The sequence below is a fragment of the Falco rusticolus genome, chromosome 3, assembly GCF_015220075.1.
Source record: "Falco rusticolus isolate bFalRus1 chromosome 3, bFalRus1.pri, whole genome shotgun sequence".
NCBI classification, from domain to species: domain Eukaryota; kingdom Metazoa; phylum Chordata; class Aves; order Falconiformes; family Falconidae; genus Falco; species Falco rusticolus.
In genome coordinates, this window is record NC_051189.1 from 112,622,858 (window position 1) to 112,726,153 (window position 103,296).

Sequence of the window (103,296 nt, forward strand, 5' to 3'; positions counted from 1 at the left end):
TCAGTTGTAAACAGAGTTAAATTAAGAAATGAAGGCTGCTGTCTCACAGACTATATTCAACCCCATCCAGAGCAGCCATTTTTAGGCACTTGGCAGCTGCACAAGATCTCAGGAAACTGCGATTACAGCCTACCACCTGTACACACCTTTCAGATACCAGCTTTAAATGGTTATTCTTCCAAGCAGAGAAGAGGTCACAACAGCCCTTGTTTTACTTGTTTGGCCTGGCTTCTTGGGAATAAGCTCACCATTCATGTAGAAACTCAATATAAAGAACTCTGATTGTTTCATGCAAAAACAGCCCAACATCAAGTAATATTTAATAGTTTATTAGGTTACTGAGCATTATCTACAGTCATAAAATAGAAAGTCAAAATTTAAAACTGTACAAAGCTATGTACTGGTGAAGTGAGAAGATATTGAAGCAATGGAGCACAAAGAGCATAAGTCAGGAGAACACAGCTGCTTCCCTGGAATTCTGGAAGACACTGGTTCAAGTTGAAGGCAACCAAGTAGGGCTCCATACACACCAAATTTTCTTGTGTCCCACCCTGTAACAGACACTGGTACAAACCCCTACATTAAAAAAACATAATATTAGATTAAAAAGGGGCACATCATACCCCAGTCTTGGCACCAATTCTGTGCTTAAAAAATATACTATGCAAGTAGTTTACTTGAAAAAAGGTACCCTACAGCAGCTGTTTAAATCATGTTCTTATACATACACCACAAATATATATATATTAACATTTTCAACAACTAAACTCATTTGTACCTACACAGAACCAAAGGGATAACTCAAGAGCAAAAACCAACCACACAAATGATTTTCAAGACAAAGAAATGTGCAAAATAACCCCAGAAAGGCAGCATAGTGACCTGTGGTGAGGTCAAGAGAGCAGCTCCTGCTAGTAAAGGAGTGTCATCCTCTTAACTTGGCTACTGAGGTGAGAATCTATTTGGGCTGTGCTGATTTTGCCTGACCTGCTTATCCTGTTTATTGCAGTTCTCTCCTGCCCCCCAGCTCTGGAGAGGTTCACTTTTTTCTTGCTGTACCTGAAGATCATCCCACTGGCCTCTGTTAAAGTCTTGTAAGTTACATTCTGCAGCAATCACCTTGATTTCTTATCTGCTGATGGTACTTCTGCAGCCACACTGCTACCACCTTCTCTGGGACAACTTCCCACCCCCAAGCAAGAAATCGCCAGCTATTCCTGCTGCATAGTTAGAGATTATGGCAAAGTCCTATGACAGAACAAAGAAAGTCCTATGACAGAACAAAGCCTGGTTTGGATGACTTTAAGCAGCTTATCTAAGAGAATTCCCTGGCAGTGCCATTAGAGAAACATTAGTATGTTTCTCTAAAGCCTTAACTTGAAACAGGCTATACAGAAAGCAGACCTAAGATGGCAGGACCTGTAACTGCGTAACAAGTCTCAGCTCATACAGCCCGTCTCAGCCAACTGCTGAAGTCTGTCCCTTCCCTGTCCTCACATCAGCAAGGGGCCTTTGATCCCAGACTAAAACTTACAGTTTTAAGTCAGAAGTAGGCAAGTCATGACACAATATGATTGCTCAATCAACGGAGTCAAACCCACTAAGAAGAGGCAGAACAGAGAACAGAACAGGAGAATGGAGAAAACAGTGCTGATAAACAAGAAAGCAGGATTCACTATCTAGGAAACAGCATTAGACCATGATGAGAAGTCCTGGCAGAGATACAGACAACAGCAACATAACCACCTTCCCCAAATTTAGAAGCATCCTGGTGGAAAGGTTCTTTGTTTTGGTGTTTCAGGGTTGAGGTTTGGTAGTGTTTTTCTGTTTGTTTTTAAAAACTCAGCAATTAATTCTTCTTGGATTCCAGACTCTTCCCAACTCTGCTGGCCACCCCATGCCTTTGCATTCTTAGAACATGGTCTTAAAATTTCCACTCCTAATACCTTTCCCCAAATTATGTTCTTCCCTTTAGCTGGCATAGGAAAATCATTCACTCCGAGGCTGTAAAACCCAAAGAGTGCAGTACGGCCTTTTCTCAGGATAAGCACAGAAGCACAAAGCTTCTGTAAGTGTTCTTTTTGTAGGTGTGCTGGGGAAGTGACTTCCAAAGAACAAACCACTCAGCTGTGAAACAAGGATTACTTAAGAACTTGCCAATAAGGGTACATTGAGACTTAAGCAGTGGCAGGAATACTTTGGCCAAGGAGTTCCAACAGTAGTGATGACACAAGGTGGAGAACCCATTGCTCAGTGGGTCAGCTCTGACATTTTGCCTTGGTTCCAACTCTCTATCCTTGAACATGAAGGTCATTGGTAGAGCAGGTAACTCTTGAGGGAGGCTGGCAAGGGCAGTGTAGGGATCTCATTCAGTCTTTCCTTGCCCAGAGCAAGCCTCACAGCTCGCCGACACAAGTCCATCAAAGGCAGTGGTTCAGCTGGGAAAAAGAGACCCAAGACATTAATACTCATTTTGCTCATTCTAAAAATCCCCCCCCAAAAAAGTGAACACCCGGCACGTTTGCAGGGCCAAGCCATCGAGCATTCACATATCAGCAACTTCAGCTCATCAAATACACAGGCAGAGCATGATGTTTCTGTAGAGGTTATTTGAGCCATATATGTGCATGAACAGAAAAAATACTGGTCCGCTAATGCAAGTTTCCCAAATGCAACAGCATTCAAGTGCCTCTTACTGTAGTATCCAAAAATCTTTACAGGAGATTCATTGACATAAAAGAATGCAGTAAACAACCTGATAGCATCATGTGGCACAGGTACCCAGAAAGTACCATGATTTCTCTCATACAGTAGTGTTAACAGCTGTCAGCTCCTTTATTTGTAGTACATACCTCCCATGAAAAACAAAGCCATCTGTCAAAGCTTCATGTCACCACTTGTATTCTGACACTTTCCATTAGAGGATTCCCTCCTGTGTCATAAACCTGGGGAAGATTTAAGCCTTTGGCTATCTTTTTTTCAACCTGTACTTATAAACACTGAAGATAATACTAGTTTTTCAGGAATGGCATATGGGGTCCTTTGATGCTGAAGAGTCATTCATAACATACAGGGGGACTAAGGTCAAAGCGAGAGTTAACACTGTCACAGCTGCACAGAAGGAAGATACAGATTAGTTTCTCACAGCTTCTGTTGCCAAGTCTGTCAAAGCTCACCTCTACACAGCATGCTGCTCAAGCCTAAGGGGTTTCTCCTCCCCTAGAGAGGGCTAACATGAAGACATACCAAATCAAGCAGATAACTGGACATCCTTCTAACAGCCTGAGGGCTCAGCATGCACCATTAGAAAGCTTCCTTTACAGACATCTTGGGCTGAACACAGGCACCTAAAAACATGCACAGGAATGGAAGTTTGGCTGAGAAGCTGCAGTTTTCAGGAACCTCGACAGATGCCAACAGCTCTAGCTTCCACTACTACAAGCCAAATTAATCTGACTGTTCATACAGCTGTTTTTAACAGCCGAGAGACAGGGAAAGCTTACTTTTTCTGAGCATGGTCATGTTATTGCGTTATTTTATTTTATTTATTTATTTTTTTACAGGAATTCTTGCCATCAGTAAGGTGGATACAAGTCCCTTTGCTTACAGCTAAAATTGAAAAGTTAGAACAGGGGAGTGTTGTCAGTAACCTCTGACCAGGCCAGTCCTGATTCTACTTTGGAAAAAGCAAGCAATCGTATTGCTCCATGTAGGAAACACTTCCATTGAGAAGTGAAGATAGATAATTTTTATCTAACTTTTGGCAAAACGCCTGTGAGAAGAAGAGTTTGTTAGCTGAAGAGAGACTTAGTAACAAAGGCAAGAAACACATGCACTTGAATTGGTCTGTCACCTCCTGAAGTTAGCAGCCAAAGCTGAACTAATGCCCTACTTCCCCCCTCTCCTTCCCTGCTATGGATACAAGCTATTATCTGCTCCAGGGGAAGCTGCAGTAGAATGTTTTTTCTAGAAGTTTTCCCAGTGCTTCAAACGTCAATTATTCCTGAGGAATCATACCTCTCTCTGCACACCTCTGTTGCACTGATAGCTGGGTGGAGAGCAAACAGATCTGTCAGGGCAGTGCTGTTGCTTCCCAAGCGCCATCATTTGTCATACATGTTCTGCACCACAGGTGAAAGCATGGCTGCACTCAGCCCAAGGCTCTGCTGGTCCTACCTGCTCCTGATCTACTTCAAGATCCATGCTGCCTCTTCTGTAGGGACAGGTCTCTACAGCTAGGCTGCATGTCTCAGCTCTGGCTGTGATACTGCCAGACAAGCCTACCACTGGCAGCGCTCTGTTGGCACTTCCCAATGTAGCTTATTCTTAAGCCACCAGGGTAAAAGGCTGTCCCAATTCCTCCTGCAGCATATGGAGATAGCTGGGACAGAGGCATCATCTAGCCAGCATCCCAGAGGATGCAGGACCCTGATCTTCAAAGCCTACAGATGTTACCATAACAAACGCATTCCAGTTTAATGGCCTTAAAAGGAGAGGATCTCCTTCCCACAGAGATTAAGAACGAGTACTTTGTCCTCACCTTGTTTGCACTGATAACCCAGCCTGACAGGAGACCCCCAGACCAAAAGAGAAAGCACACACATATCTGACCTCCTTCCATTCACAAGCACTACAATCCCTGGACAGTGTTGCTACTGAACGCTCAGAAGCGGTTAGAGCCAGACACCTTCTGTCTATCTGTGCCAAAAGAGCATCCTGTCATTCCTGGCCTTGTGCCCACAATTCACTCCTATGCTGAGAACACATTACAACCAAATCCAATACTGGAGGTGGCCTTGCTAAGTGCAGTTCTGTGCCAACAACTCCACAGACTTGCTGGCTTTGAGGGGAGCTGCAGCTTTTGGCTTTGACCCTTCCCTTTAGAAAAACCTAGTTACTGGAGCCGTTATTCCGTAAGCTGCTGGGGCAGAATGAGCTAGGCTTCTTTCTTTTGGTGAGAAAATGCTCTGCCAAGAGCACTCTCATGGTCTTGCCGAGTTGAAGCATATTTCTCAAAGCACTTGTGGATTTTTCTCCCATCCCTTTGCAAGGCTTTCCTGGTTATTCTGACAGCTCAGTTTTTGATGCCCAGTGTCAGCCTTGCTGTGCCTCATGCCACCAGTGCCAGGGGTTTGCCATTGCTGGCCTAGCATTAGAACATGTCCTAAGCACAAATAAGAGAGCCCAGTATGCCATAGCCTTTGGGCAGATACTGTTGTGGAATGCAGGGAGCACACTACTCCTTTTACATCAATACTGCCAAATTTATTGCACTAACAACATAAATCCAGATTTTAATCTGCTTCCTTCACCCTACCCAGAGAACTGAGTCACAGTATGGCCCCATGGGAATTTCTGACTATGAGAGATAACAGACCCTAGCACACTTGGACAGCCAAATTTATTACTCAGCTTAGCTACAGATTGATGTCCCTATTAGTAAAAGGCCTGGCATGCAAGTTGGGCTGGCTATAATATCCAGCCCCACACTGGAAATGAGCACAACCTGTCCTGAAAGCAGCTGAGAAGCGAGGTACTTATTTTTTTGAAAAATGAGACATTCCCACTTCCCTACATAGGGACAGATCTTCCCACTCTTGTCTACAAGGGATTTTAAAAGTCCCTTCATTAGCCATTTAAGGAAGGTGATTGTCCCTCAGACTGTTTCCTGTGAAGAGGCAACAGGATTATGTTGCCAATAACGCAACTGTCAGAAGGACATACCCACTAATACTCTAGTAGCAATACAGAAAGGTTTGTTGCCTCTGGACAGGACTGGTATCAACTTCTACTGTACTACCTCCCCAAACCCTGCTTGCTCCCTGTAGTGCTTTGGTAACAATACACGTTTACAGCCAAACAAACTTTTTGAATGGCCTATTACGGATCTGGCACTGTATCCGGCAATCCTTCCGCTGACACGAAATCCTCACCTCTGGAAAAATGGAAACCCTCCCCAGGATGGTCTAGCAAGCCTGCACACTTAAGTAGCACACAGATCTATGCTGCTAGAACAAATGCAGAGAGTTATACTCACGGTCAAGTCCATTCAAGTAGCACATCCGTATTTCACAGTGTCCCCACACTGCGCTTACCACTGGATATAGCTTTTTCCCTTTGAGTCCCCGAAAGGCAACACCCATGTATTGCCCATCTACAATGAAGCTCAGCGTCCCATCATCCATGTCCAGAACCACCAGGAAGGAGTCCGGCACAATGAAAGTTTCATCTGGTTCTAAGAAGGCAGGATAGGTTTTACTTGGCTGGTTCTTGCCATCATGGTACAGTCTGTTGCGCCCAAGGTCCCACCCCCAAGATTCATGGTTATTTCCTACAAGCGTCGTGTACCCTACTGAATGCAAAGGGGCATCTGCTGTTGCCACCCCAACCACAGCGTGCGTGCCTCGCTGCCTCATTGCCCACGTGATCTGCCACACATGCAGTCCTCGTGTATATCCCACTTTGCCTCTGATGGCATCTGTACTCTGAGCCACCGGATGCCGGTGAAATATGAGTTTGTCATCCTCTTTCACAAATACATTCAGCGAGCGGTCATCATTGTTCCATGAATGCAGTAACTGGACTTCATATGATACCGGAGGCATGTCCAGTAGCAAGTCCAGACGTGTGGGTTTGCTGTAGTCAAGTCCTTGGAGTTCCTGTTTCAGTGGCCTGTATACAGGGTCCCTCATATCCACAGTCTTTATCCCACCTGTGACCTTCTGACCCATTGTGTGTTCTGATTTTGCCTGTTTATAGGCTCCCAAGGCAAACTCATCGATTTACCCAGCCTCTCCTGCTGTCATTCAGCCCTTCAGAAAAGGTTGCTGGAGACCTCGTCAAGATGCACACCAATCAGTATTGCCTAATGGATAGACAATAAAAACAAGAGAAAAGTTAAACACTAGCACATACAGCCTTGCATGCAACATTTACAGAGCGCAGTTTTAATCTGTTTTTTCCTGACAACTTATCCTTACTTGCTGGTGGAAAGTAAGGACAATACAAGCTACTTATGCAGTATACCTGGCATACCAAAAGATTGCATATAGATCAAATAGATAGGTACTATGTTTCTAATGCCCCCTTCAGAAAGGCACTTTAATTTCTGGTTCTTTTTCTACATAAGGTATAGATTCAGGTACCAGAGCTCATCTTCTCTCTACAGTGACTGCACTGCTCCTTATTACTGCATCACTAAACCTTAGGAGAGCACATCTGTATTTAGGCTCCCTCCAGCAAACCTTGCTTTTACATCATGAACACCTATATGTTGTCCAGGCTGGAAGATTTGAGAAAAGTTTATTCAAGGCAGAACCTAGTACTAAGTAATGCTCAAGACTTAAATTTTCTCCCCGACTGTCTTCAGGGGTAGGACTGAAAACAAGTGTCTTGTACAGGCATAATTTTGTCTGGTCTCCCAGCCCTAGTTCATACCACAAGGTCAGACTGAGCAAGACATCCCAGCAAAGGCCCAGGCTGCCCAGTGGTGTTCACTGCTCCAGCTCCTTCCAACCACCACAGAGAGTTTCTTCTCTTGCCAAAGCCACCTCTATAGATATCCACAATGGAGCCAAAACACACAAGACATTAAATACTTAACAGTCCAAGCAGCTTCAGTCAGTTTCTCAATGACAGACCTGAGTTTACAATTGCATTGTCTTTGGACCCTGTAGTAACATGCTACAGCTGACTAGTAGTGAGAGATTGGTTTATATAGATAACTGCTCTGCAAAGCTTTCATCTAAAAGCTGCCCCTATCAGCAAAGAGTGGCATTACTGAATAAATGTCTCCTCCTCCTGCTCTACACAGGTTGGAACTAGCCTTCAGAATGCAAAACATTCATAAGTATAGCTTCCACTATAAGGAAGGGAAAGCAGGCTGCATTTCAGGAGGGATGTATTTGTGTTCCAGCTCAAGAGAAGGATTGCAGACTGGCAAGTACAACAGGCACTACAAACAGGCTTAGTACCTGCAGTATTTTTGCAGGGTCCAAAAAAAGTTTATCCATGTAACACACTGAAGTAGTTACTTTGTGTTCTCCCAGCTGGTATTCCAGTGCTTCCTCTGCAGTGCTCCTAGACCTAACAGACATTAGATGAAGACAACTAAATTGCAGCCTTCCTGTTTTGGCTGGTATTTGTAAGTGAAAGTTCTCGGGGAACCTCTAGGATGTAAGCATCCCCTAGAGTAAAGGCTACATACTGCAGAGACATACCCAAGTATTGCCTGTTGTTGTTACCCAGCCATAAACAGTTTTCTTCCCTCAGCACCAACAGTTCCAAAAGAGAAAAAGAACTGGGCACAAACCATCTCCCAGTAACAGTGATCAAAAGGTAAAAGCAGGCAATAATAATGAAAGCTTCTCCATCTGGCAAGTTACAAGCTTTCCACAGATCAGCTAGCAAAGCAGCTAGCAGCCATTGATACAGGTTTGAGGAGATTAATTCTCTTCAACCCCGCTAGAGCCTTGCTAAGTACCTTGGAGGCCTGACTGCAAGGCCAAAACAGCAGACAAAAACCTGCTCGGTCCTGCCTCGGGGAAACCCACTCCAACATCTGTCTGTACTATCGGCCCCACTGAACTGCTACAGTCAAGAGAGCAGATAAACCTGCTGTATGGTTTCTTTCATATGAGCAGCTTCAGTTGGGGCAGCTTCTCTTCTCCAATAGGAAGAGAATCCTCAGCTTCAGACAATAGTCCAGGGGGAGGAGCAAGATTCTTCTTAAAGTTTAGCAGTTTTCCTTCCAAATTTCAGAGAAACTTCTAAAAAGTTTAAGCCAGCTTGGCTTGAGATACTAACTCATTTCACGTACCTCTCCTCCAGCACTGCATCCACTGAAGTGTCTCTGCTTTCACTCAGCAACACAAACAACACTCTGTAAGACAGCTGCCAAACTGGGGGCAGCGATTAGAATTAGAAGTGGGACGGGAGCGAACTAGCTTTCTAAGAAAAAAAAAATGTTATTTTAACATTTCCTGAAGTGAGGCAATCACACAGGGCTCCTGCCAGCTACAGTCACAACAGTTACTCACAACCGAGGACCTCATCTGGCATAAAAAAAAAATAGAGCATGTATCAGATCTGTTTTAAAAATAAGGTTACTGAACATAAGCTGCAAGGCTTCAGTAGAAGGTGACAGGGAAGCCTCACATATGCTCCGAATTAGGGATCAATTCACCAGCTTCCCTACAGGTTTTTACTACTAGTCCAGGGTATGCCACTGGAACAGCGAGCTCAAAGTCTTGCAGGTCTTGAGAGACAAGACTATTTTTCTTTTCCTTCCCTTTTTTTGAAGCACAGAGAAAAATGTTTGAGGTTCTTCACAAGTCACATTACTAGGCAGCAGTATAACTATTTCAAACTAAACAGTGCCGTACATCTGAGGTCCCTGAAAAAACAACTGCTATTAAATAAGGTCTCATAATTATCAGCTGGCAAGGTAACTGAGGCATCCTGCAAGTTAAGTACCATCCACAACATCAAAACAAATCCTGAGTTACATAAGCCAGCTGGTGGACAGCTGAAAATAAGCAAGTAACAGCCAAACCCTTTGAGGTATAGCGCAGTTGCTGGATGCAGTGCAAACACATTTAGTTGTTCTGCCCCACAGCTCAGGTGTTGAGCATAAGTGTTTCCATGACACAGACACTCCCAGCCTCTGAAGGCACATGCTCCATTGCTCCCTAAGCCTAAGGAACAGCTGATCCCAAGAATAAGCCAATACAGACATGTGCTGAGCTGCTGGTATACAAGTTCAAGCACACTGCTGCAACTGTCTTTCACAGACAGTGTGGAATCCTACAAACCGACCTAGCAAGTTGCTTGATCTGCTTTTTCAACTCAGCACGTGTATTGCACACAGTTATTCAAGCGTTTGACAGCAGCTCCTCCCAATCATCCTCCTGTCCCACCTTTAAGCCCTCATGCCTGTGTGTACTGAAGTTCTCAGTTCTATACTTAAAATTTGACACCAACTCTGTTATGGAGAGATTTGTGAAATCACTTCAGCAGGTGTCTTCCCTGGGAAAGGCACACTAATGCTGACCAGAAGCAATGATGTTTAAAAAGTTTCAGCATTAAGTCATTTGCTCAGGCTGGGATACAGAATCAGGCTGCTGTGACAGGACTGAGCCATGTGGCATTTCTGCAGAAAGCACCACCTTCAGAACCACCTGGCATTCCCTCCCCTACAGTATATGGACAAAGGCTGTCATCAAGGCACTGGCTAAAGCACACTTGGAAGTCTACAAGCAAATTCACCTGTTGCAACTTTGATTAGGATCAAAGAACAAAACACTGGCAGGAGAAGGAGGGGCAGAGACTTCCCGAGAGCTGTACGCTACATGCGACAACACCACATAAGCAGCAAGAACTAAAACTAAGCAGACTGCAGGAGTGTTCGTGCAAACCGCTTCAAAGCACAAGATGCTCAAGTATAAGTACAACTCTGTTCTTCATTAGCAAAACAATGCCTTGTTCTTTGTGACTGTCTTCATCATACTTCTGTCAAGGCTGCTGCACTAGAAGAGGAATCACCACAGTGAAAGACAGCACAGACTTTTGAAGCACGTGGACTAGGATACTGTCTCACTGCTTGCTCCAAGGAGAAAGAAGCCTTTCCTTAGCACAAGCAGCACTCATCACTTGCGTTAGTTATGACTTCCCAGGCAGAAAAGGACAATGACCGGAATAAAGAAGAGGAAGGGGGAAAGACGGGAAAAGATTGGAACAGAGGGGTCTATTAGAGTGAGCACAAGTCAAATACTGAGCACCGTATGCCAAGATTTAATGTAATAACTGTAAAATGGCTCCTTATTAGGGCAAGGCAATGATTCCTGCTCAGAGCTGGCTCCACTGCTCCTGGCACTAGCTTGGTCTAGAACTGCAGAGTGGCACCTTGCCCTACAGTCAGGAAGCACAATTATGCTCTCATTTGTTAAAAGGAAAAACCTCTTCATGCACAAGACAATACAGGCACTATCCCTCAGCAGGAGAGGCACAGAAAAGCATACCCTCTTAAATTAATGGATTAACGCCCTGGGCAGCTTGATATGAGACACAGCTAGCCCTAAATAAACAGATATACTAGCAAATTAGCTACTTCAAAACCTTTGAACTGTTGCAGGTTTAAGCACAAATGTAAGCACTGGAAGTGCTTTTATCTATTGTATCACAGCTCACACTTGCTGCAATCCCGCTCTGCTTTATAAACGTAAGTTCACCCCCATGATGCTCTGTTCTGCTCCCATGCTATTTTCAGTCTTATTGTTAACCTTCTAAGCTTAAAAGCTTTGGAACAAAGTTAGAATGTCTCAGAGAAAAATGTTCACTGCTATTTTCAGTGAGAATTAGATCTCCCCTCCATTTAGCTCTTCAGAGCAAGTAGGCAATTTGCCATTCTAGAAAGACACGCCAAGTTTCAAAACAACTGCTTGCTGCAAATAGATCAAGGCAGGAGACAGCAAAGGCATTTCAATGGAAGGTGTCAAAGTCCCTGCTGCTGAATGGGGAGGACGCAGTTTTGCTGAGAAAAGGAATGTATATGGCAGAGCAGAGTTGACATCCAGCTCCCTCTGTGTAGGTATTGACATAGACTAGGCAAAGTAACTGCCTACCACAGACCTCTCCAGCTGAGGCAGTCATCTTTGTTTAGTTCACCAAAATGCTGTGTACAACAAAATGGAGCCACACTCTGTGCCCATGGCCACATCTACTCCCTTCAACTGACAGGGAACCTCATAAACTGCAGCCAAGAACCCAGCTAGGCAGATGTCATGCAGGTAGCAGTCTCAAGTATCCACAGCAGAGTATTTTGTCCCCCAGTACAAATTCAACAACAGAATCTTGATTTCAGTTACTTCCCCGGTTTCCCCCAAAGCCTAGAGGAGCACCTTGCAAACATGAGGCTAAATAGTGCCCCTTAAACAACTCGCACAGCTAGATTAAAAGTCGTCCACATTCAAAACAAGGCTCCTTATCGCTCCCAGACGATTCACCTCACTCCTACCCATGCTGGCACTGAAACCCATTCACCTGATCTGAACACACACCAGAAACACAATCCAAACTACCAATACAGTGAACTTAAACCAAAGAATACTCACCCAGTATGCCCTCGTTGTTTATTTGAGGCCAAAAGGCTGTCCCCATGAAAGTTTTATTACACAGTGGGAGGTTATTTCAGATAGCTACATCTCAAAGTGACATACAAATTCTAACAGGCTGCTGTGCAGATTTTCAGCTCCATTTGGAAGCAACGTGCACAGCAGCAAGAGCCCTCAAAGTCCCAGTCCAGAACTGGCACACAGGGCAAAGTATTAGTACTAGCCACTCAGGAGCCACTGTCACTGCTAGTTCCATTAACCAACCCGGCTCTTGAGCTACCAAACCACTGCCAGAGGCTTAGTATAGCACTGATGGTTCACAATTGAAGAGTTCTAGAAGCATTCTCCATGAAACAAGGGGATAGAAAATAATCTTACTGGAAGATGCCTGCAGTTATTTAAGCACCTGTGAGACATTCAGCCACTGAGAACACCCATTTTCGTGAGGTTGAACACTGACAAACCACTTCCAGTTACAAGGTTTACCAGAAAGAAGGACCAGAAACACTTCAGCTACAAGAAGTTTGATAACTTTAGTTCAGTAAACCCATGGCTCCTTACAGCTCCTCCCTTGCTCTGTGACTCAACACTTGGAGGGCGCCTGTCCGGAACATCAGTTACAAGAACTGATGAATGCTCTGAAATTCCCCGATTCCTGATCCAGTTTTACTTTAAGTCTGTTTCTTCAAGTCACTTTACTGTGGCTCTTCCTTGGCTCTCCCCTATTTACTGAGTGTACTTTTACAGGTAAGAGGCCAGACCTTTAAACAGCCAGCATACTCTGGGTGCTCTACAGACAATGGATCAGAGCCCTACCATAAAGATTTCCAGCCTAGAACACACCTCAGGAGAAAGAACAAACATATACATTCTGCACATGGTCATTTACTTTTTTACTTTTAGCTGAACTAAAAAATCCCAGACAGTACTAATAAGTGAGGCTAAAGAGCTCATGTAGCTTTGCTCAGGCTTCCATGATTTTACTAGAAAACATTAAGTAAACTTGGTCCATTTTCTTGGGCTCAATGTTCATGCCACAAGCCAACAGACAAAGGAGCTATACTACTCCTAGTTTGCTGACTCACCTGCTGGCAGCAGCTTACCCAGGGTCACCTTTCAAGTCCTTCAAGATACATGCACAATTGCACAACTAGTGTGTCAGGAACTCCCCACACAGAGACCCTTCACAATGCCAGCCATTCTTTAATGTGATCTCTAGAAGCTGCACCTCAACACCAGGTATTTTCCCCATTCTCCTTTGATGGTGCTGAGAACTGATCCCTTGATCACAGGCTTTCTGTAAAACCAAGCTAAAACCCAAAATACATCAGCAATACTGCAAACATCTTAACTGGAGCAGACAGAACTACCACAGCCTCAAATAGCATTCAAACTTTAGCCCCCAAAGAACCAGAACACCGAATTTTCCCTGGTGTTAATTTCCAGCATCAAAAAATATACCACTTTACTTGCACTGTGTATTTCTGCCTACTGCATAGAGTGGTCACAGGAAGGCTGTGGCACCCCATCCAGCATTTCACCAGCATTCTGGCTTTAGCACCGTTCCCATAGCACTAAATATTCATCAGACCTTGGGGGGGGGGGAAGCTCACTCACCTATGTGTTAAAGTTTTCCAGTGCTGTGTTAGTAGAGACCAAGCAGCTACAGAACAGATGACAGGAACAACTGCACTAACAACGTGGTTATAGCTAGTTTCAGAGTGTTGCAATTCTGCTTAGATCAGGGCTGGGCAGGCAACCCGTACTGCACAGCACTGGTTTTGGCAGCGCTGCCAGCCACACTGCTATCCTGCCCTACACAGAAGGTTGCCACAGGGGCAACTTCCTCAGCCCCACCTACTGGAGCTGAAGCACTTTGGCTCAGCAGGTTTAGCTGTTGGCAGGGCTCTGCAGCCTCCACAGAAAGTGAAACTGTAGTCACTCTGAGATCACAAGAGGTTGGGCAAGAAAGATGGCATGCATCCCAGCAAAAAGGAAAACCTTCCACAGTAAGAGGCCCCTGACAAGTAACTGTGCTCAAGATACACCAGGGATGCGGAGAACAAGACCCTTAGTATTTGGCAATGCTTGATTTACCTAGACTACAAAGTTACAAGCCACCTTGCTAAGTGGATAGCCTCATTCATCTACTACACTGACACCAAGAGATCTGCTCTTCTGTACCTGAGGCAGCTAGTACAAGCATGCCCATCCCGAGACATACCAAAAAAGGCTTCTGTCCAAGAAAGCCAAAAGCACATCGCTGTACAATGCTGCTAGGACTTGTAACCACTGAGAATCAGCTTGTCTGTATGAACACAGCACTCCAATGTTCCCCTCCTAAGAATGATTCAGACAGTTTCTGCAAAAGTCTTCTAGCTATTTTTGCTGTGTTGAAAGGTAGTGTGATGAAAGCAGCATGCCCTGTTACACCATGTTATGGAGTGTCTGGTTCTCCAAAGTGAAGCACTGAAGTTACTCAGAACAGCATATCTGAGTAAATTAAAATCTGGAGCAACAATCACCCACTGTCAACTAAGCCACTTACTAGAAACAACCTAAAGTTTCCACTGTCCACCTACCCAGCCAGTGCCTGTTAACTGCAGTGCTGCATAATCTAGCAGAAAATACTACTAAGCAACAGGCGAGAGGTTACTTTGCGAAGTATTTGTTCAAGTTGCTTCAGTCATTACAAAAGGAGTTCCACAAGATGCTGCCAGAAATCTTTCCTATTAAAGGCTAGTTACAAATGGTAATTTTGGTTGCAGAGAGACCAAGACATTTCTTTAAATGAAAAATGTGAACTCAGGCTGGTTTTCCTCACAGAGGAAATTTAATGGATGCTTCAGAAAGGTCATTAGACCCTTTACAGCTCTGTATAAGGTAGCTCCCAGGTACCTTACGAATGCCAACTGTGTGTTAAAGACCAGACACAATGTTTACTGAAGGCTCTTCAAAATAGCTTCTCAGAGGCAGATTTCAGCCCTTTGCCTGCTCTGGCAGTGCCATCTTTGGTGGGCGTCCAGTCTTAAAATGGTCAAATATTTGGAGTTAAGTTCTCCTTTCCACTCAGGCCCTGTACTTAGTGACAGGCTCTTCCCTAATAACCCTTCAGAACCACAGTGGAACATGGATTCTTCCACAGCCTCTCCCACTTATGACTAATATGCACTCACAGGCACAGCACTAAGATCAGCATGCCATACTGACATAATGGCTATGTCTACCAGCACAATCCATGATCTTTCATTCATCCCACATACCTGAGCACATGTCGTAACATATTGCAGAAAGGATTTTTTCTTAACAAGATGCTGGGCCGGAGACTTTCTTTCCTTAAAGGACAAATGGCAGCAAACTATCTCTTCAGGACCTCTGCTTCCTTGCCTCCTTCAAGGAGAGGAAGCCAGCTAGTAATATGCAGCCACAAAGCAGCTGGGATCAGCTTTTTAGAAGCCTCAGTCACTGCAAGCCATTGTTTTTGGCATGAGGCATTGTCTAAGTAGACTGACCATAGGAAGATGGACTAACTAGTACTCTAAAGCAAGTCTTTTGTACCTTTCCCAAAACCACCCTGAGGACCCTTGGTCCTCTGTATTTTGAGGACAGCAGCATTAGGAAGACATGTAGATTAAACAACTACTACTGCTGGCTTCAGACCTCTGTGTTACCAACAGCATAGTTTCTCCTTATCCCCTTGCGCGATGTGTCCATTTCCTTTCCACCCTTACCCATGGTCTGTAGCCTTCACAGAGCAAAAGCTGTGTTCAAGTTGGGACAACGATACTCTGGCTAGAAACAGTTCATTTATTGGTAATTTAACATAGAGATATGAAAAGGAATGAAGCAGTTTGCTCTGGTTTCCCAGCATGCTAACTGTACAATAGAAGTTTACTTTGAACACATACCCCTAACATTGCAGAGCACCGCCACAAGTGCCTGTACTGCAGAATAAACAGCGTATGGCATAAAGAAGGTTACTAAATTGATCATGGGGCCTACGAGAAGCCATTATAAGTGTGCACAGCAAATAGGAGCTGACTGAACAGGCCAGAAAGGCAGCAACTAAAGCTCTTCCCCCATAAGGCAGGATGGAGCCCTGAGCTGACCATCCCGCATTGAATTGACAGCTCTGCATCTTAGCTAAGCACTGAGAAATTCAGCCAGAGTCCCTTCCCCTGTCCCGCAGCTGCAGCACTAGCCTTCCTTAGACCTCTCCCCTCCACTCCTATAACTTCCTGCTGGTCTAGAACATTTGTTTGTAGCCAGCTGCTGAAGTGCTATTTTCCAGAAGCAACTTTTAAACTCTGTATTCTAGCAAGTATTTACAGGTAGCTGCTACAAACCTAGAAGACTGACCTCATGAACTTGGGTTCCAGATAAGAGTTCAGCATCTGAATCATGCTTTTTAACACACACACACACCTGGTCACATGCTTAGATGACAGTCAGCTCAGCTAGCAGCCTAACCATTTGCCTGTGGCTCTCAAGTTAACAACACGTACAAATGAATTGCAGACATCACTGCTTTAATGCAGAAGTTGTGGAAGGCTATAGTGGGGAAATGCTGCTGACAGATCAGTTGTGTCAAGTTCAGCTTTGAGCCGTAAATCTGCACTCTAGAAAGATTCTTTTGGAGGAAATAGCAAAACAGCTGTGGTTTGGCAGTTAGATCTGAGCTGAGACAGCACCTGTACAACTCCACAGAGCTCCCTTCCTCCTGTGGAAAAGGATAGGGAGATGTGACAGCAGGGTCAGAAAGCAATGCAGCCACTGCAGATGGAGAGCCTGGAGAAAAACCAGTAAGTTGTTGCAATTACTATGCCCTTTATGTACAGCCCTATTCTCACTCAAAGTACTTTGCACACCATCATCAGCACAGCCATTCTGGAGCACAAGCTGTTTACAGCCAATGCACTGGTTTGGAGGAGCTTGTGGGAGGCTATAGCACTCCACCTGCAGCACGTTCCACCAGCATAGCAAGTTCTCTGCATGCTTCAGCACGAGGGTACCCATATAGAGAACAGAGCAGCAGATCAAGTGTCTTCCAGACCAGACAGAACATAATTCCCACACACCAGGTTCTCATCTCACCAGTCACATTTGGCAAAGTCCTATTTCTTTTAGCTCCTGGTCTCGTTTCCAGGCTAGATCTATCAGACAAGTGATGCTTTTCCTCATTGTTTGTGTCAAGAATCCATTTTCTAGGGACGGAGTTTGTTCATACTGAAATTGAGACTGTTTGATACAACTATGAAGGGTGCTCCCAGGTTGCTTCACTGCAGTCTTTCCCTTAAGAAAAAGGCACTAGTGTCTCAGGGGAGTTTATTCCAAGGTTGAAAAAACTAGGCTAGCATAGATACACCAACTGTGTAAGTCACCTGCAAAAGGCAGTCTATTCACAGCTCTGATTTCTTTACATGCACTCAAAAGATGGCTCTATGATCTGCTCACAGACTAAGTTCTATGGGAAGTCACATAAGCAGAGGGAAGAGAGGTCACAGGCAGCCTTTCTTCACCTTATGTAAAGGTTCTTCTTACACCTTTATACCTACCCAGCCACCTTCAATTGTTTTCCCTTATGTTACAGAGACTTTGCATTTAAACAAGCACCGCTTCCAGAGGAAGCCTCACATTCCTGTAAGGTTGAAATCTATGCTTGGCACATTGCAAGCAAGAAATCCCCAGTTTTATAAACAAGCTGCACTTGAAAGACTAGTTTGCAGGACTGAAGTACCAAGTACAATGCCTAACAGTACCTTCCTTACAACTTCCCTGTCCTTTAGCAGCCAACTCCATGCTGCTTTTCTAACATCACACACTGTTAAAATTAATGAACAGCTCAGTTTAATAATTCTAACCAAGGATTACACTGAGGCTTCTGTTCAGATGCCATATACTATTACCCTTACATAAAAGCTTTGAGAATGGGGCTGTCCTGTCCATACAAGGAGCTTAGCAACTCCAAGTCAGCCAAGTGCTAATGCAGCCAGCATGGAAGGGTCTCAGATGGGTTTGTCTTCAGGACTCATAGGTTAGATGGCTACCCAGGAAGAAATTTCAGGGTCTTCCACGGCTCTACTTAGTCCACCCTCACAAAAAGTCAAAACAGCAAGCATTTAGGAAATCTACCTTCAAACCAGGCCTTAAAGCCTCAACTCCAAAGTTATCAATGGGTGGTCTCAGTAGTGTCAGGGAAATGAACAGGAATGACAAAGGACTGAAGAGGTACCTGTCGTGACAAAGCTACAGTACTGGTCTGCTTTTAGCTTCCCATTCAAAAGCATTTCCAACACAGTGACAAGGCCTGTCAGTTGCTCAGAAGCTTTTGTTGAAAACTGATCTGGAAATGGGGAGAAGGAAGACTGTCTACCCTTTCAGTGTAGTTACTGGCTTGACCAGAGGATGATCATCAGGTCAGGCCTCATCCCAGCGCAGTGAAAACCACAGTCCAACTGACCATTAGTTACTGTTTCTCTTCCTCTAGCCCTCCCCATCTCACTCCGTCACACTGCTGTATGAGCGCAAGCATTAGTGCAATCACCCTGAAGACTGAACTGGGGAACCAATCCAGGACCATGTTGTTCCAAGCTGTTTCACTGCCCCGTAATACAGACATTTGCCCTAGCCCACAAGACCAGCAGGAACAAGTAGCAATTATTTTGACAGCCACTACCCTCCAGAAGCCATTCAACAGGTGGAGTAATAAGCTGTTCAGCACTGATGTTTGAAAAATAGTCAGCATCTGGCCAAGCTGCCATGCCTGCCTAATGTTTCTCCTTCCTTCCCTCCAGCACTGAAGCCATAAGGTCCCAAGACAGGCTGCATTTAGAAAGGCATTTCCTCCACAATTAAGCCATCATAAATTTTAAATAGCAGATATTTACGTTCAGAGCTATTTGCATTAAAGAAGCCCACATAATCCATAATAAGCCACCCTCTTGCACAAGAACTCCCTGTTTACTTACTTCCCCACTTCCTAATTTGCAGTCCACTGTCCATCCCTCATGTCCGCTTAAGTATCTTGATTCATTTTTTTTGTGTGATAGCCAGTAGATGTGGAGGGGAGCAGTGGGTGGAAAGAGTGGTCCAGAGCTTCCATTCCTGTATCAAAAGCTTTTTTTGCTTAGACTGCAAGATTAGCCAACAAAAGCCATCAGGACAATGTTTTTGGTAACAAAGCACTGCTTTCCCCTTGGAACAGTTAACAATGAATCACTGTGGTTAAATGCTAGCAGCAGCTGTATTAAAACAAATCCATGTTAAAGTTCCCAGCAGTCACCTACCAAAACTCCTCTTCTGTCTCCTTCCTAGGTGACAGCATGGCAGAGCAAAGACACTTGTACAGCTGCATCTTGTGCTATTCTCTCCCAGTTCATGGGAGGTTAGCCTCCTATTTTAGCTATCCTTTGCCTAGAAGCAAATTTTTAGAAGACCTTTCTCACTTCCCCAATCCTTCAAACACATCGCATACAACATGGTTGGGTTTCTCATAGACTTAAAACTACAGTAATTGCTGGAAGTGCTAGTTTAGAAGTCCTCTTTTTTTCCAGGACAGCTGCTGTGCTGCTTTCAGTGGGCAGGAGAAGGCAACTCACAACACTTCCATAAACGCAAAAAGCCCATCAATACTTTACTGAAGTCACCTAGTCCACATCAAGTACCAATGCCTGCACGAGAACCGAACTGAGCCCCTTACTGTGTTAGTCACGTAGATTTGGGCGAGTACTATAGACCTGAAAAAGCAGCATTTTCTTGAGTAGATGGATTCACAATGTAAGGTACACAGCAGATCCTGAGGATTTCAGTCCCTGCTCCTAAAAGCAATACAGAATACTCTGTTAGGAGACATGTAGGATCCATCAGGATTCCTTCTCTCAGGAAAACCATTTACAGTTTGAGATTTTAACATTAAGATTGCCCAACCACTGCCGCCTCCTTCCTCTTTTAATTTCAAGATGTCACAAGCACTGCTAACAGTAAAGCAAAAATCCCCACGACAGAGCTGCTGCCAAGCACCAAATTACTCAACCTGCTGCCCTCAAACGGGTTTATTGTGTCTGAAGCCTCAGTACATGTATCTACATCAAATACATCTACACCAGAGGGGAACTTAAACAACTGTCTAGTACCGCTCATCAGTGCTATGGAAAAGAATAGTTGAAATCTGGGCCATGTACTATAAACGAATAATTCTTGGTCTATTGCAACAGTGTCTCTCTGCTCCCTCTAAGCAGAACATTAGATTCTTACTGCACCACAAACAGAATACAACAGTTCTCTGCAAGAGAGGGCAGAGCAGCACATTCAGTCACAGCAAAATCAGGGCCTTATGGTGCAGAACGGAAGTTATGCTCCATCCCTGCTTCACTGCCACTCAGTTTGGGAAGCTTCCGTACATCGCTTCCTTGGATCTGCATTTCCCCCATTTAGATGGGCAACAATACCACTACCCACCTACCATGCAGGGTAGAAGAAAATATTTTTTGTACAAGTCAATGAAAGCGCTGCACACTTCTCATTGTTGCATCACAGGGAGATAATTGAGGCAAAATGCAAACAGGACTAGAGGATGCCCTATGAAATGAGTAGGACATTCCAAGGTCCTGCTGGGTATCAAGCGTGCTGGGCATCATTCAGTTCCTCCTTACAAAAAGCTGCTTTGTCCCTGACATTTAAAGAAGCAAAAGTTAGCTTTTCCTCCTCCAGTTTTATAAATTTGTTTACATTTGCATCCTCAGCAACTCAGCTGGCATCCTTTTCCTCACATTCAACAGTCATGCTCTGCTTCCTAGTTCATCCCTTTCACCCTCCCTTCTACAATCTGCATTTAGTCACCATGTTGACCTCTGTCACAGCAATCCCACCACAGGCAGGGGGATGGATGTAGAAAGACTCCCATTCAACTATGCATGCTTACTGCTATTTTTCAGGGAGGAAGTAATTCAGGCCCTCAGTCAGAAGCTAATTTCCTGACTGAGTCTTTTCCATCTGATCAGATACTATGACAATCAAATCATGAGACATAACACAATTCATTCTATAACCCTGGAGTTTAATGCAGTTAAGGATCTCTGTATACACAGCTATTGCATCTTTCTACACAGGACTAGTGCTATAGTGCAACCCCATCTGTGCAGAGCTTTAAGTACAAAAAAGGGCAGAGAAAGATATAGTATACCAAGCACAACTTCTCCCAAAGCTCTTTCCTTCCACCAGCTCAGAAACAGGTGCTAGCAGTACCTCACCAACAGCCTGCCTCAGCCTGTACACTGCATTTCCCCCCACCCTTTTATCACTTGGTCAAGGGATTAAGTTACTTGGGCTCCTCTGACCTATCATGATAGTCATGTCCCTCTTTAGAGAGGGGCTGACATCAGACAAACTAAGTGCAAAGCCTAAGAGCACTGCAGTTCAGTAACTGTTGTTTTAAATCTTGTATTGTTGAACATCACGTAACAAGCCTGGAACGCAGACAGTATGGCTGCTAAGGCCTTGGGCAGCATCACTTGGGAAGGAAAACATCTTCCAAAACTACATTTAACTGATCTTAATTATACCTTGCAAGTCAGATCCATCATCCTGTGGATTTAAGGGACACGAACTTTTCCTTACAATACTTATCAGAAAGACAGTTCACCTTGTTAATCATGCCCCCAAATCCTAAACACCCTTTAAGGACACAATTCAGGATGTTGCTCCTTTCTGTAAGTTTTGAAAGCAAAGGGAAGCTGCTTGGTCAGTGTACTGTCAGCTTTCTTAAAATTTAGTCCTTCACTGCTCCCCAAGAAAGAATGCCTCAGTTATATCTCTCCTACCACGGTCTTCCAGCATCGCAGAAGGGACAGACCACTAGCAAGAGCTAGCTCCATTGTCCAGCACACCGCACTGCAACAAGTAGTCAAAGGATTCAGAGGTATAGCAACTGGCAGTCCTTGGTACAATGCCATGACAAAATAAACCCCTGCATGATGACCTCCTGACATACAGATGGCCAGGCTCAGAGAAAGAAAATAAAGCAAGCTTGTGTGGATGCTTTGAGAGCCTAGAAACACTGGTGTCCCTCCAAGGACTGCCTGCTCCAAAGGAAATACTATTGTCAAAGCAAAAGTACTTGCCACTGCTAAGTATTCAGTATTACCACAGGATAGGAGTAGTTGTGAAGTTTAATTAGAGTCAAATTTTCTTTTGTGGCTCCCCTTCAACAATGAGACAAGACTGGAAGAAAGCTTTTTTCTACAAACGTTTAATTAAAGAAGTTTTAGTAGCGATGCTGAGAATTGAAACAAGATTAATCTGTTATTCAGGGCAGAAATTGGTTATGACAGTTTTTGACAAACTGGGAAACAAACAACCAAAGCCCCCAAATTCTAGTCTGGCTATGCAGGAAATAAGTTGTCTATCATCTAACAAAGCAGCCAACCCACTTCGAGAATTTAACTTTTCTGATAATACCACATCAAGATGCCTATGCAAGCTTATTTCATAGAATCATAGACTAATTTAGGCTGGAAGGGACCTCAGGAGGTCTCTAGTCCAATCTCCTCCTCAAAGCAGGGTCAGACTAGGTTACTCAAGAGTTCCATGTAGTTTATTTTTGAAGGTTTACAAGAGCAGAGACTGTACAACCTCTGGCAACCTGTTCCAATGCTTGACAAACATCACTGGGACAAAAACTCTCCTTATACTTTGGGTTATGCATCTTCCTCTGTTCAAGTCATTCCAGTTTCTTAATCAGCCAGTTTCAGGTTGAATTTAGCATTAATCCTCAGGTCAAAAATCCTAAACAAGTAAATGTAGTTCAGCCTCTTGTACTAGCTGTTAGTGCCTTCTTACTGGACAGTGAATTACCCTAAGCAATATAGACATAGCTTTAGTTCACGGGTCTTTCTGTCTTACCTTGCCACATGGAAAAACTCAGCATTCCTCTACAGTGTTTACTCAGATCTCTTCATCCTGGGCTTGTTAAGCATTGAAGATAGCTGAAGTTACATCCTCATGCGTAAAGACCCATGGTATTTCACAGCTTAAACTATAGATTCACGTCTTTCCTGTCCCAAAGCCTGTGGAATCTGAGGGTGTCACCACTGAAGACAAAAACCTCACATGAGGAGACCGTTGAGTCACTGAGGAATTTTTTTTTTTCTCCATACTGTTTAGGAAACCATTCTGTTCACTTAGCCAAAGGATGTTTTCAGAAGCCAACACCCCTGCACATGCACCCAAAGCAGGAGCTCATCAGCTCACAATCATGAGAGGTTCTTGAAATAAAATTTAGGATTCCTAACTTGAAAGCCTGTCAGACTCTGCAATGCCTCCAGCACCAGCCCTATATGCAAAAAAGCCTTCTGTGACCTCCCTCAGTAAGTCTGGTAGTTTCAGCAGGACCAGGTAGACATTAAAAAAAAACCCAAACATTGCCACTTTCCAAAAAAATGCCTTTTGCAATTTCTCTCCAAAAGCATCTGGCTTCTACCATTTTCGAGGAGTTATTTCCCCTAGTCCCTACTCTCAAAGGAGATCTTGACCCCATTACCTGCACATCAGATGTGCCTCTGCTGCATTAGATAGCTCTTGTAACATGATAAATCATGTCAACATCATCTTTTCCATGTCCTGACACAGCAAGCCAGCCATGGCCAAGTTTAGGAATTCTTCATTTCCCAAAGTCACAGGCTACACAAGCTATGCTGTGTCTTAGCCTTATCCACCAGTTTCCCTCTCTCTGAGGGCAAGCCTGCTTCAGCATCGCCCTTGGAAACAATCTTCTCAATGCACACAGCTTAGTCACATCACCTTTAAGGAAGTACTGCACCTTACAGGAACAAGGCTTATTTTTTTAAGTGGAAGAGATGAAAGCCAGAAGCTGGATGTTCACACAAACCTCATGCTCAGTACAAGCCTTTGAAGGCAGGAAGGCCAGGGAAGGAAGGGTGGACTGGGAAAAAAGGATTGTCTGGCTAGAGGATAGAGATTGCTTCACTGCCACAGTGAAGTGTCTGAAGACTCAGCTCCTCCTCAGCTCCCTCCCCATGCTGTGCTCCACCTCGAGCTATACTGTCAGCACTCTTGTGATAGCATTAGCCACACACCGTGGCTTACAAATCAGCTGGAAGGAAAACAGTCTGTAGGAACACTGTGCATCAACATCGATGTCTGCCACCCTCTTCCCCATGCACAGCCTCACCTTGAGAAGGTCAGCGTCTTCTATACCTCCCACCCAAAAAGAACAGTCACTGATGTTCCCAGGCAAGGAGGGATCTGCATGGTAACTGAGAGCAACCCAGGCTGAGGAGCTTCCAACCCTCAGATTTGTTTCAAAGGAACACAGAATTACCTTCAAGATAAAAAACAAGTTTTATTATCAAATTTAACTAGGCAATTTGCTTTGAAACACAATTTCTTCCCCTGCACATCAAAGGACTGTTAATTTTAGTCTTGCAGCTAAAAAGTAGAAGAAATGAAAGCAGCATCTGTTTGGAAGAGATGAATGCAAGATAAAAGGTGTCTGTGACAGAAAGCTGGCAGCAGCCTTATGTTTCCTATTCAAACTTGACCCAGGAACAGCAACTCTTAAAACATAAAAGCTGTGGAAAAACCCTTCCCAAATCCAGCAACATAGCCGGAAGATGCAGCAATTGACAGACAGCGATTGCAACAGCCAGCCGAGGTGAAGCGTCCAGGCAAATCTGAACTTGCTATCCCAGTGTGATCAAGCACCAGTTGCCCAAGTCCATGATACGCACCCCCTTCAGCTACCAATTCCCTGCTCCCCTCCAAGTCTCCACAGGTAAAGCAGTTTCCTAAGGTTCTCCCTTAGCAAAAAGGAAGCAGTCTCACACCATTGCAGAACACCTTCAGAATGTTTGGGCATAAATGGCTTGCAATCCAGCCAGTTGAGAAAGGAAAAAAATCATTGCCATTTCTTCTCTGCCTAGTACGGTCTGTTCTCTGCAGCGAGTCAAGTCAGAATCATCATGAGTTTGTTATGTATCACAAATTTTTAGACATGCTCAAGTCCACCTCTGTAACAGAGGCACAGAAGTTTGTTACAGACATGTATCAAGGATAGGTCACCTGTGCTCCGTTTTTAAGAGGATTTGCTAGCACTTCACACATCAGGGCAAGAGACAGTAGCTTTTACAGCACTGAAAACATTAGAACGGCCATGCTGTCCTGCAAAAAGGGCTTCTACTGGAAGCAAACCAAACAAAAATTTTATGGTCCGCAATGCTACTTGTACCACCTAACCAGGGAGAATATATAAGCACCTTGCTCTTGTCTCAGAGGTACCGGGGCAGGGGGTGGACAAGTCCCTCTAAATATCTTTACTATGCAGGCTCATGAGTGAGGGTCACTTTGATCTGCCATCCTGATGTTCTGGGTAGGGAAGGACTGTTTTCTGAGCTTTCCCCATGCTTTTTAGTAGCACCAGGCTGCATCTGTTGGAGCCCAGGGCAAGCATTCAGAGAGGACCAGGCAGCTAGCATAAGGTACAAACAGCTCACGGGAAAAACTATGAAACATGGATCAAATACAAGATTTGCAGAACCTAAGTGCCATGTTGATTGCCATGCGCACATTTATTGTTTTATTCAGCTCAGGGTTTCTGCTGTGGAAGCATGGATCCCCATCCTTCCACTGATTAGCAGCTGATATGGAAAGCTACTTCTATCTAACCTTGAAACTATTCTAAACTGTCAAGCAAAGAGAAGCCAACATAGTGCAGTTTGCCTAACACATTGCCAATCTCAAGAAAGATATGTTCGCCCCTCATTTCTGAGGCAGCTGCCAGAAACTATGCAACTCAAACATTGGTTACATGAGCAAAAACCCAAGGAAAGAGCCAGATAAACATGCAAAGGACTAGAGCCCAGACATTTGTCAACATTCAGCAAACCACTCCATCAGCATGCTCAGTAAGGTAAGTCCTCCACAACCAGGAACACACACAAGCAACAAGCCATTTCACAGCAGCTCTCAATAAAGTGCTGAGCTAAGAGGATATTCCTGGCAGACAGATTACACAAGAGACAACTCATACTGCCAGCTTTACTGGAACATACACAGCAACTCCCCAAAGCAGAGCATTCTGGGATGATGCCTCACTAGATTTCTGACTTGTCATTAGCCAAAAAAGTTAAATGACACAGTTGAACTCTGTGTTTAAATATAATTGACCTGGGATATACCATAATTAGGAAGAGAGACATTGTACATCTCTATGAAGCCTACAGCTGGGCACCGTCTCAGCATAACGCAATGTTTTGTTTTCACCATTACCTGAAAGGGTCCTTGAAAATTGCTGTGGTGGTTTTGGGATAGGCAGGGTGACCAAAAGCTTGGGTTCTTACATCATCCAGCAAGAGGCTTCACATAACATAGCAATTTTAGAAAGCCACTCTAGCCTGACTGCTTGAAGTTTTATCCCTGTACAAGCGCAACTAGACAAATCAGATTTGAAAATGCAGGACATGCTCAAATGAACTGGATTAAAGCACATAATACAAACTGCTGCTGCAGGAATTCACTTGCTGCCTTCAGAGGACATCTGTACTGTAAGGTGGCCAGATGTTCAAAAGCAACTTTTTCCTGGAAATAACAGTTGCGGTAATACAGAACAAATGTTTTTGCCAAAAAGCACTAGCAAGACATGCACCTACAGCACTGTTCACAGTTACTTCAGTACTGGTTAGTGTCCAGAGCAGCTGGTTCAAGTGGCAAGGAGTGGAATCTGTCCCTTAGTCTTACTGGGACACTCAGAAATGCATTCCTATGCAACACAACAGTTTTAACTAGTTAAAAATCTGTAAATCAAATGGTATTTTAAGGGGCTTCCTCATCACCTCCTGTGTGCCAACATTAAGCTGCATTTCAATCATTTAGTTTGAGCAACAGTTCAAATCCGTATGATTAGGTACAACACTGCTAGTTTACGTAGTAGTAGTGCCTATCCACTGCAAAGAAACCCGCACACGAATTAACAGTTCACATCAGTTGTTTCAGCAGATGGAACTAGAACAATTGGTTAGGAGACAGCCATGCTCCGAATCATGCAGAGGGCTATACTGTTGAAGAAACTATATACTGGCTGAAGAGACAGATTTGTACAGGCTTTTCGACATTAAACAGCTTTAAGTGTCACCTTCTCAGACAGCATCTGAAAGCATTGAAATTTTTACTCTGGGCCACTTTAGCATAATCATCCAGACTCACAAGATTACGTCTTGTGTGTAGCAGTCCATCTTTACACCCAGCCACAAGAATATTTCTCCCAAATCATCCAGTTCCAAAAAGTCTCCCAGCTCAGCTTCATCAACAGTTACACGATCAACAGGCACGGTGCTGGAACATGGAAAAACTGCAATTAGAAGTATCCACAACAACTTCAACAGCAGTTTGAGGAAGGATACTGGAAAGAAAATTTGTGTAAAGGAAACAATCTCCTCCTTCAGGTATCAAGCATCTACCCTGTTTTCAAGACAGGGCACCATACCAGAGATCTTAGTTTGAGTTTGTGTAGAGACACTTTTGCCTTTCTAGGCAGCTTAGTCTGACAGCAGTCCATTATCATAACTTTCGGAAAGAGCAGTGAAAAAGTATCTAATCATTCTTTGCCTGAAAATATTCTGCCCACCATTTATCTTCATTTTAGCTATCAAAGTCATACCTAAAGCCTTGCTCTTCCTGTAATTTAGATTCAAACAATAAATCTTCTAAGGTTACTTGCCCTCTCAACAGCAAAATAACAGCACACAGTGTGCAGCTCCACAGAAGACTTTGCCGTGCTCCCTATAACTATGGAACAGATTGGTCTTGCATACACAGAGTACACAGCCACACGTGATAATGAAATTTAGCACAGAAGTCCAGCAAGTCTTGCAAAGCTGACTGATGCAAATGTTTTGATTAGCTACCTGCTAAGACAGTTGCTACTAGCACATGATGTTCATAAGGAAGGTTCCTTAACACCCCGAGCAGCTTTGGAAAGATCTTTCCTTTAAATTAGGAAGAAGCACAATCTCCCACAGGAGAGAGATGGCCACTGCTCAGTGTCTGAGGTCTATTTGGGGTTGACAGGGGATGCTAAGATGCCTTTTACCTGTTCTATTTCCACCTTCCAAATGCCCTGACACCACCTACAGAAGCCCAAGTAAGCACAGTTTGAAGAACATGCATGTTCACTATCTCTTCCTTCCCTCCCTAGGGCTACTCAGCCGACTAAACTGCAGGTTTCCTAAAGCAGCAGAATTCCAGTACCCGTAATTATGCCGACAGCTTTCTGCTGTGACTATTCCAGACATTGCCATCTGAGACCTTTCCATTAAGGTTACCCATTCAAAGCCCCCTTCAATGGAAGAGACAAGAAACAGTGCAACAGTCAGTGATGGGACAAGTTTATTACATGTAAGCAAGCCTGACTTGTCTTATCTAGACGTTAAACAGCTGCCCACACTTTTGCAGTTCAAAGGCAAGACAAAAGCTGTACAGTCAACCTATCCTCCCAACATACCACAGTCATCATAGGTCCTCATAAGTCAACATGCCTTCTAAATAAGTGTTTAATATAAACATTTGTACAGTCAATTAATTCCTGGTGAACGAAGCTATTTGATGCGGGCCACAGAAAGCTCCCATGACATCAATGGAAAGTTTCCAATTAGGAAACCAAGTTTGAAACACATTAATAGAACTTAAGAAATAGAGAGGAAGAAACCTTGTAGAAATAGCAAAAAAGACCTGTTCTTAAGAAAGATACACTCAATATACTTAGGAACATAGAGAAAAGGTAAGCTGCCTTGCTTTTTCATTGCTTAGCAAGTAAGAATTGTAGAGGTAAGTACAGTTATGTTAGCTGCTCCCTTCAGTATAAGCATCTGTCTTTTCTAAGGCTGGTCAGTCTCAGCCAAAGTACATTCAACTGTTTGTCAGCTGGTACCGAAGCCCTTACTCCTCCTTTTGAGAGGGCTGGATGGCCTTGCCAAGATTTGCTGTGTACAAGCGTCAATTTGAAAGTAATAAGGTAGCCACTGCCACCCACCATTCAGTGCATCACAACCTCCCAAACATAGAACAGATGTAAACCGCCTAGAACACCCAATGCCTGGAATATCAAACACAGCCACCACATCCAGCAGTGTTTTCCTGCCTTAAAAACCTCACATCAGGAAAAAAATAACCTACCTTGCAGTTTTATTTCTACAGTCAATTCATCACACTACTACTTGTGATACTCAATGGAAGTACAAGCTCAAGTCACCCTGCATGCCCATCCCCTAAAGATAATCCCAATGCTTTGGCAACACCATACGAGGACTTTAAAGAGCTGGCTACAGAGATATTCACCGTGGATAAATGCATCTAGGCATGTATTAATGGGACTGCCCAGCTTTTTTATCAGACTTGCAAGCAGAAGAGGGTGACATCCAGCAGGCTGCAGAGCCCTCCCTGCTGCCAGCCTGCCACCTGCTGGGCCAGCTGCTCTGTCCACTCAAGCCTCGGGACAGGACTTCCACCGAGTCCAGCACCACTTCCACCACATAGCACCACCACCCTGGCTCAGACACCGTTTCCATGGCAAGCTTGTTTTGCAGGTGTCAAAACAAGATTCAAGAGTATATCGAGTACTGCAGAAAAACCATCTCAATAGTAAAAATCACTGATAAGCCTTCTGCCGTACTTCTGCACCTTGAAATGGAGATTCCCATGAGGCCAAGTGTTCTTTCAAGAACAGTTTAGACTGGGCATTTGCTGGTATTCCCTGGAAGCTTTGAAGACAGCCTAATCCAAATAACATAAGAGCACATGCCTCCAAAACAGTAGTGGTTACAACACTCTATCCCTCCTCTTCACCTTAATGACTGTAAACTTGAAAACCATTCTTGTATCTCAAATACACAGGAGGACTTGTCACCAGCCTTAATATAAGGTCTACGGCACACTGCTACCCAGAGCCCACTAAGGTCTTATCTGCATCAAGAAATCTCTTCCCACATAAAGCTCCAAAAGCCATTCAATTCTTATTTCTTACCAGAAACAGTGAACCAGTAACAGCCATCCTTCTTCATTTTCACAGAAATGTGTTGCAACACTTATCCCGCAAGACACGGTCCAGCCAAAGATAAGCCATCCTCATATCTTGCTCTTGTATGTTCCTAGATGCACACCAAAAGCCATGCCACCCCTCTGGCCTAAAGCCCAAACCTTCTTCTGCCTACTAAGCTCAGTCAGGGGACACTGCACATGTCCCATCAGCAACGTGCCGTCACTGGAAATTCCATTCACTCCCACTGTTAACGTGCTGCCACATGGTTGTGCCCACAGTAGCAAGCTGAGCTGTTCTACCTAGAGGGATATGGCTGGGAAGGGAATACCAGCATGTACTTACAGCCACGTCTACACCAAGGGACAAAAACTGAAGGCACCTCATGAGTCACAGCCAAATTCCTTTTTGGAGAAAATGTGCACAGCAGGAAGTTCTCATAGAAAAAACACCACTAAGTATGCTGCTAGGTATACTTGCATACCAAGATTCTCCTCTTCCAAAACTAGTAAGCTCAGTGAAGCAGCAGACTCACTGGAGTTCCTCAGAGGCAAACATCTGGACACATCTGCCATCCTGGAGTGACACGGCATACTTGGCAAGTATCCCCTAGTAAAACAGTGGACTGCTCTGGCTATGGAACAAGCAGGAGTGCAGTTGCACAATCACAGCCTGCCTGCAGATGTGGGTTACTGCTCCTTCCAGGCTCTCTCTAGTCAGGTGTCTCCTCCCACTTAAAAGTATTGACACACAAAGCTATGCCTCTTGCAAATCCAGTTCAGTGTCCACACACCAGGTTTTATCTGATTACTCAGATAAAACCTCAGGATTTGATGTTATTCATGCCACAAGCATAGATTTGGGCCTGTGTGGGCACATCTGACCTGCTCCTTCAGCAGTACCACTGAAAGACAACATCTTACAGCACATACCCAGAGGACAATCAGTATCTCAAAACAAGAAAGATTCAGCTGGGGAACATGTAGAGCGAGCCTTCCAGGAAAGTTCAGTTCCTTCAAGAGCTGCTTCTTGCAAACACCAAGTTAAGAAAGTTAAACTATTTAGCAGCTTGCTGGTCCTTGAGAAGATCATCTCGAAGTCCATCAACTAAGGCAGCTATCAAAAATGAACTACTGTATCCAAATCCCATGATCCATCTCAGCCACCGAAATGAAACCTTATAAACAAATATAAGATACACACTTCCCCCTTTCTTCTCCCTATCCCAGCATAGAGGAAGTCAGACCCACAACCTGGAAGACCAGTAGCATATTGCCATGCTGGTCTGCCTTCAAGTCCCTGGATTTTCACCTTTACCCAAGCTCACAGCCACTTCACAGCAGACCAGCTGCCCTTTTTGACTTCTACACAACTGTACACTGGCAAGACTGTGTGCCACATACCTAACCTTACAGCAGTACCCTGCTGGAATCAGTGCCATGTCTCAGCCCTTCTACTCTTTTCCTCCTGGGCCGCAAACTAAGCCATGCTAGCAAGATCTAAGAGACACATGTGCCTGAATCCATACTAGAGTAACATCTGAGGCTGAAACCACTTATAACTGCCTGATCCTTGTTGCAAGAGGGACACACAGCACTCCAAAAAAGCTGTATTAGGGAGGAAAGCAGTGCCCTGGCTCACAAGAAAAAAAACCAAACAACCAAACCACCACAAACAAAACATGTTCAGTAGATTGATTCACTCCCACCCCCGGCTCCACTTTGTTCCAGCTGGAAATGCACAACATGCCACATGGAAAGCCCCAAAACGTCAGTAGTGAAGCTGTATGGGACATCAGGCAAGGAAGCCAAGCGTTCAAGCCAGCAGTGCAGAACCTGACAGCAAACTGGAGGGTAACAACACAGCACAGCCTACAGCAGCTCACACCTACCACAATCTCTGAAGAGAAAGTCCAAGCAACTACGTTTCCTGCCCAAAGGAGTCAACCCAGGCACTTTCTGGATTCACATAAGCTCCAAACCTCTTTTCAGCAAAAGTCAACAGGTTTCTTTGCAGCTGTTCAACAGTTCACAGGAACTAGGCCATAAATGCCAATTCTCCCAGTTCAGCTTATCCCTTACCAGCTGGGCCACAAAATTTTAGGTTATTTCTTTACATGGGCACGACTTGAAACTATGTGCCCAATGTACTAATGCCTTAGGATTATTAAGGAGCAAAGCAATCCCTCTCCCACTGTCCAGGTTCTCTAACATTTAAACATCTAAAGTTTAGCCTTTAAACAGCATGGGGAGGCTGCCTATCAGAGATAGGTCCCACATAAAAGTGCTGACAACACAGCACCAACCCCATTCATTCCACATACCCAGTGTCCCAGCTCCTCCACAGTATGGACCAAAGACTGCGGGGTCTGGAAGCTTGTCAAGGGTCATTATTCCCTTCCTACTGAGAAGGAATGCTTCTGCAGCATGGCTCACTAGGCCACACCACTACAGACCCAGGGATTCTGAAGCAACGTACAACACTGAATTAGGGTATACGGGTAAAAACTGTACTTTGGCAAACAGCAGGACTTCTTTCAAGCCTCCAAACAGTGTAGCTGGAATCCAGGCATTTTTCACATCCCTAGTTAATGTACAGTTTAACTTACAAAAGGCCATTCACACTAGAATTTATCCACAGTGAGGTTCTCAAAAGTTTAAACTAAGAATTTCTAAACATCCGAGACCAACGTAGCCTTCTCATGTAGGGAATGGCTTGGCCTTACCCCTTGCTTGCTTTTCTTGGCTGTTTACCATCTGTGGCTCACGTTCTTTAGAACCAAGTTGTTTCTGCAGTTTTTGTGCAACCAAGTGCCTTTGTACATTTATGGTGTCAAGGCCCCATCTGGGATCTCCTCAGGACAGATTTCTGACTTGATAACATACCAGCAATCCAAAGAAAAGTTCGAAATGAACATCTACACAGCTGCTCTGACTTACAAGCTTTATCAAATTCCCCTCCCAGGCTAAAAGAAAAAGCCCATGTTTGGTAACTCCATTCAGACATTACCAACTTCTGCCCCAACGTTAAAAGTTGTTGCTCTCACTTTGAAATCAAGCAGATAGTGGTGAATTTTTTTGCTTCTTTTTAATGAAAAAGCTTTCCCCTCCCAGGGAAGGTTCTGCAGGTTGAAAGTCTTATTATACAGTAGCAGCGCTGCTTCAGTCTGAAGTCTGTCTTCCCATGTTCTAGAACAGGAAAAACTAGCAAAGCTGTAAGACAAGAAAATGTTAGTGGACAAGACTGCCCAGGGTTAAGGAAAACAGATAAGGCAAGGGCAGGCAGCTGTTTCTCTATTAAGATCAGAAAAATATGTTAATCCAAAAATCTTAGAAAACTGAAGTTCATTGCTGCTTAAGCACAACATAAAACCAGGAAGGAGGGTGGCAAAACAACCACTACATTAATGAAACATACAAAGTCAATGGCACACTAAGACCTCGCTCCTAGCTGTGGCACTTCCACACTGCCACCCTTCCCACCCCACTGCCAGAAATTCCTGCATCCTAAGTCTTATCTATTCCAAATGCTTTGATGAGCCACAGGGTAGAGCCCATAAAATATAGCCTGGTATTAGATTCCTTCCCTGCCAAAGGTGATCAAAGAAGAAAAGAGTTAGCTTTATTTTCTCCCTTTTTTATAAACCCTAAAGTAAAACCTTGAGGGATTGAAGCAAGGCCACACATCAAGTCAGATGTATAAAAAGGAAGGATCAGCCCACAGCTGTCCCTGGCTTGCAGCCCTACACTCATCCCTTTAAACCACACTCCCTGGGGCACACACAATACTGTCAGATTGCTACAAGCACCAGCTGCCCTGGAAAGCTCTGGACCTTAAGCCCAATCCTAAGCATGACAACATGTGACAAAGAACTGTCCCCAGCAGTCATCAGACAGCACCAAGCACCCATCTCACTAGCCAGCACTTGCATCTGCTCATTGCAGTGGCCTAGACCCAGAGCTCAAATGCACAGTTAGCATGCTTGAGCCGTTCCTGCCCGTGCTCTTTCCCATGAAGGGGCCTCTGCAGAGGCAGCCTGCAGTACCCAGGCATCCATGGGGCTGGGACAGTTTCAGTGTTACTCAACCTCAGCTCAACAGTAGGACATTATTCACAGTTCAGCTGACTGTCCTGTCAGTACCCTTACTCACTGTCTTGACATGCAAGGGGTGTACCTCAATGTAGCATCCAGCTCACACCAAATTTTACTAAGGAAAGTCAGCTGTGTTTCCTCCCCTACACAGAGTTGAGACAGCTTGTGCCACCCCACAGCTACAGAAGAAAGGAAATCCTCTACCCAATTAACATCCAGAATGAAGATTTAAATCACATTTGCTGTATAAAAAAAAAGTTTCCAGATGGGTGACTGCAAAGGATCCGTAACTCTGACCCTCTGCAGGACCAAAACCATACTAGCACAGCCCGTTTCTACAGCTCAGATGTATTTGTTTCAAGACCATAGGCAGATGGTGACAGATTGTCTAGTGATTAGCTAAGGAGTCACCATTAGAAAGTTGCTGGCTTTCAAATCCCCCATAACAGGATACATTTGCAACAGACATTTTGGGTGACATGAAACCTTCGTATTTTGAGAAGGAAAAGCAGCATCCAGCTAGACTGACTGCAAGGGAAGGAAGTCAAGCCTTGCCATGAAGACATTCTGAGATTTGTTAGTACTTTGGTACTTGTTCAGTTATTCCAACCACTGAACAGGAGGAAGATTTCACTGTCACCAAGAATGTCAATTCCTGCAAATAAGTCAGCAAAGAGTTGCCAAACAAACATATACCTAACTACATTGGCAACGCATGTTTGAGTGTTTACTACATAACTGCAAGTTTATCAGGGAAGATAACTAGGACAAAAGAACATCAGTGAGAGCTAGACAGACATCCATTCTGCTGCTCTCCAACCTTTCCTCGTGACATTTATGTGAAGCTGTTTGTAGAGACACCACAGAAGCTAAATGTATCAGTCTGTCCGTTGGTGAAAGGATCGGGGTAGATAACAGATTGTTCTTGACCTCTAAGCTGTGAGGCAAGCAGAAGCAGACATGCAAGAACATCATACAAGTTCTCCCAATGGTATGCACCAAACCAGACATCCTGATTTCCAGTAGCATCCTCATATCCTCTGGACAGCTCAGTTTGCACTTCTCCCATGTGTAAGACAAGGCTGCATCTCAGTCACTCATCGGTACATTTATACATTACTTTTAATTTCTACAACTCACTGTAATTCTTCCAGGAAGGCATCCTGCAACAAACAAGAGTGAGTTTCCTCAATCTCCTATCCTACTCAGTTGCCCAACAAGACTGCTGGATCTTTCCAAGGCCAATCCATTACATATTCTTTCTAGATTTGATACTACTTCACCAATTATGATCACCAGGAAGATGATTTCCCGATCAATGCAGCAGACCAATTTACGTCACAGCAGGAGCTTCCAAAGCTACCCACAGTAGGGCAGAGCAGTACAGAGTTTAAAGGGCATCTACAAGCAATCCCCTCCCTACTTCTTTTCAGGCGATTACACTACTTTAGTAGTCCCTGGGGAAACACAGTTAACAGTGGCACTTTTTCCCCCATGACGTGCTTGGAAATTAGTACTTTTTAGCTCAGTTCTCTTGCACTCAAAGTGTGTTCAGCCATTCCCTGTAACACCTTTCCCATCTTTGCTAAGGGCAACTGCACTCATTCCCTACTTCGTCCAGCAATTATTTATTGCTATGGTGGCAGCAGTAGCTGTTACTCACACGGAGTAAGGAAAGATATTTTTGTCACTCAGAGCAGCGTAGTAACTGGAAGTGAGTCAACACCTTGACATCAACCCACTCTGCCATGACCACCAGCAAAGCAGTCCAATGACTGCAGTTTGGTAACTTTGGTTCTCAGACACTTACTCACTTCTATTCTGCAGGCATTACACAGCTTTGTCTGGAAGCAACTAGTGTCTTACCTTTGATCTTGTACCAGCAACCTAACTTGCAAAGGCACATCACATGTCTGCAAATACAAAGGAGCAGGGCAACAGTTTCATGGCAAGCCACATACACCAGGCTTTGGTAGAGTCAAGGTTCGGAAACTCATACCTGAATGGAGCTTTTAAGTATAATCCATGCTGCTGCTTCTCCACGACTATAATGCTACACCACTCTACTAGTTAACACATGTACAAGCCTCCTTCTAGAGAGTATGAAGCACAGCCCAGCTGAGATCATCCCACTGATACTACCTGCCAACACCATTTCATCCTGACTCCCCTTGTCAACACAAACCTTCAGTGACTCCAGACTCAGTCAGTACACGTATACTACAGCCCTAAAACCATAAGCACAACTTGCACTGGCCTATCACACACAGCTAGTCTATCAAGTGCCAATTCCAGTGTATTCAGCGGTACCAGCAGCAAAATTTGCTAGAGACACAAACCTCAGGCAGCCACAGATCATACTACCTTCTACATCTTTTATTCTTCAAAAACTACATTATGACTTGGAAGATTAAACATCAGCAGTCTGCACTCATTCACAGAGCCTAGCGTACAGTGTCCTGACTGGCTCACCAGCTACAGATTTTTAATTCCAGTAACCTCATAAATTCTTAATTAGCCCTCACAAGACAGAATTGACAAGACAAGAAGCCCTTGCACACTGCTTTCACGTTATCAGAGGAAAGGAAATGTAGGGGACCTGGGGGGGGGGGGGGGGGGGCGGGGATGGGAACACAAGACAGCAACGAGCAGAGCACATTTTTCACATCCAGGATCTAGCATTAGTGACCTGACTCCACACAAATGCAGCACATATCAGCTAGCTAGTTCCTAGAACACAAACCCACATCTCCAAAGTATCTAGCATAAGTTTACAAACAAACTCCAACCACATTATAGTGCACTTCAGTAACCTCTAAAGCAGAGGGAGGCTGCACAAGCCTGCTGCTGATGTACTGCAACAATGCGATGCCCCCCAGAGGAATACACTGCTGAAGTTCATCCCTTGTTTTCAAGGGGGGAGAAGAATAAATCACTGCTTTATGCATCCATCATCACAACCACCAAGAGCCACGACAGAGGCAGTGGCCGGGCACACTGACAGAGCAGGGAGGAGACAGGCACAGTAGCCTCCAGTTGGTCAGGGAAGATGCTCCTCAAGCCAGTTAAGTGCTTCTCAGCATTGCCATTCACTTTGTGATGGAGCCGTGCCACTTTACATTCCCAGTAGGTCCCTTATCACCTCACCACAGAAACAGCCTTCCTCACAGGCTAGGATAGCCACTCTGACCCCATCCATCTTACAGCCAGATGTCTTTTACTGCAAGCCACTGGAAACGCTGTGTGGTTTGGTCCCAGTAACTTAGCAGCCAACTCACAGCCAGCAAAACTAAGCTACCTGTGCTGCTGTGCTTTGCAATCCAGAATCTGGTATAGAAATCAGACGTTAGAGGGGTGGGAAAAGTGAAGGCTTCTTCTGGGACAAAAGGTTCAAAAATTCATCCTTCACTGCTATCAGGAAAAAAAAAAAAAAAAAGAGCTGATCTTTCTCCAAGGCAGCAACTCCCATTTCTACAATCATTTTGTAAACTTCCTTATCTTGAGCAATAGCTCAGGCAATCCGTAGGTTTCTAATCAGGAACGGCCACCACCAGCCATCAGCCACACCGACCACCCACTTCTCAGCCAGGGAATACGGAGAGCAAACGGCATGCCGCAGCACATGGCTACAGCCAGATCAACCTCTCAGCTCCGGGTACCTCAGCTATAGCATTGTACAAGCTCCCGCTGTATTAGCACAGGTTTATGAAGCAGAAAAACAGACAAATTAATTAGGCCTTGTCAGGTGTGCTCCAGAGACCACCGCGGCAGCCACCGACACTGAACAAACAACCCGACCGCCCTAACGCGTCCGAGCCCTCCGAGCCGACACGACCGGTGTTTGCCTTCCGGAGCCACACGCAGCCGCGTCAGCCGGCCCCCGCCGCCCCCCCGCGACAGCCCCCGCCGCCCCCGGAGCCCCGCCAACCCGCTCGGAGCGGGGCGGGGGGCGCCCCGCTGGCCCCGGCACTCCGGGCCCAGCCGCCGCGCCCCGCCGACACGGCGCGCCCCCGGGACCCGGCCCCCGGCGGAGGCGAGGCGGCACCGGGCCGGGCAAGCGCCCGCCAGCCGCTCAGAGCCCGGCCGCGCCCCGCCCGGCGGCCGCCGGCTGCGGAGCGGGAGCGCGGCGGGGAGCCGCTCCGCGGGGTCGGGCGGAGGCCGCGGCCGCGCACCGCCCTGGGCGGTAGAGCCCGCCCGCCCCCCGCCGGCTCCTACCGTTCCCGGGCTGCCGGCCGGACCATGGTAGCAGCCGGGCCCCGCCGGAGGCTGCTCGCAGGGCCGCAGCGGAGCGCGGAGAGGGCAGCGCCCGCCTCTCCCCCGCCGCGGCGGGGAGGCTAGAACCGCGGCACCCCAGCTCCTCCCGGCGCCAGGCGCGGCAAGCGGGGCCCGGCCCGTCACATGGCCCAAATAGCGCCCGGCGGCGGCCCCGCTCCGCCCCCGGCCTGGCCCGGGGCGCGGCCCGCTCCGCCCGGGCCCGCCGCCGCCCCGCCCCGCCGCCGCCGCCGCCGCCGCCATCGGGAAGGGGCGGGCCGGGGGCGCGGCCGGCGGCGGGAAGCGCCCGGCGGGAGGGGGGCGGCCTGTTAGCGCCCGGCCCGCTGCGGGAGCGGCGGCCGGTGGGAGCGGGTGCCGCCTGCGGGCTGCCGCTGCGCTGCCGGCGGCCCGGCCCCTCCGTGACGAGCGGCGCCCCCGCTGCCCCGCCGCCGTGCCGCAGCCTTGCTCGGCGAGCGCTCCGGGGAACGCGTGCTTGCTTTTTAAAACTGACTCGCTTACCAAAATAAATCAGGGAAATGCGATTCGGTTCATTGCAGTCGTTTTTCAAAAAGCAGCTTTTTGGACAAATTTGACCCAGTAGCATCTCTTTCAGATGATTCATTTTTCAGTATTTCCCGACAAAAAGAGTCTGTTCGTAGCAATACCGCTTGGAGCTGTAAACCAGCAGACTGTCAAAAATTAAGCAAGCCATATTGCATGGGATACCTCCGAGGACCACCTAAGAGCTGCAGAAAGTGGTATGAATGATTCAGGAGGCGGCAGCCTGCCGTCTGACTCAGTATGGAACAAATGCCCTGCATGCTGCTGAAATTACTGGTTTTGGGGGTTGGACATCATCACTGGGCCTTGACCAGTTCTCCTCACTAATGGTCCTGGGGCACGTGTGAAAGAGCAAGCCGGGTCGGTTTGTTTGTCCTCATTTTCACGTCGCTACTTCCAGAGGACCTCGCTTCCATCTTAGCTGAACTTCATTTCCAGCACAGGGCCTTCAAGGCTTTTTGCACAAACGTAAACGTGCAAGTGCATTCTCGTACCTACCTTTTGGTTAGACAGGATACTCACCCATTTTTCTCCAGGCTGTGCCCCTCTTAGGGAGCAGGGAAGTGAGTAGAGAGGAAGGTGATTCCCGGGTGCATACATGCGCTGGATCTCTGGGGAGGCTGCTGGAAGGAGGGATGCTCTGCTGGGTGCCGAACAGGCTTTTTGTCATGTTTCACAGGCCATGTGTCATGTACAACTTGGTTACACCGGTGCTTACGTGGAAAAAAAATCCTGCAGCCGCACATGGGATGAAATGAAATTGCATGATCCCCGGGGGACCAAAGTAACCCCTGCTAGGTTATTTCTTTTTTCAGTGAGGTGGTCACAGCAGGACATTCAGTGACATACAGTGGGGCAGGCTCCAGTGCTGAACTCACTGAACTGTCAGACAATGTCAGCAGAAATGAATGTAATGTGAAGGCCAAGGTGGGGTAGGTAGTCTGCTGAATACCCCCTGCCTCCTCACCCCTGTCAGCCCGTGCAGTCAAGAAAACCCTGAAAGAGGACTTCAGCCAATACGGGGAAAGAAATTCTGCTGAACTTTGTGGGACAGTACATGCATATGAAGTCATTCACATGTGCATTTGTATCTTTGCAGGACCGAGGCATCATTTGTTAAGCATATTTAGAAGTCCTTGGGGAATAGTTGCTCTATGCCAGCCATTGTGGTTCATTAAAGAAACACATTCACATTAGATTAAATGTATTACTCTAGCTGACCAGAAACACCAGGGAGATTGTAGACACAGCACAAATATGTTCTTTCACACCCTGCAAGATAGAAACAGGAGAAGTTTTATGTTAAATAGATAAATGTTTGGGTAGCTTTTTCAAAACTACTTTACTTTGACCTTGTCCTCCTCCCATTTAAGTCATCTTTCCCCACTAAATTCAGCAGAAGTTCTTCAGCAGCAGTCCCCCAACTGTGTTGTGAAAATCTTTTCCTGTGGATCACCATTCAGTTCTTGGACAGTTAGCCAGACCTTGGGGGCTCATACTCGCCCAGAGACGCTGTAAATGTTGCTCTGAGGGAGCTGAGGAAGGCTTGACACTGCAGACTGGCTCCGCGGTTTTCTGCCAGCACACCTGCAGCTTGTTGTGTAAAATCAGCTTTGCTTGTGGAGAGTTCTCCCAGTCAATCACTGTTCAGAAAGTCCACTCACATCTCTTCGGCCAATGCCAAAGATGTTAAAGGAATGTGCCAGGCATATTCCAACCTGGAGAGTGAGACAAACTGAACTGCTGTCTAGGGAGACTCCAAAACCGCTGAGAATCAGAGCTCTGTGGACCAGATTCTCCTCTACAGTAGATCAATCTACTACGCTCACCAAAGTACACCTACTTTAAATGCTTTGTTTCACTACTGCCAAGGTGGGAGACTCCTGTAATGTGAGAACCTGACTGGTGGGAGTGGGGCAAATGCTAACATGCATTCATAATCTGGAAAGGTGGAAGGCAGGTAGCGGTTAATTAGTTGGCTGACAGTAGCTCCTGATGCCTAGAGATGTGGATGGGGAATTTTCCACTTATCCTGAGACCTTTTCCTGCCCATCTGCTGTGACCCAGGGGAGTAACAGACCAATGGCCAGGGCCAGGGTCCTGAGGAAAGCCTGAAATCTTGCTTGTAGAGACTCAAAAGCAGGTTCTCCTTGGCCTGCCTAGCCACAGCTCACCAGGCTCAGGATAGTATGAGCAACTTCTGCAGCAGCAGAGACATGTCATCACATGAACGCCATGAATGATGTCTGAGAACTGTACAGGAAACTCAGCAGGCTTTAGCCTGTCTGCCTGTGAACTCCACTGCTCTGCTAACTCCACCAGTCGTGTTACCTGCCTCCCAGCACTGGTCAGCACTATGACCCATTACATCTCCAAGCAGCACTCTCCAGATGTGAGCTTCTTTGTCTGAGGGTTACTCACAATCTTGCATTTTCTTGTGCACTATTTCCAGGTGTGCAAGGGTTTCATGCTCTAACAGAGATCCCCGTTCTTTACAGTGAGAGGGAGAGATGGGGTGGAGGAGGTATAAGAGCAGCAGGGAAGTTGGAGGAAACCAGACATGACAAGTGCTGAAGCAGAACTTCTCAGCTCTGTGGTGGCTTCTCGCCAGGTGAGATCACAGCTCCCACAGAATCTTCTCTCCTTTTATTTCCTTAATACTGGACTTTCTTGCTTCCTTAAGAAGCAGGAATTGCTGGTCTTCAATCACTTGCTTTGAATACTGTCTATGTCTCAAACTTAACAGTGTAAACAGTGGCAGAGGGGGGTGGCTGACAAATGCCAGTGTTTATGGCCTGCCGTGGAATCCCTCTAAGCCTGTTTGGAAAACTAACTGGGGATGGAGCCTGGATTAGAAGAGACTTTTCCAGCTCTCATCCTTGTGAATGTATGCTAAGGTTATTAAAAGGGAGGTGGGAGGGGGAATGATTTGGCATGCCTCCTTTTTCGTGGTCAGCATTCAGTATTGTAGATTGGCTCTGGGGTCTGGAAGTGGATGAGCACCCGCCTGCTGAAAAATGAGTCTCTTCTGAATGTCTGAAGCTAAGCATCTAAACCCTCCTTAAGAGCACAGACTCTCAGGCTGGTACAGACTTTGTAGATGTGCTTTATGCCTAACTGATACTAACCTTGCAGCAGGAGGCTCATAGACTGTAGCAAAGAAGGGGATCCTATTGCTTTGCATTTGCGGGTGGGTGAAAAAGGCAGCCAGAAAAACATGCAGCGTTCTGTGCCCTGGGGAGAGGGTGAGATAGAGTAAACACTCTGCCCGGAAACATGTACGTGCTGCATGCAGGCTCTGCCTGTGGGAATTAAGGGAGACAATGCAACAGATAGTGAACAATGAGTGTCTGTAATGTACAGCAACAAAGCCAAAGTAACCCAGTGTGCCGCAGAACAGAGGAAGAAAGAGACTGTTAGAACAGCAGCCTCATGAGGCAGAAATCCTGCCAAGCCTGCTTGGAGGACAACTGACAAGCCCTCCTCAGCTGGAAGATGGATCAATGTGGTGGAAAAGGGGGTAAAAGAGAGTGGGATGGAGGAGGAAAAAACAACCATTCCCCAGGGGCCCTTTGCAGGAAAAAAACATAGTCATCTTCCTCTTAGTTAGTCTTTTCTTGTGAATTCAAATGTCAGCACAGTCAACACTACGCTTTACGCACTGCAACACAAGTAAAGGAAGATGTTGAATGAAACAAAACCCTTTATCCAAAACAAAGTGGAATCCAGGTGTTTTGCTTTACATTCACTTGGAAAGCAGGGGCTTACTGTGATGTCTCCTGTTACTGCTCCTTTCTTTGCCTTTCTGCTTCAGCATAGGGTGCTAGATGTGAAGTGGCTTACCTTAAAGAATGGGATATATGTAACTCTGGAGCACTTGGATGCAGAAGATGCTCTACAAACTTCCTATTCTATCTGGAGCAATGCAAAGGGAGCTGGTTGCCCAGTTACCTCTGAGCTACATGTGCTACAGACCCGACTACCTCTTAATGAGAGCACCTGCCAGGAGCACCCCCCTATAATCACAGTAATTTTGCTGGCTGACATGACTGTCTACAGTAAAAAGGACACATCGTACCAGTACTACTTCTTACCACACCGTATGTTGCAAGCCTGTATGTAGCAGGCTATGCACATTGTTGCAGTCTGTGTGCGAGAAGCCACTGAGAGTGGGAAAGAAGAAAAATTAGTTCCTTGCCTTTTTGATGGAGAGTTATGAAAGGAAAATGATAGCAACCAGGATAATACAGGAATAGCAGCTGTGGAGTAGCTTATGGGAGAGCAGGCTGACCGGAGGAATCACGGTGCCACAAGATGAGTGCTCATCTCCGCGCTGTGTGTGGCTCAAGGAGCAGCAGCAGCAAAAGCGTGGGCGTCAGAGGCCCAGCTGCATTGACCTGTGCCTCTACAAAAAGCTCCCTTGGCGTGTCCAGAGAAGGGCAGCGGGGCTGGGGAGGGGTTTGGGGCATTGGTCTGATAAGGAGCAGCTGAGGGAGCTGGGGGTGTTCAGCCTGGAGAGGAGGGGGCTCAGGGGGGACCTTACCGCTCTCGATTCTGTGATTCTATGACAGGGCTGGTAAAAGTGGTTCCCACCAGCTCCCACAGCACGAGGAAGCAGCACCCTCTGCTGCTGGCATGCCTGCCGCCACAGCACCTTTACAGGCACCGAAGTACTTCCAGAGAGCTCAGGAAAAGCGTCTACAGCAACGTCCCTCTGCAAGTCAAAACACTGCAGCACATGGGTGGTTTGTTTATCAGACAATTTGATCGTGTCAAAGTGCTGCTGTTGGGAAAGGAGATGCCAGGCAGCATCTGCTTGCAGCAGATAATAGCAATAAGAACAGGCCCGGCTTTGTGCTGAAAAGATTTTGACTGCTGCTGTTCCTGACAGGTACTTTGGCTGATATTGTTTGATGAACATGATACACAGAACAGGGACGCTGTAGGATAAAACTCCCCATTCCGCCAGCAGCCTTCCTCTGGCCTCTTCCAAACATTTCATACGCCTATGAGGCAGCTGATTTACTATTGCTGCATAGCAAGAGGAAAGGGGAACTCGGGGGAGCAACATGACTCACCCACAGTGAGTCAGTGGCAGAGTCCTGCCCCTTCAGCTCTCTGGTGCTAACCTCGGACCAGCAATTCCCGTGGTGCTGGGAACACGGGGAAGGAGTCCCGACTCCTCCCCCCCCCCCCAAGCAATCCTACTCAGCGTGCCTACTGTGGGGCATGCAGCACGATGCTGTACCACTTCCAAACCAGCTCCCTAGAAAGCTGCGGGATGATGCAGGATCCAGGTAGTCAGATGAATCCTAGTTTTGTCCCTCCCTTTTGCTGAGGACTTTTTTGCTTTTCCCAAATTAAGCTGTTTAAGATCAGTCAGGTCTATCCTACAAGTGCTTTCCCAAATGGGATATGCACAGTTCAGGCATCAAGTACTTGGTCTCTTCCTCCAGTTTCCTCCCTCTCCTTGAATGCAAGCTGCCCTTTTCCCTAGCAGCTGACCCCAGGTTTCCCTTCTTCATGTGGGGAAATAAGCTCAGCTTGGTACCGGCTGCAGCTCCAGCCCCCCCCAGCTCAGCCAGAGATAAGTATTTGAGCTCCTGTTCTGCACCCTGCTCCCACCTCACCATGTCCCTCTCTTCCTCTCTGCAAGCAGGAGAAGTGAGCGTCCCCAAATCTTCACACAGAGTACTGTACCAGTCCATACAATACGCCCATGTAAGAAAAGAAAACCATGAAAAAAATGGCTACATCCCATTAAAAAGTCTTGGAACTACAGAAAAGAACCTGCTTAACAGTTTGTGTCTGTGTGCAGGTCTCATTTTGGCAACAGCAACACTGCTCCGAGCCAAACATCATTCACACAAGACCCAGATTGTTTTGTGGATAAGGAGATGCCTACAAAAAGGGAGCCCTGTTTAAGGAAAAAATGAGGCGATGTCTGGTCAGAGCGCCACCAGGACATAGTTTCTGCGGGAAATTCCTCTCTGTAGAGCAATCTGTCAAAGGAGAGCCAACATGTCCCGCCGCAGGGAGCAGCCTGAGGGCACAGGCCTGGCACAGTCTGCAGTGGTGCTTGCAGGAGGACCTGGTGCTGCATTGCTACAGGACATCATGCCAGCTCTCTGCAGGGGGAGCAGCTGGAATGAACTGGATCAATTCACATTACCGACAAACATTGCACAAGGCAGCTTGTTTCAGGATTGCACGTACTGTTTTTCACTCTCCCCTCAATATCCTTTCTTGCCCCTTTTTAGGCAACGGCCACATTTTCAGTCATCTGCTTGGGGAAAGAAAGGCAATAAACCAATCCCTGCTAAGGCAGGCAATGAATCTGGAGGCACAAATCCTACTAAGGATTGCCCCGAGCTGTGGCCAAGGAACTCAAGCACAGCACCAAAAAATTTGTTTTGAAAAGCATTAAGACACTGAAAATTTTGCTGCTTTTACCACCACTGCCTCTGCTCCCCATGTTTGGGGAGGACTGACTAATCCTGTAACTGCTTGGAGTATCTCACTTCAGTGATGTGCGATGGTCTCTAAACTAGAATCAAAACACTCCTGACCTGGATGGAAGTACTGTCCCAGCCCCATGTCCTGACTGTTAAATCTCACTTGCGCAGCCATCTTCAAACATATGGGTCACTTTGATAATTCAGCATTACCAACAGCATCACAAAGTATCTGTCATAGCGACATACCTGGGCATCCAAGGGAGCACTGGAGAGGATTTGGACACTGAAGAAAAAAAGATCCACATCACTTGGTACTATAGAAATGCTCTGCTACATCAGCAGCCCAGGAATCCGCTGAAAACCCACAAGAGCCTGCAAATAACAGTGCCTTTTCAGCTGCATTCAGGGGAACTAGCATTTGTGAATCAGCACGATTACAGCAAGAAAACATCTGATTTAAATCTATCTTCCTCCTGCCAGGAAAGTGAAGCCTTCCCCTGGGGCAACAGGATGAAATGGCTGTGCTCCTCCTCCCCTTTCCAGGACACACTGGCCTTCTCTAAGTAGTGGAGGTGCCAGACGAGGCTTCCCTTTCACCCAGGGGTGGCTGGCTCTGGGCTGGGGCTCTGGGCAGGACGCCCGGGTATCAGCTACACCGGCGGGCAGGTCTCCGTGCTGGGACCCCGCGCAGTGCCTCCCTAGCCAGAGTCACAGCACAGCTTGCTCTTGAAGTTCAACTGCATAATCTCAGCTCACAAATCTCAAACAGATTATAGTTAAAATGCAGCTCTATAAAGTCTATGTTATTAAGCAACTCAGTACTATGGTGATAGTAACTATGGAAATGCAACTCAGGGAGTAAATGTGGATCAGTGGAGACTTTCGTAAGGCCTGACGCTTTCAGGACCCTGCATAGTATTGGGTGATTCCATCTTCTCACCTTAAAAGGGCTTTGGCTGTTCATCTGTTTTGAAGTCCTGGCCTTGTTTGGATGATACACACACACTCACAAAAAGACAGTCAGAGTGAACGTTTAAGACTGATGGTTTCACACTACAGAAAATTGACTACAGCTTTAAAACTTCACTCACCAAGAGGGCAGGATCAAAACCAGAATGACCACCAATGTTTGAAAGAAATTAGACACCTTTATTAAAAACCATTTATTTTTTATAAATATAATTCTCTATTCATTACACAACATGAAAGGAATCACAAAACTTTATTCAAGGTAAAGTAAGATTTTACAACTTGATTTATAAAAATTGAAGTAAAAAAATCAGTTACTTCCAGTGTTAGTTTTCTATAAAACATATAAATAATCGTACCTCTGAATTCTAGGAATGCACTTGACATTGCAAAAAAAATAACAAAACCAGCATCAATATCACTTATGGGAGACACAGACTATAAGAAATTACTCCATGGAATTGCTTTTGCAAAGAAAAGTTAATACAAGCTCTCAAGAAGGTGCATAGCTCCTATTAATAGCTTTCACAAAACAAAAATAGCACAGCTCCCTTGGCCTGTAGCCCAGTGGATTTCTACCATTCTTCCTTATCAGATCTGCTCCTCGATTAACCCTTCTTCCCATCCGCAGTATCCCTCTTGCCAGTCACAAATTTTACATATTTAAAAATACTTGTTTTTCATTTGGCAAATGCTAAGTACTAAAGAGTCTAACAGGAATTGTCTGTGTAAAAAGAAAACACAGTTCTAAAAAAACCCTCCAAACGACCCAGACAGCTATATTCACTGAAGAAAACGTATGTAAGCTTTTACTGGATTTTAATAAAATCTAGGATGAATTTTAGGATGATCTATTAAGAGATTTTGCAAATGAACTCTATTTTCAGCTGGAAAGAACAGCAGCTCTTTGGGGAAAAAACCCACATGCTTATTTAAAAGTGCACATAAACCTCTCTAAAATCAGTGTTTATTTCAAAAGGTCCCAGCCAAATATTAACAAGAAAGTGTGCAGAAATAAGAAAACACCAATGCCACAGTCATCTGTAAAGCAGTAATAAATTCTGTCATTCATAACAACACACTTCTTCTCACAGAGGTCAATTTTTCATTAAAACCTGTTCCCTCATACCAAATGCAAAAGAACTGGAATGAAGCTAACATGGCTATTTTTGTTTAAAAATGAAAAATTATGTTTGAATTTATGGACACACCAGACCTAAAACGTCTGCACAGCTTTTTCAGCCACTGTGGTATATTTTGGAAGCCAGTGTTTGCTAGCACCCATCTATGAAGAGAGTTATTCCAGAAGAGTTATTCCATTTAAGTCCTAGGAGTATGCTCTTACTCCAGACTCCGCTGTCAGCATATCCTCTTGACAAGCAAGTCCTGCAGCAAGGAACTGCAGTGCTCACCTTCCTTCCACTTTTTAAGGCTACTCTCTTCCCCTGTGATTTATTTCACCCTTTGGTGTTTGTGCTGGTAGGTAAGCCTGCCTGTAACCACGGAACAGGTGGGAGCAAACTTATTCACGAATGCCCACAAACGATGGATAACCAGCCATCCCAGTTGTGAAACCAGACCAGTTAAGGCACTTGTACTCTTCTGGGTTTGAGCTTTTGAGAAAGCTACACCATAACAACTCCCCTCCTTTCCCATGCAAAAGCAAAGTAACATGCACCAGTGCAACTCAGCTCAGCTTAGTCAAATACAGTATGTAAATGCAGCTTTTCTGGACCATCTGCAAGGTGGAGGAGAATGCCTGCCAGAAATCGCAGCCAGTCCCTGAGAACGTGGCCTTTTCCTGCTGCACATAGCTCTGCCAGGTTGTGCTCGCTGGCTCTGTTTGCCTAGGGACTGCTGATGAGTAACAGGCTCTAGAGCTTGCCCCATGCACTTTTATCTGTGCAATTAGCAGAAGACAATAATTCTGATTGCTGCATTAAGAGAAGCATTATGCTGAAAGGCAACAGCTCGGGAATCTGGGAGCACAGGCTGCGCAGACCTCCTGCCTCCCTTCACATGCTGCTGGACCATAGCACCCACCCGCACCTTCGTCCCTGGGGTTCAGCAGATCCCTGTGCAGGGAAGGACATGAAGCCAATGCCTGTCGCCCAGCCTTCTAAAGCAAAGTCTCCATCCTTCCCTAGGCTGCAGACTCCCAGGTCCGACTCCTGAGGATCCTATTTTTCCCTTGGGAGGCTGTGCAGGGTGGCCTGGCCTGGCACAGCCTCGGCCCAGCCCTGCTGAGAGAACAGCACACAACTTGCTGCTGCTTCTCAGGGTCGGGGATGCCACCTCCTGCCGGCACTGGGTCCCTGCCAAGCCCTCAGCCTTTGCATCACCTCAGACCTCGCCATCTCCACCCAGTCACCCACACACAGCTACCTCTCTGTGGAAACAGGGCCAGCATCCACAGGGACTGGGAGAAATCCCCCCCCCCCTCAAAAGTGGCCTCTGCTCCCATGAGGAATCCTCCTTGCTGGCAGCCAGCGTCACGTCCACCTGCCAGCTTCCTGCAGTGGGTCTGCTCCATCCCAGCGCCACCCCAGGTGAGTGGGTTTGGCTCACGCCTCCACACGGACCACCAGCCCAGGTTCTCCCACCTTGTGCTGTCTTGATTTCCCTACCAAACGCTGCGCTCTGGTGTGCAGTTGTATATTGCCCATTAGAGAAGATCACAGAGCATTTGCGGTACTCATGAAAGGACAGACACTCCCATGCATGGCAGCATTCCGGGAAGGTGAAAAGCAGGAGGGGGAAGAGTGGGGTCTCTAGGTAGGACTGGATGTCTCCAACCCTTCCTGTGAGCAACAGAACTATACATTCCTGTAAGTGCTTAATGGTGTCCTGTCACAAATGCAATTTGCTAGTTCTGCATGCTAAAGGGATATGTACAAGAGAAAACTCCCTCCCCTTCTAAGTCAGTGTCCTTGAGTTCAAACCCCACCACCACCATCCGCAAACATGAAATGACCGATGATAGTTTATAAAGCTGCCTCCTACAGAAATTTTATAAGCCAGTGAATGACACTGCAAGCTTCGATTCTGAGGACAGAAATAAGTTCATTTCAGAGAATCAGACAGAGAATTGTTTCTTTGCTAGCTAAACCCAAACAACTCCTCTGAACATCAAGCTTTTCCCTCAGTAGATTATTGCAATGCAGGCAAATAACAGCTCTGTGAATTGTCATATTCCTCGCCCTGCCCCCATTATTCTAACAGCCTAAAAAGTGAAGCATCTTCCTTCTCCATCCCCCATGGTATCAGCTATCCACTTAATGAAAGCTGCAAATTACTGCTGATAAACTCAGCCTCTGCTGCTGGGCAATTTGCAAAGACGAGGGACTGCAGTGAGCTCACAAATCGGTGTCAGCATTTAGGGGCCACACGGCACAACAGCAAGCGGGTGTCTACGCTTCCAGGACAGCACAGCCACAGCCAGTGGCTGGCTGACACCAAATGGGCTGCACATGTCAGACTGCAGACCCACGTCCAAAGAACCATCATTTTACTGAGATGACGACACTGACCCAGCCAGACTGAGCAGGGCAGAGGATGTACATGTTATTACTGTCTCCTAGCCTGAGAATTAAAAAAAAAAAAAAATAATTAAATTTGGCAGGCACTTAATTTAACAAGTCTCCTGTAGTGCCCACGAGGTAGTTAAATACTAATAACGAGAAAGGCCTGACAGGGAAAACTGAGGCACTTCAAGGTGAGGTAATTTGTCCAAAGTCACAGTCAGAACCCCTAGCAGAGCCAGAAATGCAGCACTGGGCTCTTGGCTCCTACTTAGCTCTGAACACTGAGCCGAGCCCCTTTCCAGGATCAAATGGCAGAGGCACTGCAGGCCATGGATCTCCCAGGAGGTCAGAAAAGTCTGTCAGAGATGAAGCTGCTGCTGGCAACAGAAAAACATGGACATTGTGTAGGAAAATCCAGGCTGTAAGGGCCATGCACACAGGGGAGGAGGGACACTGCGAAGGCATCACCCAAGCAGAGCTTCATAATCCACATACCACACCAGCTGGCCAGAGCTGGGGCTGACACCCGAGATCGGCCATTTCCTCGGCTTATGGCCCACCCTGCTGATCAGGGTGGTGATGTCGTGCTTACCCTTCCCCAAAATCAGGACAAACACCTCTCTGGCCTTGTTGATGAGCGGTAGGCTAAGGCTCATCCTTTGGTGAGGTTTGACAGGGCTTTCAGTCAGCACCACAGCCTGAGCCCCTTCCAAGCCATTTTCAGACTGGGGGAAGAGCGAGGCAGTGTGCCCATCAGTGCCCACCCCCAGCAGCACCAGGTCAAAGCTGGCATTGGCCACCAAGGCCACTATCTCCTTGGCATACAGCTCCGTGCCTCTGTCCTCTTCCACACAGAGCCGCCGGTTCAAGTGCACAGGCATGGGGTGGATGTTGAAGTAGGGCACCCTGACACTCTGGAGGAGGTGGTTGTGCAAGCTGAAGAAGTTGGACTCTGTGTCAGTGAGAGGGACACAGCGCTCATCTACCAGCCAGATGTGGGTGTGCTTCCAGGGGAAGGCATAATGGTGTCTTGCCAGCCGCTGGAACAGGACTACCGGGCTCGAGCCACCCGAGACGGCCAGGTGGAACTGCCCAGACCGTGCCACAGTCCTGCTTGCTGTCTTCTCAATGTCAGAAGCCAGCTGGGAAATCAGGTCCTCAGACCATGCTGAGACCAGGGGACTGTGCCGAAATTTGGACTGGATTGTCCTGTAATCGTTTGGCATCAGCCTGCTGGGTTTCAGCAGTTCCACTGGCTCTGCCAGTGTGAAAGCCACCTCCCCACTCACCATTTCAAAGTCTAAGAGGTGCTGGTTCTCCATGCCACCAGGGTAGAGGCGCAGCGGCTGGTGGGAAATGCTGTTCAGCAGTGGCGTCCAGAACGCCCAAGAGGCCAGCAGGTTCTCGGTAGTAATGAAGAAGTCCTTCCTGCCATGGTAGATGTTGGAGATGAGGACAGAGTATGCGTCTCTCTCTTTCACAGGGCTGTACACATAGTAGTCAGACAACGGTTGTCCAAAAATGTGCAGCTCTGACTGACCCACTGCTTCTCTCCAGCTGCCTTCTGGCATGATGGGCCTGAACAGGTTCCTGCTCACAAGCACTGCGGGGGTGTTGAGTGCGCCGTGCCCGATGTAAAAGATGATCTGCTTGGCTTTACATTGGCTGTGCCCTGCCACCCTCAAAGTCTCCTTCTGGGTGCAGTAGGCCCGGTTCCTGAAGAGGACACGGACATAACCTACCCGCTCATCCAGAGCTTTCCCAGAAGTGAGGAGGAAAGGGACCCCTTCCCAGCGCAGGCTGCCGCTGTGAATCAGCACACCTGAAACGACACTGATCTCAGCTACCAAAACAGCAAGGAGATTTGAGGGGATCTCTGTCACCTAGCTATCGTTTTCCTTCCATAGCTCCCAGAAATCTTGGCATCCAATGTGTCTCTTGCTCCACATTCAGCCCTTTCATGATATCACTGGACCAACTGCTCTCCAGCTACCCTGCTATGCTTCCTCCCAGGTATCTACTTCATTAGACTCCTTTCATCTTGCAGGAAACCAGTTTCTGAGCGTGAATATCATTCTGATAAAATCTTTACTGCTCAGAAGACACAGCACGGCCAGAGATACTAATCACAGAGAACCGCCAGTGCTTTACCCCTTGGATGCAGAGAGCAAATCGACTTTATGAAAAGGCAAAAGAGTTTGCAGGCCACTTCTAAAAATAACGCAGAGATCTTATCAAGAATAATGTGACTTAGCTCTTATGCAATGCTTCCAATTCAATGGGTCATTAGTTAACTAACATGACAACAGCGTTATTTTGTTAGCTCCCAGTTACCATGCTGCTGGATGCCTGGAGACATCCCTGTGTCAGCAGTGAGGTCCAGAGTCATGGAGCTGGTACCAGCATGCAAGGACTCACACCTCCTGCTCTCCTCAGCTCTAGCCTACTCCCCTTTCCAGGGCCCAAACCAAACTCTCACCTGCAAAGGTTGGTGTTGTGCTGATGTAGTCACGTGCCTTCTGCAATTCCTCCTGGACCTGGCTGGCATATGCCTGATACTGGCCCAACACGGCACTGTTTTTCTCCAGACCCCACAATGACTGGAAGGCCTGCAGCTTGCACTGCAAAACCTCTTCAGCCCTGCTCACATTGGCTGGGAGCTCCATGATCAGGAACATCAGGGCCTCCGTGAGATGATTTTGCAGCACATCCCGGATGACTCCATACTGTTCGTAGAAGCTGGTGCGGCCTGAGGACAAAGAGGAGGTAAGGTGCCAGTAAACCCATGTGGTTTTCTTGCAGCCCTGCACTCAGCATGTATAATGTGCGTGCTGGGAGAACAAAGAGCACAAGCCCCAACTGGTTTGCACCAAGCCCCTCTTCTCCTGGCCCAACAATTAGCTTGGAGCTATCAGGCTCAGAGAAGTTGCGGATGTCCCATCACTGGACATGTTCAAGGTCTGCCTGGATGAGGCTTTGCGCAACCTGACCTCATGAAAGATGCCCCGGCTCATGGCAGGGGGTTTGGACTAGATGAACTTCAAAGGTCCCTTCCAATGAAAACCATTCTACGATTTCATGATTCTAAGCCTTCTCCCTCCCTGCAGAGGGGCTTCCAAAAAGTCCGTGCTACTACAGTAAAGATAAAAGGTTCCCCACAGGATTGCTTGTCCTCCACAGAGCCAGACATAACCCTACTTTTGGGTGCTTACAGAGCCGAAACCCAGCAGGAGTAATGCTCTCGCCTGATACTTCCCGAGTGCACACAGCAGGAGGCAGCTTTGCTTTCTGGGATTGCTTGTGCTTTCAGAAGCTGCAGTCGGTGACCAGCAGCAATATCCAGCTCAAACCTCCCACATACAGCATGATGCAGGGTCCCTGTAATAACCCTCACCCTGACACTCCTGTCCCACAGGTCACAGCACCTCAGCCTGGGACTCCACACCCTGTCCAGTTCTACAGAAAAGCTTTGATAGAGTAGCTGGAAAGTGGCATCAGAGCAGGGACCCCAGCAGCTCTATAGCTACACACCAGGCCCGCAGAAGGAGCTGAAGCTGGGCCCTGGCAATGAGCACTGCCCTTCACTGTCTCTTTTCCCCTGGTTTTCATGTCCTCAGGAGGCTCTGGCTGAGCCATGCCCTTGAGAGACAAAATTTCATGCACAAAGCTTTGCTTCTCTTTCCCTGCCTGACTCCTCATGCAGGTGGGAACAGGGGAAAAAAGGACCATGCACTTATAAAGGGACTCAAACAGATGCCCTTCAGTAGTCCAGCAGCAGCAGGCTGCACACTGCAGACTACATCACAGCCATAGGCTTCCCCTATTGATTGATACATTTATCTCCCTTGCTGTAATCCAAAGGCACATTCATTAACGTAATCAATGCTGCAGACTTGCTGGGAGCCAGGCTGCCAGCTGAAGCCGCGCAGGGAAAAGAAGATATCAAATGAAAAATTACGGAGTTTCTCAGAGTGGGGAGCATACAGGGTGCAGCTGGGCTACACACAGACAACACTGTTCTCCTTAAACCTCTCTGCAGTGCATCCCTCTCCCACAAACAGGCACAGGTGAGGTCTGGGCTACCAAACCAAAGATCACTCCAAATTTGATAAAGTTGCATTAGCTGAGTTTGTCGTGCCTGAGGAAGGAAGGGAGGGAGGGAGGAGGAAGATAGGAGAGGAGGTAAAGCAAGTGGAGAAGCAATCCTGATGTTGCAGAACTGAGGGCACCTGACATCCCAAGAAGTGCTGTGGGTGGCAGTCCAGCCCAGGGTGCTTTATGCTGAGCACTGCAGAGTGGATGCTGCAGCATTGCAGGGAGAGATTGCAGCCGTGTCCTTCAGCAGGAGACCCATGCTAGCAACTCTGGGCTTGGATTTTCTCTCTGCAATGCTCTTACTTACAGAGAGGAAGGAAAAGAAACAGGCAAACACAAGAGTGACCTAGGTACCTGGACTGACACCGACTAGCTGATATGAGTAACAGCCAGGCAAGAGATGCAAGAGCATCTTCCAGAGGATAGTACAAATGTATACTCAGTGTGAGCTTGGCAGCTAACAGGACAGGAATACAGAAGGGTTGCTGTTACAACCAGATGACTGCAGCACTGAACTGAAATGGCCTTAGATTGCATTAATTCCAAATCCAGTGCCTTTTATCAAGATTTGTGATAGAAAGTTAGGTGCACAATGCCCCCAAAGCTCTGCAGCAAAAAAAGGTGGGGGATTCTGCCCCTGCTCCCAGCTGAACTGCAATGGGAATCTTTGCTTGGAAGCAGCAACACTACCTGGAAGTGAGTCAGTCCCTGGCATAGGAAGTGTACGGCAGTCCCTCTGTATTGCCAGGGAGCAACGTATTATTCATTGGCTTTTTTTTTGTTCCTGCACCAGCTCTACCTCAAGGGCCACTTTCACAGTTAATGAACCTGCCAGTTCTCCTTCTCACTCACTCACCATAGCTCTGCACACTTGCCTCACCAACCTTTAGCATCCACAGTTTCCTTCAAGACAACCTCCACTCTTTCCACATGATGTCGGTTCCAAATCGGATCCAGAAACTGTCGGTTCTGATCTCGAAAAGGCAGGATATGGGCTACAGCCTGTGAAGGGAAAAATCAAAGACCCAACAAAAACTCACCAGTTTCCACAGTACCTCTGCCTCACTGACACATCCAGCACTGGGATGCAGCCAGCTCTGGAATGCCAGCAGACATGCCACACAGTAGACAGCAGAGCTGGGTCAGAGAAGAGAAAATCAGCAAGAGAGCCTGCAGTGAGGTACAACAGCATCTCCAATGACTCTACAGAGCAGACATTAAAGGTCTTTCTGAGGCATTTTGAGGTTTCATGTGAAAAAAGGCTGAACTACAAAGTACAAGGCACTCAGTTTATACCTGTCAGAGGACAAAGGGCTGAGTCAGACCATCCTAGGACTAACATACAGTTCCAAAGTGCTGAAATACATCAGATGAGATGCTTACACCACTAAAGCCATCTGTTTGGGGTTTTTTTGGGGGGTGGGGGGTGGGGGGGTGGGAGTGGGAGTGGGGAGTGAATAGAGAGAAGAAACCACCCTCTCTTAGTAGAGGTGCTCTCCTTGCAGCTGAACATGCAACCTTCTGAGTAAAATCTGGCTACAGTGCCATAGCTGGAACAGGCTATTTTCAAAATGTGGCATCTCATTCCTCCTCTAAAACAAGGATGGCATGTCCTTTAACACACTCCCTCTGGGACAATGCAGCTCCACATCCTCAGCTTTCCCTGCAGCAGCCAGTGCTCCATGCCCTGAGTGGAGCACAGGGCAGGACGAAACCTTCTCCTAAACATCCCGCAAAACTAACATCCCATCAGCTCCGTATCATATCAAATTAAAAACCACTTCTAGAAGCCACAGCTAAGCAGAGAGGCCTGGGTGTAATGAGATGGGAGAACTGTGAGAAAGAAAGGGCACTGCTTACTCAGCGAAATCAAAGCCCTGACCTTGGTGAGAAGACCAGATGAATTCTGCATCTCTCCTCCACGCGCACACACAGTCCACCACTAAACCCGAGCCTCCCTCTGGAGAGGGGATCCTCACACTCTGTCGGGAGAAAGCCCTGCTTCAGCCTGCACATTTCCTCTGCTCTGCAAGATGATGGACAGCAGCACAGGACAGGACAAGAATAACAGTACAGGACTCCATAAGCAAATGAAGGCTCGGGAACGCGCTCAGCAGCTCTGCCTGAATTTGAGAAGGGAACACTCTCATTTGATGCAGAGCTAACGTCCAACATCTCCCAGCCATTAAGTCCCTCAAGCTGGCAGGGGGCTCTGCACTGCAAGCTGCTCACCTGTTTGCCAAGGTAGTGGTCCACCCGGTACATCTCCTCTTCTTTGAAGAAGCTCGACAGCTCTGCAGCCAGCTGCTGGGCTGACTCCAGGTCATGGCCAAACGGTTTCTCCAGCACCACACGCAACCAGGCTCCTGGCGGCGGTCTGCAGCTGCTGTTGATGTGGCGGGCAATCTCTGTGTAGGCAAACGGTGGTACTGAGAAGTAGAAGATCCTTCCAGCCTCCTTCAGCCCCTCCTGGCGAAGCAGCATCTCAATCTCTCTGTTCAGCGCGGTGTAGTTTTCGGCAGTCTTCAGCTGGTGGTATTGGCTCAGCTTCAGGAACTGGTCCTTGAGCACAGCACACCTGTTGGGAGATTCATCAGGGGGACAGGCCAGCGTCTTCAGCACATCAAACATCAGCCTCTGTCCTGGTTCCAGAGCTCTCAGTGCAGCCCCATGGAAAGTGAAGCTGTGGCCACTGCTCACTTGGTCCATGTAGAGTTGGAACAAACCCTGCCACAAATACTTCCTGGCCAAGTCACCTGTGGCTCCCAGCAAGACCACCGAGATGTGGCCCTGGGACACTTCAGCCAGTGATGGCAAGGCTCCCGTGAACAACACTGTAAACAGGACTCTTCTCAGCATCTTGGGAGAGAAGTAGACCCCAGAACACTAGAGGACAACAATAAAAAAGAAAAACTGTCAATCCATGTTATATCACTACAAGACACTATGCAACGTACCTGCTTTCCCATGGCTGAAAAACCAGGGACTCCAGCCTGGATCCTCCACCCAGCAGTCTCTCCTCCCTCCATGATGTGAAACATGGCAGTAACGGGCTCTGGAAAAGCCCACAGCCTGCTCATGCACACCAGAAGTGGAAGAGGGCATGTGCCTAAGGTCGTTGTAGCATAAGCATTGTTCCCACAGCTGAGTCAATGAGGGGTGTCAACACTTTTAGCCTGTGAAGCTGAAGCCTATTTTAATACAAATTTCAGAGCTGACTACAAATGGACACGTGTGCCTGCAAATTAAGCACTGCTTTCAACAACCTCCCGTTTGGGACTTTGCTCAAATGGTATTATGCTGTCTTGGCATTGCTTCATGTCAATATTGTCATAGCAGCTCAGAGACAAGCACAACCCCTGGCAGTTTCAGTACACAGGCTATTCTTTAATACACTGCCCTTTAGTGACTCTTGTGTACCACAGTTCTCATGGATGGAGCCGAATTAGCTTCTAATGAGCTACTGGGAGACAAATGGTCTGATAAAACAACATGGGGAAGAAGTTTAGTCCTTAAAATTGAGTCTAGACGTGAGCCAGCCTAGATACTGCCTCACGACAGTTGTGCATGCAGCCAGGAGACAACGTGAGGTTTGTGTTCTGCCTACTGCAGCTTTCTATCAATGAGGAGCACATGCCAGCACCCGTCCTGGCCTTCTCCATTCTGACCACTGCAGCCAGTAACAGCTGGCCTCCCTGACCAAAAAGCCCCTTTGCTTATTCTTATTTCCCTAATCCAAACCAAAGTTGTTTTTAAAAAAATGACGGAAATGAGACATTTAGTTCTTATACCTAGAAACACGGCAATGACTTTACATCTCAAGAGAGACAATCTGGAACAAGTGAATAAACCATTGAGCTGTTCTCATTACCTCAAGTATTATTTCAGAAGCTCTTACACCAGCTATCTTATTCTCTTAATTTCATTTTCTGAAGTCGTGTTTAGTTGGAGCACAGACTTAACTCCTTCAAAAACTTTTGGTTCTGGTTAATGAATTTGTAACTTCTCATTTTACCTGTGTAGGAAAACAAGCCATTTTTTGACAGTAAGAGGAAAAGGTACATGGCTTTTCTATAACCGTGCAGTTGCAGTCATATGATTACACTGTTTTAAAATGGCAGTTTCATGACCATGTAACTGAGAAATGGATCTTGGATATGAGAATGAACACGATCATCTTAACCTTCTGCAGGCAGAGATAAGACAGAAAAGTGTCTCATCAGATTCACACACTCACAGTCAGCTGTAAGACATATACCATTGGCTCCGTTGCTCCAGTTATAGCTCTATATATGCCCTAGGACCAAAAGCTGTTGAATGTACCTGCCCAGTCTCACTCAGGATAGTTTTTCCTAGCCTGGAGCACAAGGCCTGGTCCTTGGCTCCCCTTGAATGGCAGAAATGAAATAAAGATGCTGTCCTAGCTCTTGACTGGTTCTCCCCCTGGAAAGCTCCCAGAAAAGCTTCCATCGCTAAACCAACACAGGATCTAAATCAGCTAAAGGATGAGGGTAACTAAATCAAAACAAGGAACGTCTGCATATCTCTCCCTATGTGCAGCTTGAACTGGTCTGTATAAATCTCACTTTTCTCTCCCGAGCAAACTCACCTGAGCAATACAGGAGCTTTACAGAGACTGCAGTGGCAAAAGCAGCTGGAAACTTGTCTTCTTCACAGCCCCTCCTGAGCACAGATCTCTCTTCTCCTGCAACAGACTGTATGGCAGACCATCTGATCAATGGTCAGGTGAGCAAGCAAGATAAGGCAGGTTGTTCCCTTTCTGGTAAATGGGAGGAAAGACCCAATTGCAGCAGAGAAAAAAGGAACGCGCCTGTGCCAGCAATGTCCCAGCACATCCCAGCTCTCAGCCCATACACGTTGGCTGTGCTAAACCTTTTGGCTGCTGCCTGTGGCAGCTCCTGCTTCCAGAGTGCCTTCCTGACTAACTCCTCTGCTTTGCACATGAGCTCAGATCGATGCTAAAGGTCTCCAACTGAGACCCTAGTGAGCATCCCCAGGAGCAGTCCCGCACTCCAACTCTTAGATGAAAGCACTTCCCCAGACTACAATCCGAGGTAGTGAGAAGGGGACAGACTTAGTAAGCCCCCCCCAAACAGCAGGACAGCACTTGTGCAATGCTGCTGTGCCTTCTGGGCACCCTGGCCTCCCTCTCAAAGGTCAGTTTGTGTAGATTCCTTGGCTTTTCCTTCCCTGTTTCCTGCATGGAAATCACACAGCAGCAGAGCATCGGTTAGCTGACCACAGCTGCAGCCCTCTCTGCTCCGCCACTGTGCAAGGAGACAGCCTCAACGTTCCCCACGGGTCACACTGCTCCCTCAAGAGACAGCCCGGTATCCGTTGCTCTTCTCTGGAGAGCTTCAACAGGGTTTATCATAGCCTGTAAATCTACCTCGAATCACCTCTCCCCAGCCTTCCGCTGTGACTGCCTCCCGTCCATCCCTTCTCGCTGTGCTGCTTAAGCTCCACATACCCACTTAAAGAATCCAGCAAATAGTGCTGGCAATTGCAGAGGGCCAGGAGTGCAGCTCCTACAGTTTTGCCTGCAGTATAAATAATCACCATTTTAAGCAGAGGCTTGGTTTTCCTTCCCCCACTGTGGGGTTATAATGCAGATGACAAAGTTTCTCAGTGCAATAAATTAATATTTACATTTGCTTGAGCAACCTTTGTTCCAAGAAAGCTAGAGAAGCTTGACATACTGCCCACTGCACCTTGGCAGGCTGCAGTTACTGCGATGCGGTAGAGACCGCAGCTGAAGAGCGGGTACCTATGGTGGAACGGGAAGGGTTTGGGTGGGTCTTTCTTTTCCACGTACCCAAGGAAAGGAATGAATAAACCAAGTAGTTTCCTGGCAGATTCAGCTACACCGTCACATGTACTTCCAGGCCAGCTGAAAACCAGTTTCACAACACTCCTAATTGCAAAATACTGTGCTACGCTGCCCAGCACAAGCACAGTAAACCCGGACGCGTTTGTTTACTGCTTTCATATCTGGCAATCGCCACCGTTCGCATTAGAGGAGAATAGCCCAGCAGCCCCCGCCGGGCAGCACACGGCGGCCGGGGCAGCCTGCAGAGGGCTCCGGGGCCCGCCCCACGCCGCGCCCTGCCGGGGCTCAACCCAGCGACGCCGCGGGCCGCGCGCCGCCCGCAGCCCCCCCGCCGCACGGAAGCGATCGGCAACGGCCGCGCCGCCGCTGCGCCCCCAGCGCGCGCCCACGGGCGGAGCCGCGGCCACCGGCAGCGCGGCCCGGGGTCCCGCCGGCCGCGCGGGAAGGGCGGAGCCGCCGGGGCTCTCGGCACGTGCGGGCGCGGGCCCGGTCCCCCCGGGCTCCCGGCGGGCGGGGCGGCGGGAGCGGGGCCCGGCCTGGCTGCACGGAACCGGCCCGGCGCCGCGCCTCCGAGCCCCGGCTGGGGAGCGTGACCGGGCCGCCGCGGGAAAGCGAGCCCCGGCTGGGGGCCGCCCCCGCTCCCACGGGCGCCGCCGGGAGGCCCCGCACCGCCCGCTGGCCGGAGCGCCGGGGGCGGGGGCAGCGACCCCTGCCCTTCGCCCCGCGGCGCACACCGCCGCCCGGGAGAAGGGGCGAGAGGGCACCGGGCGGACCGGGGGGCTTCCCTCCGTGCGGCGGGGAGGCCGCTGCTCGCTGCTGAGCGCACCGCCCGGTCGAAGGCCGCCTGCTCCCCGCCGCCCCCCGCCCTGTCCCCGCCGCCGCCCCCCACTCACCTCCCTCCCACCCCGGGCAGCCGCGAGTGGGGCGGCGGCGGGCGGGCCCGGCACAGCGCCCTGCCTGCCGGGGCGCTCCTCCCACCGCCGCGACAGTTTGCGTTTGGCGTCGGCTCTTGCCGCGGAGCGGCGGTCGGGAGGGGCGGAAACGGCGGGGCTCGGGGGGTCGGGGGGCGCAGGCCCTCCTGGTGGGGGACGCGGCCACCCTTGCCCAGCCCAGCCGCGCCCTGGGCACTGAGGCTCGCTGCCTTTCGATACCTGGGGGCTGCGTCAGGCGGTGCCTGCGTGCACGGGTGTGTGGTGCGCTCTCTTGCAGCACACTTGGGCTGGAGAGGTTCATCATGCGGCATTAGACCAAGACTTCTCCGGAGGCCAGGAGTTTCAGCAACCAGAAGTCTCTATTTTCTCCAGTTGCATTGGCTGGTCTAATTTTTTTATATACATATATAAGCATGCGCATGTGTGTGTATATTTGCCTACAGACCTTGCACTGCTTTCTGTCCTGAAGTTCCTGTGACCCTGGCACACTATACATGTGCATCTGCAACTCCTGTGCTGTTCTGTAAACAAAGTACGCACCTTGTGAACTTGCTGGAGTGCATTTCGGTTCAGCTTGACATGCTTTTAGACACACCAAGTCTGGGAAAGGCAGGCAGGGTGATGGGTGGCAAATAGAAGAGAAGCAAAACCCTGCAAAGGCCCCGCAGGCCCCAGGGTGCGTCCCGCAGAGCTCTGACCTGCTGTCCTGGTGCAACGCACAGCTGCCAGGAGCTCGGCCATTGCCTTCAACTTCACTGGGGTGAACGATGTCACAGGTGGCATTTCCGCAGTTGGCTCCACTAAGTATGTTAATATACAGAAATCTTTATAGCTGCTGGCTCCCAAGATCTATGCAGGCTGTAAGTCAGATTCGAGGTCTCTGCTAGCATTGGGCTTACTGCCACACCAGGGCTCCAGCTATGGATTCTGTCAACTCCCCATAAAGCAACAAATAAAACTGATAAGAATATTAAAAACTTGTTTGTTAAGAGCCTTGGCCAGCCAGACTTCACTGATACCATCTTAAGGCATCAGAAAACTCTTGTGTTTTTGCAAACCATGACTTGTATGGCAACAGCAAGGAGTTGTTAAGCAGATTTACATATTAAATAGCTGTAACTGTATCTGTAATAAATGGCATTACATTATATGGCAAGGCTAAACACCATTCCTATTGCCTGTTTCAGTCAAAGGTCTCAAATTACCTGACGCAATTAGATAGACTTTACCACAACTCCTTTACAGATGGGGAAACTGAGTCACATTGGCAGAACTGCAAACAGAATTGGGGTACCTTGCTGCTCAGACCAGTCACCTAGCAATGACATTACATATAGGACAAGCCTCGCGTTATATTTGTGATATAACTTTGAATGACACTTACAGTATAATTTCTTGATGCCATAACCTTCTTCACCAATCTGTTCTGGAGATTATTCCATCAGCATGTGTGCCATGAAGACACTTCATGGTATTGCGAAGATTTCAGAGTGGCACAGTGTTAGCACCGAGGTTTCTCTGCAGGGTAAGGGGCCCAATTTAGGGATGAGGGAGACTGCAGTCTACCCTGCTTCACATTACACGTTGCTTTATGATTCTGACCATGTTACTAATGCAGCTCTGGGCTGGGTAAAGTCTGCATGCCTCTAACCGTGGCCCTGTTTCTGCACAGAGTGTAGATCACAAGCGTTTAACTCAAGTGATGAAATTTAACAAATTAAACTTGGTGAGGGGTAATTAACTCATCTGAAAGAGCCAGCAGGGCAAATAATCCAGCTCCAGAGATCTCCCCTTACCACTTTGTGTGATATTACTACACCGTACATTTAGCAAGAAGCTTAAGGGAATCAGTGCTATGTCCCATAGCTGTGTATTTAAACCATTAATGACCTGAGGACAAAGCTTGCTTAGCTCTCAGAAGCTAATCTAGGTCTGTTTGTGTATAGCAGAGTGCAAGAAGAAGTAAATGGGAGTTCCCTTTTATTGTCTGATTTCGGTTCTGGAAGAAGAAGGGGGCTTGCCATCTACTTTAGCAGAAATCATTAAAATTAAGATCTCCCTGCTGTATATTTCTGGCACATTAGATGAGATGAACAGCTGAGGTCCTGGTCACTTGAGCCTGTTATTATTATAGACAGGACTGGGAGCAGCAGCAGTTGTTTAGCATCTTCTATTGAGAGACCATGTTATTCAGCTAGTCATATGATGCCAAACTTTAAATATTGAGGCTGAAATTGGGGGGGGGGGGGGGAGGGGGGCAAGGGGGGTGGTTCTCTCTATGCAGTCATTGTTTGGAAGTCTCTGAAAAAAATAGCACAGCTATTTCTGAGCTGAAGGTCAGAAGATAAAATAGGTTTTTTGACCATGTTAAAAATATCTCAGCTGTTTCATTAAGGAGCTCTATCATCTCGTAATTTGGGGCAAGTAAGATTTTATCAGGATGATGGTTTAGCATCAGAGTGTGCTTTTGGCAGTGAGTGCCTTTTCAGACTTACTCGTTGCATGGTCCTTTAAGGGAAGTAGGTCCAGTGTGACAGATGAGACATGTGATGCCAATAAAGGAATACAAGGTAGTTAGCAAGGGAAGGGGCATTAAGGACCCAGGTGTTCTACAAGCATATAAAAGCTCTGCAGGAAAGAGAGCTGTTCTGGTTGGTGTTTAAAGATGGTGTTTCAAAGGAGGAAATATTATACTGAAGAGAACAGCTTATCAGTTGAGATACTCTGGCCTATAAACCTTGGGTGAAGGTTGTGTTTTGATATAGCAATTGAAACCTGTTCCATAGCAAATGGTTCTTTAGGCAGGAGTGGAAAAAACAATATAGAAAATGATCTTCATGCAGTGGGAGTTTGTTGCCCTTTGCTGTTGCATTCACAGGCTAGTGTCAAGGTGTAAGGAGGTGAAACTGAGCCAGGATGGGGTTAATGCTGCTTTGAAGAGGTAAGGTGTACTTCAGTATAGCAAGTTTTGATGAAGTAATCTTAGAGGAAACTTGCCTGGTATCTACCCAAATTTATTAGCCTCTGTCAAGGCATCTACTGCCAATGAACTGTAGATGTGACTGTGAATGACAGAATAATTTCTGTGGATGCTTTATCGTTCCTCAGTTCTTGTGTGGTGTTGTTTCATGAGTTGGGAGGCTGCTTGGTCACGCTGCTGCAGAGCCTGGTGGGGCTTAGTCAGTCACCGTGCTGGGGGGACAAGCTCCCAGGAAAGCTCTGAAGTTCTAGGCTGCCGGGCTCACATGACTTTGAGTAAAGTTGTTAACTTCTGCTGTTAAGCAATGAAGAACAGCTGTACAGCAGCTGGGCTTCTTAGAAAATAAAATTGTCTTGTGGCTTCTGGAAAACCAGACTGTAAAAATCAGCTGATGTGGGAACAAGTAAGAAAGAGGGGCTCTGTTACAGCTATTGGGGCAAGTCAGTGGCTTAGCTACTTAAGGAGTTCTGGAGCTGCAGTTGTGCTTGAAGTTTGTGGTTAAGAGAACTCACTTAAAACCTTGAATGGGAAATCTCCAATCCAGTTTAAGAAGTTTAGATTTAAGTACTTACACCTGTTTGGTATTAAACAATGCCATCTCTGTGCATCCAGACAAACTATGTTTAGAGGCTGGAAAACAGATCTGCACAGGAGCTCCATTGTAATGATGGCAGGTGATGTTCCCAAGACCTGACTGCTCTGGTGTTCTGTCTGAACAGCTTGGCTCTTAGAGAGCTTAGCATCAAAGTAAAGCTGAGATACTCAAAGGTGAGAGAGAGTATTAGAGTAATACTGCCTCTTAGAAGCTTCTGTTTCTATTGTTTGTTGACTTTCCTCTTTAAACTGTAGCTTTTAAGCTGTAGAAACCATACCCAGTGAATGCCTGCCTCGCAGGCGTGCAGCTGGAGTGGGGCAGGAAAGTGTCTTAAGCCAGCTAACTCGGTTGCCCCTCTGCTGCTATCCCGAGCCAGTCATGGGACTAAAACATGACTTAATATCCCATTGTGAAGTTCTGTCACCAAGACTAGATGAGTCCCTCAGCAGCATCGCTGCAGTAATGATGCAGTCTGCCATCCCTCAGCAATCAGCGTGCAGCTGCACCACAAATACTCCATAAAAGCAGGGACAAGGGGAAAGGAGGTAGGGGGTGGAGAGGAGGAGAGCTGATCTTCACCAAGTAGTGTCCCTGAATTAGAACTGGTCGATCAAGTAAGCTGTGCCTGCTTTTGCTTCTAACAAAGTGATGCTCTCATCAGCTTGATCAGCACGTTAAAGACAGGGCTGGCATGTTCCCCAGGGAAGGTCTTGCACTGGGACAGGTTGCCTTCAGTCCCCTGCTCAGTCCGGACTAAATGAAGATGGAAATGGGACAAAGCTAAACATGCTGTTTCTTCATTGTAATGGAGGGAAATACTATCTTCCTTTTGTGCATGAGGATGAAGGAAGCCAGGCAGCTTTGCTAAGTTTTCAGTAGCTGAAGACATTACTGAGCTCCTGAAGACCTCCTGGTGCATTAAGTAAAAGACTAAGTTGTACCTATCCTATCGGGTGGGGTGGGAGTGGGGTTGGAAAATCATGAAGCAACGACTCCCATTGTTGAACAGAGGGATTTTAGTCCATCTCCTCAAGATAGGCAGAGGTAGTTCACAGATGAAGTGATTGCCACCTCTCTGCCCTTGGTGTTAAGAGTAATCATCCTTCCTTGTTGGTTCTCCAACATGACCTGTTCTCAATGTGATCCAAACTGGTTCAGCAGTTTTGAGTCTGTATCATAACTAGTTAATTTACTCCAGAAAGAGGCACAAGGCAGGTAACTTGAGTTGCTGGTTGCCTGGCTCTGACAGCTTCTGGAGTGCTCAGGAACTGAAACTGCAAGCCTTTGAAGGCTTAGCTGCACTGTGGCAGTACTCTGTCCACTGAACAATGCGGGCTTTCTCCAAACTCTGTAGGGCCTGGCAAGTAAGAAAATTACTTTTCTTGGCTTGTGATGTAAAAGGTGGACAGGAGATAGGCATGCAGGTAGCACTATAATCATTGAGTTACTTGAAGTTCCCCAAAATGTACTTGGAGTTTAACGGTTGCTGTATCTTAAGTAAATGTTGATTAAAGATTGACACACTGAGCTTCTGAAATGAATAATAGATCTTGTTCTGGTAATCAGTTTCCCGATTAATTAGTATTGGACATATTGTCCTAGATAAAAAAAACCACAAAAATTAATAGTATATAAATAGCACACCTGTGAGAAGGAACCTTCAAATACATGGAGGGTTCCTAGTCTAGGAATATCTTGGCTCTTGCTTTGACTTTCACAGCTGCAGTCCTTGGGTTTTGTTGTTTGGAGTGGATGGTGCAACACTGCGTACCAGTGTCCACCTTTATATTGAGTGATATGGATTGAACCATTGCAGTAGGGTTATTTCTTCTGTCCAAGAAGTCTTGGAAACTAATAAAAGCAAAACCACTGTCTACCAACCACTTTTATGTTCTAATATAAATAGCAGCCTGGGCAGTATCTGATGGCATAACACTGCAACAGAGCTGTGTTGCACTTCATGTCAGAAAGCCGATCAGCCCAGAACTGCTGCACTCCAAAACAGCTGAACTGCACGAATACAGCAAAAGGCTTTCTCTGAGCATTTGACAGGTGAATGGAAAAGCAGAGTTGAAAAGATATCCCTCTGTCCTTATCTCAGTGCCACATTAAGATTAGACTGATTGATAAAGTTTAAAAAGAAAATCCTTCATCATAACGTATTTGTTCTCCTATAACAAAGTGAAATGCACCAAAATGCATAACCATGTTACTATTAATGGACTGTATTGCAGCAGTAAATTGGTGCAGAGTTTGGGATGGTATGTGCTGTTCAGTGCATTCCTTGGCATATTGCATGCAGGCTCTGCGTTGGAGCGTCGTTTCACTAGAGGGGTGTTTTTTCTCATCTACTACAGATTAACTATGTGTTTCTGGTTTGTAGAGCAAGTGGCCCTGAAGTATTGTGAAACACTCCAGTAAATCAGTGTTTTCAAAGCCTTTGCAGAGATGTATAAAATTTCAGTAAAATATTTTGACGTTCAGGGGCATCTCTTCTTGCTGCTGGTTGTAGCCTACTCCCGGGTTAGTCCCAGGTGTCACTGAAGGCCTGCAGAGGTAGTGAGTGGGCTTTCATACGCTGGGAGCACCCTGCCTGTCAGTGCTAACTGCCATGCAGTAGTTGCAGCAGTACGACACTGGTAGCAAGGCACAAGTAACTATAAATACAAAGCTGAATACCCAGCTCTGTGTCTCTGTGGTTTTCTGTGGTGGTGTAAAACCAGAAGAATTGAGTATGCGATCTTATGCAACAAGTATAAAGAAGTAAAAACTGACCCAGTCCCCTGAATCCTAGGCTAGACCTCTGCTGAGTGGGTGGTAATGACCGGTATGCTGGTTGCAGATCTTAGTCTGCATATAGTACATCTCACCTCCTGGTCCAGTCAAAAAACTAATCTCCAAATGGAAAAGCAATGGGGGTGAAAAAGAAGAAAAAGGCTTTCCACTCAGTGCCAGGACTCTTCTGGATGCAGATAATCAGCATATCTGAAAACCTGATCTAAAAGCTTTCAAGGGTGGTACCAAAAGGCAATAATAAATTTAGATTGACCCTGATGTACACTTGGCATTTTGCTATGGTGCATTGAAGGATGTGGATGAAAAATTAACATGTTTCAAAACTATTACTGTGCAACTGTTGGTTCCAGAGCCAGCTTGCTGTAGAGCCCTTGCCCACATATTTTAAATGCTGCCTGCTTCAGTTGTCCCCTAGCAATATCCTTCAGTAACCTTGAGCTTAAACTGCCCTTCCTCAAGTGTCACTCAGCGCTGGAGACTAGAATAACAGAACCAGAAATCATTAGCAATTGGTAACTCTAGGATGTAAGGAGAAGTCTCTTGTCTGGACACAAATTCTTTTGTTCCATAGTGCTGACTCTCACTTCCATGAAATGGAGGGAAAATGGACTGGTGTGTGTTGTCTCGGTGCTCATTGAATCTCTGCCATGAAAAGGGGCTGAATCCACCGTGAAATACAGGGGTCTATGCAGCTTCATTAGTGGCAGCCTTCCAATGGCTTAATCAATGGGATAGTTGAGGGACAAATTGTGCGTTCTGTCAAACCAGGTAAGATGAAAGAATTACATGTACACAGGGCAAAAAGCTTTTCTAGGCCTGAGCTGGTTTAAAACAACATAGCTTTGCTCAAGCTAATGATAGGGTCTTTGGATCAGACTTTCCGCTGTTCTGCATATTAGGAAAAAAAGTAGATCTCTTAAATCTTTGTGGAAGGTGTGAGCTTTTTGGTATTTTTTTAAAAAAATTAATATTTATACTTGCAGCTACTGTCTGAATTCTTGATGTGGTTAAGACTGGTGTTAGCAGTACCATGGAGAACAAGCTTTTTTCCCCCTGTTCTTTTTGCCACCCCCTGCCCTTACAGATCAAAGTTAGAGAGCGCTCTCCCTGCATCTTCCAGGCTTCTCTTTGCCTGAGAAGCTGCTGCCGACTTCTGAGTAAGTTCCAGCCTGCACCCCAAATTTAGACTAGCTCAGGTGGGAGCAGAGTACGTTTGAGAGGCTTCTGCAGATGTCCGATTGGCCTTTATTTTTTGCTTTTGCAAGAGCAACACCACCAGGTGAGAAAACCCAGCAGGCAATCGAATGGCTCAGTCTGCACCTTGTCAGGAAATACGGCTGTACAGAGCGTGAGCGTTTGCTTTTTAGAAACAATCCTATAGGATCAGGGTTCTTGCAGTGTCAGGGATTTAAGACTTTTTAACTCCCCCCCCCCCTTTTTTTTTTTTTTTTTTTTTTTTTTTTTTTTTTTTCCTTTGCTTGTCTGAACAGCTCTGGGCTCTCCCAGCATCACTTCAGTGCAAGGACCCGTCTGACACTACTTATGCCAGGTCCTGCCTCCCTCACCGGAGAAGCAGCCTGCAACTTTTGCTGCTCCAGACGACGCTTCATCCCTGGGAAAGCAGAGCTCTAGAGTGGATCTGGGGTAAGGAGAGAGAACTTCTGAGGGAGGGAGGGCAGGTTTCCTAACCTGATGTAATGGAAGGTCTTTGCATGCTTTTTTAGGAAGGGAGGCATTTTTAGAGAGGCTGTGGTCCTTCCTGCTGCAGGGTTGTCTTTTATAATTGATAAAAGATGAAAAAGTCCAACTTCTGATGTGCTTGCTAATTAAACTTCATTTGGCTTGTTTCCTTTTTGCCTTTTTAATTCTCCTTGGGATCAATATGAGGGAGGCTGAATTAGTGAAGTCTTTTTTTAATCTGCTTTTTTTAAAACAACCAAACAAGCCAACAACCACCACCACCCCACCCACCAAAAAAAGCCCCCAAAAACCACCAAACCCCCCAAAACCTAAACCCCCAAACAAAACATCAATCAGAACTAAACCCACTAAAATTACTTGTCAGGAGCTCTGGTTTTGCGTGATTTCTGCTGATGCTTCCTCAGGCAGGTGGTGGGTTTCAGTGCCTTGAGGCTGGTGCAGTTGTGCTGCAGTCCGAGCCCTGTGCTGAGCTGCAGAGCCTTGCAGAAGTGCATCAGGACGCGCCGACTTGCTGCTGATGCAGCACTCGGGGGAAGGAAACTTTCTGCATCTCCCCTCCTTTCCCCCTTCCTTGGCACTACTCAGCTTGCCTCCCGGCTCTCGCTCCCTGTCACCCCCCCAAAGAATCTGGGGGCTGTGTGGCAGGACACAGGAGGACGAAGGAGAAATTGGGTGCTGCAGCTTTAAGAGTGCAGTAGTGCCAGAGCTTTTCTCCTTCAAGTGATCTGCAAAGCAGCAGCCTCAGCCAGGGATTCCCTTTTCCTGCTCTCCTGAGCTCTCCCGAGCTGCCAGCAGGAATCAGGGGGTTTGCATCCCCAAATGATTTGCCTTTACCTCCGATTTTTTAAGCAATCGGTTAAACCCCAGTTCTTTCTTGAAACGTCCAGATTCAGACCGCCGTTCCAGCACCCTTCTCCCAGAAGTCCGTGTCCTTGTATCTGGTGAACTCAGCTTACAAAGTGTGTTCTGTGAATCTAGGAAAAGTGTTCTCATGACCTCCAAGCATGAATACATTTCTACAGCCTTCATAAGTTCAATTTGCATTGGAAATGTGTTAGCACAGCCTTTTACTGCAGAAGTTTAACTTGCATTTTCTGGAGAAACATGCGGTTTGAACACTATTTCCTAATGACATGAGGGCTGAAATTTTAATTATAAAGTAAAAAAAAAAAAAAAAGATCTCTTGTACATAACTGTCTGCTACCGCTTGCATTTTCCCGGTATAAAAATATCTATATTAATTGAAATGTGTCGTCTTACCAATTCCTGAGTCTTGGTACCTGTATGAATGAATGGGGCAAGGGGAAAAATGCAGTTTGAGCAATTATCAGTTCTGTGGAAACAGCAGTGAAGTCAGCTGTGCTGAAATCCCTGCAGATAGGGATGTGATGTTGTGTCGGGGCGGGGGGGGCGGTGTGCTACTCCAGCAGTCAGTCCTTACAGCACATATCAAGTTAGAACCTTGCTGCTGTGGAGTTAATGCTGAACAACATTAGCAGCATCTGAAATGACTAAATATTTGACTTCCCTTTTTCAGTGATGTCTCTTGACTACAGGAAGGGTGTCCTTGTCCCTGCTGAGGCAATTACTTGTGTCTGCAACTTTATTTGAGAGTAGTAGTGTATGTTTACATTGATTAGATCTGTAATTGTGGTGGCTTTTTTATCGTGCGCTTGCACAAGGACTAAGAAAAGTCAGTCAGATCTGTAGGAAAGGTAAATGTTATCCTCCTCAGAGAGGAGGGGAGATGGGACCAAAGAGTGATCTCTCAAGGTCACACAATGCAAGGTCATAGTAAAGGCAAGCCCCTAGACACCCTCAGTTGCAAAGTTGTTCTTTTAAATTTGGTAAAACTTTCAGATCTCTCATCAGCGATATCTCTGGCACCAAGTCTTGAAGACACAAGAGGAGTCATAGATGTTAAGGCCGAAACCTTGAATTTTGCATGGTGCAAATCACAAAGTAACTGAAACTCAGGTGGCTGTGATGCAACCTTTATGCAGCCCGCTAATACTATGTTAGCTTTGTTAGCTTTGTTTCCCTTGTGTTAATGAACAAAGAGACTTAAGTTCATTTGTAAAGTACTTACACATAAGTCTGTGCATTTATGAAGAACCACTCTAACTGGTGGAATAGGAACAAAATAAAAGCAGCAGGGTTAACAGGCTTGATGTAAGTCACCAAGGGATAATGAATGTGACAGGGTGTTCCAATGTATGGGCATTGTGGAAGGGTAATCAGCATAAAAGAATATTGATCTCTGCCTTAAGAAAAAGGCCAAACAACTTCTGTAAAATTGAACAGAACAGACTTCACCAAAGGTGGCACAAGTGGTGAAACCATGGGAACTGCAGGGAAGCAGGTGTGGGCTCTGGAGTTCTGCTTTCTAGAAGCGGGCACAAGAGCTTCTTGAAAGGGTTTTCTTCATGTCTCCTTGAAAACCTGCCATGATGACTCTCTACCAAATATAGAAAATAAGAATGATTATAGAAGACAAAAATGAGCCAAATCCAAGACTTGTGCATTTCAAACAGTAGTCCCTGTATTGAAGTGTCATCAAGCTGGTGATCTCTTCAGGTGAGGTATAACTCATCACTTGCTACTATAAGGAAAGTAATGGCAAAGAACCCGTCAGTGCTGAGCAATGGGGTGCAAAGTTGCAAAAGGCTAAATAACACCAGAGTGCAAGGGTTGGGGGAGGCAGGGACGTACTTTATGTTGTCTGTCCTCTTACATCCTGTGCTGCCCTAGCAGTTCTTGCTTTGCCCACCTGGACAGGCATCCTCAGTACACATTAAATTTTAACTGCGGTTCATAGGACCTCCATTACCACCTTAAACTTCTGTGCTTTGCCTACAGCAATCCAACATGATAGATGTCCAGAAAGTGTGACTGAAAAGCCTGAGCGCATAGATTCAGTGCCTCTGAAATCTAGACTTCGCTGTGTCTGGTAAAAGACCATACTCCAGCTGGTTTCTTCCTTTAATGTCGGTCTCTGTCTGGAAAGCAGTGATCTTTTCCTGGTTGCCATATTGATTTCAGAGAGAGTTTTAGCATTTTGGGCTGCCTGGGATATTTGCTTCTGCTAGACTGTGTTTTTTTATGAGTAAGATGTCTTAAGAAAGTACTAGCTTTATAAAACGTAAGGAGGTTTATTCCTAGTGCCTGCTCTTGGGGCTCATGAGCTTGCACAGAGATATGCCATACCAAATCCTTTGTGGTTCTAGCCAGCACTGCTGCCAAGAGCCTCAGATGACACTGCTTCACCACATGTTTAGCAAGTGGGACCTAAATGGTGGTTTGCTTGTTGTTTCTGACATTTCATTATCTATTTCCAGTGGCTGGTATAGAAATGGTTAAGAAAGATTAGGTCAACTGACAGCATGTATTTTTGGAGAAGGCCATGGATTCTGTGCCTCGTGCCCAACTGTAAAAAGCAGATGTCCTTTAAATATCTGAATACGCCTACAATTTGTTTTAACTCTTGCTTTTGGTGCTGCGAAGGCCAATGTAGTGTAGCGCAACAGCGGGCCGCATGCTAGGCTCTGGGGATGTAACTTATTTCTAAACTGGTATGTGCTGCTTCTTCCCTCCCTTAGGGAATGACACACTCCATGGGTATTACCTAGTACTGCAGCAAACTCACATGTAAGTTTCTTTCTTCCAAGAGGTCTGGTTTTATGAGTAAAGAAATACAGACGTGGTGTGAGGAAGGGTCTCCTATACCAAAGGGAGTTTAAAAATTGCTACTGGACCCCAGTTGGAGGGTCATTGGTAATGCCTGTTCCTGTGAGGAGTCGGGGTATCCTTTCCCTTTCTGAATAAGGTGAAGCATTTAAGTTTTGCCCATTTTCCCACAGACCGGAAACATTTGGATCAGGGCATGGGAGAGAGGCTGCTTCCTGCAAAACCTCTGCAGATTCTTCCAGTTGGCTCTTTCACTGCAGAATCCAGAGCGATCAGGAGTGCAAGGGGTGGGGGAATTTGTTGGCTCAGTTGTGTGATGTGATGCACCAATGTATTAAAAAGCCTTACCAGCTGCTGTAAATTGCTTTCTGCCCATCCCTGTCTGACACATGAACACGAGAATTCCCATGTGCCAGGAATCTTAATGGTTTTTTTCCTCTTACCTCTATGCCTGGGCATAAATGTCCTTAAGACTTAATTTTTCTAGCTCAGCCTTTAGAATTTCTAATTATGCTGGGAGAGCTAAGCTGTAGTGGAGTTGCCATTCGGCTGTCCTTCTTGTGCTTTTCCCCTGCTTTTCAGACAGCTGACCTTTTGAGAAGGGAGAGTCCCTACCGCTGAGCGAGGAAGAACTAAAATTTGGCAGATCTGAATGGGTTTTAATTTGCGTCAATATGCTGCAGCAAATAACTGTGTATATTTATAAACGGAGGGCGAAGCTTACCTCATTTTTAAAAGCTTACTTGTGATGAATAGAAAGTACTCTGCTCTTGTCTTAAAGAGCAAGATGTAGTAAGGATGTGCTTATTGAAGATGCCCTTTGCTTGGTTTAGCAGCAGAAGTTGTGTTGAATCCTGTGGAAACAAAATAAGATCCCTGCCCCAGAAAGCTCACAGACAAGAGCCTATTATATTCAGGAAAAGCATGGAAATGGCCTTGAACTAGCTGTTGACCTTGAATTGTTGGTGAAGTTTTTAGTCTAATATATTGGTGGATGGTAGTTTATCATCAGTCATAAGTCCTTTACCAGCCCTGTCATTCAAAAAAGGTGGAGAGTTGGCCAATTGCGTACCATTTGACTAAACAAAGGGAAATTACGTGGGGAGCCATTTTCAACTTTGAAGGTCACTGTCAGACTGGGGATAGTGGGGAGTGAGGTCATACCTCCGGTGCCGTGTTTTGGCCTCTGTGGAGCTCCTAGGCTCTGAAATGCTTCCCCACGGATACCTTCTCCCAAGGGATACCTGAGGGTACCTTTGCATATAGTAAAGAACATACTTTCTGGGTTTTTTGTCGGCAGAAGTCATTGTGCTAATGCAGCAGCGCTGTCAGTGGCAGAGCATGCAACCTTAACCCGTCTGCCTCGCAGGGTTGGTAGAAGCGCTGGAGTGCCTGCTGTGCGTCAGGGGGCAACGCTGGCCTGCGCCAGGCAGAGGGGCTGGAGCAAGTGTCTTTGAACTGCCGGGCAAGAAGCAGCTGGTCGCTGAAGCCTGTCTCGGAATTAACCTGGCCTGCGGAAAAGCATGCAAGCTAGAACACTGGGCTGCAGTCCTGAGGAGACAGACCTTGGGCTGGACACCAGGAAATGTTCTCCCTGCTCGCAGGCTGCCTGCAGAGTGGTGAAGTCAGCATGCCTCAGGGCAGGGGCGAAAGTGCTCTGCAGGGAAACTGTATGGGTGTGGGTGAGGCACACAGAGGGTAAAACTGAGCAGGATCCTTGTGGACTCCTGGAGGAGTTTGAAGGAGGGGTGGTGCAAATAAGACCTCCTCCTCCTTGAAGGCCCAGTCCCATAGACAGGGGAGGCAGTCATTCCGGGTCTGGCTGCGAAGTGTCAGCCGGGTGGCTGGGGGAGAAGTGAAGAGGAGGGAACACTTTGTGGTTTGCTGGCAAGTCACCCACTCTTTGATGCACTGCAGCAAAACCCCTGTCTGAAAACTCTTCAGCAAAGAAGGACATTGCAGGGAAAGGGGGGGCAGGGGGGACAGACAACAATGGACGGCACACACTGAAAGATGCTGCTGCAAGCGCTGTGACAGCCAATCCCTGTACTCTGCTTCTCCCCCCCCCCCCCCCCCATCATTTAGCAAGTGAGTTGGCCAAGTCCATTCCCTTATGCCTGTGAGTAGAATGCAGTGTCCTTTTCCTGGATGTCCTTCAGTTGCAATGAGGGATGCTGCTGCATGTAGGCATGTCCCCAGGGGCTTACTGTAGCAATTCAGGTAACAGCCATGATGAGGAAGCGGCAAGGCTCCAGTAGGTGAATTGGACTTGGGTGACAAGCCACCACTGCAGCATCCACTCTGCAGTTGCCTTAGCCAGGGTGTTATAATGTTCTGGGGACTAAAATGACCGATGTAGCGCATTATGTAGCAGTGGTGCTGATGGAAAGGAAGTGCAGACCAAAGAAATGGCTAACTGCTGATACAGTGCAGGTGATCCTTGGATTATCCTTGCAGCATTCACAAGGTACATGGACTGCACCCCGAGGGAAACAGTGAGGTAAAGGGTAGTTCATGCATCTTACCTACTGGGGATTAAAGCTCTTGAACTGGTAACGGCCTTTTTTGGCCCCCCCAACAACTGTACTGCTGCTGCAGAGGAAGACTGCAACCTGCAGGCCACCCTGTCCAATGATCTGTTCTGTCCTCAGGAGAATCACACTCGAAGTGGCAACCCAGGAGCAGAAGATGACCCCGCGGCTCTGCGGGCCAGGTGCGGAGCTGCTGGCCAAGGGCTCGGAAGGGTGCTCATGAAGGGGGCATCCTGCTGTGCTGCTTCCAGGCTGGACCTCTTGGCAGCACAACCTGCTAGCCGAGTAGAACTTGGCCACCTTGTTCTGGAAGGAGTTGCAAGAGAATGTGGTAAGGCTTTTTAAGTTTGTGTCTCAAAGTTAACCTGTTAGCTTAACTCCTTATTACTACAGTTGTAATATTGAGGTAGGAGGGAGGGGACACGTGCTTAGATTTCCTTACATGCTGTTTCTGGTGGTGCTAGTGAACTGATAGTTTAGCGTCAGAGAAGCAAAGTTTGCAGGAGACCTCGGATGCAGAAAAACTTGCAGCAGTCATTTGTTTCTATTCTGACTGTTCCTGTCTAACACATAATTTGAATACATCATGCAATGTATGTATTTCTGTTGGTAGGTAGCATTCATTGATGTTGAACTGGTGTTTATTTTCAGAGTCTCTATTTTAAGAAACTGACTCAGCTTTACATGTGATGAGTGTTCCTGGTAATACAGCTCTTAACTTGGAGCCACTTTACTGGCAGTGTTGGTGTGTTCAGTTGTATAAACAACTTGCATGGCACACTAGCTAAAAAGAGCCACTTGAGCTGTGAACATGGAACTGACGTTTGTGTGCAGCTTGATTTAATGCTGGTGTTTCTTGCTGTGTTCTCCTCATGTGTCCTGATGAGCTGCAGCAGCAGCCAGGAGGGATGTGGAGACCTGTGCATGCATGTTGTCCAAAGCTTTGAGTTGCTGCTGTTCTGGTCCTGATGACTGCTCTGTGCAGTGCCATCTCAATGGGTTCAGAGATGCTTTTCACTAGGCAAGGACGGGTGGGGAGTTTGGAGAAGGATGGGTTAGGTAAAGTATTTCCATGGCAGGCATTTCAAGAGGAATCAAGGGGTTGCAATGGTGGTAGAGAAAGTGTGGCCAGGTTAACAGAGCTGTCGCTTTCCTGCTGGCCTTGCACTGTTCCTTGGGTCTGAAGGCAGGTGCTTGCTGCTGCATAGGCTTCCCTCCTTAAGCAGCTCTGCATGTGAGGCAACTGAACTTGACGCCTTTTCTTGCTGAAAACTGTATTCCACAGATGTGAAGCGTGCAACAAAATAAAAATACCCACAATCTGTTGGGCATTGGTGGGGGGCAGGGGGGAGAAAAAAGCTGAGAGCAAAAAGCCAAGTTTTCTTAAACTGATCGACCAAAGTGACCCTTTGACTCGTAGGGAAAACGCCATGAGCTGCCCCCAGGTGCCTCTGAAGGAGCCTTTTCCATCTGTATCCCTCCCTGCGGCTGCAGCCCAGTGACCCGGGGTGGGTGCAGTGGCCCTGGGGGGGAGGGGATGGCTCTGCAGCTGGCTGTGGGCTGGTGCAGGGCAGGGGACCGGGCTCCCAGGACGAGGTGTCAGCTCTGCTGGCTGCCGGGCTCCCAGCAGAGGGAGGCAGAAGCACACCAAGTTGCAGGCACCCAGCCCTCAGCTGCTCCCCGCTTTCAGCCTTGGTGTCATTAAAACCAAACAAAAACCCCCACAGCACCTCACCAAGAAAAGAGGCATTTCTCTTGCTGCTTAACCATAAAGCTTTTGAGTAGCAGGGAATTGCTACCTGTAATTGCACCGGATAATCCTACTAACAAGCTCTGTCCTTCACCTTAGGTACTATTCTTAGTTCAGTCCCTGCTGGATTCTTGACAGAGCAAATGCTAAAGCTAAGGCTTGGTCTGTGCCTTTGGAGAGATTAGTTGAACGAGTGAATCGGGAAATTTTTCCCCCTTTTTAAGAGGCAAAGCCATGCAAGAGGCTGATGGAGACCCTGCTTTTCTGAGGGAGGTAAGTCCGATGCTGAAGGAAATGCTGAGAAAGCAGCAGAAATGCTGATGGATGAACTTGGTAGACTGTAGCTAGCCCTAACTCAGTCCAAGGGAGTGGACTAAATGACTTAAGTTTGTTGTGACTCTGCTCCTATGACCTTAGTACAAAAGTCTGTCTTTTGTCATCTTGCCTTTTTTTGTTTGAAGCTGGGTCTGCAGCTTGCTGCTCTTTATTTATCTGCAGAACCCCTGTGCTGCCCAGGCCCTGCTCCTGTGAGTGGGTGTGACACTGGGGAGGGCTGACTCAGTCCCGCGGATTAACTCCTGCTCGAAGAGGCGTCTGCTGCTTACAGGAGTAATGTGACTATTACGTCCTCTGTAGCTTTCTTTCCCCTGTGACTACAGGGACTACAGGTTTCTGCATTGCAGAAAAGAAGTAGAATATGTCAAAGTGCCTCAGCTTCAGGCTTTTGCAGCCTGGTGAACTTCACTGTGCCTTGGTCCGTCAGTGGTACAAGTCCTTCCTAACATGACAGTTGCAAGCCATGTCAATGTGTTGAGACATACCTGCACCTGGCAGTTACTGCTGGATGCCATCTCCTGTGCAGCATGGAGAGCTGGGGGTGGTGGGGTGGTGGTGGTGCTGTCCTTCAGTTTCTGTCTGATCAGGAGGGAGAGAGAATCTTACTGAGAAAGAAAAATCCTGATCTTGCAACTGGTACATGTCTGAGCAAGGCCAGACTATCAGAATGAATAAGGCACTTCAGTTTGAGCAGTCAGGTGTTTCAGTTGCCACTGGAAATACACTCAGTTGCCTGGAATGTCATCCCTTGCTCCATGCTTGCATTAGGACCATTCCTTCTGCTTATCACTTCGCTTCTGTTTCCTGTTTCCGCAAAAAGGGAAAATGTTTGTAGGCTGTTGTAACCATAAAATGGTTCGGGAAGGAATTTGCCAGTGTTCTTGGAGACCAGGAGCTTCTGGGAAATGATGCTTTTGGTAACATTTAACTGGGTTTTAGGCTGTGTAGACAAAGGCAGTGCAGGAAATGGAACCAGACCTAAGTTGCTGTGTACTGATGGAGGAGGCTAATTAGCACATGATGTGCAAGGGTAGCTTGTATGTTAGACCATTTCCTGTGAAGTGGTCTTTCTTTATATCTTAAAATATTTCTCCTCTCTTGGGCAAAATACACCTTAACAAATCCTCAGAAGGGCTTATTGATACATTTATTTATTTTATTCCTTCCACCATCTTTACTGATGATGTTTTCTTTTCAAATGCAGCACCTTTGTTTGGCAGTTGTGACGTGGTATCACCATAGCCAGACTGCTGGCAGCAGGCTGGGCTGTATAGGAGCCCTGACAGCCTGCCAGCCATGCAGGGATTTGAGAAGGCTCACTGAACTCTGCAGAGACTCATGTCTTCGGGCTGTTCTATTCTTATTGCCAGATCTCCAGCAGTTTTTCCAGTCATTCTTTCCTTAAACGTGAAGCAAAAGGAAAGCCCAGCATTGGCAGGTGTACTTGCAGAATGTGACAGCTAAGGAACAATCTTAACAGTACAGAAACTAGGTTCGGGATTAGAAAGACCTGGGTCCTCCCTGTGGCTGTGAAAATGGTAACTCAGATTTGCAAGATGGATGGAAGCACGAATAATCTAGCAACCTAAGCATTTTCTGAGTAGCAGTACGCTCAGTGATGCTAGCTAGTCACTTTGCTCTGTGTTTACACCTAGGCAGCTGAAGAGACTTTGTCCCTGTCTCATTAGTGTAATTAATTCTACAAAGTATGCATGTCTGCAGCAGTCTTGCCAGAAGACGGTCTGGGGAGAAAGTATCTGCAGAGGAGGTGAGGAGAGCTGGACCTCTCTCTGGGTTTTCAAGTCAGCAGGTTCATGACAGCTTGTGTTCCTCTAGCAGCCTGAGAGCTTCTCTTACACCTATGTTCAAGTTCCAGCTCGTTAATGTGTCTTAGTCTCCAGCGCTTGTCCATCTAGTTGCTGCAAGTGAAAACTTCAGCAGAGCGCTAGCTGCAAGAGTGAAGTAATGCTATGCGCAGACCCCAATCGTGTTATCTCAAGTTAAGCCAGTAGGCGAGATATGCCTTCCTATTCTTAGACTATGGCATATCAGAGGTAGCGGATTCAGGCTAAGGCTCCCTCAGTGTGAGCTGATATTTCTTGCGTTAACTCCTGTTAACACAGGCGATGAGTTCGTACACACAGACTCTCCTGAAGCATGGCATTTCCTTAGCTAAGCTAAGGGAACTTGTTCAAACATATGACACTGCAGTTGGTTGCCTTCCACATTTACTTGCTGCTGAAGTTTCCCAACTTAGATGCTAACCAAGGTATTTCTGCAACAGAAGATGTAAAACAGGTTATTGAGGTTTGTCAGGTTTGTGTGAAGACCTTGGGCTATGTTTTGGTCATGTTTTACTTAGCCTCTGAGAAATGCTCATGATACAAGGTCAAAAGGGCCTGTTGAGTAGACCCAAGCTATTTATATAATAAATACAACCATGGACACAGTAACTGGTGTTGTACATACAGTATTTCTATTAATTGTGAACAAGGACACTTTACAACTAATGTAACTGGATCCTCTGCTTACTACGGGTGTATAGCTACGAAGTCCTCTGCTTATATGTCCTTGCAAAAGAGATCTGGAAACATGCTTTAGGGAAAGCCTGACTTTTTTTCCTGTTTACCAAGAATTTTGCCATTTATATGTTAGTGATGTTTTTGGGGGGGAGAGAAGTCACAGTGACTTGTGACTGACAGTTGGCATAAGTGTTGATGGATCTGCCTCCATAGTGGTACCATTGAGGGGGAAGGGTTGGAATGGATGGGGAGTAGTTGGGAACTTAAAGGAGACACAGAGACTTGTGTTTTTCCCCACATTATTTGAGAATACTCTTTTACTCTTGATAGGTGAGGTAGTAACTTGGTGTCATGATGTTCTTGGCTGCAGGGTGGAGATCAACAAGCCGACATTCAGTAAAGTTGGTAGGTAATTTTTTGGTGCATATATGTTTCTCTTTCTCATCTGGCATTAAAATCTACTGCTAATATCTGTGCACAATACAAGTTTTTAACTAGCGTGTGATACTGTGATTAAGGATAACTGTGAAGGTAAAATGTGAAATAAAGTAAATTCACATTCAGATCATAGTTCCCTAGAGCTTAAGGACAGAAGGGATCTAGCAAAGGAATCTGACTACTAGGCAGCGATCATTCAGTTAGTCAGTCTACTAGATTGCTGGGCTGAACCAGAACGTCAGAAAGGTGATTCACCTTGATTTGAAGATAAAATAACGCACCATTTGCCTAGGTGCTCAGTTTCAGTCCCTAATGCAGTTTCGCTGCTTAGTTTAAGCTGAACCTCCGGTGCTGGCTTTTAGCCACTGGCTCTTCTGCCTCCCTCCGCTGCTGTAAAGAACAAGCAGCAGCATCCAGCATTTCTCTTTGGGAGGAGATTCCTACCCTTGTAATTTGGTTACATCTGAAGGCATCTTGGCTTAGCAGTAAGGGCACTATCAGTAGGACCAGTTCAAGCACTCCCCAAGTGTCAGTTGAGCCCTAAAAGCCCGGTAGGAGAGTAAGCTGAGCTGAAATTACAGCAAGAGTAGCTCAGCTGCCACTCGCTGTTCCCATGCTCTGGAGAGCTTTCATCAGTGAGACCCATGCTTAATGAACTTGGGTGGATGGGGTCGTGGTTTTGAAGTGGTGACAGCTCGTGCAGGTTAAAGGCAGAATTGCCTCTTGTGTGGTAGGGTGCCAGTCCTTCCAAAAACCTGTTCAGCCATGGTGCAACCACGCCTGTAGGAAGCCTTGGACTGCTGGCTTCCAAGTGTGTGCACTTAACAAGGTCATTCAGCTTAATATTTCTGTTCAACTCTAAAGTGCCCCAATTGTCTGGGAAATGACAAAATTTCCTTTTGCTGCTTGTTCCTGGGGTGGTTGTGCCCAGCATTAGTGGCTGGAAACACACTCCTAGTCAAATCCGCTTGAGGTCTGTCAGACCCACCTGTGCTGGGCAAATCTCAAGTGTTTGGCTTCATACCCTGCTTTTAAAGGCAGCTCCCAGGCATGCTGGAACCTGCGGTGATACCATGAGGCCAAGCCAACGGAATCCACATGCAGTGTCGATGTAAGTGTGGTGGCTGGCATGGCCACAGGTACGCACCTGGGGAGCCGCCTCTTGCGCTGCAGCCTGTGTGCGGGAGAGCGTCCCTGACCAGGCAAGCATCAGCGCTGCGTGTAGCAAGGATGCATGGCTGCTCTGGGCTGGAGTGGGTGGGGGGATCACGAAGCCCAGAACGTATAGGGAAAAGGAGACACAAGAGGAGAAATTAATGCAAGCTGTCCCTATGCAACCTGGTTCCTTCAGGCTACCTCTCATCCCTCTAGTTCCTGTTCCCTTTTATGCCATGTTGGGGTACGTTCATTTACGCTGGCTTTTTCTACTCCTCAGGGCTGGAGCATGACGAAGAGGAGCCCTGCAATACATAGGGGGGGAAAGGCGGCAGCTATGAGAAGTGATGGGCACAGGAACAAATCTGGCATCAGTAGAAACACGGGGTTTAAAGGGCCTGCTGTCACCTGAGTCTGTGTGGGTGGGTGTAGCTGGCTCGCTGGCCCCGGGGCTGTGCTCTGCGCAGCACCAAAGGACTGAGCGCTCCAGCACGTTCCCCAGCCCCAGCGCTGCCTGTCAGAACGGCTGTAGTCACTCATGCTGGTGTGCGGTTGTCCGTCACTGGCATGCCCTGTGGAACTGTGCAAGTCCCATGTGAGAATGCCAGCGATCTCTCCCTGGAAAGGGGCCGCAAACCCGCCTGAGCCCCTGAGCAACCTCAGGGCCGTGCTGTGCTATACTGGCCCAGTGGGACCAATGTACAAACCATTTCATACAGCCACTTGTCAGAAGGTGATCAGATACCTCTGTTTGGATAGCTTATCAAAACCAGCCTTTACTGAACAGTGACTTACTAGGTGGGGGGCACTTGATGTTTTGTGGAAACTTAGGTGTTTGTAGCACTTCCCAGCTTAGGGATAACAATCAGTTGTCATTTGTGGCTGCCTCAGCAAGTAATCTCTTGTTATTTCTTACAGAAATCATGGAAACTATTAGCTTAAAGGCAGAGATGATAGAAAATTTGCCATCTGGGTTGAACATGGTTTCCACACTTCCCTTTATATTTTAATGTAGCAGCTTTTACATTTGCTTCCTGTGTAAACTGAAGCGTAGAGAGTCAAAGACTGGAGACTTGAGATATTTGTTATTTGTACCAAATCAGCCAATGTCTGCATCAAAGCCTGAATTCGTATTAGGAGGTGGAAGTTGTGAAGGATGCTGGGTGGGAAAATGATGGGATTTCCTGGTCTGCAGAGAGCTCTCCGCTGTCTCGTGGCTGATCAGAAGTTGGGGTTTGTGGTTTTTTTTTTTTTTGTTATTATTATTGTTTTATCTGGAAGCTGTCAGCTTAGGAGTTTGAGGAAGGTGGAAACCTCAGTCTGGTGAAGTAGGAGAGCCCTGATGAACTGTATGAGCAAATCCAGAATTGGCCCTTTTTGCTGCCTGTTGCTGTTAACAGTGTTCAACACCTCATGCTCCTTTCCAGGGGGACCCTGCTCCGCATCCTTCCCAAGTGGAAGATATGGGAAAGGAGCAAAGGGCTTATCCCCTTGCAGTACAAGCTTAAGGAAGTCTGTGGATAAGGTTAGTTTATTTAAAAAATGTTTTTATGGAAATGCATTAAAAAAAGGAAAAAGAAAAATAATGCTTTGCAGCCTTTGGAGATACCCCACTCATCTCTCTCATGCTGTATATTCTGACCCCCTTTTTTTGCCCCAGCTGTATCCTCACAGGAGGGGGGAAGTGCCAATTGCTGCTGCAGCAAGCGGGGCAGCCTCAGTGCAAGGTAGCCTGATCTCGGTGGGCACTGGAAGCTTCAGAGGGGCTCTATTAATTGTTGGTTGAGAAATGCTGTGGGATTGGGTGGTCTGTCTAGAAGTATGTTTAAAAAGAAAAAGAACAAACCCAGACCTGCAAGGGTGATTTCATTTTGTGCTGATTTTTTCTTACGTTGTCACAGATGGATTTAATGGGCCAGATTCTTTACTTTCTCAGGTAGGAGCCATCCAGTAAGGCACCAGGGTTGCTCTGAGCTTGTGTTGCACTGAAATCTGAATCTGGCCCTGCAGCTTCATTAAAAAAAGTAAATGTGAACAGTCACTGGTACAAAGGAGAGGAAAAAAATATCTGCATTGTGTGAGTGGGGAGGAGGCTGCTGCAGTTCTGTCTCTGAAGGGCTTGTTATTAATTAGCTGTGTGCACAGTAAGTGCCTCTCTGGAGAATGAATGAGGTGCCTTAGCCTCCCTGCGCAACCCTACCATTTGTAACAAAATTATTGCTGGGGAGAGATGGAGGGGGAGCATGTTTGGGGTGGGTAGTCTTAAGTTGCATGGGCTTGCAAGAAGCAAGCCTCCAGACCTTGATGGGTGGGTTTGGGCTGGGCATTCAAACCTGGGGTCCTGCACCGGTTGGTTTCCAGTGACATCACTGCAGCATGTCTCTCAGTTGCCAGTTCGCTTTTTCTAATTACAGGAGTCTCTGGTGTGTTTGCAAAGTTGTGGGTTACATCTCTTTGCCAGGAGGAATCCTGGAGAAATCTTGCATTCCTCCTAATGTGGGCTTCTTTCAGTGAAACCGAGGAAATTCAGCCCTGGTGCGAGTGTGCTCAAGTCGAAGTGCTCCTGTTGGGTGCATTTCAGCCTCGCTGAGATCCGCGATGTCGCAGCAGAAGAAATCAGGTGGTGTGTTCCGTGCAGGGATGGGTGCAGCCCCTCCCGGTGCAAGCAACCCCCCCCGGTGCAGCCCCCCCGCCCCCGGTGCAGCCCCCCCCCCCCCCCGCCGGTGGGTGCAGCCCGCGCCCGCCCGCCGAGCTGCCGGCGAACCCAGCCCTGACGCGGAGGGCTGGCTGCTGCAACCGGGCAGGCTCAGCGAGAGGCTTTATTTGGGCTTGTCCGGGCTTGTTCAGGCCTGAGCCTGCCTTTGTCTGTGCGATCCCAGGGATCGGAGTAGATCAAGAGGATCTGCCTCTGCGGTGCGCAGCTGCTTTGCTGAGGAGACCTGCTCGAGAGACCCCAGCAGCAGCCCGTCGAGGTGAGCCCTCCGAGCCCCCTGCCCGCTCAGGCCAGCGCTGTGCCCGTAGGCACCGTGCCTCTGCCCCTCGGCTCTGCCAGCTGCTCTGCAGAGCCTGCTTGTCTCTGAGGAGGGGCAGTACCAGGTGGTGGTGGTCTGGGCAAAAGTGGACGGACAGGTAAGCTTTCAGAGGTCTTGAAAGTCATGTAGGAGAACATTACAGTAACTGCCCTTGCTGGTCTGACATGTTGGGGTAAAAGGGGTAAAGGGTGTTTCCTTTTTTTTTTTTTTTTTCCTTTTCTCTTCTGTGGCCCTCTTCCTTCAAGTCCTTCATACACAAACACACGCTGGAGCTGAGGATACTGGGGAGTGTCTAGATTTTGAAGGATCCTGGAAAGTAATAGAACCCAAAAAAGCAGCTGTGTGCTCACGCTGTCTGTGCTGCAGCTGTACACGGGAAGCTGAGCATGTTACTTGGCTACTTGGGCTCCAGGTCTAGCGAGCAGTAAGTGATTCTGATGGGTTGTCTGGCTTCTACATCGAGGAGACAAGGTAACTGAATTGATGTGGTGTTAGGCACTCTGTGATTCATTGTCACGTCCAGCATTTACATGGGGAACATGGAAGCTGAATACTTAATTCTTTGCTCTTTGCAAGGAGCTGGCAGCTATTCCCCTCTCCTGCTACACTTGGCACAAACTGTCCTTTCTGTCCTATTTCCAGTGTTGTTACCTGGCTCAGCATGTTGCTTCCACATTCATTTTGTAAAGGGAAGGGTAAATAATATAGCTGAAATGTTGCCATCGCCTGATGCTCACATGGGGGAAGAAAGCTGTTACGCTGTTTGGCTTTGTTCCTCACTGCCCCTGTTAAGTCTTCCCAAACACTGGCAAAGTGAAGCTTGGCTTTACCTGCATCTGGGTGCCCAGTGCATCACTCACCTGCTTATGAGGTTTCAGGTGTCTGCAAACCACCAGTGAGGTTATCTATATAGCTGGTATATCACATAGGAGACGGGGCTTTCCATTACTTAGGAAGGGCTAGCTCAGATAAGAACTGAAAAATACAGGAGGACTCATTTCAGATCAGAGGTATAAGTAATTAGAGCTAATTGTCTGCACCAGCACAGATCTGGGCTCTGGGCTTGGTATTATTTCCCCTGCTACCTTTCAGGGGCACCTCAGCAGAGTAGGTGAGGTGAACGGTTATGAAGTTTTCATCTGTATTTTGAAGATAAGCCCACCCACCCATGCTTACCTCTTATTCTCTAATATAAAATGTATTCATTTGTAAGCAGCCTACCTCTGTCTGTACATACTTGATATTTTATTAGCTGTATATATGGCAGCATGTTTTGGAGTTTCCATCTACAGAGGAGTGAGTTTGGTCAATTGTTATTGGCTTCATAATTTTTAAGTGCTGTGAGGTGGGTTTTTTTTATTTTGTTGAGTAGACCAGAGATGATAAGGGTGAAACTTCTGGCTCAGAGCTCTGTGAAATGACCTACTCAGCCTAAATTCCAAACAGGGTAAGAGGGGCAAAGGATTCTTAAATAATGAGGCTCCTTCCTTTCCCTCCCCACCCTGTCCCCGCTTGCTGCCCTCTGCAGCTGACCCAAGGGTGCTGGGTACAGGCAGTGCTGGTGACCACACTTCTGTCTTGTCATCTCACACTGTGTTTTGTCCCCAAAGAGAAAGTTAATTGACCTATTTTAAGTAGTTTCAGAAAGCTGAGGCACAAAAAGAAAAAACCAGAAACTATTTGAGGTGTGAGTGACGTTGGGGCAGTAACATGAGGCTAAATCCGCCACTTGGGCACGTCCACTGATTTTGGTGACGTGATGCTAGGGGTCCCTGTTACTTTGTCCCTTTGACTCCAGACTGAGGTTCTCTAAAATCAGTTTTGTGGGTTTGTGGGGCTTTCTGTCATTCTCCTCACTTAAAAAGGCTAACAAAAACATCTGCATCTATCTGTGTAGACAGAAATATGGATAAGCTTTAGGGAAGGGAGTTTGATCAGAGCAGGAATGGAAGAACTCCTCTGAAAAGAGTAGGTTATGAATTGACTACTACTGCTAGCCGGCCACTCGTATTCTCTGATACTTTGCTCTGTTTCTATCTGTCCTGTATCATGGAGGATGGACAGGCTTATAATGTGACACAATAGCAGATCTCCTACCAATAAGGAGAAAAGAGCTTTTATTTGTCCTGACCTGTTGACATCTCAGTGCATGTACCTTGCCTGAAAGCATGGGGGAACTAGAGGATTTTTAGTACAGATTTTGAAAAATCTTTTCCTTGCAATGACTTATACTGTGGCCTTGGAAGAAGGCTGGTTAAATGAGAAACAAAACATCAGAGCCTTCTGACTAAACAGATGTCAATCCTCCTTCTTATAAAATGCAGTTATTTCTGCTTGTTCTCTATGGCTGAATGGAGAGGACTTACCCTCACCAGTTTTCCTTATATGACTGGGATCTCATTTTGAGTATACAGTGAAACTTTCTAATCTGTTCTGTAGGTAAGTCTGTGTTTCCTTGTATTTTGAAGGTAGAACACCAGTAATCTTCCAGTAACTGGTACAGACCATCTCTTAATGCAAATGGAGAGAAGTTAGTAACACATGCACCATTGTTTTTATTTCCAAAGAGAGTCTCAGCTGAAGGGGCTTATACAACTCTGGGATGTTAATTTGAGCCTTCAGTTTTATGGGTTTTTTTCTGTTTGCATTTGAATGTATTGTAGGAGAAGTGACCAGGCATCAAAGCTATGCCCAGCCTGTCTGAAGCAGCCTTCTCCCTGATATAAGAACCCCTCACCCAGTGTACAAGAGAAGGATTTGGTAAGAGGAATTACTCTAAACAAATTTTATACTAGTGAAAATGTAGTTTGAATCTTTTTAACTTGAGCCTTCCTGTAGATGTTCCCCCCTGGTGATGTGGGTCTACTGTTAACATCTCTTTACAAGGGAACCAGCTAAGATGCAAGACTTTAACCTTGTCTGTAATGTTGCAGTGCACTCGTGATGAATTGAAATGCATCTTAGAAGGGGTGACAGTTTTTTCTCTTGTGCAGCTAGATATAGCCCACATCAAGTTTTGCTAAATGCAGGCTTTATTCACCTCAGAAGCCACCTGAGGATGAAGCTAGATGCAGGAGCTATGTCTGGCGCTGTTTCAGTACAAGTACCCTTGGGCAGGGAAATGAAGACGTGCTTCAGGGGAGCATCCGAGGGTAACTTCTCTAGCTGTATTGTAGGCATCCTACTGCCCTTTCGCCAGCTTTGGTGTCACAATGTGTGTCTCATCTCCTCGGGCAGGTAGGAAGGCAGATAACCTGCTGATAACAGTTGTCATCTTCCCATCTCCCTGCATGCTTTGGTGGTGCATGGTAAGCATCTCTCAGTGCAGAGGATGGTGACAACTTCATCCAGTGGTGCATGGAACTCTTCTGAAGTTCTCTGCCTGTTGTGGAGCAGTAGTGGGCATCAAAACATAAATTTCCCTAATGCAGCTCAGACATGGGGAGAAGCTGTGCCGGCAGCAGACCTCGTTTTGACACTTTGCCTCTTGCTTTGAGGGAAACGTGTACAAATAGGTGGGTCTGGCCTTGGAAGAAAGGAAAGAAGCATGTTCGGAAGGAGATTCTATAAAGATCCCTCAAAGTCCTGATAAAGGAGGAGCCTTGAGCTTAACAAGCAGGAAAGGACAGAACTGCTGTGGCAGTAAAATCTCTGCTATGAATCAGCCTGGCAGTGTCCTCTCTGTCCCAGCAGACTGCATGGGGGTACAGGCCAGGAACTTCTTGGATTGGATAAACTTGTCTTTCCCAGGCCCATCTAGGCTATAAAACCACAGGTTTCTGGTTTTTAGACTGACATGCTAGCGTGGGCACGGGCCTACTATGCTGCTGCTCTGTGTTTGTGATCTGTGGCTAATGCTTGTGCGTGGCTTGGTTAAGGGTCGTGCTTACATTCCTCTGAAATCTGCAGTGCACTGGGTTCTGCCCAGGCGTCTCCCAAGGTGCTGAGTCAGCAGAACCCCGGAACAGCCTGATGTTCTTAGCTTACAGTCACTGCTGCAGAGTGGAGCCAGCTAGGAAAAAGGGTAGCCTTGCTTCCAGGAGCTACGGCAGCATTACAGCCTTGGATGGGGCTATCCACCGTGCTTCACAGTTTTGCAAAACTCACTGCCAGAAAGCAATTTTGTCTGTGGCATATCCACATAAAAATTAATGGCACTTATGTACACACAGTAGCTAGCTCAGCTGCTGGTAGAACTGAGCTGTTTGTGTAAGCTCCAAAATGACTACTTCTTAAAGTTCTTCTAGTTCTTCTCTAAGATGCTATATGGGGAGAACCAATGTTTATGGTATATGAAAAATAACCACAGAGCAGGTTTAACAGAACATTTTTACTACTTAAAGCTTTGCATTCAGTCTGTGTGTTTTGTTTAAATTAGGTAAGATATGGAGAGAGAATAGTGTAGAGGGAAGAGATAACATGCAGTAAGTTCTATGTGTGAGCTATGACGGTGCATCTGCTTTCTTGGTAACACCAGTGCTAGGTGCTTTTCCAGCCAGTGAGACTGGACTACTTTAAAGGTCTTGCAGTTGAAGTTCAGATGTTGCTGCTGGGCATCTCTGATCTCATCTGGGATTGAAGAGGTGGGGTGGGGGGAAAGGTAATGAAAGCTTTGTTAAATATTGTTACTACAAGAGCAGAATTTACTAGAATATGGAAAGTAGAGGGCTGTTTTTGCTGATCTTCATGTAAAAAGAAAAATGAAATCCTAAAGAAAGGAAGAAGTTGCACTGAATCTGGCAAAGAATGAGTTGTGTAACTGCTGTGGAAGCAGGCGTAAGTCTGGTGTACTCTGTGTGCATGTTTCTCACTGCACAGTATGTGGAGAAATTCAGTGAGTGATGTGCGTATTAATTCCATGGGTTTATCTTGTTTTGATGTGGGGATTTAATAGTGCTTAAGCCAATGATGTTAACCAGGCCCAGTCAGATCCTAAATGAAGATTCACTTGGGTGAGATGTGGCAGATTTTAAATATGGTGCCTTTTAAGGAATGGGAGAAAACAGTTGCTCTAGAATTTCTTCATAGTATCCCTACCTGTACCATGCTTTATGGAATTTTTGTGTCTATCTTTTGTGGAGTAGGAATTGAGTGACAGATGTAGCTGTCCTACAGATCTCAGTAATGTAATAACCTGAACTCCTGCCTGACTTTTCCCCGTTATATCAGAGAGCTTGTGTGCTTCTCAGAGCACAGGAAGGTTTGTGGAAAGAAGCTGTTGAGAGCAGATCTGGCTTCCATCTGCAATGTGATCCCAGGGCTACAAAACTGCTGCTGCTTTTTCACTTGTCACCTGCAGTAAGGTGAAGAGAGCCTGTTACCCGGATGGCTGTGTGCCTCTGCTGAGCGACTAGGTGAAAATCGGTAGGGTTAGGAATGCAGCTGTCCTACAGGTACAAACGCTGACTAGTCTGACTAGCACGGTTATCTTTTCCCCTGTTATTCTGTCACTTACCCATGTTGCGTGATTCTTTGCCTGCCTTGCTGTGTTTTGCAGAATCGCCAGTACTGTCAGTTCTTTTCTCTTAGTTCTGCTTCATTTTATGCAGCCTGTGGCTCCCTGTGAAGGTGTCCTGTTTCCTACTAGCGGTGAGGCTGGCCCGCCGGAGCGCGGTGCATGCAGGCTGGAGTGTGGCCGGAGCACGAAAGGCAGAACTGTCTGAGTTTGCGGAGAGGGGGAATGCCGAAGCAGGAGCCTGGGCGACCCCGGAGCCCCAGCGCAGCTGGCTTGTGGCGTATCAGACCAAGCAGCAGGAGGCTGGGGTCACTTGGGAATTCAGATGGACTTTGGGTACCACTGCCAGCTGGATCATCTCCTACCACAGAACTGTAAGAAACCGGTAAATGTCTTTCCTATCTAGGGTCTCATAAGGAAGGCTTCTGCTGCATGATTAATAGAAAAAGGCAAGCAGGAGTTGTTAAGCAGCTTGTCCTGTATTTGGGGAATTAGGGTGCTGTAGGGGGTTTGGAGAAGAAAGCGACAGGGAGAGGATGATAATCACAATGCTTAGTAAGCATTGCCAAGAGTCATAGCCTGGAACTGTTTTCTGGTTGACTGGGTAGCATATTGCAGGAGTTGCACTGGGAGATGGAATAATACAGCACTAGTTTGAAAACTTTCGCAGGTTAACCCAAAACCCAGGACCCATATATCATAGGACTTGTACCAAACCAAACTTACCAAATGTGTTCTTGTCTTAGAAAGGGAAACCAACCTGTCTGTAAGGTTATAAGTCAGGAAAACTGATTGTAGTTGGAGACTGACACCTCGTTTGGGAGAAAGGAGAGAATTTGTTCTTGCTTTGCAACCACCACTAGTGGTTTGGTATAGCTTTAAGATGACTTTTCTCTGGGATGTCAGTTTATCCTAGTAAGTGTAATAGAATCAGCTAGACATTACTTCTAGTTCTGTGGTTTAGAAATAGACAGGCTTGATTAAAACAGCCTGTATAAAAAACATTGAGCATCCTGACTGGTTCTGAAGTTAGCCTTGTTTAAAATAGGCAGTTGAACTAGCTGTTATCCAGGAGTCTTTCAACCTAAATCTTTCTGAAGTTTAAAAACTGTCGCTTCCATCTTTCTCATTCAAGCTTTCTCCTGTTGCTCAGTTTCACCTACTGATTTCATGGGTGAAAATTCAGCTTTGTTGTGCCTTATACAGGAAGCATTTGAAGCTTCCAGTGACAGAGGATCTGTTTGCATCAGGCTTCCAGCAGGAGTTGTTCCTATCTTTAGAGAAATTTGGTGACATTCTTCAGGCACTAGCTCAAGGCTTGTGACTAGGTCAGCTACACCTTAAAACTCCATTGCTGACAATAGGAATGAACTTGAAATGTGCTAAATTAAATGAAGCTTTTGGTATCACATATTTCAGTGATGACAAAATGATTCTTGCCCGGTTGCCCGCTTGTTTGGACCCCACCTTCACATCTGTGGAGGGGGCTTGTGGATTTCTTATTTGAGGAAAAAATACTCATGTCTGTTGTCCCAGACTCAAGGAATTAAAAACTTTGAGTTGCAACTTGTATGTTCTGTCCAGGTACATAAATAGGAAGGGTGGAGAAGGACGCTCCTACATACCTGCCTGTGATGAAATTTCACTTATACTTAATACCATGAAGATTTTTGTCCATATTAAGGAAAGATGATTTTCTAAGATGAATCTGCAGTGATTTGGGAGAAAGAATTAATATCTTGTCTCATGCAACAGGTGTTAAGGCTAATGCAGAATAAACTCTTCAGGGGTAGGGATGCATTCTTCTACTATATCTCTGTACTGTTCCTGGTACAGAAGTCCCATTCAGTTGACATCTTAGATTGTACCATAAAAAAACATAACAAGCTGCACTAATTTAATAGATATTGTCTAGAATTATTAAGATCTTGGCTGCCAGGGGCAGGACTCAATGGATTAGATCCAACTGAGACATATTTTTGCACCTAAGATGCTGGTCCCTTGCAGCTGAAGGCTTGGGTAGATTTGTTTGGACCAGCTGAGCAATACTGATGTGGCATGCTGCACTCCCTCTTTTCTGCTTGGGGTGTTGGGCCCATATTTTTTTGGGCTGCCCTTCCTGTGAGGCTTGAATACAAGGGTGGTTTTGTGGCTCTGCGTTCTCCTGGAGCGTTAAATGGTTTCAGTTGAATGACTTGTTTCCTCCTTTCCTAAAGCACTAGGAATTCTTATAAAGTAACAAGCAGCAGAAGGGAGCTAAAATGACGTGAAAAATTAAAAGCAGGATCATTATCCTGCTGCAGAGGTACAGGGTTGTTCCCCCAAGCATCTTTTCCCTGGCCCTGTCGTGCTTACATTTTAGTGGCTCAAAGGAGAGTTTTACAGTTCCCAAAACAGCAGTTCTTCAGTCTCATATGTCCCCGGAGGAGGATCAAAGATGAAGGAGTATCTTCCTTTTCTGTACCAGATTGGTTTGCTCTCCTATAGCTGTGCTTGTCCCTGACCTATTAATTGCCTTTGAGATAGTCTGGTTTGTTCTGATCCTGATGGGAAATGTTGGAGGGATGATTAAGTCATTGTTTAAACAAGACAGCTAGTTCCAGAGTGGGACATGTTTTCAGGGCAGGAAGGTGGGTGCTGTTGTCAAGTCTTGATTTTGATGTTTTGGAACTGTTTGCTTTTTTTCCTCAGGGTGAAAAGGTTACAGTCAAGAAGTGATTTGTTAATTAATTGATGTCATCTCCTGGGACACAGGGAATGGAGCCTTTGTTCTATTATCACAGTGCCTGGTGGGTAGTATTGTTCTCTGCTGTGCTGGTTTGATTGGCGTGAGTTACAGCACTTAATTTCACCGTTATCAATATCCTTTGGTATTATATAGAGGGCATGAACAACAGAAGCCACTGAACTTTATCTGGTGACTCTTGCAATAAACCCAACAGTTTTGTCTTGGGTTACAGTATATCATCTGAAAAAGCGTGTGCTTCCAAATGCTGCCTGTTCTGAAGACTTGGTAATAGCCAGGAGTTTGGGGTTTTAACATCTGCTTTTCAATTTGAAGTGTTTCCAAATCTTGCCTTTCAGTTGGTGCTCATGCCTTTCTTTGCAGGATGACAGGTTTCTGATAACTTGTTGGAAGATAAAATATAGTTTCACTGTGAGCAGAACAACAGGGTGAGGGCAAGAAATAATCGAGTCTTGGCTTGCTCTGTCTCGCTGTCCAGACACAAGGCAAAGTCCTGAGGTGCAGAGTTTGTAGTCTGGCACGTTAGGAGGGGGCTGAATTATACAACGACAGTTTTTCAAGCTGTAGGTCTCGGGGAGGTGCCGAGAATGAAGGCTCGGATGTCTGGGAATATACAGATGTAGCGTTGCCAGTGGATCACTGCAAGAAATTAGAGGCTGATGAAAGCCAGTGGGCTTCTAGCCCTGCAGCATGTTTTACCTTTATACTCAAGTGTTGCACAAGAGGTCCTCCAGTAATAACCTGCTTTTGAGGCTATGATGCAAGAGTTAAGGAATTGCTTTGCCCTGAAGGTTGTCTTCTCACATGTTCATGTGTTTCCAGGAACTGAGGGTTGCAGGAGTACTAGATAACACCCGAGATACTCAGGCTGTTCCATACGTATAATAGGAAAGTCAAATGGCTTTAGTACAGGTAAGTATTGGTCCCTTTTTCATTTGTTTTGCAGGTGATCGTGTTCCCAGTCAGTTCTCTTTCTGTCTAACATCACAGGCGTGACAGAGCAGAGCTGTGCAGTCAAGTGGACCCACCAAGACTTTAAACAGTTTTGTGTCTTAAACTATTAGACATCTGGAAACACTTTCTTGTTCCACTGTCTTGCCTGAATGGTGGTGTATGAAACTTGGGAACTCATTGAGATAAAGATGGATTGCAGACAAGTAAGTTGGGTTTATCTTGTTAATATTTTTATTTCTTAGAGGCTTTAACCAGGTCTGGGGGTAAGGGGCAGGGTAACTGTCAATTTATGATTTTGAGCCTCTTCTCCCTTGAAAGCTGTTTTCTTTAGTACTGCTGCAGTTGCTTTATCAATTCTTTGTTTGTCCGCAGACTCTTGCCTTCTGTGAATGAAAAGAGAGGAGGAGCTCGAACAACCTCTGCTCTAACTTCTGTCCTTGCGTGATGCCAGCTGTGAGTGTTTCTTTGGCAGTGTCTTAGCTGGTTGTTGTGAACAATAGTCAAGGAAGCAATCAGCAAGTATACTGCCCTAGAAGTGCTACACATTGTTGGGCCTGCCTCATCTCCTTGGCTTTGAGAGGTGGATGGGGATCCAGGTTGGGATGCTGCCCAGGTGTATTGTGTTGCACTGGGGTTGGAGCAGAGGGCTAACATCAGAAATGCCACAGGATGCATGGTGATGTAGTCACTGCATCAGAAATGAAACAAAGAAAAGAGAAGATGAATGTGTTGCAAGTTGCTTTGCTCCTTCTTTGTCATTCCCACATACGCATCTTCCTGAGAGTAAAATACAGCTATTGTTAGTAACACTGCAAAAATGCAACACTAGATACTGGGAGAAGGGCCTGCTTTTAGGAAGAATTCATCCAAGCCCCGATCTCAGGCTGGTAATGGCAAGCTAACTTGGCTTTGAACCTAGCGTGGGAGCAGCCAACCTGTAGTAACTCTTTCTCCTGGGTGCCGGTCAGCAGCTATGCATTGCAAATATGTGGCGTCAAGTGCCTGAAAACTTAGCTGATTTTTCTGGGGTAGAATTAATTAGATTTTCATTATGCAATGAGACATTACTTCCTACCTTGTTTGGATAAGATGGAGGCAAGGAGAATTTTTGGAAAGGACAAATCTACGATACGCAAAAGCTCCCCAAGCTTGGAAGAAGGAAAGGCCTTGCCTAACTCTTGTTTAAACTTCCAGTACTCACACAGAGGATAAGAGCTTACACTGATTTTGATCAAACCAAGTTGCTTTTGTCTTTTCTGTGGCCCTCACCGACTTGGCATGAGCTGGGTGTCATAATCCCAGGGACACTGGAGTTCCAGCACTCTTTAAAAAACTAGCTATGACTTCACTTGCACACACTTGTTTGCTTTTTTTCTTTTTTTCTTTTTTTTGCCAGACATGAAAATAATTGCACCAATTACAGGGAGCTGTGAAACTTCATGAACTGTCTATAAAAGTTCTGCACTCAAAAGATAATGGTTGGTCAGAAGGGAGCATGGTATCCTTCTGTTGCAAATCTTCTGAAAATTCATATCTTCAGGATATTTGTCATGAGGCAGATATTTTGAGCTAGTACATCAGATTTCCTGTTAAAATACTATTTTTCAATGGCTTTTTACTTTCAGGTGTTTTCCTCTTTATGGAGCCAAAGATGACCATCAGTTCCAGGCTCTCTGGGGAGAAACAGGATGTGGTGTTATAAGTAATGAGAAGGTCTAAAAAAAAAATATTTGGAAGATCACCATTATGCTGTGTAACTGCCCTTTCTCAAAGTGCTGGTGCTCTGTACTTGAGTCTGAGCTGGGTGTTGGCTGAATGGAACTGCTGCAATGACTGGAATGTGGCTGGGGTGACAAGTGGGGCTTGACCAGTCTCACTTACCATGTGATAGCTGAGCAACTTCACCTGTGCTGAAGTCCGTGAATTTGAATTCCAGGTCATAAGATAATGTTCTGCTCTTCATGTTTCCTGTACCCAGCTTTGCAGTAGTGCTTAAGCCAGGATGGCTGGTGGTGACTAACCATCCCGTTAGGTTCTGTAAATACGTGGTCACTCTATTTCAAATTGCTCTGTTCAGTGTTCTCTTTGCTGCTTGGGAAAGAAGCATGATGCAAACAGCTTTGTTGACTACCAAGTGGTGTTCTGGAGTTCTGCGCTGGGAATGTGGCTGGGCTGACCCCTTAGGTTGGGTGAATGGCAGTGGCTGTGTTCCAGCCTGCTGGGACCCAAGCAGTCAGCACCTGCACATCAAGAGAGAATCTGCAAATTGTTTAACACAAGTATTTTATGCCTGCCTTCAAATAAGGTGAGGATTATGATACGGTGTTTTACAACCCATTTCCAAGGTCATAGTTGGATTCTGGACTGTAGATGTTGACTACCATTGTGTCAATGAAAGAAAGAGTCTGCAGGGCTCTGTTGCACTTTAGCAGAGTTGTCTTTTTGCTGCTGTGCACTTCATCTGTTTCAAATAACTTGTATGAAATAACTTGAGTGAGGCTTTGAGCTCAAGGGAAGGTGACATGCTTCATGACTTTTCCTGCTTGAGTGTCTCATTATTAGCTTTTATATTCCTGTCTCATCTTTGTTAAAACTACAGGCCGTGGGCAGACCTTTCTGCTGTGAAGTACAGCGTATATCTCCAATTTAATTTGCAGTAAAAGCTACACTGCAAAAATCCTACTATATGGCCTATTTTCCTATTACTAAACATAAAAATGCAGTCCGTATGGTTTTATTATAGGTAATGAGAATGGCTGAAAAAATTGCATTAGAAGATTACTACACACACAGAGTGCCTCTTTGTATGCTGTGCTAGTGCCCTTTCCCAAGGTGCTGCCACTCCATACTTCAGTCTGAGCTGGTGACTTTAAGACCAGATCTTAAATGTAGTATTTTTTTGTTCGTGGCATACTCTGTTTCATTGTGAGCATACAATATTAATACCTTTATTTTTCTCCACACAGCCACAGCATGAAGGAATATCCCATATTAACCTCCTAATTTAAATTGGAAATGAAAAACTATCGGAAGACTTGGAGCATACTTAAATTCATTGATTCTGCTGGCTGGATTCCAGGAGTGTAACTAATTACATTCTGCCTGCAAAAAATTCTCATTGCTTGTGGCTTTTTTGAGAGTTGCTGGCTTGAATTCTTGTGTGATCTCTGCAGCCTGACCAGACTTTTTTGATACTAATGGAAAACTGCTTAAAATGACTAAGCATCTCTGCTCGCTGAACAGATCCAGTGTAGTGCCCTGCGGCAGGTGATGACTGAGTCCTGTTTCAGCAGGGCGCACTCTGCTCTGTGGCTCTGGTGCACTGGAGGTGGAACACAAAAGACTGCATAAATCCCAGGGTCGTCTTGATCCAGCAGGTTTTTACACAGTCATGCTTGCCGCAGGACCACTCTTCTGTCCCAGTGCTGAGCCTGCAACAGTTGAAAATCAGTTACTCCTGTGGCTGCCTGTCATGTTGGTCTGGTTAAAGAAGATAAGGCACTGCATATTTCAGTCTTTTAAGGATCACGGGGAGCCAGGTTGGAGTAGCAGCTAACACACTGAAGTTAGTTCTCGGACACTGAAAGCAGGCCTGCCTGCCTTGGAGGGCACGCTTCTCTGTTACTATTGAACAACAGAGGGATGGGAAGCAGGAGAATGGTGAGTAATAATATAGAAGCAGCAGCAACAGCAGAGAAAGTCGTGGTGTTTAGTTTTGCATAATCAAGGTAAAATAGGAATTCATACAGCATTTGTTAATTCTAGAGGATTTAGAACAAGTTTAAACTAACTAGTTAGAGTGCTTATGATCGGTTAGCGCAATAGCATGAGGGCAGCTTTGGTAGTACTTTACCAGTGTTAGCTTTTGTTGTGTGATAAGTCTGTTTTCTGGTGGAGAGGAGGAGCTATTGGCATTAACCTTCCCTCATATAGCGGTTAAATTGAAACGGGAGGCTGTTGTCTTAGTTGTGCTGTCTTACAACTGCAGGAGTTTCTTGTTTTCAGTGAAGTGTGGGAGACCTCGGCTGGTCCGAGGGGTCAGAATGCAAGCTTAACATTGACCTTGAGCAGATACCCATGTACCCTTGAAAAGTCCGGAAAGTCCAGAGAAGAGCTGAGTAAACAAGATTAAGGAACTGCCAGACTGCAAGTAGAAGATGTTTATCGAAGATGTAGCAAAGAAAAGGTCATCCAATTGTGAACTATTGGTCTTTGAGTGAACCAGTCATGTATGGACACACATTCTTAAGAAAGATATAAAAAGGCTTGTGAAAACAATAAACGGGGCCTTTTGGCTTTTGTGCGTAATTCCTTGTGTGACGTGTCCGTCTCAACAGTGACACTGAAGGTCATGTTCTCCACCCACATCTCCCATCACTGAGCTTGGTAAAATGCTGCAGGTGAGACGCACGTATGTGCCCTAGCAGAGGGGGGTGTGTGTGTAAGAGGGAGCAGTTTCAATGAGTTAGCATCACTAGCCTAGCATCTACCTTTTCCATGGGATCTGATACTTCTTTTTTTTTAGGCTCAGTGCTTGCTTTGCTTAGATGGCTGGGGAGAAAAGAAAGAAGTGTGCATCTAATTCTGTAGAACTAGCGTGGTTTCTGTAGTATAACATTACTATTTGTGTGGTTGAATGACTTCTGTTCTTCATGGGCTATACCCCACGTTCCTCCACAGCATGCCTAGATTTTCCATTTGTGGGAAGAATTCTATATCCCAGTGAAGTACATTCCTTCCAACAAGATTACCTGTGCAGAGCCTGACACAGGACTGAGTGAAGGAAAGGTGCTGGTTCAATTCACTTTGCCTCCAAGCACCGCCTTCCTTTTCTCCTTCACTTCTTGGGATGCAGATAGAGCTGAAGACTTTCCTGCACCTTATTGCCAGCCACCAAAACTATAAAACTTTGCTTTGCAGTTTCCCACACAAGGAGAGTCACGGAAAACACTACTGTCCTTTATAGCTCCAAATTACTGTATTGGCTCTATGTACTTCCATGTGTATTGCAATTCTGCTTCCAGGAAGTCTGTTCTGTTTGTAACATGGTCTCCCACGGTGCCAGACTTCCAGCATCACTCTTTGCATGCAAATGTCAGATTCCTCTTAGTTGTCTTGGTAGTACCTAGTTGTACTTGTTACAGAGCTGTCTTGACCCCAGTGTTTACCAAATAAAATCTCTCAAATCTCTGAAAACTTTTTCTGAGAAGGAAAGCCTCATGAGAGTTGGCTGTATTGTCTGCACCTATTTAACTGACCGCCTTGTTGCTTAGTATTTGTATGTATACGTATGGAATGTATTTCCTTGTGGGTATTTTGCTTGATTCTTGTAAATCTATTTTGGATTTCTAATCTAATCTGGATGGGGCATCTACTGAGAATTTGTTGTGAAGGCTGTCAGTGATCACTTTGGAGTTTCTTGAGCAGTCCTAGATGTCTTTCATTAATGCTGTATCTATCCAAAATGGAATAGATGGGGTTAATAAAGCCAAGGATTAGGTCCTTAATCTGTGCCAGGACTGCTAGAAATGTAATTATTTTTGTGTGTGTGTGTGTGTGCCACATGCTAGAAAAAGCGACAAAGGACAAACATGATGATTTTCACCTCTCGGAAACCTTCTCTTAACCATGCTTCCCTGGCTTCCTTTCAGCTGATGCAGTGAACCTAAGGATCAGGTGATGACTTAGAAAAATGGTCTTGTTCTCCTGGAAACTAAGAGCTCAGGTGCTGGTAAAACCGTTGGCTAGCTTTTTTTGTGTTAAGATTCCAGAGTTAGGTTTATGTTTCCAGAGAATTGGTTTGTTAAGTCTTGGCTAGCTGTTCTCATATGTAATAGTCTTTTGCATGGGCATAGCCAGGCTGTGCAGATCTGTGTCAGTGAAAGGTTAGGCATGATGCATCTAATTTTGCATTCGTTTGAGAAGGGTCTGTGTTGGTGTCTTACTGCTCCTAGGCTGACCCTGAGAAGCTAATGAGTACAAGAAACAGTTGTACTGACTTCCTTGAGAGGAACTGCATGGTGATTTGAAAACTAAAACATTAAAGGATTTTTTCTGAAACTGAGCCTCTAACGGCTGATCTTTTAAAAATGTTTTATTTATGGTTATTTCAGTACACATCTAATTACATTATTTTTTTTAATGGGTGCAATGAAACCGGGCTCTACTTTTTTCCAGACTTCTACTTGAAACTATGGTCAAAGCTGTGGGCATGATACAGGGATGGCAAAAGGTGACCCAGGTACATCTGCGGGTGTTGGACCCATCTGCCTTCGTCAGAGAGATAGAGCAGAGAAGTGCTTGTTGGAGCAGGACAGTGGTGGTGGGAAAAATATTACTGCCTGGAACAGCAGTGACCTCTCGTGGGTAGTGGGGATGGCTGGTTGTGCTGGCAGCTGGTGCTTGGGGTCCGAGGGTATTATTTTGTTGTGTCTGTGGCCTTAAAGTGAATGTGGTAGAGAAAGCTCAGATTTTCTTGGCTAGGTATCAGAAGCAAACAGCTATAAATGGTGCTAAGTCCTGTCTTCCTTGCATGTGTGGGCTCTGAAGCTGTGATGTGAAATGGTGTCCTGGCTGTTTGGGTGCAGTGTGGGCTTCTCTCTCCCCAGAGAGCCCCGAGCTCAGTGAGACCAGACAGTGGACAGTGGGACCAGAACTTTTGCTCATGTCCTGTTGCCATGAAGTGTCTTCATCTCTGGTAAAAGCTAACTCGCTGATATGGCGCAAAATCCAGAGAGTAGCATGGTCCTGTGCCAGAAAGCATTGTGTCTGACATGCAGAGGTGCTGTGGGGGTCTCAGCTCCCAATAATCACTTAAAACCCCTGAGACCTTTAACCAGGTTCCCAGTTAACAGAGAGCTATGCCTCAGCTCAGCTTTCTAGCCAGCTGCAAAGGCAAAGTAAAAACTTCTTGTTGAAGCCTTTTTTTTTTTAAGGTTATGTCAGTACATTCTATCTCAGAGTGTTACAGCACAACTGATGGCTTTATAAGATGCAGGGTGTAGCCTGTATATCAGAAGCCTCTTTTAAGTAGTTGGTGAGATTAATTCAAGTCAGGAAAAAAGACTTTCTGTGTCTTTCCACTAAATACCAGGTTGCTTCACCTCCCTGTGCTTTGAGTGCATCTGAAGGTGCAATTCTCAAATGAGAATTTTCATTTTGTATGTTGTCTGCAGTTGCTTAGATGTTTTACTTCTCCTCTGAGCTACACACGACACTGCCTTTGAATTGTCATGTATCTTTGAGCAGTTTCCAAATATTTCTGTTCTCTGGACAACTGCAGATTCCGTGGGACTGAAGGTAGGAATGTGTATTTGGGCAGAGACAGCTGCACTGCTGCCCTGCAGCGAGAAGGTAACAGTATCAAGATCACAGGAATGCCACAGAGATGCTGGGTGATGAACATCTTGCACATGCAGATGTCAAGAAAATGAATAGTGGGAATCTTTAGTAAGAAGTTCCCTGTCATTTATTGCTCAGTTTTGAAGCACTAGTTCTTCATGCATGCCCTTCTATTGACTGATAATTTGTGTGTGTAAACTTACTATATTCCTGTTTATAGAAAATAGGGAGAGATCCAGCAGAAGAACCTATGCCTGTCCTATTTCTGATTGCTAAGGGAAAGATAGATCTCTCAGTTGTTGATTTCCACAACTTATGATGACCTGACAAGCTACTATTTTTAGAACTGGGGAGAATGAAATATCTGAATCACTACTACAAGTTAGTGGAAATGCAAATTCTGGTTTTGTCTTTATTCGCAATCTTGCAAGACTTAATTAAGCTGTGTTGTAGAGCTGCATCCGTCACCCCAAAATAAAAGCAATGCTCGAAAGCCAGGGTATTTGATGAAGTGGTTTGTCTGAATTTTGTGATAGGCGGGTGAAAGGTTTGTGTTGTAAAACCGGGGAAAGGGAAACAAAAGAACAAGGAAGCAGCCAAGAATGTGTAAGAGCAACAACTGGGAACGCAGCCTTGACTAAGTTTGTCTCGTGGTTTTTTTGCGGGTCAGATGGCAGCTAAAGAAAGCCTGGAACAACGATTAGTTAAAAAAAGCTGTCAGTGTCAGATTGTGTTTGGGGGAAATGCAAGCTGCTGCAGCTTCCTTTTTCATATAAAGAAAATGCAGAGGCATCAGTCTCCAAAATAAACATCTAAATGTAAAAAGCCTGCTGGACTGAAGTTTAACTGAACAGTAAAGGTCAAAAAGGTACATAGAGACGTGATCTTGTTTCCAAAGGAAGTAACTTTACCAGAGCAAATGACAGATGTGTCAAGGTGACCAAGAAGCAGCACACCAAGCCTGGGTATAGCTGAAGACTCAGTAAAGAGAGTTTTTAAAATCTCTGGAGTTCTACCTAGCAGCTTCTTGGAAAGATGTTGATGTGACTTGTCCTTGGAGGCAGATCTCTGGAGCAGCAGCAGTGTGTTTGGGTGGCAAAGGAGAGGTAATAGTAAGATGGTTTATTTGTGAGGCCCTGTCCTTGCTGACCCATGTCAGCTGACCCTTCTCTATTGTGGCGAAACTAATTTAAATTAATCTGATAAAAAGCTCTGAAGACTTTGTTCAGAACTGGCACCCAATCCTAGGTAGTCAAGGCATCGCTGAACGTTAGTGAAAAGCTCTTTGTGAGCTGGTGGAGGGGATGTGAAGACTTATCCTGACCAACTGGTGTATCCCCAAGGACTTCCAAGATTCATTAGAAAATTGGATTTGAACTTAGGAGTCAAAAACAGATGAAGGTGATTAAAAGCTTAAGGCAGCAGTGGAACAGGCTGCAGGTTTTGAATACAGCTGTGCAGCAGAGTAGTGGAAGAAGAATTTGCTGCAGCAGAAAAATGGGAACCTGCTCTTAAAAAAACCCCGTGTAAGCAGTCCTGGCCCTCATGCATCTGAGGGGTATGCAGGTTTACTTTTTAAAAAGTGTGATTTGTTTTTCTTTCCAGTTAAGTGGCAATAGTGCCAAAATAGACTTCAGTTAAATACTCCTTATCTAGAAGAACTTAGTTGTAAAATGGTGTGTTCTAAATACAAGACGAGTCAAAAGAAGTAATTTGAAATGTTGAGGAACCCCTCCTCCGTTTGGAAGATGGGAATGTGAAACTGAAAGGCCACCATGGCCAAAAGTAATATGCAAACACTGAATAATTTGTGGGTTTTTTAAGGTAATTGTCAGATGTGTTTTCTGGGGTATGTCAGATGGCTTCAGGGTGCTGAGGGAAGCTTGGACAGGGGGTAAGGCAGATGGCTCTGCGGGTCAGAACAGACCTCGTCAAACACGGAGCTCAGCGGGGATCCTTCGTGGCTCGGGAACGGTTAAACCGTTTGAGCGGACGGGAGCCCGGACCACCACCAGCCTCCAGTGGCAACCGGGCGGTGGCTCCGCCGGCCGCGGGGCGGGGGGCTCTGCGGGGCCGGGGGCGGCGGGCAGGGACGCGCCTCAGCGTGCACGTTCCCGGGGGGCGGGGGAGGCACCTTCTTACCCGCAGAAACGTAACGGCTGTGCGGTGCGGGGGCACGCGCCGTCGTCTCTGCTGGCCCGGCTGCGCGAGGACGGGGCCCGCGGTGCTGCCGGGCGGGCGCGGGGGGAACCGTGGCCGGTGTGGCTTTCAGGAGGCGATAGTTTACAGCCCAGAAGGCGTTTATTTCCGGACCCGTTCCTTCTGTCCCATTGCGCTGGCAGGCGCGGCGGGTTTGGGTCGTTTGGGGTTTTTTCTGTGGTTGTTGGTTT

The 103,296-nt window shown here is 46.4% G+C and overlaps 2 protein-coding genes across 9 annotated transcripts; both read right to left on the reverse strand.

Moving 5' to 3' along the window:
• Window positions 1-313: 313 nt before the first annotated feature.
• SPSB1 (splA/ryanodine receptor domain and SOCS box containing 1) lies at window positions 314-38,719 on the reverse strand. 5 transcript variants are annotated; one of them, XM_037380507.1, is made up of 4 exons: window positions 38,462-38,715; window positions 8,819-8,949; window positions 6,038-6,865; window positions 314-2,438 (listed from the first exon to the last, which is right to left on the reverse strand). In XM_037380507.1, exons 3-4 carry the CDS (start codon window positions 6,729-6,731, stop codon window positions 2,311-2,313), a joined length of 822 nt encoding a protein of 273 aa, XP_037236404.1. In that variant the 5' UTR covers window positions 6,732-6,865; window positions 8,819-8,949; window positions 38,462-38,715; the 3' UTR covers window positions 314-2,310. The 5 variants fall into 5 exon arrangements, 4 of the variants coding, with proteins under 4 accessions (XP_037236404.1, XP_037236403.1, XP_037236405.1 ...); XR_005103204.1 differs by lacking the exon at window positions 8,819-8,949 and adding an exon at window positions 3,247-3,347 and having other exon boundaries at window positions 2,343-2,438; window positions 38,462-38,719; XM_037380506.1 differs by lacking the exon at window positions 8,819-8,949.
• An 8,002-nt stretch (window positions 38,720-46,721) lies between these two features.
• On the reverse strand, window positions 46,722-60,908 carry H6PD (hexose-6-phosphate dehydrogenase/glucose 1-dehydrogenase). Of its 4 annotated transcripts, none has more exons than XM_037379865.1 (6): window positions 60,849-60,908; window positions 58,714-58,819; window positions 56,337-56,990; window positions 54,989-55,106; window positions 52,489-52,758; window positions 46,722-51,831 (listed from the first exon to the last, which is right to left on the reverse strand). In XM_037379865.1, exons 3-6 carry the CDS (start codon window positions 56,961-56,963, stop codon window positions 50,474-50,476), a joined length of 2,373 nt encoding a protein of 790 aa, XP_037235762.1. In that variant the 5' UTR covers window positions 56,964-56,990; window positions 58,714-58,819; window positions 60,849-60,908; the 3' UTR covers window positions 46,722-50,473. The 4 variants fall into 4 exon arrangements, with proteins under 4 accessions (XP_037235762.1, XP_037235763.1, XP_037235761.1 ...); XM_037379866.1 differs by lacking the exon at window positions 60,849-60,908 and adding an exon at window positions 57,976-58,119 and having other exon boundaries at window positions 58,714-60,161; XM_037379864.1 differs by lacking the exon at window positions 60,849-60,908 and adding an exon at window positions 59,596-60,160.
• Between the last annotated feature and the right edge of the window lie 42,388 nt (window positions 60,909-103,296).

What these genes read in the sequence shown, in the direction of transcription:
- H6PD (XM_037379865.1), bottom strand. Translation starts at nt 56,963, where the DNA reads ATGCTGAGAAGAGTCCTGTTTACAGTGTTGTTCACGGGAGCCTTGCCA. An exon ending in ACCACTACCTTGGCAAACAG is followed by an intron (nt 55,107 to 56,336) that starts GTGAGCAGCTTG and finishes TTCCCTTCACAG; the next exon opens with GCTGTAGCCCATATCCTGCC. An exon ending in CACAACACCAACCTTTGCAG is followed by an intron (nt 51,832 to 52,488) that starts GTGAGAGTTTGG and finishes GTGTCGTTTCAG; the next exon opens with GTGTGCTGATTCACAGCGGC.
- SPSB1 (XM_037380506.1), bottom strand. Translation starts at nt 6,731, where the DNA reads ATGGGTCAGAAGGTCACAGGTGGGATAAAGACTGTGGATATGAGGGAC. An exon ending in CTACTTGAATGGACTTGACC is followed by an intron (nt 2,439 to 6,037) that starts GTGAGTATAACT and finishes TCTTTTTCCCAG; the next exon opens with CTGAACCACTGCCTTTGATG.